The sequence below is a fragment of the Callospermophilus lateralis genome, chromosome 3 (genome assembly GCF_048772815.1).
Source record: "Callospermophilus lateralis isolate mCalLat2 chromosome 3, mCalLat2.hap1, whole genome shotgun sequence".
Classification (NCBI taxonomy): Eukaryota; Metazoa; Chordata; class Mammalia; order Rodentia; family Sciuridae; genus Callospermophilus; species Callospermophilus lateralis.
The window spans coordinates 113,157,051-113,299,610 of NC_135307.1; the positions used below are offsets into that span (position 1 = coordinate 113,157,051).

Genomic DNA, 142,560 nt, shown 5'->3' on the forward strand with positions numbered 1-142,560 from the left:
ACCAACCTTCATGAAACCTTGAGCCAAGGCAGGGAATAATGTGGCTTTCTTATAGACCAGATCACTCAGCCACTGTGCAGGGGAACAGCTGATTCCAGAAAAGATCACCGAGAGTCCTCTGGAAGTATGCAGGGCTGGTGGCCTAAGCCAAGAGGGTGGGACATGTCCAGCACACTTCCTGCCCAAGGAACTGGGGCAGATGGGTGGACCCCAATGGGACACTGTCTGCACCAGCTCTTAGGAGTCAGCCCTGGACATTCAGCCTAATGCCCATTTCTCCAGACTTCCCAGGAACTTGAGAAAACCCCTTTCCACACAAATTGCCAGGGTGGGGTCTGTTCTTGGCAATTCAATCCTGATTAATTTCTTCATTTAATGCAAGTTTCTTCATTTAAGCCTCTGTGAGGGTTGAAGCCTAGTCCTCTTGTCTACTAGTAAGTCCCCAGTCACCTTCTGCCACTCTCTGGAGCTTGGTGATGTACTAGCTCTGTGAGTGAATTACCAGGTGACCTCGCTACTGCTGAGAGAAATCTGGACCCCAGGGCTATTTCTACTGTGGGTCAAACTGTCCCTCAGAGCCAGTCCTCAGCTGAAGGGACAGCTCAGCAGCCACCCCTTCCTGGCTGCTTGGTTTTTGAGTTTGTTCTTGGTTTCTATCTTTTCCTGCATAGTGACTTGTACAAGCTGAAGTTTTGGAGAAGGAGAGGAAGCAGCTGCCTCTCCTGGCCCATCCCTCTCCTAAAGACTTCTCCTCTCCTGAAGCCCCCCTCACACAGTGAGTCCTCCAGGGCCCCAGTCACTTCACGGCAGAATAAACCCAACCAGGGTGCAAATTAGTTGTATTGATTTGCAATTAGTAGAATCAATTAAGAAAAATATTACAACAGTTTCTAATCCTTGCCATAAAAATCACTCCAGCTGAAAGCTCTGGAGTGGTCAGGTCCCTCCCTGTCTGTCTGTCTCTGCAGCTGTTGCACTCAGAGACACCCGAGAGGGTGCAGGCTCCTCTCTGGAGTCGCCATCAGGGCCCAGTTCTCTGGGCCTGTGATGAATTGTAATCTAAGCACAACTCACTGGTTCTCTCTCCCACCTGCAAAGGCCCAACCCTAGCCATCAAGGAGTTCCCCGGGGATTTCTTAGCATCCCCAGAATATCTCACATGTGCTCATGAACAAGCCAGCACCACTACCCTTCACTACCACCACCCCCGCCATGTCCCTGTCACATACACCTGCTCCTCCGCTGAGTTCAGCCCAGGTGAGGTGGATGTTTGATGCTGAGACACCCCCCACCCCCTGTCAAGGCCACTGGGTGTCTCTTCACAGTCTCTTGGGCAGGGTCCGTGGGAACACAGCCTGCACAGTCCAGAGAGTGGGGTGAGGCAGAAGTTGAGGCCTCTGAGGCAAACTCCTTCCAATAAGAGGTGGATAAAAGCACCCCCCAATCCCCCTGTCCCAGTAAGACGATTCCAAGAGATGCCAGGTAGCCATAGCCTGGCTGCCTGCCCAGAGGTCTCCATAACGGTGAGCCCCCAGGCTCTCAGCAGGGACTGTGTCCCTTGCACCCCCCCCCGCCCCCCCTCACTCTGGCTTCTGGGAATCACTTTCCATTTAGACCAGTGGCACCAAACCGCCAGCCTCAGGCTCGGCTTCCTGGGGAAGCAGAACTCCTTCTCGTGTGCCTGCTTTCCCCATTCTCCTACCCTGGTGCTATGACACTTCCTTCTCTACTTTGGGCTGCTTGTCACAGAAAACTTTATGAAGAAGCAGTATCCAGAGGAGGCCACTTCAGAGGAAGGAGGGGGCTAGCAGTCTCAGACTTGGTAAATGTGGCTGCTCCACAATGCCATCAAGGACCCAGGTCCCTCAGCTGCTCCTCCTGTCATCCTCAGAAGGTTAGTGTGGATCCTCTGGCATGTCCCTTCAGGCTCTGAGATGGCTGCTGCAGCTGCAAGCATCACACTCTCACAGCTGTGTCCAAGGACAAGGAGCAATGCTTGGCCCCTGGCTATAGAGAGGGGGGTCAGCTCTTGGCCTCTGATTAGACGTCCTGCTCCATCTTGGGGTATACACCCTCCTCATGATATTATAAACTAAGGCCAGGGACAGAAAACAAGGCTTCAGCCTTGCCCGCCCCCCCACCAGGAGCAAATCTCCCAAAACAGGGAGGGAAATGACCACACTCCTCCCAGGCATCATTGACAGGTGGAGAAATTCTGAGAAGTACAGGAAATAACTGTATTAGCAAAATTTCTCTTTTATTCCATGCCCTGACCCTCTGGAGTCCATATGTTGCCTGCCCTGTGTCCCTGCCCTGCCTTCTTGCACCTGTGTCCCTTCTGCCCTCCCTGGGAATCCTTCCCGGCTCTGGCTGCACCAAGCAGTATGGTGCAAACTGTCCCCTGCTACATTAACATCCAACCAAGTAGTCATTAACAGAGTCACAATCAATTTCTCCAGAATGATTGCTATTGCACAGGAACTTAATGGAATCACTGGGTCATTTTTCATTTGGAAAAAAAAAAAAAAGGAGGCGTGGGGAACTGGTTGCTAAAGGAGGGAAAGACCAGCCTATACCAGCTCAGGGTACTCCAGGGGCCCCTCCCAGCAGTGGCCCAAAGCCTGTCGTGGGAGCTCACGGTATTATAGCTGGGTAATCAGCCAGCAGAGGAGACTGAGGCTTATTAGGCAAATGAAACATGATGGATGTTTTATTTCAACAGTGCAATTGGGAGGGCTGGGAGGAGGGAGGTTTTGCAGCAACAGCTGGATAAGCCTAGGCACGGCACAGGCACAGGAGTTGGCGGGGAAGGGGGCGGGTCTGGTATGTGGGCAAGTGCAGAGACAGCACCAGGGGACCCCAGATTTAGGGACAGCAAGCAGCAGGAATTTAGGATCACTTAACCACAAACCTTTCAAATGTTGTGTTGTTCCCCCCCCCCCATCTTCATGTCCCCAGGTGGTAAGCAGATTAGAGAGAGTACAAACTCTGTCCCCAGGGAGTCCTCTCTTGGGGCTCTTTCCTTTGCAGAGGGGAACATGACAGAGAAGGAACAGAAGGACGGCTGCAATGAGCTGGTGGGGGCAAGGAGCTGGGGTGGGCCTCTCTAGTCTTGGTCTCCCTGGGGACTTCAGCAAAGTGGTGACTTGAAAGGCTCTGCAGAGAGGAGCCTTGGTGGCAGCTTGCAAAGGTCTGTCCTGGCACAGGGGCTTTCCTCATCCATGGCTGGAGGATCCCGTTTCTCTGAGGCTCAGGAGAAGTAAGCAGGAAGTCTCCTGGGAAGAGTGGCTGGTCCCTTCAGTTCCAGATGCTCTAGAGCAACCTCATGCCTGTGTTACCTGGCCAAATTGGCCCCCAGCCACCTGCAGGGCCATTGCAACAGGGGCTGTGCAAGGTGGGATTGTGATTATCACGATTCATGAAACAATGAAACAAAGGCTCAGACCACTCACTCAGGGTCCCACTGGGAGTGAGTCTGGGCAGAACCAGAAATGACTGACTCTGACTTGGGCACAGATGGCAGAGTCCCTGGGGAGGCTCACACAGGGTAATGCTTCTGAAGTTCATCGTTTTCCTTCATGTCTTGGGAGCTGCTTGTCAATCCAAGGAAAGAATTTCATGTCTCCTGTTTGCGCATGCATACATTTGTTTATTCTGAAATGCTTAATCTAGCCAGCAATCAGTGCCCGGAAGCTCATTCAGCGCTCTGAGGGCCAGTGCGGAAGTAGACACAGTCCTTCTTGGACCTCAGGGGTCTGACAGCCTAGCAGGGCTACAGAGGAGACCAGCATCAGATCTGCAGAGGCCAGGACTAGAGTCTTGGCCCTACCATGTACCAGCCATTGTTTGCAGGTCGAGTTCTTTAACTCCTCCAAGCCCAAGCTTCTCCATTTATACAATAGGAATAAAGTTCATTTGCTTTCAGAATTTGAAAGAATTGAAAAACAATACAGGACCATAATCTTTTGATCCATACCCTCAATTCCTTGGGGCTCAATATATTCAGTACTGAAATATATTTTTTAGGATTTCAGAAATGGAATAAGGTGGATATACTACTATTCTGTGCCACTCCAGCATGGTCTAGGACAAAGGTCTGTGATAAAACTCATTAATATTTCCTCACGAAACTAATGCACATTAACAGCCCACAGAATAAACACTTAAAATAGCTGCTGAATGAATTTTTAAAAAGTTGTGTTCAAGCTGGGCGTGGTAGAACATGCCTGTAATCCCTGCGGCATGGGAGGCTAAGGCAGGAGAATCATGAGTTCAAAGCCAGACTCAGCAAAAGAGAGGCACTAAGCAACTCAGTGAGACCCTGTTTCTAAATAAATAAAACTATGGCATCTGCAGGCAAATGGATGGTATTGGAGAATATCATGTGAAGTGAAGTAAGCCAATCCCAAAAAACCAAAGGCCAAATGTTCTCCCTGAAAAATGGATGGGGAGGTAGGCATGGGAAGAGGGGAGGAACCTTGGGCAAAGGGGAGGAGGGAGGGGAGGGGATACAGGGGTAGTAAAGATGGTGGAATGAGATGGACATCATTACCCGAGGTACATGTGCAACTAACTGCATTTATGGTGCGACTCTGCATCGAGTACAACCAGAGAAATGAAAAGCTGTGCTCTATTTGTGTACAATTAGTCAAAATGCATTCTGCTGTCATGGTATAACTAATTAGAACAAATAAAAAAATAAAAATATGGGCTGGGGTTGTGGCTCAGTGGCAGAGCACTTGCGTTGCATGTATGAGGCACTGCGTTCAATCCTCAGCACTATCTATCTATCTATATATAACTATGGCATCATGGTATTGTATCCATTCCAACTAAAAATTTTTTTAAAAAATAAATAATAATAATAAAATACAAAAGAGGGCTGGGGATGTGGCTCAGTGGTAGAGTGCCCCTGAGTTCAATCCCCAGTACCAAAAAAAAAAAAAAAAAAAAAGTTGTGTTCAGAGTGTTTGTGATTGTGGATAAAGGATCTGTATAGTAATGACAACGACAGCTACTATTTCCTGAGCTTTTACTGATGAACATGCATTAACACAGTGAATTCCTGCAGAAAGTTCAGGAGAGCAGGGGCTATTGTTATCCCCATCTTGTAGTGGAGGCTGGGAAACTAGGGAGGTTAATTCACATGCCCACTTTACATGGTAGCTCACAGGTGGAGCCCAGATGGGTCTTAGGAAGGTCAGGCTTCAGTCTCTGAATCTGTTCAGTTTAGAAACTTGAGAAGATGGAGGGACTGCTGGCAGGGCCTCAGGCAGCACCTAGCTTACCTTCCTTAGGTGACCTGATACAAAAAGGGAAACTTACTTCCAAGGTCTCCTGTTTTCTTTGCACCAGGACTTGGGAGCAGAGCCACATTTCCTGACTCCCAATCCATTGTGCTTCTAATACACACATGCGCATGCTCACACACACACACACACACACACACACGCTAACACACACACAGGTACCCCTCCAGACTCCACCTCCTCAGCACCCATCAGAAGCAGGAACATGCTGTGCAGTGGGGGCACTGGGGAGGACAGCATGCAGTTCATGGCACCTCGCCCACTTTCTGCATGTTCCTCCCCCAAGTGATACATCTCTTCTCCAGAGGCCCTGGCACCCTCCTGCTCTCCACCTGGGAACTGGAAAGGACTTCTGGGTGAAGTAACCTGTCCCTGGGCAGGTTTCCACCTGCGCAGCAGCACTTCCACCTGACCATTAAAATGCAGATTGAGGTTAAGTCAGACGGGTCTGGATCTCCATCTCACAGGCCCCTGGATCTGATCTTCCAGTTCCCCAGGCCTGGGATATCAGTTGCCACCAGACAGACCTCCATATCCATGGATTCTGAATCTATGGATGGAAAAAAACAAATGGCATCTGTACTGAAGGTATACAGATTTTTTTTTTTTTTTGTCGTTATTCCCTAAACAATACAGTGCAATGACTATGCATAGATGGGAGAATGTGGTTATTTGCAAATCCTACACCATTTCATATAAGGGACTTGCGCATCCTCAGATTTTGGTATTCCCGGGGGTCCATTACAGATATCAGAGAAAGAAGATACTCTAAAGGAACTCGGGGGTGGGGTGGGGGCCAACACAGGGCTCAGTGGTGCTCAAAAACATCTGGAGCAAACTGACCAGCTGCTGTTTCCAGAAGACTTCCTGCCAGCTTCTCCTGAGCCCTGGAGAAATGGGCTCCTTTAGTCATGGATGAGGAAAGCCCCTGTGCCAGGACAGACCTTTGCAAGCTGCTGCCATGCCAAGGCTCCTCTCTGCAGAGCCTTCTAAGTCTCCACTTTCCTGAAGTCCCCAGGGAGGGCAAGACTGGAGAGGCCCACCCTAGCTCCTGTGTCCCCACCAGTTCACTGCAACCCACAGCTGTCCTTCCTCCCGAAGAACTGTGCCCCCCACTCCCAGCATGGCAGAGCTCCTTCCTGTGGTGGGGAAACAGAAAGCATGTATTGTTTCTAGCCTGCTTTAAGTCCCACCATGTGGGCACAGGGCCATGGTGAGCACAGTCATTTCCCTTGCTCCATAAGTGTCTATCCTCTTGGGCAATTGCCCAGTTAGTGCTCCTCAGAAAGCTGGGATCCTAGGCCTTGGGATGCCCAGCCCTCACGTGGATAGCCTCCACAGCCCAGCTTCTGGTCCTCTGTTTCTGCAGAGAAAGACCCCTCCCTGGCAGGACAGTTCACAGCTCATAGCACAGAGCCATGGGTCAAGAGCCGGGAATGTGAATCCTGATCCCAGCCTTTCCCAACACTGTGACCTCCCTCACCTCTCTGAATCTCCATTTCCTCATCTGCAAAATGGCAACAATAAGGGCACTTATTTCAAAGGGCTGCTTCAAGGATCAAACAAGGTAATTGATTCAACAACAAAGATTTATTGAGGCCCTGCTGTGTGTTAGGCACATTGCTAAGTGCTCTGGGTGGAGTTTTGGGCAGACAGCCCTGGCCTCACTGACCTTGCAGTCAGGGGGTGAGTTGAAGATCAAGGTGTGAAATGAAACTAAATATAAAGAACTTGGCTTAATAAATCATAGTTCTTGTTATCCACCTCAGCATGGATGTGGATATGCTCAGTCAACATCAATCACTGTGTATCAGTGTTTATGATCCATTTGTGTTTTTCTTATGAGAGTTAAGTGAGATGGTATATAAATATACATAATATAACCCAAACTATATATATACCTGATCTCAATTACCCTTGTAAAATCCCTGTGTAGTAAGTACTTTTATCATTGCTAAGGTAAGAAAACCAAGGCTCAGAGAGGTGAAGTGACTTGCTCATGTTCACACAGCAGACAAGAGGCAGAGAAGGGACTTGATCCTGGTCAGTGTTTCCCCACAGCCTGGGCTGTATCCCAGGGTACTGTATCCCCGGGTTACTTGGGAGCTCAGAAGCCGTGGTGTGTGGAAAGGACCCTGCAAATCACAAAGCCCAGGGCAGGCATGAGGAATCTTGGGGTTCCAAGGGAGGAATTGGCCCGGAAGGGTAAGCTCACACTGTCCAGCATCAGGATGGTGTTTTAGCTGGTCACTTCATCATGTCAAGGTCATCTTCATTTGGAGTATCTCCTAAGTTCTGAATCTTCCATCTGGGAGGCCTGGGCCCTCCTGAAAGACAGACCTGATTCTGAATCCCAGCTCAGCATTTTGCAGCTGCAGGACCCCAGACAAGCCACCTAACCTCTCTGAGCCTTTGCTTCCTCAGAGACAAAGTGGGGGTGGAAATCCTCTCTGCAGGGCTGTTGTCAGAACCAAAAATACTGTCCACAAAGCAGTGGGGATGGTGTCTGGCCCAGAGGTGACATTTAGTGGATAGTAGGCAATAAAGTCGAGGGGCCTGGGTGAGCGCCACCACGGAGAAGGAGTGCCTGTTATTGCCTATCTGTGGTGCATACTTGGAAGAAGCAGGGATGACATTGAATCCAGCCAATTAGGAGGATTTCCCATAAAAATTTAATTCTCCAATAAAATAACAGTGCAAAATGAAATAGGTGAAGCAGTTTTAAACTGTAAATTAATGATCTATAGTTATAACCATAATAATAATAATAGCTACCAATTATGGAATACGAAGGCCGAATCTGGGCCAGGAGCAGAATATGAGAGGCCAGCTCCTGTCGTCTGAGACAGGAATGCTCTGTGGCATTTTGCAGGCCAGAAGACAGGCCTCAGGGGGGCCAGCAGCTTGCCCATGACCCCACAGTCCCTGTTTGGCAAAGCTGGAGTTTCTTACCTGAAATTCTTCTTGTTCCCATGTCCAGGTCTTTTCAAATAGAGACCAAAATGCAAAGAAGAGTGAACTGGAACAAGGACCATCTCTCAGTCAGTTCAACCCCTCCAGCCCCTGTTTACAAGGAGTTCGGTTTTCCCTTTCTAGGTATGTTTCCTGGTCCTGGCTCTTCTTCTCTGTTTTATAAATGTTCCTCTTCTGGGTCAGAAATACACAAGACTGCAGTCTGGGGAATAATTGCCTTGGTGGGCACTGGAGCCAGGCCACCAGGTTCAAACCCTGAATTGGCAATGACTGTGTGGCCTTGGGAGAGTTCCTCAGCCTTTCTGTGCTTCTGCTTCCTCGTTTATAAAATAAGTTGGAGGATGGGAGTGTAGCTCAATGGTAGAGTGAATCCCAGCATGCACCAGGTCCCAAGTCAATCCCCAGCAGTGCCCCCAAAATAATAATAAAGCAAAGTTGACAACAAGATCATTGACCCCACCTGGTGGGATTTTTTTTTTGTGGGATTTAATGATTGAATACATTAAATCCCTGGTACTATGTTCCAGGTGAAATGCACTTGGAACCACGTCTGGCCCTTAGCAAGTGCTTCACATCTATTAGCTACTGTTATTATTTTCTCTGCCCTCTTTACATCCCTGACCATAAGGATTTCCTCCTAATGATGAAGACAAGAGGCAGGTAACTCCCATCCACAAAACCACACGTAGCACCAAACTTTCTAGAAGCACCCACTCCCCAAAGTGCCAAGCATGGTATATGGCACATAGTAGGTGTTCTGCAAACATCAGACTCCCTGAGGACCCAAGTTACTTTCCCAGTCAGTTAACTTATAACCCCTCTTCCTTTGTTTTTTTTTAATGCATAATTCAATCAGAAACAAATTGATCGCCATCCACAATGTGTTTCTTTTTTTTAATGTTTATTTTTTAGTTGTAGTTGGACACAATACCTTTATTTTATTTATTTATTTTTACGTGGTGCTGAGGATCTAACCCAAGGCCTCCCACGTGCTAGGCGAGCACTCTATAGCTGAGCCACAATCCCAGCCCCAACAATGTGTTTTTTAAAAACAAAATCAACCAAACAAAAAGCAATGATCCCTCTGCATCTTTTTAAATGGGCAGTCTTTTTGCAGGTCACCAAATGATAGACACACACTTCCTGGGCTTGCTATTTTTTGTGGTCTCCCCACATACCCTCCCAAGCCTTGATGCTCACCAGCCCTCTAGCCAGCCAGGCCCTGTGGATTTCCTCTCAAATGGCCCTCATTCCCAGGCCTTGCTCCTGTTTCCTGTCCGGCCACTCTCTCACTCTCAGGCTATGACAAGTCCCTGTAGCTCCTTTTCTTCCAAATCAATCCCAAGCAATAAACCTCCCTTCCTGGCCATCAACTGTCTCTGAGAAACCGTGGTCAGAGGCCCCTCTGCCTGCCCCACCCATTCCTGGCTCTCTGAGCCTCTTCTTCTTCCATGGCAACACTCAGGGTAGTCTCCATTTCCCAACTCTGCCAAGATCTCTTGAAGGTGCTCCTCTGTTCCAGATGCTGCATGGAGCTTCCAGTCCCCCTTGCCCAACACTTGACACAGGTGAGCACAGAAAGAGGCCCGCGGCACACCTTCCTGGTAGTTGACTGGGTGGCTGGGTCCCATGTGTTCCAGTCCAGCTGAGCTGGCTCTGCTTTGAGTCTGAGAAATGTTCTGGGTCCTGATTTGCCAGTCTGAGTAACTAGGTGTGGCACGAAATGTCAGCAACTAATTACTCTTAACCATTATTAATAGGTCTGCACTAATTATCTCTTGCACATAGGCAAGATTTCTCAGATGAGAGATGGAGGGAGGGGCCGGTGGAAGATGGGCTCAAGGTTACCAGCTGAGGGAGTTGTCAGGCTGGGACTGGCGCCTGGGGAACTGGGGTCCTAGGTGGGGCTGTCCCCTCCGGGAGGGAGTAAGTGGGAACAGGTGACCCTGGGGATGCAGGACTGACACAGGGAGAGCTGTCCCACCCAGGTCCCTGGACCTGCTGCCTTTCCTCTCCCCTCCCCTCACTCCCAGAATGCAATCTACTGAAACCTCTTATTAAAAGTATTCTGGAGGTGATAAAAGTGTCACCAAAGATTTGCTCATTTTCTAAACTGTCATTAAAAAAAATTTATGGGCAGGGGAAATCTAGACTGTGGAAGGTGGAGGGTGGGCAGGGAGAGAGAGGGGATGATTTAAAATCTGTCCCTTCATAAATTAAAGACGTTCACTTGCAAGAGGGGACCCAGAAAGGGAAATTGCTAGAAAGTCATTGCTTTCTCCATTCCTGCTGCCCAGAGTCCTCAGAGGCTGCCAAACACACCTGTCTACATTCCAATGCAACTCCCCCAGCCCCCTATCAGCACAGCCAAATGCCACCTCCCATCAGGCCCGGCCCAGCCCTGGTCCTCCTCGGGGATCCCTCACAGGTGAACTATTTCTTGCCCTCCTGGACTGGGTGATCTTTGAGGGCAGGAATCTGGCCTGGATTCCTAATCCTTGAATGTTCTCTAGGGTCAGGGCAGGGGTGTCATTCCCTTAGGATCAGGAAATGTCAAAAGAGAAAAGGGAACTAGAACCCAAGGAGTTCAAGTCCTCGTTTTATGTAGCAGGAGCTTAAGGCTCTGTGGGGAGGGGAACTCACCCAAGGTCACACAGGGGAACCACCCAAACCCACTCCTGTCTAGCAAAGTGCTGGGGAGTTTAGACTGAGCCCAAGCAGGCAACTCGCCGCTCACTGGCTGCGTGGCCTTGGAGAGAGTCTCTGACTTCTCCCCACCCACGTCCTAAACAACTGAGTTACGGGAATTAGCTGTGACACAATAAGGGCTTTGTTCTGCCATATTTTTATTTATCATCACCATTGTCCTCCTCCTCATCCCAGCAGGAGGGATGGCAGCGCAGTTCCAAGTTGTCAGGGCTCCTGCCATTTTGCGACCCACTGCACCTGCTCAACCATTGACCCAGTGTCTGCCACCTGCCGACCCCTGTGTTGGGTTGGGGGAATACAGGGCAAGGGTGGCCTCAGCTCCTGCCTGGGTGGAACAGGGGAAGCCACTGCACTCTGGGGCTGCTTACTGATGGCCCGAGTGGCAGGCTTGCATTTCCCCACCCACTGAAAGTTAAATGGCTTGTGTCTCACTTTGGCCAAGGAGAACCAGCCCAGAAGAAGGCCCCCTGGGAAAGGAAGAGGGTGTGCCCGGCAGGGGTGAGAACAGGGGTGTGGGAGAACAGCAGGTGTGCTGCCCCATGAGAGGGGAAGCGAGAGCAAGTGGAGCCAGGTTGCAGACAGGCCCTGGGGATGAGCTGCTCCGGAGCAGCTCCTTCTCCTGGCCCCAGATGCAAATGCTTGCTCTTGACCTGAATGAGGTTCAGGAAGAAGGGCTGGGGCAATGGGGCAAGCCAAGTCAAGAGCCTCAGACGAGCTGCACAAGCAGCCTGCCAGCCTTCTTGCCCTGTTGAAGGGCACCACGTTCTCCAAAATGAGGGCCAAGTGAGGGCTTCACCTGAGCCCACGTGGAGAGAGTGATGAGCTCTGTGTGAATCAAGGTAGCCCCTGCTGGAACCTTGGAGAAGCCCCTCAGCGCACATGCATGAGGCCAGCAAGGGAGGGAGGGGAAGAGGGGGGATTTTAATCCAGATGGAAAAAGGGGAAGCAGAACTTAGGTGCATGCCTTCAGAACACAAATACTGTGTCACTGTGCAAAAGAAGCCTGCAGAGATCCCCAGGGCAGTGGTCTTCCTGGAGGAGGGAGAGGAGCCTGGATCAGTTTGGCAGGGGTAGGGCACACAGGTAGAGGAGAAAGGAAGGCGTGGAGACTGCGGGAGGGCTCAGGAACCTGGGGTTGGGGCCACTGACCAGGGCCTGGGGGTGGGAGCAGGGGCCTAAGGGACCTGAGGAATGAGGACCCTGCAGCTCTCCTGTTCCCCAAGGAAGCCCCTCCAGCCTGTGTGGAGGGTTAGTTGCCAGCCTCTGCCGGGCAGCCTCGGCCTTCCATCTAGACACCAGGCCAGCCTCCTTGAGGAGGGGAAGCCAGCAGATGGAGCATGCAGGGCCAGGGATGCTGGGCTTACACGACGCCTTGTCCAGGCACTCCTGCACGTCCCCCGCCACATGTCCCCTGCCCCGCCATGCTCTCTCGCTCTGCGTCCATCTGACTCTCTTTTTTCGTGCCTCACTGCCTCACTTTGCCTCTGTGGCTCTGTCTTGGGCTTTCTGTTTTGTTTTGGTTTTCGCTCTCTGTTCCTCAATCTCTCCCTCTTTCTCTCTTCCTCTCTTTTTCTCTCCCCTTCTCTCTCTCCTTCTTCCTCTCAGTGCTTCACTGTCTTGCTCTGTATGTCTCTATCTTGCTCTCTCTCTCTCTCTGGGCCCTGCCTTGTCCTGCCCTGGGTGACCGCCTGTCCCTGACCTGCCCTTGGTGTCACAGCACTAGCTGACAGATGCTGGATTCTAGGCCAGAGAGGCTTTTCGGGCAGCAGGCCAGGAGGGGCCTCCTGGAGACCTCAGCCTGCAGGGAGCACAGCTCCTTGCTTTAATCTGGGGGTGATCTGGCTTTGGGTTCTTTGACCTCCTCTGCCTTTGATCTTTATCTTTCTTTGAACCTATGTTGTTAGAAACCTATTGACTTCAGATGTTTCCACCTCCCCAGGCAGCCTGCAGACACTGGCCCTGGGAGTCTGGCCGGGTTACCCCAGAAATCATGTGATTACGATCCTTCAAGGGCTTGGAAGAGAGGCTGCTTGCAAACCCTGCAAACCCTCACATGCATGAAGCACCTCACTAAGCACCCGGGGATTGCTTAGTATATAGCAGGTACTCAAAAACACCCCGCCCCACCCCCCCGACTCTTCCCTCCAGAAGCCTATCCCTCAAAGGAGTGGTGGGACACCCCATTAGGACAAGTCTAGTTTATTATTGCACTTAATACATGAACTGACCACAGCACAGAGACATTTATTGATGCATAGAACTGGCCCTCACCACTGTCCGGTGCATGGTGCGCCCTCAGCTGTCCTGGCCCAAATTCCCTCATTTATAGGGACATTAGGACACCGAAGGACCAGCTGAACCTAATCAACATGCACAGGAACACCCATAGCCATTAATCAATCTGCTCATACCGAGCATTAGCCCCCAAGGGGCCTCTCCCAGGCAGCCTGTGTGAGTGTTTCTCAGGAGAATCCTGGTAAGGTGAGAGGTCACAGATCAGAGGTCAGGCCCCACTCACAGAGAGCTGGTGAGTTAGGACCAGAGCTAGGGCTCAGCCCTGGTCTCCTGACTCCCAATCTCGCCCACCATGTGTACAACAGGAGGCCCCAAGCAGAGCCCTGGAGGGCTGGGTTGGAGCCTAAGATTCTGTCTTTCAGTTACTTCTGTGGAATCCTGATGTGGGTGGTTCTCTCCCCGGACTCTGACAAACACCCCCCCACAGTGTCTGAGTTGAAGCGGGTGATTCTTGCTCAGCCCTCTCCCCCAGGTAGCAGGAAAGGATTGGCTCATGGTGATGCCATCTTGCTCCTTAGAGGGATGGTTAGGGTGGAGGGCTTATTAGACAAGCCGGAGGAAGACAAGCTGGGCTTGGAACACAGTTCTGTATCTCATGCTGGGTGTACTGTAAGTCACTCTGCAGGCCTCCTCCATGGGTGAGGAAATGACTTGGGGTCGCTGGTTCTCAAGTGGAGACATACACACTGGAGTCCCCTGGGGAGGTTTGAAAAGTACCCATGCCTGCAGCCAGCTTGCAGCACTTGTGATGGGTCTGAGTGTGGCCTTGGCATGTGGGACTTTTAGAAGCTCCCAGAGGATTCTAATGTGTAACCAGGTTTCGGAGTCACCGAACCAGGGCTTTGAGGTCAGCTCTACAGTGTCTGCACCTGTGACCAAGTGTAGAAGGGGTGGATATGCCCACTGTCTGAGTGAAGGTGCATATCACTGTGTATGTGAGAGAGACCAGGAAGGTGGCACATGGTGGAGAGAGGGGCAGCAGGGGTGAAGAAGGGTCCCCGGGGGTGTGAGCTCCCTTATTTTAAATAGAACCCAGAGAGGGTAAATGGCTGTATAGGGTCCTAAGGTCCAAGGCTGGGCTCCTGGCCTAGCCATGCTGTTTCCCAGGCTGGAATCGAGTGCCAGAAAAGAGGCAGGAGCTAGAAGGTCAGGGTTCTAACTCTGCTTTGCACTGGCTGAAGGACCACGGAAAGTCACCTTACCACTCAGGGCCTCGACTATGAAATGAGGGTTCTGGGGTTGCTGTTAGAATGGTATGAAACTATATCCCAGCAACAGTAGCCCCCACTTGTCCAGCACTTACCAGTGTGCCAGGCACCATGCAGGAACTTGTAAGAGCTTCACAAGCATTCTTTCAAAGGAGCCTCCTACTACAACCTTATAATAATCCCTATTTCTGTAGGTGAGACAACTGAGGCTCCGAGGGGTTAAGCAATATGGCCATAGCTCACACAGCTTGAAAGTAACAGAGCTTTCGATCTAAATCCAGGTGGCCATTTACTAGGCTGGGCACAGGATCTGAGCACATTCAAGCTGGAGGACACCTTAAAGCACACCTGCTTCAACCACCTGTGAGCTGCTGAGAAGCCTAAGAGCAACATCCTCCAACTCTGTTACCAATCCAGTCTCCGTTTCACCCTGACCTGTACCATAGCCCCCAGGTAATTCCCACACTTGACAGGTCTTCACCAGCCACATGGCATCCGCAGATCAAGTACTGTTCCCTTTAGACGAGGGTAGCAAGACCCAGAGAGGCCAAGTGACCTGCTTGGGGCCACATGGCAAGTTTGGGGGATGCTGAGCTGGGACCCCAGATCCCCCCTGCAAGCTCTTTGCTATAAAGGTGTGGGTCACATGATCTTGGTAGGGTTGAGGACTTTGATGCTGGGGAGCAGGGGAGGAGTCGCATTGCTGAGTGTCTTGCATTTCTAGAAGCATCCAGGTATGACCCTTGATACCTTGTGGTCTAGGTTCTGATGAGAGGGGGCAAGAGTTTCTGAAGAATGTTCTAGAAGCTGGTGATGCTCTTTCCCTGGCCTTTCTCTTGCCTGGAACATAATGGCTTGTGCTTGAAGAGCTCTGGGTATGGGATTCTTTAAGTAAGCCAAAGAATCCCAGCTTCTGGGGGCTGCCCTTCAGCAGCTCCTCTCCACGGGTATTTTTAGTCGCATTTAATTTGGCGGTGCTGAGCACTTTTGATTTCACCATGATTAGTTGGAGCTTGTGAGCTCGCTGTTTTTCTTCTTCCCGCCCGCCTGTCTACCCCAAGGGAACTGGGTGTTGTTTTGACTTTTATGTGCTACAATAAAAACTTTCATTGTAGCAAAATGTTTGCTCGTCAAAATTAGCTTGGTTAATTCCAAAGAATTGTTTCATCTTGGCTCCACAGGCACCGGGGATCTTTTTTACAAGACGAATTGGCCACCAGCCAGCTATCTCCGGGACAATTCCTCTGTAGCGTTCATCCCCCTGGAATTTACCTTTAAAGAGGAGAGAGACCTGCCGGAGCTTTCCAAAGGCTCTTCGGAATGTGTTCCTGGGTTCACGCGCTCCGCAGCAGGGCAGGGAAAGCCAGCCACGTGTGCATTTGGTTTTGTTGACTTTAGAAGCACAGACACAAAAGAAAGCCGCTCACAGAGGAAGACATTCATAGGCATCAACCAGGGGCACATTCAGACACCCACACACAGCCTCAAACCCACACCCAGAAAGGCTGCACTCATGGCAGACCGACAGTCACAGACAGACACACTGGGGTGCATGCATTGCACCTGACTCGGGTGCCACAGGAGGACAGAGGCACAAAGGCACACACCCATACACACCCTTAGACAGGTCCCGATGGGGAACACTTGAGCCACCCCCTCCCTAGAATGTTCAGGGGTCAGCAGGAAAGCCACAACCTCACCTCACTGAGACCCAGCGGCGCCAGGAAGGGAGGTGGCAGACATCACCTTCAAACAGTCATCCTGAGGCTGGGCCTCCAATGGCCTCCAGGCCCTGAGGAGGCTGGTGCTCCTGTGCTAGAGTCCAGTCCAGGCAGACTCCCTCCAGCAGCCCCCGATCCCTTTCTCTCTCCCTCCCCAAGCTGAGAACTCTGTCAGCCATTTGGGCCGGGGAAGCCCACAGAGAGACAGGCTTGGGGGACACTGCAAAAGGCCTGAGGTCGATGCTCAGGGCTGGCTTTAAACCATCTGGGGTTGTTAAAGGACACACTGCCCCTCCCACCCTCTCCTCCCGGCAGCCTTTTCTCCTCTCCTGTATTTGGTACCGGGAATTGAGCCCACGGCCACTTGACCACTGAGCCACTGTTTTGTATTTTATTTAGAGACAGGGTCTCACTGAGTTGCTTAGCACCTCACTTTTGCTGAGGCTGGCTTTGAACTTGCAATCCTCCTGCCTCAGCCTCCCAATCCGCTAGGATTACAGGCACAGGCCACCTCCCCTGGCCTTCTCCCCTGTCCTTATGCTGAGTGAGTTCACAGCCAAACAATTCTGGGCAAGAGCCAGTTAATATCCTCTGAGCACCCACCATGTTCTAGGCACGTGACTGGGTATTTTCAAATGCTTTAGCCATTTACGCCCTAGATGCTCCCGTCACGTCAGAATGCTCAGTTCCATTTTGTAAAGGTAATGCTATCAGTGCTGAGTAAAGGCCTGGGAATGGTTCCTATCTCATCTGCTAGATTGATGAGGAGGCTCAAAGAAGTTCAGTAACTTGCTCAAGGCCACCCAGCTGGTAGCAAGAAAGCAGGATTTGGCCTCAGAACAGGCTCCAAATTTTTGCTGTGCTTAGGTGCTTACAAACTGCTGCCAGGAAATGAGGGGCATGGTCAGGGACTTAGAGATTTCTAACTCTGGCTGCAGAAGGGGGTGTTGGATTGGAGAAGCAGACCTACTGGGCAACAGGGTCACCTAGGGATATAATGGCAACAGGGATAGGAGGAATGGGTGAGAGTGTGCCGAGCTGGTGAGTGGGCCCTCACCTGGCTGTGTCCACCTGGCTGAGACACAAAGGGGCCGGGCAAACCCCACAACGAGAGCCCTGACGCTATTGCCCCTTCACTCCCACAGGCTCCCTGTGCTCCCCCCCCGCACCCCACCACCAATTCTCCTCTTGGAGAAAAGGGATATTCAACATCTGCCTTGGTTTGGATGTGTTCCCTTCAAAACATGTTGACATTTGACTGCTAATGTCACAGTGTTGAGAGGTGGGCCATTGAAGACGTGGTAGGTCCCGAGGCCTCTGTCCTCCTCGATGGATTAATGGGGTGATCTCTGGAGAGGGTTCACCATGAAAGGACAAGTCTGGCCCCTTCTTTTTCTCTTTCTTTCACCCTCTCTTTGCCCTTCCACCTTGGCACGACTTCTGCCAAGTTGGGGTGCCCTCAGCCAGTTTGATTTTGTATTTGCCTCCAGAACTGTGAGCCAATATATTTCTATCCATTCTAAATGACCAGTCTCAGGTCACAAAATAGACTAGAACAACATCCCACTGAGGGGGAGGCCGGCCGTCAGGCGATGAATTCAGTTGCTGCATTTTTATCCCATTCCCTCCCAGACCAGGCACTGCTCCAAGTGCTGGAGATACAGCACAGCACAGCACAGCCCTGCCCTCCTAGTACCAGCAGGGGAGACGGGTAACAATGATGATGTGATGACATCCAGTGATGACAAAGGTGATGGAGGAGAAACACCAAGCCCAGGGGTGATGGCAAGTGGGGAAGGGACATGGAAGGGTCCAGGGTAACCAGTGAACAGGGACAGGAAGCCTGTGAACAGGAGCCTGGGGGGGGCAGGTATGGGAAGGGCCATTCCAGGTTGGTCAAGAGATCACAGCTCAGAAGGGCCTGAGGCCAGAGCAGTCTTGGGCAGCTTTTGAAGGCCATGAGGCCTAGCTGCGGAAGCAAAGAGGAGGCAGGCGGGAGGGGTCTGAATGCATGGCTGGAGGCCAGGTCTTGCAAGGCTTTGAGGGACACCACGAGGGCTTTCAAGGTCACCTTCATCTGCAAGCCCTGGTGTGGGAGACCAACCTTGCATGTGACTGAGTCACACTCCCCGGCTGGGTGCTGAGGCACTCAGTCACAGAAATGTGGCAGAGCTTTCCCCACCCTTCTTGAGTTCGGGGGTCAGTGTCTCGTGCATGGGTGTGTTTTGCTACAGCCCCATGACTGAAGCTACGCTCACCTGTTCCTTTGTAATCTAACCCCTTGCCCTGTTTAGGATAGAATCTTCTATGGAAGTGCCTTGTGTGTGTCCCCTTCTCTTACTGTGCCCTTGGGTGTGGCCTACCCAGGTGTCAGTCAACCTGCTGACAGTGGACATCATGAAGACAGACTCAGCCCCCTGAAACCTGACCCCTTGCCTCATTTGAATAGCTTCTCCTCAATAAAAGGGGTCAGTGTGCGCTCTCGCTCTCTCTTCCTGTGGACCCTTAAGGTCAGAGGAGCCGTCACAGCGACCCCAATGAAAAAGGTACTTGTGTCTCTTGGGTGGTTATTTTGTGCAGCCCAGACAGCCCAGTTCAACTGGAGTGACCCCTGAGCCTTTTAGTCCACGAGAACAGAAAGCCGGCACCCTGGGGACCACTGAGCAGGAGACCGACAACATCCTGAAGGGAGTCCCACTCACACTTCAGTCTAGAAATCTCTGTGACCAGAACTCTCAGCTCCGTGGCTGCAGCCTAAGCCATGCTTCTCAGTGCCCATTTGGGAAGCGCCTTGTAGAAGCTGCTGGGAAAATCTTCCCACACTCCTGGGTGGGATCCAAGTTTGAGGATGGGGCAAGGGCCTAACCCTGGACCCAGCTACATAGATGGGCAAGAGCAAGGCCTGGAAGGAAGTCCTATGGCTTCCTTTGCCAAGTTGTGTGGCCTTGGACAAATGGCTTGCCCTCTCTGAGCCTCATACTTCTCTACGTCAAATGGAGATGCTCAACTCTGGAGCCAGCAAGGTCCAATGAGCAATGAAGTCATCATCCATGTTAAAAATCCTGCGCATCTGGAAGTGTTTACTTTAAGATCCTTTCTCCCCTGCCAGCTTGGCACAGGGTGTTGACTGATGTGTAGGAAAAAAGAGAAGTCTTCCCTGGGAAGGAGCCTGTGCCTCCCTCCTCAGTGCGGAACTCTCCAGCCTCTGGCCAGGCTCCCCCAGGACTTCACCTGGAGAACTGAGGCCAGTTTCGCTGATCTGCTCTGCTCATAGGCCCTCTGGCGTCCATCCCCCCAGATGTGTGCCTAGGCGCATGCTTCCTGCCTTGCCAGCTGTGCTTCCCGAGTTGCCCCCAGGAAGAGCCCAGGAGCCCAGGCTCAGCCCATGGGCAACATTCACAAAGGGAAGATGTGACCCACCAGGGCTCCCCATCCCCCAATATCCCTCACCTCCACCCACATCCTGATTTCAGCTTTGGTTCAGTCTCTCTCTCTCCCGCTCCCTCTCTGTCTTCATTAATTATTTGGTAAACAGTCAAGTGAATTTTTTAAATGACGTTACTAAATCATCTCATTTTTAGATCCTGAAGCTGTGAAGCTGTGGGTAAATGGGAGCACACGAGAAAACATGGAAGAGACAACTGATGGAACAGCCAACGTGGATAATGGAGGGATTCTGAGGAAGTAAAATGCCTTACCCCCTCCCCATAAGAGACAAAAACAAGACAATCAGAAACTTCTGCTGGTGAGTGGGTCAGGGGAGGGGCAGTCGGGCCCGGAGAAGGCAGGGCAGCACACGCCAGCTAAGCTCTGGGTTTAGTCCAGGAGGTGGGTGCACGCCACCCTGTGGGGCCACAGAGGGGTGTTGGGAGGCCGGGATACCAAATGCCCAGCCAGGCTCAGCAGGCCTCACCCATCCCACTTGGCCTGTGCCCCCAGTCCCGGGCACTGGGACGCAAGGTGAATGAGACACCGTCCCAGCCTCCAGGATCAGCATCCTCCCCTGAAAACTGACCATGGGGCTCTGGTGGCTTGAGAGAGAAGACTAGATGTTAGGGAAGGGAAGGATGACAGCGATCTAGGGTTTTCTAGGTCCCCAAGGCCCTGGGCAGGGAGCTGGAGGTCCTGAGACTGGGCCTCAGGGAGGTTCTTCCCTTTGGCGTCACCCACAGGGCACTTACTATGTGCCGCACAGTCAGGCAAGTGCTTGGCACACATTAACTCATTTCGTTCTCCCAAGGGGCTAGGAGACAGGCGTGGTGGCACCTTCTCCTGGTCAGGGGCTCTAAGCAGACCCATAGGCCTCTGGACCACTACTGAAGGTCCCTCTTCTTCTGGGCTCTCTCTCACCACCTGCTTGCTCTCCTGGTCCCGCTCTGTCAGATCTGACCCCACTAGGCCCCTGGATGGTGGCTCTGGCCGTGAAGTCACATACAACCATTTGGAATCCTCCAGTTGCTCATCCAGGTTGTGCCTGTGGGCCACGCTGGACCTCCTTCTCGGGCTGGTTTTGCATCAGCCTTCCTGAAACACAAGGCCTTGCCTGCCGGGCCCTGCTGTCCTCTTCGGAGACTTCCAGGCTGCTTTTCCCCGGCCCCACCCCTATTTCCCTCACCCACCAGTTTCTCTGAAATGGGCCAGTCGGGCAGAACAGTGGGGCCCTGGCTACTCATCCTGAGCAAGGCTGCAGGTGGCAGCAACCCACTGGGAGAGGAGCGAGCCGGAGGGCAGCAGCTGTTGCAGCCGTCTCCTGGGCCTCGTCTTGCACAGCTGGGCCCAGGTCGCCCTGACCCAGAGCAGCACTGCAAGCTCAGCTGAGCACTTGCTGGCCAAGGGCATCCTAGCAGGTCAGCCAGGAGGAGCTGCCCCAGCACCTCTCAGCACCCCTAGAGCAGCACAAAGGGGGACACGCTGCACTCGGGGGCACACTTGGATCCCACTCTGAGACCTTGGTCAGCTTTCCCGGTCCACGTCCCTGCTTCACTGCCTGTGAAATGGGGGACATGATAGACCCCTCTGGGGGAGCTGTGAGGATTAAGCTCTGACTGCTTGGCAGGAACCTCAGAGGGCCCTTTGAGGTCCACCAACAGTGATTCGGTGAGAACCGGGAGGGGAGTCTGCTCAGGCTGCGTGAATGGACACCACGCTTCCTGAACAGTGGCAGGTAAGAGGCCACTCACCATTTGTCATTTGAGGCACTCTTAAAGAACAAGCTTCATCCAAAAAATATCTCCCCAGGAGGAGTCGAGGTGCTACTGCCAAACATCCCCTGGAGTTCAGCATCGCCTTCTCTTTCGTTTGGAAAGCACCCCTTTCTGGCTGAGCGGCCTGTCTCACCCAGGCAGCTGCAGGGCCTGACAGCACCTGGATGGGCGAGGCCCAGAGCTGAAGGCCAAAATGGGGCACAGAGAGAGACCAAGTGCAGCTTAGATCGCAAACCTCACCAACTTCCGTGGGTGGCTGAGGTACATTTCCTTGGCGAGTAACAGTTCCTCATCCCTCACGTGGGTGAAACTTGACTGTCCACAAAACGTGTCTTTAACCATCTTCTTCTCAAGCCTCATAGCCCTGGAAGATAAATCTATTTAGACTCATTTCAGAGACTGGGGCAGGGAGGTTGACTTCCCCAATGTTTCCATCAGGTCAAGGGCAGATCCAGGGCTTGGAGCCAGCCCTGACCCGAGCCCAGGGCTCTGTTGACTGCACTGCTACTCAGACCCACCGAGAAGCAGCCTTGTGGGGCTGGGGTTGTGGCTCAGCGGTACAGCGCTCACCTCGCGCAAGGCCCTGGGTTCGATCCTCAGCACCACATTAAAAATAAATAAATAAATAGAATAAAGTTAAAAAAAAAAAAAAGCAGCAGCAGCAGCCCAATTCCTGTGCCGCTGCGCCCTCAGAGGGAACGGCAAGGACTCCAGACCAACCATCATCTGTCTGCACAGGGTTAGGACTCTTCAGATCCAGTTCAAAGCCCATGTCCCCGGGGAAGATTCCTGGTGTCACAGCGGGGATATGAGAAAGGCAATGAGCAGGCAGACCCACCTCCTTCTCCTACTCTGTTCCCTAAGGGTCCTCGGAAAGTTCCCAAGAAAAGAGCAGATAAATGAGCACCTCTAGGTAGGTCTGAGGACCAGGCTGGCAGCAGGGCCAGGAGGACCACGATGAAGTTAGGTGAGGCACCAGGAAGAAGGATGGATCTGCCTTGCCCAACCTGGGGGCCCCACCCCAGGCTCACAGGAATGAGCACCTCCTCTCTTCTGGGTCCCTTACATACTGTCCATTCCCTGTGTGGGACATTCCCTTCTGATACCCTAAGGCAGGAGCCATGGAGGCTGGAGCCAGCGGGCTGCACCTAGGGACTGGGGACTGCAGAGGAACAGGCTAGGCCTCCATGGAGTGGAGATCCCCAACCCAGAGACAGCAGCAGAGCCTCCAGAGGACAGGCCCCACACTGGGGACAGAAGGGGGAGGCTAGAGAAGCACTTTGACCCCAGGGATCTGTGGCCTGAGGCAGCGTCATGGCTTCTGTGGGCAAGCATCAGGGGCTTACGTGAGTCTCCTGTAGTAGGTTGTTGTCACCTGCATCTGAGAGAGGACTGTCTTAATCTCCAAGATCCTGGGGTCCACATGGCTCTTCTGAGGAGAGGGAGCAGACTGCCCCCTGCAACTCACAGGCCTTGCCAGTGGCTTCCAGACAGAGGAGTCCAGCCCCAGCTGGGGCACAATAGAGAGGCAGGACACCAAGCTGTGCCAACAGTGCTGTCATAGGTGTGCGCGCGTGTGTGTGTGCGCGCGCGTGTGTGCGTGTGCGTGCATGTGTGTGTGCGTGTGCGTGTGTGCGTGTGTGTGCACGCACGTGTGTGTGCGTGTGTGCACGCGTGTGTGTGCATGTGTGTGCGTGCGTGTGTGTGTGTGTGTGTTTGCAGGGGCCATGCATGAAGAGAGGCCAGCTGTCAGAGGGAGCTCTGAAGTCTGTAAAGGAACCGGGGCTGTTTCTGTGTAAGGAGGGCAGGAGCTGTGGGCATCTTGCTCACAGTGCCTATGGCAGTGCTTAGGATGCCTTAGTTTGTACCATCACGCAGCTGTGGAAGCCTGTATAAGTTACTTAACCTCTCTGTGCTTCATATTCCTCTTTTTTTTAAAAATGGAGCTGGTTTGGGGCATTAGGGAGGATTTGACGGGATAGTGAAAGGACCAGGCATGCTCCCCTTGCCGGCGTCCCCTGTGCAGTATCCAGAAACATGAGGGCTGGCACCTGGCATCCTTCTGGCTCCAAGCCAGCGGGGAAAAGGGACTTTTGATCCTAGAAATGAGAACCATCATCAAAAGCACAGGTTCAAGGTGCTAGAACACCTGAAACCTGGGGAATGTTGTTTACTAAGAACTCTTCACCAAAATAATCATTGTTTTCCCTGAGAAGCAGCTCTCCAAGGGCACTTGACATGCCTTACGGAGACACTCCACCAAGCGCAGCACCCTGCAGGCTTCCAGGCCTCCAGCCTCCTCCACCCAGTACAGGCCTGTGAAGGTGGGTCCCAGGCAGAGGACTGGGCCAACAGCTCTTGTAGAGAGAGCCTGGCTTTTGGAATGCACATTTCCAGGCTGGGGGTGTATCTCAGTGGTTAGAGTACTGCATAGTGTATGCCAGGCCCTGGGTTCCATCCCCAGGACCACTGAACAAACAAACAAAAAGGCAGGTTTCAAGGGACTGGATGGCTTTTAATTTGTTGATGTAGAAAAGTGCTGTGCTCTGTCACAAAAGAGAAATAGCAAAGAAGCATAGTGTCTGGCATAGACTACCAAGTGCTCAGTAAATGATATTATTATGATTATTATGTATGCATTAAAATATCATTTATTTGAAAATATATTAGGCATAAATATAAATAATAAATTTATTTTTAATAATAATATTTTTGTCACTTGATAAAAAAAAAATGAATGTTGCTACCTGGAAGACTGAAAGAATAATCAGATAAACTCCAAATTTGTCATTTTAGATCAGAGAACCTGGGCTCAGAGGGGAAGTCTGGAGAGGTGATACTGAGTCCCTCTGGAGCTGGGATGAGCTCCTGTCTGCGGACTCCCAGAGTCCTGCTCTTCACGCTCCTGGGGGCCCAGCCCTGTGAAAGCGGCAGAAACACAGCCCAACAGAGGGAGGAGCAGCCAGGGGCCCCTGCCCCTCACTGTCCCTGGAGAGATGACTCCCTCTGCTCTCTGTCAGTGTTGAGTGTCCGGAGAGATCAGCACCTGCCCTGGTTCCCACCCCCAGCAGCCGGCCCACCCTCCTGGGACCCCAAGAGCAAAGGAGCTGGCGACCACCCCAGAAGGCTCCTCTTGCCATCATTTACAGAGGGGCAGCAAACTGCTTGGGACCCAGCTAGGTAAGAGACAGGAACCCTCAGGTAGAGCCACTGTCCAGAGACTCGCTCAGGATAAAGGACTTCAAAATTCTGGAGGCATCTTGCTCTTCTGTTGGGCAGCAGGGGGCTGGAGAGAGCGCAGAGAGGGGAGTTTAAAGTGAGCATTTCATTTGCATGCTCCGTGGGGGGTGGGGGGAAGCAGGCCGCCCACTTGGTAGCTGCTTGAGCTTGGGAGGGTCATGAAGCTCTTTGAGCCTCAGCTGCCTCCCCTGAAGACGGAGGACAGTTAGGAGCTACTGTCCAGAGCTGCTGGTAGAGGTCAGGAGAGGCCAAGCTCCGGACAATGCACTCAGCACAGACTTTGATGCACGGGGTGCCTGGGTGGCAGCAGCAGGGTCATTCCATTTGCATATGGTAAAAAATGTCCCAAAGGATATTCACCAAAACGTAAAGTGGACAGCGGGGAGGTCACCACCACGGGCGGGACTCCGGCGACTCTCCTTCCTTTTCTTCTTGCTTATCTGAATTTCCCAAATGTCCCACAATTCCTGAATTCATGTGTCATCTGAAAATAATAAAGAGAAAAACAAGCCCGTCCCCCGCTGCGGAGTGTGGCAGCCTCCTCGCTGGTGAAAGGGAGCCCAGGGGCCCACGGAGCTGGGGACCAGAGCCCGAGGCACGGTGAGGGGCGAAGCGCCCTCCCCAGCAGTCAGGACCCCCGCCTGGGCGGGCCCAGCTCGCTGGCTGGCTCAGCCGCGCCTGGCTCAGACAATGCGAGCGCACAATCATTCATTATAACTCAATTACAGTGATTAAAGCTGGTGGCATGCAGAGGCAGGAGGGAGTGTTGCCAACAAAATTTACACTCCGTGTCATCAGCGAGAGATAACAGCAGCTGACGCGGCCGCTCGCCTCCCCTGCCATCTGCTCAGCGCGGGCTGCCCGAGGGGCGAGGGCCGCTGCCGCGATAATAGTGGCCCATGTGGCTGAGAGCTGCTGAGACGGGCTGCTCCGGGCTGCCACGGGGACTGGAGCACAGTGCTTGTGGGGGCTCTGGGCTGAGGGGAGGGGCCTGGACCCTCCCACAGAGCTGGGAGCCTGACACCCCAACACCTGGAATGGGGGTACGGGAGGCACAGGCGCGGCCTCTCTGGGATGGTGCCCACGTTGGAAAAGGTTGGAATTCGGAGACCCGGTTTTCCCCTCCATGTTCTGAATGAGGAAACTGAGGCACAGATGCACAAAGGATTAACCCAGCAAGCCTGGGGCAGAGGCACAGCTCACACCTGCTGTGACTTTCCTGAGATGGCTCAGAGAGGGAAACTGAGATGTTGAGGCCACTCTGGACTGCAAGACGCTGGAGGGGCCAGGATGACAGGTCCCAGAATGAGTCAAGGATGGTGGCAGGAGGGTCTGTGGTGGCAATGCAGGGGCACTAGGTACCAGCAGGGATGCTGGGGAGTGGGAGGGAGTGGGGAAAGGCCATTGGTCAGCAGAAACAGACCTGGGTGGACACTGGTCACCATGACCAGGGGGGACTGGGGAAGGGTGGAGGCAGAAGTCCATGGCTACAATCAGTGATACCATCAGGTGGAGATGGTGAGACCAGAGCTGCCTCTTGGGGCTGCAGTGACACAGGCATACTGGCCCAATGGGATTCCAGCTTTGGATTTCCAAGAGAGGACACCTGTGCTTTGGCCCAGCAATTACAGCTGCTCCCCACCTGGAAGGGTGTCTTCCAAGTCCCTGTGGGCCAGTAGCTGTGTGGGAGGTAAAGGAGGGGCTGAGGACCTTCTTCTCTTGGCCCTTGGTTCCACCACCCTTCACCCAGTACGGTTTTCCAGCTGTGCAGGGCTGAGGCCACAGGCATGGTAGTGTCCATGGTGCTGCTGCCCACTGGCCCTGTTTCCCTGCCTTGTGCTATCTGATACCACAGGCAGAACTTGTGTCCTAACACCCAAAACCCCACCATGAGTCCACTCTACTGAACTATCAGTGACTCCTTGGTCCCCTGTCCCCCAGTTACTTCTGAGCCCTCCATGGTTGGCTCTCCCTTGAGCTCCCTCTTTTCTTCCTTCCAGGCTAGGCAAACTATAGTGCTGCCCTGCTCTGTGGCCTCCCTCCTCCTGCCTGTCCTTAAGAGCCCAGCTCAGACCTCACCCCCTCCAGGAAACCCCTTCCTGGCCCCTAGGCCTGGCAATTGCCCTTCCTTTGGCCTCCCATACTCACATGCTGCTGACCTGGGAGCACTGTCTATAGAATATTAGGACCATCTGGGTTCTGGGCAACCTTGCAGCAGCTCAGGGGAAGGGCTGGGTCCTGTTCATTTTTAAATCTGGGGCCTGAACTAAGTGGATCTTAGGACTGTTTGTTGACTGCAGAGATGGCGAACGGATGGGAGCAGAGAGGTGACCACAAGGTGGCTGGTTCCTGAGAACAGAGGTCGTGGGACAGGCACCACTCTCCAGCTCAGGCCTCCCCCCACATCCATTGGGGGCACCTCAGTCCATGCCCATCAAACCCACTCTGTGCTGCCCCCATTTGGCTCCCAGGCAGGTGGATGGACAGGGCTGACGTGGCAGAGGTGGCCCCAGAGCTGCTGCCTGCTGAGGCCAAAGGAGCGGGGAAGAGGGGTCTGATGCTTTCTCTATGTATCACAGGTCAGGCCACTTAGGGATGGAGATGTCACTGGCTGGGGACATCTGGAGATACCATAGAAAGCATGAGACTCAGGCAAGAACACTCCACCCTGCCTGAGAAGCATAATCTCTGTAATTCCCCAAGAAGAACTGAAAGAGGAAGCTGGGGAGGAGTGACAGAGTGGGCGGGGGTGGGGGGAAGGTCTGCCAGGTGAAGCCACTCAATAGTCAAGAAACCTGGGCTTTGGTGTCAGTCCTGACTTGAGTCTGTGTAGTTATTCACTCCTTCATTCTGCAAATGCTCTTGGCTCTGGGGACCCAGAGGGCCCAGGTTGATGGGGATCCTGCCTCCAAGGAGCTTCCATTCCAAGTCACAGTGCTCTCTAGGCCTCAGTTGCCTCATCTGTAACAAAGAGCCCAGTGTTGAAATAGATCTGGCTTCGATCCAGGGCACAGGAAGGGTTTTCCACTGCTCCCCAGAGCAGGAGTCTTTCTGTCTCCAATTCTCACTCACTCACTCCAATCAGGTATAGCAGCAAGTCTGACCTGGGTGCTGATGGGTCCTTTGCCCCTCTCAAACACGGGGTCACCTCTCCTTTTTACCACTCTCCCCCAGCTCAGGCCTCCCCCCATAAGAAATGAAAAGGACTTGGGGCATGGCTAGTTAGAATAGTTGGTATTGAATTTTTTAGAATCAAGCTTTTTAAATTTAAGATAAATTATCTTAGTTTCTTTTTTCCACTTAGGATAATGATCTAAACTTTCCTTTTAAACTATTTAATTTGCTTTCAAAGGTAAAGTTATTTAAGAAAAACTGTTAAGTCAGTCATAGGCCAGTGGGTTCTAGACCACAGCAAATATCATTAGATGATCATTTACAAATGACTGTGGTTTTTAGACTCTGTAGACCCAGGTGGCTTTGATCAAGTTGGGGGAAGGGCTCAGAAGCCTCCTGGGCCTGCGCCAGCAGGGACTGAGGAAGGTGCCTCACCCTGAGAAAAAGAAGATGGTGAGTCAAGTAGCAGAGGCTTGGGTAACATCTGTCCTCGGGCCTTCCCAAGGGACTAGGGAGTTTGTCCCCAAACAAGCTTGAATGCAAATGGCTTTCGTTGACAAATAAACCCCATCTACATAGTGCATGCACAGCAATTGGCAGCAGTTTGCAAAATAATCCTCTGTGCAGCTTCAGCAAAGTGAACCAAGCCTGCGGGTCCCCTCTCTCCTCCCTTCCTTTCTCCACTGCCTGTCTACCCCCCTGCATCCCTCTGGGGGACATTCAGGTTTCTCTAAGGAGAAGCCCCAGCACAAGGGACCAAGAAATCTTTCAGGTCCCTTTTGTATGGCTCAGCATACGGAGGAGCAGTCAGCTCAGGAATGAGCATGTCTAAAATGCCTCTCCTCCCAACTCACAACTTCTATTCATTCCCTCAACACCCAGTTCAAATGGGATCTCCTCTGCAAAGCCCTTGAGGGTACTTTCCCTCCTGACCCACCTAAATGTGCCTAACCCCCCTGCTGTGGACCCCTGGAGCAGGTTGTTCAGGCCATTAGTTACTAATAATATTATTTTATAATTGTTGAAGTTTGTTTTCCAAAGTAACAAGTGTCTTCTGTGAGAGCATGGACAGTTTATCTCAAGTCCCTGCCCTCCAATGCCGGGTGTGCTCTGTCTGTATTATTGAATTAATGCATGACTGAGCGGGTGGATAGGCTTGGCTTAAAGTTCTGAGCTAGTTTTCAGATTCTATTTGTTCCCCTTCTCTATTTAAGGAAAGGAAACTTTTCATTGAAAGCATCATCTTTCAGGCATTCAATAACTACATACCAGTGCCTGTCATGTGACAGGTACTGGTAGAAACCAGGAATACAGACATGAACCAAACTTAATCCTTGCCTCAGGAAACCCACAATTGATTGTTGAAGAAATGAGGTGGGCGGAGAATGGGTAACAAGGGAAGGATTTGAAATTCATCTTCAGTTAGATGTAAATCACCCAGAATTTAATCTACTTTGAAAGGAGATGCACACAGAAGATCAATAGGTTAAATTAAAAACTGTAACCCTATAGTCGAAGAATCAGTAGTCCTCATGATTTTAACAAATATTTAAATACACATATGTTTCTTAGCTTTGTGACTGGAAAGGCCCCCTAACATGGCCATCCATTAGCATGAAGCACCCCTAGCATCCATATTATGGTCTCTAATTCCACTTCCCACTAAAAGGCTTCAAACTTTTTGGAGAGATGTCTAAATGTATGTCATCCAGGACAGAGATTCACATGATGAGCCAGGATGCATGATCTTTTGCCAAAAAGCAATGAGGCTTTCCAAAGCTAATCTCAAAAAGATTCAGGAGGTGCTCTGAGGCTCCCCAAAGAGGATGATTTGAGAAGCAATGAGGACAACTTCACCTGCCTGAAACACATCAAATCTGTTTAAATCCACACATGCATAGTATTTTTGAAACTTCTTTGGCCAACTTTTGAGGATATGGAGGAATAAATTTATTATTTTTTAAAACTGTCAGATACATCAAATAAGCCAAGCATTTATCCTGCATTTCCTATACAAACCGTGTTTCAAGGTAACCAAATGGAGGCAGGTGACACAATTAGAATATTGTCCTTTTTTGAGACAGGGTTTCTCCACGTTGGTGAGACTGGCCTTGAACTTGCAATCCTCCTGCCTCAGCCTCCCAAGATTACCAGTGTGCACCACTGTACCTGGCAGAAATAGAATTTTAACCTGAGCTTCTGCACACCTTTCCAGGCTTGTCACTCCCCATGCCAGTGTCTTCCCTGGGACAGTCACTGCCAAATTTGGGGGAAATCTGTAAATCTGCCTTGTGCACTATTAATCAGCCCACTAATTAATAAAAAAAGACATTTTTAAGAAATCTATAATTTAGGGGACTTTCTAGCATTACCTATTGATCAGATAATGGCCAACAGAGAATGGCCAGACAACAATACACTGGCCAGATGGATGCTATCCCCACATACCTTCCCATATCCACTCCTTGTCAAGTTTCCTTAGGAATTGGGAAGCCCCAGTGCATCTCACTCTCAAGATGGCCCTCGTTCTCCCCTGAATGTGTATTCCTTGCTTTCCTAAGTAAATCTCTGTACCTCTGCGGACACAGACTGCAGTTCTCTCCTGTAACTTGGGTCAAGGACTACACTGGTCCTGAGTTGAGTTCCCCTCTCTCCCTGGGAACTCCTCGGGACCCTCTCCCAGAGATCTGTTCTCCTGGGACACTGTGTGTTTCCTAATCAATCTATGAAGTATTCTTGCCACCCCCAAAATCAAGCCTGGATTTCTAATCAAGCTTCAAGATCTAACTACAATTTAGCAATCAGCAAAATTCAGGCTGTGTGAAGCTCTAAGGACAAATAATTTGTTTTTCTTTGATAAATAAAAGTACATTTATGTATGGGGGTAGAAGGCAGGGGCTGGAAGGAAGAGGAACTGAAGAGACACATGAATTATACTTGCTCTGTATGGATTTTCTTTTTCTTTTTTGGTACTGGGGATTGAACCCAGGGGTGCTTAATTACTGACTACATCCCCAGCCCCTTTTTATTTAGAGACAGGGTCTTGCTAAGTTGCTTGGGGCCTTGCTAAATTGCTGAGGCTGGCTTTGAACTTGCAATACTCCTGCCTCAGCTTCCTGAGCTGCTGGGATTATAGGCATGCACCACCATGCCTGGTCCTTATTTCAATTCTAATTCAAATAAATAAACTTCTTAAAAATTATGACACAATTGGGGAACTTTGAATGTAGATTAGATATTTAGTACTATAAATTTTGGTTAATTTGTTATAAAGTTTGGTTTATTTTAAAAATAGGTCTTACCTTTTGGACTGGGCAAAATATTTACTGATTCACTGCTGCTATGTCTGGAATTTACTGGATGACACTCCAGTGGTAGGGGCTAGGTGGAAATGAGTGGGGCGAAATAACACAAAACTCCTCTGCACTGATAACAGTTGGAGCTGGTGATGGGCACATCAAAATTCACCACTCTTTGCCCTCTGCCTTTGGATTTATTCAAATCCAATCCATTTGTGCATGGGACAGCTACCCCTGAACACTCCCAAAACCATTAGAATCACAAAACATCCAGGCTGTTGGAGGACCTAGGGAGGACTCATCCAGTCTTTGAATGTCACTTAATAGATAAGAAGATGGAACACAGGAGAGATACCATAACACGTGATCCAGGGAACTCAGTGAGCTGGGAGTTTTGCTTTCTGCCACTGACCATGTTACCCCTCCACCCCACCCTCATTTAGTCACCAGAAACCACAGCAGGATTCCATTTAATTGAGCTCTGATCTTTCTGATTTTCTTATTTTTAAATTATGAAATATTTCAAACACATTGAAAAGAATAGAAACTAACACAACACTACCACAACTACCAAATTGCCAAAATGTGAACATTCAAACATTCTTTTTAGGTTAAAAAAAAAATAAGTAACAAAATGCAATAGAGCTGAACTCTTGCCAACCCTCATTCCCCTTCTCTCTCTCCCCACAGATAATTGTTATTATTCTGATGGTGTGGGGGCTGATTCTATTCATCTTTTTATGTCTTGATATGTATATACATGCTCAAATATAGACTCATCTTGTGGATTTATATTTCACTTAAACAGAATCCTATCATGTATTTCCTTTGCAATTTGCTCTTTTCACATAACATTGTTTTTGAGACTTATCCAAGTAGATACATGAAGATCTGGCTTATGCATTTTAATGCCTATGAGCAATTTCGTTATATTAGAAAATACATAGATTTAAAATATTCATTCCCCCATTAATGGACAGGTTGTTTCCATTCATTTTTGCTCAAACATGAAGAAAATGAAAGTTCTGTACACATGTCTTTTTGTACTTGCTGAAGAGCTTCTCCAGGGTACATTCCTGGAACTAGAGTTACCAGGTCATAAGGTTTTGTCACCTCCACTTTGCTGTTGCTAAGTTGTCCTACAAAGTAGTTGAACCAGTTTGAGTTCCTACAAAGTATCAGACAATACTAGTACTTCTCAGTCCTCCTGGAAGCTTCCTGCTGTCAAACTCAAACACTTGCCAATCCAATTGGAATGGGTTGTTCCATCTTTGTTTTTGTGATTTGCATGTCCCTGATCCCTGCAGAGAAGGGACTTTTCACGTGTTCACTAGCCATTCCTGCTTCCTCCCCTGTGAACCAGCCATCTCTATCCTCTTGGGTTGTTGGCATTCCTGTACTGATTGGGAAGTTGCTGGTTGTACAGGTGCTTAAAATTTTAATATAATCAAATTGATCTTTCTTTCTCACTGTACTTTTTGCTTTCTGTGTCTTGTTCAATAATCCTTTTACTCCTCGGAGTTCTGAGGTTGTTCTCCAATATTTTATCCTAAAAGCTTAAGTACTTTAATCCCCCTGGAATTTATTTTTTAAATTAATTAGTTAATTTATTTATTTTGGTGCCAGGGACTAAACTTAGGGCCACTGCACCACTGAGCCACATCCCCAGCCCTATTTTGTATCTTATTTAGAGACAGGGTCTCACTGAGTTGCTAAGCACCTCGCCGTTGGTGAGGATGGCTTTGAACTCTCCATCCTCCTGCCTCCGCCTCCTGAGCCACTGGGATTACAGGGGTGCACCACTGCACTCGGCTTGGAATTTATTTTTGTGTGTTGTGTGAGTTAGTGATCAATTTTCCCATTCTAAAGATGGCCTAGCTTCCAGGAACGACTGCAGAATCATGCTTTTCTCCAATGCATGACACCATTGCTATGATAGTCACGTTCTCCTCTGCATTGGGGTCTCTTTGTGGACTCTGTATTCTATTTCATTGGTCCACTTGTGTACATGGGCACCTAGATCACAATTCCTACTTACCATAGCTTTTTCATACATCCTAGTATCTGGCAGGCCAAGTCCTCTTTTCTATTTCTCTTCAAAATTTGCTAGGCTTGGTCACTTACTCTTCATATGTATTTTAGCATCAACTTACAAAGAACATATGCTATTTGGATTTTGTTTAATACTGCATTTATAATTACTGGGAGTGACAGCATTTAAGTGAAATTTAATTTTCTCATCAATTACTATGGTAGAACTTTGATCTACAGAGGTCTTTTTAAAAAAATCTTCAATAAAATTTTGTGTTTTTCTCCATAAAGATCGTATGCAGCTTTACTTAGATTATTCATAGTTAGCTTTTATTGCTAGTATAAATTCATTTTGCCTTTACAATGCATTTCTAATTGGTTACTGCTTGTGAATAGGAATGCTATTAATAAATTTGGCCTTGAATCCAGCAACTTAACCAAACTCTCTTATTTGTTTATATATTGTCTGTGTAAACAGACATATCATCTGAAAATAATTACTTTGTTTCTCTCATTTCAATCATTACATGTTTGTTTATTTTTGTCTTATTGCATTGGCTAGAACCTCCAGTACAATATTGAATAAAGGCGCTAATAATGATTATTCTTTTTAAAAGTATTCTGACATATATTGTGAAGCAAGCTTTTATTTCCAAATGATGGATTAGTTACAGAGAAAACAAATGTAGTTTCTAAAACCTTGGAAAATGCATTATCCAGAGTAATATATACTGCCTGAGTTAAATTGAGTCATTAGTGCTCTTTTTTGTGGTGCTGGGGATGGAACCCAGGGCTTTGGGCATGCTAGGCAAGTGTTCTGCTTCTGAGCTACATTCCCAGCCCCTTTTATTTTTTATTTTAGTGTCTACATTGTGATCCTCCTGCTTTAGCCTCCCAGGTTCCTGGGATTACAGGTGTATGTCATTGTGCCGAGTTAAATTGCTTGTCCCCTGTTTTAGTATATTTTAGTTATACTGAATAATGGGGTTCACTGTGGTACATTTGTACTTGCAAAACCATACTTTGATCATATCCATCCCCAATACCTCCTCTTGCCCCCCATCTCTTTCTTCTTCTCTAATAGTCTCCCAGATACTTTCATGTCTTTTTTCCCACCTTAGATCCCACATGAGGCAAAACGTGTCTAGTTTATTTCACTATATAATGAATAATCTTTTTTTTTCTGATTAAATGATGATTCCCAAACTTCACCATTATCTATTATTTGGCTGCAGGTCCAGTATAGCAATCTATTCTTTGGGGGCTCTTGATGTGGCTCAGTGGTAGAGCCCTTGCATAACATGCACAAGGCCCTGCCTGGGTTTGATCCCCAGTGCACTGCCCCCTTCAATTTTTTTTTTTTTATTCTTACTTTGATATTTTAAGAAAAGTCAGGAATGGTTGTTGACTTTTGTAAAATGCTTTCCCCGATGCCTTTGATTGGTAGAACTAAGTCTTCCAACTGTTCTAGAAAATAATTTCTTCTCTCCAAAAGTTGGTTGTAGGGTTCTATGTCTCTCATTTGCTAATTATGCTGTTCATATTTGTTATAACCCTAAGTTTTTCTCTCACGGATGATCTACTAGTTCCTCTTCTGGATATGTTAAACCCTTTGTTCCTCCTTGCCACTCTGTCGGGTTGTGCTTTGTGTTGGTTTTAGGTACTGTGCTGAGCTCAGGAATACCCAACTCTATCTTTAAAGACCTGATCACATTAGAGGGTCCTCCCTCCTTCTTCCAGGTAGGCTAGTAAAATTGTTTAATTCTAATTCAAATCCGGCATGTCTGTGTTCACATAAAGGGAATCCTTCTTAGTTTTCTATTTTATTACCAGAATTGGAAATTCCAGACCTGGTCTTTTCAAGTCTAATAACCTATTGTCACTAAACACAAGAGGGATAAGGGTACAGTCCCATCCTCATTGTCATGGGGTTTCAGTAGTCTCCGGATTCCAAAGGTTCCACTTCTAAGCCATCAGTCCTGCCTTGTCTGAATTGTCTGGGAGGCGAGTGGATTCAGATGAGCACCCTGGGGAGCTTCTGGGCGCTGACAGAAGTGTTCTGATGACCCGGATGAGGCCTGATTTAGACAGGGGCTTCTGCCTCTCAGGCTCTTACCTCAAGAACGTGGATGATCTCCTCCACCTACGGGGCAGTTTTTTTCTGAGCTTCTGAGCCAATCTTCCTGAGGCAGCCAGTCCTCCATCCATCCTCCCACCATCCGCCTCACCGATCCTTTCATCCTTGTATCCATCCACACATCAAGCCAGCCAGCAGCAATGTCATCCAAGCTCTACAATCAATGTGACCTCAGGCAGTGGAAGCTCACTCCCTCATCTGTAAAGTGAATCTCGTAATGGCAAAGATCTCACAGGACAGTTGTGAGGGAGAAGAGACAACATTTATGGAGCTCCGATACATACTAAGCCCTCTAGAATCATTGGCTCTTATCTTCATCACACCCACTGATTCAGCTAGCATTTCTTGAGCATCTACTATGTGATGAGTCTTGGCAGGAGGGTCTAGAGAGCACCAGAAAACAGAATATCATTAAACTAAGAGCTGTGACTAACCTGCTTGGTGTGTGCTACATACAGTTGGCACAGGATGCTCGGAGAGCACAAAGGGGCATGGGAGGGGAGAATCTGGGAAGCTTTCCTAGAGAGTGACATTGCAGCTGAGTCCCGAAAATGAGCAGCAGTTCAAACAACGATGCAAGGTATTCCCAGCTGAAAGAGAAGCACATTCTAGACCTAAAATGAACACTGGAAGTGGCGTTGGACTGATGTGTGAAGTAAAGCAAGAGATGTGTTCGGGGTGACCAGAGATCAGGGTCCAGGCCTGGTGATAAGCTTAAACATCGTGCTGTGCAGAGGACCAGTGAGGGGTTCCAATGGGGGAATGAGGAGGCACAGATTTAAAGTGTGGGTGCATGTGTGGTGGAGAGAACAGGTGGGCCACCCCTGCCTACTCATCCAGTGTAGAGAGCCCCAGGGCTTCTAATGCCAGTCACGCTGGGATGTTGGAGCCCTGGGAACCACGCAGGCATCCTCGGCCCCTGCACTGCAGAGCCCTCCATCTCCTGCCCCTGCTCTGCCTCTCTTGGCTCAGGATGGAATCCTGGTCCCTGCCTGGGATTTGGGTCCCTCCTCCTGTTTCACCAGCCTGCTCCGCCTGGGGCCTAGCCGGGCTTCTGGCCTGGAGGAGACTGTCTGGGGAGAGGCTCCAAGAACTTGAACCTGAGAAAGCTGGACTGGAACAAGAGCAGGAGAGAAGAGCTAGATGGGGTTGGGCCAAGCATGGTATGAAGATGGGGCTTCCCACCCCCATTCTGGCACGTACTGCCCGTCTCCCTGGAACATTCCTCCCCACCTCCTTTAGCACTCCACCTGGATTCCGGAGGCCTTGGTTTAGCTATCTATTGCTCCTTTCAGGAGCCCTTGCTCTGCCCCTCTATGCCCAGGTCTGCATCTTTGCAGCCCTCATGGAGTGCTAATTGTCTGTTTCTGACTGTAACCCCCAGGCACCTGAGAGCTCTGAGTGCAGAGATTTTCTTATTGATCTTTGCATCTTAGAAAGTAGAATCATGCCTGGCACATGTTAGATTCTCACGACATAAACATTGATTGGATGAATGAGTGAACAGGCTCAGGATGGGTGATGGGAGAATAGACAAGATGAGTGAATGGGAGTTCTGAGAGGTTCTTGAGGTAGAACGCTAGTTTCCATCACTGTTTGGGGCCCTCTCTCTTCCATGAGGTCGTTCCTCGCCAGTCCTGTTGAAGACTCTTCCCTGATATAAATCCTCCAGTCACTATCCACTGGGCACCTCCCTCCTAGCTTCCTGTCCTTCCTGAGAAGTGTGTGAGGGGATTGGGAGGTGGAGTGCTGAGCCACAATCTTGGCTTGGGCTTTGTAATTCATGGTAAGTGACTTGTTCTTTCTGGGATTTGAATGCCACACTTAGAAAATCAGGAACTCTGTACAAGATGTCCCCTTGAATCCCAAAGATCCAATTTTGGTGTAATGTTTTAAGATGCTTCACAGATATAGAATGTATTTTATATTGTTATCACACTCATACACCCACAAAATCAAATGGTGTCTAATAAAGTTTAATCCTATTACACTTTGTATTTAAAAACTATGCTCCCTTCAAACACTGTCTTTGAAATAAATCATCTTGGAATATTCAGTTGCTGCTTTATAGCATGCAACAGTCTTGCTAGGGAGCTCCTAGCTCCAGCATCCAGATCTCCCCACCTCAGAAGTGGCCAGGAATGACCTGGATACTTGTACATAACTGGATGGGAATGAAAGCCATTAAGTCCTCTTGACAGCCCTGTCCCCGTTCTATTTTTTTCTCGTACTGAATCCAGAGGTACTCTAGCTCTGAGCTATATCCCAGTCCTTTTTTTTTTTTTTTAGACCAGGGTCTGGCTAAGTTGTGCAAGCTGGCCTTGAACTTGTGATCCTCCTGCTTCAACCTGCCTCATATGCTCACAGTGTGCAGCTCCCAATTGCTTTTTTTTTTAAAAAAAAACAACAACAAAAAAACATATCTTGCTTTGGGAAAAGCAACACAATAGAACTGACAGAACTGCAGACGTTAATTCAGAAGGCTAATTCTGGAGCTGGTAGAGCTAGCTTGTACATTTGCTAGCACTGCCCTGGGCAGATGACGCTTGCATGCTGCCCTCCAGGGAACTAGTGGAGCTGGGAAGACAAGACAAGCAAACAGGTGCAGGGAAATGCTGCAGATGCTGACTGATGCAAGTCTGGATTTTTTCAGAGAGCAAATGCAGTTAGGGGTGATTATGAAAAGACTGGAAGGATGGAATCAGGCCTCCTCCACCTGATAAGTGTGGTGGTGGTGGTGGGGAGACCTGAGTGGATTAAGCTGCCTTCCTTAGGGGTTGGTCCCTCCTCACAGACTAGACAAGCACTTAGCAGACTTCCACGTGCACAGGGATCAACTGCAAGGTGTGCCAGAGGGCACGGCACAGCCATGGTGGGGGAGATGAGGCAGAGGGAGGGAGCCCTCGCAGTGTGAGCATCAGTTCAGGTGAGGCTGGGTGCTTGCATTATGGCTGACACAGATGACACTTGGAATGTCTGCTGGAGGCTCTGTGCCCTGCATGGCCCCTCCCCACAAACTGCGCTTCTATGGCAACAATCAAGTCTCAGTTGTCTTTCCATCCTTGACCAGGCCCAGGAAATCTTGATAGAGCAGCCTTTCAGAGGCTGTCTCCTCTTCTTGGAAATGGGAGTAACGCTGGCCTTCTCTCCTGAGACCAACCTGGAGGTTGTGCATTTACTAGGATATTTCCTCTTCCACCCACCTGGGCCTATAAGTCCTATCTCCAATCTTATCCTGACTGCAGCAAAGTGGAACTGGACATAGAACGGGGCGGTGCAGAGGGACCAGGTTTCCTCAAGATGGGGCAACCGTCAGGACTGAGATGAAGGGGAGACTGCAACCCCTCCGTGGGGTAGGACTGAACCCTATCTGACTACCCTTCTGTAAGCCCAGAGGGCAGCTGTCCTTTCTAGTTGTTGCATAAAGACTATGCTTCATTCTGAGATCACTTTTTTAAAAAAATTATTTCCTTTCTTCCATGAAACAGCCGGCAACTGTTTGTGCTGATTTATAAGGAGAAATTAAGGAGCTGGAGTCCCCGGTTCTACCAGATGCTGCCTGAAGTCCAGGCACCCAGGAACTGATCCTAGGACTTCTGTGGGCTCCAGTGTGCTTGGCCCTATCTCCCTGGGGATACTGACCTGCCTTTCTTGGCCTGCCCCTTCTTAAGATCCTTCCTTCACCACTCAAGACACACCTGTGATCAGACTGAGTGTCTCCCTGTTAACGTTTAAACATGTTAAGCTTTAAAAAGAACAGTTCAGGTTTTCAGGTCTGAATGTTCACAGACACTAAAGTTTCATTTGAAGTTCACTAATCTTTGTTTAATCTCCCCCAAAGTCTTGCAGGGACTGTCAGTTCTTTGATGTTACCCTGTGGCCTGCCTTCCCTACAGGGCACTGTCCCACCTATCTGGGCAGATGCAATCCCAGCTCCCACCCTGCTGCTGCCTTAGACGGGGAGGTGACACAGGCTGGGATCCCCACCTTGGGGGTGGGGGAGGAAAAGTCCCTTAAAATGAGAAAAGCTCGTGTTTATGGATGTGTGGCTTGACCAGGGAAGCTGTCCCTCGTCATGGGGTTTGAGGCCGACGGTGGCTCAGCTCTCCTTGGGAGTGACTGGCACACTGAGGGAAAGGCAATTAAAACGCAACAATCAAACCAACCTTTAAATAGTAACTTTTAAAAATATAAAAACAGCTCATTACAATGACTTTTCATTTTCTTTTTTTTTTTCTTCAGGAATAACTTTCTTCTACCCTCACCCTCCCTCCGGGCTAGAGCCTTAACAAGAGGTGGCAGATGAACATCTGAGACTCAGGGAGAGAGACGGAGACTCCAGACGCCCCGCGTCCCCACCTCGGAGAGATACAGAGTGCTGTGCCGGGCTCCAAGCCACGACCTCCAGTCACGTCCGGAAGCTGCTCAGCCGCAGGAGCACCTGAAGATGGGCGGTTTTCACAGAAGCCCCTCCTCCTCCTCCTCACCAGACCAACTCACACATTATAAAATAATCCATAAAAATGCAGTATAAAAATTATCTTCCATATGCTACATCCATGGAGAGCCCACCTCCAGGACTCACACTGCCTTTAGCTTCTTTTTTTTTTTTAAAGGAAAAAAAAAAAAAAAAAAAAAGACCAAAACCCAACATCCTAATACCTCAGAACATTTGGTACCAAAGCTTGGTAACCAACCGCAGGAGACCATATTCTACCTGGAACCTGTGTGGACCTCAAGAAACTGAGAGCTGTTAGGAATCACCACAGTGCACCAGGACATCTCCCTGCCCCCGGCCCTCTCTGCCCTGCCCAGGAGGGGAAGAGGGCAAGTCACCTGCTCAAACTTTATAACCCTGTAGGTTAATCTGCTTGTCCTCTCTAGGGAGAGAGGAAGGGGCTGAGGGCAGGAAGGGGGAGAAGCCATTTTATAAAAGGACATCACTTCTAATTCTTTTTATTCAAATTAAAAAAAAAAAAAAAAAAAAAAGCACCCACATCCATTGCTGTTTTTCTCTGGTAGCTCCCTGAGCTGAGTTGCTATGCTTCCCTTGACCGTGGTGTCATTTCCAGGCTGTGTCCATCCATCCATCTGGAAGATTAAGAAAGGCTGGAGAGGGAGTTCCTCTGAACCTCCATTTCCCATCACAATGACCCAGTGTGCACCAAAGAGAAAGAGGAGAAGGAGAGAAAGATGGAGACAGAGGCCTGAGAGAGAGGGAGACTCGAGACAGGGCAAGAGGCAGACAGAGCGGAGGAAACCCAGCTGTCCCCTATGGACATCAACCCAGGTCGGCCCGGTCTCAGCACTGTCCTTCAGTCCGTCTGTCCATCTGGCACTCCCTCAAGGCTTGCCTAGGGTGCCAAACCCGCATGAGGCGCGTTCACCTGGTGTTAGGTGCCTCGTGGCCAGTCTGCTTGGCCGCTGCAGGTCCTTCCCCGATCCCAGGACTCTCCTCCCTGTTCCAACCCCTTCTTCCTGTTACTCCCCCTCCCTGTCCCTTTCCCTGATGGGAACTTCTGTTTAAAAAACAAACAAAAACAAAAACAAAAAGCCACCACCACGAGTGGATCACAAATACAGCAGGCGAAATACACGGCGAGCTCCCACTGGGCAGGGGCTTCCTCCCCCACTGACCAGTCCACCACAGGAGTCTGTTATTTACAGTTTTCACAAATCTTGTGCACTGCACAATCAGGAACGAGATCCCCCTCCCCAGCACAACAATGTGGTCCACTCCATTGTCCCCCACCCAAGCAGGGAGGGGACAGGTCAAAAGAATGGGGAGGAAAAGACAGAGATTCATGAGGGTGTCTGTGGGGAACTGGAGCCACAAGCCTCCAAATAAATCTATTTGTAGCATCTGCCAGCATTGTTAAGGGGGAGGAGGAGAAGAGAATCCATCCGAGTCTGTGAGACACATCAATCTGTGCCCAGGAGTCCGGGCCATGGCGGGCACGTGCCCTCTCAGCCCGCTGGAGCACAGCCTGGAGCGCGGCTGCTCACGGCCCCTCCTCCGCCATCCTCAGGGGCCTGGACTGGGGTCTCCCTGTCAGAGCCGACATGGTTTCTCCCAGAGTTGGACAGCCCTGTTAGAGTCCTTGTTTAGTAGATGACCTCATAAACTGTGGCCTTCTTGTCACCAGAGCCTGTTACAATATATTTGTCATCCGCTGAAATGTCACAACTCAAGACAGACGAGGATTCTTTAGACTGGAGGAGGAGAAGCAGGAAGGCGTGGGGTGTGGGGAGAAAAAAAGACAGGAATTCATTTGGAGCCCTTCAGACCATTTCAACGCTCTCTGCATGAAATTGCCCCGCTGCACTGTCTCAGCTCCCACCCCGAGCCCAGCAGAGGGTGGGTCTGGAGGCGTGTGCAGCTAGGGGGCCTCCCACCCGCCTGGCCACTAGGAAAAGCTCATTAACAGCTCCCATGGGACTTTCAGAATATGTTCTAAGGACGGAAACAGGACAGAGGTGAGCGCCTCTTTAGAGTTCAGACGGGACGCTCCCTCTGAGACTTTCTGAGCTGGAGCAGATGTCAGCCTGCCAGATCCTCAGCCCCACAGGCTGGTACCCAAACTTTGAAGCACTCAATTTAACTAGAGACTCCGAAAGAGACATGTGTGACACATGGGATACCAGACATTTCAGCCTGGGGTCAGGAAGTGAGTGGCTTGGTGAGGAAGCTCTAGATCCCAAAGAGCCCTCTTGCTTAGAAGCCCTCATCTTCAGGAGTCAGAAGCCATTAGCAACAAAATATGTGTCCCCTGTGGTCCCTAAGCCTTTTCCTCTGCAAAACCCAACTTGGGTGCCTATCAGGTAGGAGCAGAAAAAGGGCCTGGAAGGTCTGCTCCTAGCTCCAGGCTCTTTTTGTTCTGCCTCCCGCCATTCTCGCCTCCCGCACAGTGGGCACAGTGGTAGTGGATCCTGACTCAGGTCAGATGGAGAGGACGTATAGGTGGGCATACCTGGAAGATGCTGGCTCCGTAAGGTGTCCTCCAGGCATTGAGAAGGTTATCTTTCCCCGTGCTCACAAACCACTTGCCTGCAGGGGGGAGCCAAAGGAATAGTTAGGGTATGGCTTGCTGCCCTCTAAAGCAAGAGCGGCCCCAACATGGCTGGCTACCATGGAAACACCCCAAGGACCGCTAACCAGGGCTTAGTGTGACTCTCCACTCAGGAGTAGCATTTTGCAAATGAACACATGGAAACCCAAAGAACATCTCTCTCTGCCACCTGCAGGAATAGGGGGCTGGGATGGACAGGAAAAGGTAGGATTTGAGGGTAACTGCAATTTTTACACTTCTCCATTAAAAGCACTAAGGCCAACTGGCCCTCCTAAATTTACTACTGGAAGGTGGCAGAAAGTATTGGAAGGAGCAAAGCCCCAACAACCTGGAGACCCAGGCGACCTCCTCCAGGTGGGCACGTGACCACAGATCCACACTAATACACTAATGCTCCCCCCAAAACTATGTGGCAGGCACCATGCTCTCTTCTGCCTCAGAGAACCTCATTGAGGTTTAGAGCAGGTGACGTGTGCCCTTGGTCTGATGGCTTATCATGGGGGGAGCGGGCTACCAGATGGCAAGCCTATGGCCATAGCCACCAGCCACCGGGAGGAGCTACCTGGACTGCTTTGTGTCTATTCCTTTGCCCCAGGCTGCTGAGGACAAGTTATGGCCTTGTCCTGAGAGCTCAGTGCCTCTGAGGAACAGGATGGAGGACAAGATCCCCAAAGGGTGTTGAAGGGACACCAACCCGGGCTGAGCTCTTTCTGTAAGTTCTGGACCACTCAGCACACATGGCTGGGCCAGGATGCCAGCCCTCCCCCAAGCCCTGTCAAGCCAGGACCCAGGCTCACCACAGTAGGCAAACTTGAGGGACAGCACGCAGCTCTCGTGCAGGTGCAGCTGGTACTTGTCGGGCTTGGTGTGGTGCAATACCTCCACGTTGCTGCTCTCCATGCCCACAGCCAGCCACTCCCCAGTGGGGCAGTAACCTAGTGAGAAGATCTGCAGGGGCATACACTGGTCAGCACCCTCTCCCTCCAAGGATGGGGCAGTTCCCCAAGGCCCTGCTCAGGTACCCAGGGCCAGGCTCCCCACCCACCCCCGGCCATTCACAGACCCAGCCAAATGACCACCTACCCACTGACCCAAGGGGATGGGATGTCATTTTATCTAAAGATAAAAAAGCCAGGTTTAGAGAGGAGGCAGTGGAACCCGGGTTCAAACTCAGAGGAGCACAGACACTTCATGTCCAAGGGCATCCTCTGCCCTTGAGACTTTGATCTCTCCTTAAGATAAACATGAATAAATAAAACACTAAAGTACTAAATATTCAGGGTCAAAATACTAAAACAAGTAATAAAATAACAACAAACAGCAATGCCTGGCACTTACTGATGCTGTCTACGAGCCAGGCTGGTGGCCCTGGCTTTAAGGAGCATGCCAAGAGTCACACTAGGCCTTGCAGGGAAGACTATGATTTGTACCCCATGAATGAGGAAACCGGGGTCGAGTGCTTAACAGGAGTGGAGCTGGGAGCCAAATCCCCAGGCGGGTCAAGTGTGTCTAGGTCCAGGGTCTTGTCCACCCTGTTTCATTGCTGTTTCCTTCAGGAAGCCTTCCCACATGGCCCAGGGTGGTCCCAAGTCCCTTGGCAATGGTGACCCTGTGAGGGTCCTTTGTCCCCTGAACCAGGCACTGGGGCCCTGGAGGGGAAGGGAGCTCTGTGGGAGGAGAGGAGCCTGGCTGCACACCTGGGAGGTAAAGTCATGCTGCTGCAGCTGCCGGCCCTCCCGCAGATCCCAGGAGCGCACGGTGTTGTCCAGGCCCCCAGTCCACAGCTTGGTGCCATCGTGGGAGATGTCTATGCAGCTGGCCCCGTCTGTATGGCCCTGGAACTGCCTATGAAAGCCAGGAAGGGAGTAAGCATGAGCCCCAGGCAATCCCTGACTGGTGGCCATCCAGGGAGCCAGCCAGTTCTTCCTGTGAGCCAGCAGAGGAGGAAACTGAGGCTCAAAGGGGCTGCAACACGTGGCATGATCCCTTGGTGAGCCGGAAGCCGAGCTAGCCAGGGCCCCCATCTCACTCAGAGGCCTTGCCCAGGGCCAGGTCCCCTGTAAAAGAGAGGCAGCCAGAGGGCCTGGCACAGGATCCTGAGATTGGTTCCCTCCAGGTGGGTCCTTCAGTGAGCCCACCCTACTCTGGAGATGGTGGGACTGGAGGTCCAAAGTCCAAGAAGGCAGAAAGGCCCTGGAGAATTATGTGAGGTGCTTCACAGAGAGAAGGCAGGCCCCCATGTCTAGGACACAGCTCCTGGGCCTGCACTCTGTATGTCTTGGGCTGTCTTGACCCACTCTCCTTGACCTTTGTGGAATACAGGCTGAGGCCACAAATGTGCCAAACAACCATGAGGAATACAGGCAGCTGGTGGGTACCAAGAGCCAACTCTAGGCCAGGCATCGCTGTCTACCATTGCACTGAAGTGCAACCTACACTGTGCCCCGTTAACACAGGGTAAGGTTACCCGCACAGGTCATCACTGCAGAGCTGAGCAGCAGTGCTCCTGAGGCCCCATGTCACACCACCAAGTGAGGCTGTTTCTCTGCTTTGACCTCTTCCATCCTCTTGGCTGTGTCCCTCCCAAGTTGGTTCCAGCTTCACCACCTCTGCAAAGCCTCCTCCAATCTCCCAGGCCCAACCAGCCCTCTCTCCCCTGTCCCTCACAGGCCAGTCTGTCTCTCTGCCAGGGCACTCTCATCCAAACTGCCCTGGCTACCCCACTCTGCAGACAGGGCAAGGCCACAGCAGGACGCTGCACCAGGCTGGGTGGGTATAAAACCTGCAGTACGAGGCAGATGCTCCCTCCTGTGACCTCACCTGACTAGGGTCTGGTTGTGCAGGTCCCAGACGGCAATATTCCCATCGCTGCAGCAGGAAAAGCAGACTTTTGCATCAGGGCTAATGGCCAGGGCGTAACAGGCAGGAGCGGAGGACGTCAGCTCAGCCTTGATGCGGGGTGTGGGTGAGGCCAGATCCCAGATGGTGAGTGTGCTGGCCTCTCCACCCACGATGAGTGTGCGCCCATCAGGGAGTAGCTTGCAGGAGCGAATGTAGTTGTCCCTGTTCTAGAGGGAGAAGGGGTAGGGCGGCTAAGCATTGTCCACACTTCCTTTCCTGGGCACCTTGAAAGTCAAATCTAGTGACCCCTCGCCCCCTTGCCACCTAAGCTCCCAGCCCCCCCTAAAACATAGCAGCTACTAGGCTGCCCCTGGGTTTTCAAATTTACATTCCATTATTCTCTCCCACTCCTTCAAATACTCCATGAGGTCAGGATCATTTCCACTTGCAAATGGTAAAACGAGGGCCCAGAGCTGCTCAGCCAATCCAGGGCTAAGCTAGGCCAAGTCTGGGGCTCTCGCCTCTCGCCCAGGCTGCTCCACTCTCCCAATCCTGCTGGAGACATCTGCAGCCCCGGAGTGCTCACCAGGCAGTCCAGCTGGGAGATGGGGCTCTTACTGCCCGGCTGGCTGATATCCCAGATCTTCACGCAGCCCTTGCCACCCGTGTAGACGTGCCGCGTGGGGTTGCTGATGGTCACGGCACACACCACCTCCCCGTGGCTGAGTGTGTTGATCTGGCGGGCATGCCTTGGGATACCAGGGCCTGCCAGGGCATCATGGGGGAAGGGCACGGGCTGCATCTGCCCATCAGCGCTCACGTGGAAAGAGTAGGCTCTGAAAAAGCAAGAAACTTCACTCTAGCCATCCATCTCTGCCTCCCAGGTCCCATCCTAGTCAGTGGGAACCACCCCTGACTGGGTGTCCTGCCCTTCTCCTGAAATCTTTAAATCCAGGAACTCCATGTGACCGGAAGGCGGGTCCACCAGGGTGGGTCTGCTTCACCTTCCAGCCTTGAACTTTATTCTCACTTATATTCTCATTCCAAATTGGATCCCCTTTCCCAACAATTATAAAGTCCCCTGACATTCTGGTCCTAGCGGGATCCAGCTAAATGCCGCCTATTTTAGGAGTCAGTGGTGGCCGGGAGGGGAATCTGCCTGCCCCTCCAAAACCAAACTGCAGGGATTCATCAGAGCCACAAGCCACAGCTGGATGGCCTGCTGTTCTGGGATTCTGAGGGAGCCTTCTCAGTGGGCTTCAAGATCCTCCTTGACGAGGTGAGCTCTGAGAAAGCTTAAGGCAGTATCTCTAATATCTACTCAGCCTTTTATTTCCCAACAGCCCATGGAGGTGAGGGGCAAAGGCGAAGTGTGCCCTGTGGGGGTGGGGAGGAACACTGGAGACAGGGGAAGGATAAGTCTAGCAAGGCTGGTGGCCTTTCCCTTCCAGCAGGTAGAACCCAAAGGGGTCCCCAAGACCCACAGAAGCCCCATGGCTTTGGTTAGAAGTACACCTTCCCTCCCAGAACCAGAGACTGTACTCAGCACCTCTTGGTTTCCTGTTGGAGGAAGCCTCTGGGGCTGGTCACACTTGGTGGTTTCCCAGGGTCACGGGCCTAAATGCCTCTAGAGGAACCCAAACCTTTCCAAGGGGAGACAAAGCCTGGCAAGCTGGTGTGCTCAGGGGATGGGAGGATGGGGTTGTGTACTCTCCCTCTCAGCCTCGTGAAGCATGCAAGAAACACAGCCAAAGCTTACGGTTTCCCTCCGGGAATAGAGGCGAGGCTCGAGGGCAGGCCTGTGGCCCGCATGGGAGGGTGAGGGTCAAAACCAACCTGCAAGAAAAGGCAAGGCAGCCATTAGTGATGCCACCATACAGCCCCTCCCTTCTGCCCCCTACCACCCACTGGGCCCTGCCCACTCAGCTCAGCCTCTTCAGGATCAGGGCATCAGCACAGCACAGTACAGGAAGCCGGCTAGAAAGGCCAAGTGCCTTTCCCAGGACAGTGCAGTCCAGACCTCTGACTCTGAACCAGTGCCACAAGGCACAGCCAGCTGACCCTGCCCCTCCTGCTGCCCCAGTGAGCCTGTTACTAGGATGGAAAGGAGACCACCCTAGGTATACCAAGTAAGGACAGAACTGTCCTGAAAAGGGGCCTTTTTCCATCAACCCTGATCCTCTATCACGACAGCTATAACAACCAGCCCCACCTCCCAAACCTGCCAGGTGGACGTCATTTCCCACCCCGCCCTGAGCCCAGGAAGCAACTGTCAGCCCATGTCCCAGAGTGGCCAGGAGCAGTGCCTGCAGGAAGGCTGCCCTGTGGGAGGTTACACGACAGGCAACGGGGATGGACCCAAACCCAGGCCAACCCCAGAGTGGACCCTCACAGCTCTTTCCCATAAATGTTCTCCTTAGGGCAGCTGTCTGATTTCCAGATCCCTGTTTCCCTTTAGCATGCAGGGAGCACCACTGCAACCTCCACCAGCTCTCTACTCCCTGCCCAGTCCCCAAAAAAGGAGCCAAAAGGTCTACGTACAGCTCCAAAGCTCACCATTGGCGATCGGCCATAGGCAGCAGCTGCAGCGGCGGCGGCGGCACTCATCTGGGGCGGGATGTTGTGGAGGCCAGCGTAGGCGCTTGGGCTGGTGAGGGAGCCGTTCATCTCGTGGTGGCTCATCATGGCAAAGGGTGTGGCATAGGAGCTGGTGATGGAGATAGGCGTGCGCAGGGCTGAGGCTACAAGAAGGTGGGTGTCAGTGGGGAGGTGGGCATCAAGGGGAGTGGGCCCCACCCTCTTGCCCAACCACACTTCAGCCACCTCCTTGCGCAGCAGCAATCCTTCCTGCACACTGAAGCTGCCTGCTCTTGGGAGTCCTCGAGCACTGAACCCACCCACAGGGGACCCTTGACTTCAGAGCCTGAGCAAGCTATAGCTGGGACACATCTACCTCTTTCTACACAACAGGACATGGAGGCCCAGAGAAGGCTCGTTGAGAGCTTTACAAAACTAATGGCAGGGGCAGAAACAGGTCCGGGGTTCTCTGACCTACCTGATGCTCCTTCCACACATGCAGCCTAGTAGTGGCCCAGGAATCCCTGACCTGAGTGTTGAAGGCGCACCCAAGTCCTCCTCAAACCTAACTGTGAAGCCAAGGGCAGGTCCTAGGAGAACCCCAGCTTAGACACTCTTTGTGCTCTGACCCAGACACGCGGCTCCAACCCTGGCCTGAGGCCAACCCTCCCCCCACACCATCAGATCAACCCAGCCCCATGGTGCCTACCCATTATACCTATCGGGTCCATGCCTGGAGGTTTGCCTGGCATTGAGCGGAGCCCCGGGGTTGTGCTGGTGCCTGGGGTCGGGGCATCATTCCTTGGAGTTGGTGTGTTGGACTTGAGGCCAGGCGTTGAGGATTTGTCATTCTGGGAAGGGAAGAGGTAGAGACCAAAGGAAGTCCTAAGGACCCCTCTCTCCTGAGAGCTAGCATAGCACCTAATACCATCCCCACAAGAAGCTCAGCCCCAACCCCAGTTCTGGACCCTCTGCTGAACAGAAAGACATGGTTCCATTTTACAGATGCAGCAAACAAGGCTCAAAAAGGTTCCTTGACTAGTGCAGGACCAGCCATTAGGTGGTAGGGTCAGGCGTGGACCTGAGCAAGCTCATAGCCGGGTCCTTTCCACTCTCTCCCCTCCCTCATCAACACCACTCCAGCTGTAGCCTCTGTGCATCCTCATTCCCTACCCCTTTCTGTCCCCACCTCCTTGGAGGCACCAAGCAGACCCTACATACATGACCAAGGTCTTTGGTCTTGGAAGAAGGTGTACTGCTGGAGGAGGCCACTGAGGCGGGGCTGGTGGGGGCATCCTTTTTCAGGCCCCGGGCCTTGTCCAGTCCATTTTCAGGAGGGGAGTGTGCCGGGCTGACCCGGGGCGTTGCTGGGTCCTAAAAACACAAGTTACACAGAAATGCTCTGAAAGCCACGCCTAGACTAGAGTCTTCCCTCCCTAAGAATGGGCTCAGAAAGGGCATGAGTGATGGGGAGAGTCTGGCTAAGAGTCTGGGGGCCCCAAGGAGGGGCGACTAGCTATTAATTTAGTCTGACCCTTCTATGTCACAAGCGAGCAGACTGAGGCCTAGGATAGGGTGGGGGGAGTGAGCTGTCCACGATCAAACACAAGTTCAGGACTCAAATTGGTGAGGCTGGGCTTGGCATCAGGTAGCTTCTCTACAGCAGCTGCTGTTCTGCAGGGGACTCACCACTCTCCCTCAACATGAGGATGGAGCAGAGCCGACCTGAGAGACTACAAGGAACAAGGTGGTCCCTTCTCTGGGCTCTTTCAGGGTCTCTCTGGAGATCCATCACAGGAAGTTCTCAGGGTCTACGAACACCCCGCCACCATGCAGGAAAGCCCTGCCGGGCTCCTCCTGACCCACCTGATGTGCCAAGACTAGAGGCCTCACTGTTCTGCTCAGGCAACAAAACAGATGCCACTCTAAGAAGAAACAATCCTAAACCACCCCAAACCCTACAATGGGGACCTACCCTTACCTCGTTAGAAACATCCACCACCAGATCATCACTCTTGTCCCCATCACTGTCCTGCAACCAAGAGAAGCCAGCAGACCAGTAAGAGACCACACCCTCCCCTCTCCAACCCAGCCTGAGCCACCCCCTGCTCTCCACCTCTGCCAAATGCCAAAGTCCTCACTGTATCTACTGTGCCCTGTGCCCGGTGCCAGCAGCATTCCAGGTCAAAGTCGGCCTTCCTCCTGGGCTCCGGGGCCTCTCTGCCGCTGTGCCCACTGGGCAGACTCCTGCCCCCTGACCATACTTCTCATCCCCTCCCTACAGCCTGCTTCTCTCAGAAGCTGGAGCCTCCTTCCCAGCTGGCTTTACAGTCGCTATCACGAAGCCGTGTGTGACTCTCATCCTGGTGTCCTCACCACTCTGGGGTGGGCCACTGGCCTCATTTCACAGAAACACAGCTGAGCTCCGAGTGCATAACACATCTAAAGCCGCAGAGCGGCCAAGCACTGAGGTGGGTCGCTGCAAGTCCTCCGAGGCCCAGCACGGCACTGTCCCCATGCCCATCCCAGCCCAGTCCTGCTCAGCCTGGCAATGGAAGACACGATGGCCACATCCCCACAGGGTCTCACGTTATAAATGCTGGCCCACTGGCGGAGGAGCCTAACACCTCCCGGGACCCCAGGAAGGCCAGGACAACAGTCCTGTCCACCCCACTCAGTGACTCGCATGCTCACAGGGTGTATGACGCTCTCTCGCAGGCCTCCTGTCCCACCTGTAACTCTGACTCACTAACCGACCTCCAGAGGGCTCAGGCCACAGCTCAGTCACAGCCTGGGACCTGTCCTGCCCAACCAGTCCAGTGGTACCCGCTGCTCTCAGACGTACGTATCGGCTCAGGCTGTCCTTCTCCTCGGCCTTCCGCTTCTTGGCTTCCATGCTGTAGTCTGCAGAGCCCCGGTGCTTCTCGCTGGCCCTGAGGCTTTCTGAGGGTGACACTGAATTATTCTAGAATCAAGAAGAGGATTCGGGGTCAAAGCCTTGTACCTGAGCCTAACCTCTCACACAGCTAAACGCAGGCTACACAGGAGGCCCGAGGAGGGAAAAGAGCCTCTTCCACCCTGTGTCTGTGTCTCTGCTCACTCGGAGCCTAGACAGGGAGCTGAGCCCTTCCCTAACCCCTAGCTCGCTTCCCTGGGAGCTGCTCTGGCCCATCCTTACTTTTTTATTTTGTTTTTGGTGGTACCCAAGATCCAACCCCAGGGCCTCCTGCATGCCATGCCAGGTAAGCACTCTAACTTTGAGCCACACCCCCAGCACATCTGGGTCAGGGTCTGACTATGTTGCCTACGCTGGCCTCAACTTTTGATCTTCCCTTCTACCTCCAGAATAGCTGGGTAACAGATGTGCACCGCCAGGCCCAGCTCCCTGTTTACTTTTGTAGCAAGACACTACTATTAAATATTTAGTCTTTCAATATTGAGTTCTTTGCATTCTAGCCTGAGAGGCCCCTCCCTATAGGGTGAGAGTCACCTGTGTGGCTCACTACCCCTCTCATGTCCGCCACATTTATTTGCCCCAAGGAAGGATGAGGGACAGCTGCCCTGAGTCTTGAAAGATGGATCTGAGGCGACAGACAGAAATGTGACAGTACTTCATCATCATCCCACAGGAATGGGGAAATGGGTAGGAAGAGAGTGTCAGCCTATCAACAGTGTTCTTAATTGTGGACAAGCAACTGGGACCATCCTACTCTTCTCCACGCCAGGCTGCCAGCAACCTAGAGAGACATCAGGGTCACAGACAAATGAAAACCCTAATGTTTCAAAGCATCTCCCTCTGCAAGGCAGGGAACACAAAGGCAGGGAGAAATGTCCGCCTCTGTCAGAAAGCAAGCGCCCGATGAGGTTGCCAGCCTGGAAATAGCTGGAGATCTCTCTCAACTACAGAAAGAGGGAGCATGGGGACCCTTGAGCAAAGACTTGGGAATAGGGTAGACTGGCAGGCAGGTCTGGAAATGGAGCTGTCCTGGAAGGGGACAGGAACAACTTCTGTCCATGGCTGTCAGCAGGTAGTGGGGGAGCTACTGGCAAGGGCACCTGACATCAACCTTTTGAGGATCAATGCCCCTCCAGGATGCTGCTGAGGCTCACCCCTCTCCAAGAAGAGCACTATACTGTTACTCCCTTCGCCTACCCAGCCAGCATTTTCAAAGCACCTGCCGTGGGTCGGGCCTGGCACTGGATGGCAGAATGAACAAGACCAGTCTCCGCCCTCCACGAGTTCAAGTAGCCAGAGGAGAGAAAAAGGCTAGCTGATCCACAGCCCGAGGCAGTGAGAAATGCGTGATGGGGTCATGGTAGGACAGAGAGACATCTGTTCAGAAGAGAAGGGGCATCCAGGGCAAGTGGGAGAAGCCTCACTTCTCAACCCTCATCGTCCTGGAGGCCAATGCTGGTGCAAGGGCAAAGGTTGCTGAGAGGGGATGGGCCGTGTTTGGGGGCCGGTGCGGGAGCCAGCCGCAGAACTTAATTTCCGTTCCTAAGCCGGTTTCTGGGCAGCCCTTCCCTGCCAAGTTTCTGCCTGAAGCAAATTAAAATGGCAGAGTTATCAAGCCTTGAAGAAAAAATGGAGGCTATAATGGAACTGCAGCTCAACCTTCCCACAGCCGTGCAGAGCGGCGGCGATGCGCGCACAGCCGCAATTCAATTAGCTGCTGCAAGCGCCGGCAGAAAAATCACCGTCATTTCATTTCATTTCCTCCGACGGTGGCGGCCACCCCGTGCTAAGCAGAAATGCTTCCAGCCCCTCGGGCTGGCTGCCCCTCGCAGGCGGGAGGGCGGGTGGAGAGGAGGGGGGCGCGCGGCCGCTCGTGTTTCTCCCTGCGACCCGGTGTGCGGCTCGGGAGAACAGCAAGCTCTTTCTTCTCATGCAGTCAGGCTGAAAACCCTCACCGCTACCGGAGAGTCATGTCAGGCATTTAGCGGCATCGATCCAGCCCGCCTCTGGCTGGCAGGCGGCCAAAAAACTAAGTATTTTTTATTGCTTCAGCTAGGCAAGGAAATATGAATGAAGCTACCTCTAATTGGACTCCAGACTAACCCCTCTGGGACAGTTTCCAGCCCGTCCACCCGTCCCCCTCCCGCTCTGACACAGCCCTGTCCTTCCTGCCGTAGGCCTCATCTGTTGACAACCTGGCTTCCAAAGGCTCATTACTTCAGTCTACACCCTCCGACACCATCGCCACATGCCCACAGCCCCAGTGCCCTGACTCTGAGCTGCCAGGCCTAGCCTTCCCTCCCACCTCCACCCGGGGATGGCATCTGATTCACTCCCACTCCATTCTCCCGCAGCCTAGGTGTGCCCCCTCTGCTCTGAGAGTCTGGCCCGAGCGGAAGTCGGCAAATGCTGTGGAGTGAAGAGCTCGGGCTCCTGAGAGGTGCCTGTGGGCTTCTTCTAGCAGAAACTTTTATCAACAGGGCACAAAGCCAAAAGCAAATAGGAATGAGGGTGAGGAGGCAGATGAGGTGAGGACCCAAGGGTGCTGGGCTCAAACACTGTTTCCCTGCAAGAGGTTACTGTTCCCTGGGAAATCTGGACTTGTTATAAGCAGTCCTTCCGATGGCACTGAGGAGCCGGCTGGAAGGCTGGCTTATTATTCCTGTGTTATGCAAAAGGAAACTGAGGCTCCGAGAGGCCATGAGTGCTACCCTATGTCTCATAAAGCTGGGACCAGAGCCAAGCCTGAATGTGTCCACTGCAGCCTTCCTTCTATCTAGGCAAACAGCTTCTTCAAAAATGCCACTGTTCGAGGATCAACAGTGAAGCAATCAAAATGGATTTTCAGCTTCAATTATTTCTTTCTTCTGTACCTAGCCATTCCCTGGCCCAAAACGGGACCTGGATTTCTGAGCACGTGGGCATGGGGAGAGAAGACAGCAGCACCCTATCTGGGTAAAGGGAGGGCTGGGGAGGGAAGATGGGTCTGGACAGAGGGAGGTGCCCGCCGAGGCTGCTGTCTAGATGGTTAGTTAACTGCCTGACCTTCCAAGTCCTACTTAACACGAGGTAATAACCAAAGCCATCCTAACAGATTAGATGGCCCCAGATACAAGGATGGCGATGAGGAATAAAATAGCTCCACTAATCGCTGGAGGATTTTTTTTATCCAGACTCCACTGTGCTTATTCAGAAGGCTTATTCACTTGAAACAGAACCTCGGAGCCTCAGTGTGATCAGAAAGATTTACAACAAATCTCAGAGCTGGCAGACACGCAGGCGGCCTGGCCTTAATGCTTGCTTGCTAGCACTTTCTTAAACCAAGTGAAAGCTCAGAACAGGGAGAAGCCTCAGGCATTTGAAGCAGTGGAGGATTCAGGATCCTGCAGGAGGCATCCAGCCTGCAGGGCGGGTAAGAACCTTGGCCGGCAAAGGGGACAACTAGGTCCTTAGCCCTGGGCTGAGCTCTAGTGGCTCCACAAAGCCCCTTGGAAGACCCAGGTTGTCAGCTGACCTGGTTTCACATGAGAGACAGAGCTGATTTAGCCAAAGCTCTTCATTTGATAAATGATGTACCAAAAGCCTGGAGAGATAAAGGACTTCCGTAACTGAATGCCACTCAACAGGTGACAGCAACTCCTACTTTAGGACAGTAACCATTCCCCCTCCATCAGGGGATAAAGGCACTGTCACCAGAACATCAGCTGAAGCCAGTTCTCCCAGTCCTGGGCACGCATAAATCATAAACCCTCAGCTTCAACCCATAGAGCAACAGAGAATCCTGAGCCCAGGGTGGGCAACAGGCAGGTCTCGGGTGCACAGTTCTTGGACAAACCCCCAGGCCAGGAGCCCAGCAATCCCTCCTCCTCCCAGCACCCAAACACAACCTTGCAGGGTATAGAGCACTGACACTTACCGCACTGGATTCTCTCTCTTTGGGGAAGGAAGGCCAGGGCAGAAGAGTCAGGACCCCCAAGAAAAAGAACAAAAAACAAAGTAAAAAGGTCAGTTTCCTCAATCCTGGTGGCTGATATAAGCCCATTTCACTGGTCTTCCAAAGGGAAAAGGGCCTGGCACTCTCTAAGGGTCAGCCAAAGAAGGGTCAGTGGGCGATGTATCTCAGTTTGGAAATTATCCAACCCAATTCCAGTGCCCCTCCTTAGTTCCTAGGGTGGGCCAGGGGAGGCTTTTGGCCCAGTTCTTCCTAGCATGCCACAGGGACATCAGTTTACTCTTCAACAGACTAGGGTTCTTAAAGTCACAAGCCTGGGAAGGATCACGCTATGCAAAATACCCATGAGATCTGGGAATTGAGAACATTATGGAAAAAAGAAAAGAAAGGAAAACAGGAGTGGCTTTTGTCTTGTTTTTTGTTTTTTTTTTTTTTTTTAAATTAACACTGTCCTCTGTTTCTTTGCCAAGACGACCCTGGAAGCTGAAGCCTGATTATTTGCCTAGCTAAGCAGTAGCTCCCATTCTCCTGCCTGCTGTGGAGGCCCCTTTCCCTGGGCCAAAAGGACCATTTTACTATAGGGGACAAAAAAACTTGGCTTCTAGTTCCCAGGACATGGCCCGGGCCATGGCAAGATGGTGACACTGCAATTCCCTGGGCCCAGGAGACTCAGAAGGCATTGGCTACGTGGCTCTGTAAATATCCAAGGGCAAAGCACACAAGCTGGCAAGTTTTATGAAGGGTCTGCCTCGGAGCCAGGCCTTTCCTGATCCAAGAAACCCCTTCAAGCCCCAACTCAGTGTAGGTTCCTGGGTCCTCATGGTCAGGGCCTAGATGCAGGTTAGGAGAATAAGTTCCGATTCCAGTTTCCCAATCACCTCCCTGCTGGAATGTTCTTGCTTCCTCCACTTGAGCACGGACTCTGTACCTTTCCTGAGGCTTCTGTACTGGTGAGAATATGCTCAGAAAAATATCTAGAAAGTTGGTCCCTGTTGTCAAGAAACTGGATGGTCTGGGTAAGGACGAAATATTTTCCAGGGATAGAACATAAAAGGACAGCAACAAATGACGGTTTTGGGGCCACAATACTTAAAACTTTTATGGGAATTTGAAAAAAGGTCCCCAATCTGACCAGGAAGACATCTTAAGGGAACAGGGGCTGGACGAGCTCTCGAAGGACAGGGCATAGCTGCAAGCTGAATGATGAAGGGTGGGCTGCTCCAGAGGAATGGACACAACACCAGGAACAAGCTGGACTGGGGCATGGTGCGTAGGAATGGGGTGCTGGTTTCCACACACCAAGGAGTCAACAGATGACTCCAAGTCTTTGTCTGACTCCTAGTCCTAGAGTGACAGCACCTGCCGTGTCCACACACCATGGGGTCTGCAGGCATAGAAACCCAGCCCAGCCCCACCCAGTGCCCAGCCCCAGCTCAAGCCGCACCTCGATGATCAAGTTCATGGTGGTTCTTCTCATCCTTCACCGACAGGTGGGCCTGGCTGCCCAGGGCGCCAAGTGCCAGCAGTCCAGAGCTGCTTCCCGTCACTGGGGGGATCCCAGGAGGCTGGAGGCCTGATGGGTGGGGCGGCAGTTGTACAGGGGGGCCATGCGTGGCATGGGAGAGGTGCTGCGCCTGGAGCTGCTGCTGCTGCAATGAAGTCAGTGGTGAGCACAGCTGAGTGGACGGGCAGGGGAGCTCGGACTACCTCTTCCCATCTCCCTCGCTCCACCATCAGGAGGTAGCAGAGGGAAAACCACCTGAAAACCTTTGCCCCCCAGTTCAGTCCACATGCTCCTATCACTAAAGGAAGTCTGTTAATGGACGGCAATTTAGATAAAAGATTTCATGTCTTCAGGCACCCCACCCAGCCCCACACTGCAGTTGCAGGACAGAATTTCGCAGCCTTTGTTTCCAAGCCAGAGATAAGTAATACATGCATTTACAAACCACACAGCCACCAGGGCTCCCTCTCAGTGGAGGGGAATCTGCTTTTAAGCTCACAATTCATGCGTTCATGCCTTCAGCATCAGCAGCCAAAGCCTCCCACCCTGCAGCTGTATCCTAGGGGAGACTCCCTAACTCTGAAGCACTCCAAGCCTGGTCTGGACCCAAGAGAGGGAAGGTCATAGCAGACAGCACCATGAGTAAGTTGAACTTGGAGCCAGTGGAATGAGAGCTGATGTCCGGGGACATCGGCAACTAACTGTGTGGCCTTGGGCAGGTGACTTCAACTCCCTGAACCTCAAAGTTCCCCATCTGTTATATGGGGAAAGAACCACCTACTGCAGCAGAGGATCACTGTAAGACAATGTGTACAGGGCTTGGGCCACAGCCCCCAACTCAGGAGGCACTGGGACAGCCCCTAGCAATGGCAGAGCTCTGAATGGGCCCCCCATGGCTCCAATTTAATAATCCAGTCAACAGCAGCAATTCTCCCCACTCCCAACCCAGGACTCTGCTCCCCAGGGCACTCAGGGCTCCCTGTTCCCTTCCTCCCCCACAGCCAAGTAGACAGATATGCCACATATCATTCCTAAACTATGCCAGGAACCAAGCTACAACCATGCCAATATTTCTTAGGGATGGGTGTGGCAGGGCCAGGGCCTGCTGGTCTCCAGCAACACACACACACACACTCCTCCATTAGCATAAGAAAAGGAACCCAATACTTACTGAATGCCCAGGCACTTTCCAGACCCTACCCCCAATCATTCCAACTACCTGGCAAGGGAGGGGCTGTGCCTATTTTACAGATGACAGATGGATGCTTAGGGGGATAGAGTGGGCAGTCAGTAACTGACACAAGTCCTGCCACTGCTAAGTGGGATTTGGACTCAAATCAACCTCATCCTAAGAGTGTTGTAAGAAGGTCCTTCAAATAAGAGGAGGTGGGGAGGGGGGTCAGGGAGTGACAGAGAGCAAAGATCTCACATCAAGACTTCACTCCAGACAGGGAGCTTGCCTGTCAACATGAAATGGCTTTCTGGAAATGGCTCACACACAACAGGACATGAAGAAGGCCTACATGTGTTTGGTAGAAAGTTAACGGCCCTTGTTCTCCCTCAACTAAGCTGCAAATTGTCAGCCTGGGCTCCACCCCAAAGTTAAGGCAGCCATGGAGGTCACCATGCTCCTGGCCCCAGAGGCCACTGGTCCTAAAATGGTATGACCCCAGATCTACCTGAGATTTACTACAACAGATACAGGGTTAAGGTGGCCCTTGCAGCCAGACTCACAGGGCCCATGTAGACATCAACCCTCCCAGCTAAAGAGCTCAGACTACTCTCAAATGGGAGCCATGCCATCTTTCAGAGAAAATATAATTTTTGCATCTTATTCTAAAAATTATACATGCTCATGGAAGAAAAAAACTTGAGTATAAACTTGGAAATTTTTTTTTATTATCTTTCAATCACACCCCTAGAAGATTCTGTTATTTGTCTAGATTTTCCTTTATGATAATCTACAAATTTTAAATGTATTTCTACACAAAAATGGGCTCGTCAACCAGACTGCTAGATAATCTGATTTTAATTTAAGTATTCCAAAGAAATCAACTTGTCCTTTTGCATGACTACTTAGTATTCTCTGGTGTGGCAGGACCATACAATCTCATCTAGATATCAAGTTACAATGAGCCCTCAGTGGGGACCCTATGGTTTTAAACTTGCTGCTGTGAGGCCCTTTAATCTGCTGGCGATGACTATTTAGTAAAATCCCAGGAAGCAAGGGTGAAGGCATTTCATCCACTTTTCACAGTGCAGAGCCAGTAAGACCCTTTAAGGAAGAAACAAGAAAGAGGAGGGGGAAGATGTCTTTGCTGGCTACAGCCACTGCCAACTCCTTCCACACACTGAGTTAGTGAACACAGCCAAACTTACTGAAGGTGGGTATCCAGGGAAAGACGTAGATGAATAGTTCCAAACACCCTCTCACCTGACCAGGTTAAGGCCTCCTCTCCTACCCCAACATCCAGGCTCAACTGTGCCCAGTTAAATGTCACCTCCTGTGGATGCCCTTTCTACCCTCCCAGTGGGAACAGATCTCTCCCTTCTGAGGGTTCTCCGAGCCCAGACTTGGGAGCCAGACACCCGAAGTGGACTTGCATCTCTACTCTTTATCAGCGATGAGTTCTAGTGGACCTTTCTGGGTTTCAGCTTCCTCATCTGCCAAAGGGGACCCCAAAGTGGAGCTCCCCTCTTCAGGCTGGACGAGAATCACACACATTGCTACGTAGAAACGAAGGACGTGTTCAACCAGCCGTTAGCAAACTTGATGAAAGGATCAGACGCCACCACTTTCTGTCACCTTTACATGTGCTTTTTGAGCTCCAGGACAACAGGCCCTTGTCTCATCTATCTCAGAAGCTCCAACAGTGCAGGGCACATTTTCTGGGTGAATAAGTGAAACATTGGAAAAGATATAAAAGAAGAGACTGAGAAGTCAGTCAGCTCTGTCCAAAGGGGACCAACTGCCTCCCAGATCTGTTGTCTCTGAGGTCCAGTGCGAGGCAGCTAGAACAGTTAGTTGGCACAGAGAGCATCAGCAGGGTGTTGGGCATCCTGCTTCCTCAAATCATGACCCAGTGAACCATCACCAGAAACCTGGGACAAACGCCGCTGGGCTTCCAAGATGGAGATAATGCCACTCTGCTTTTGCATCTCAGGGAGGAGCATTCTCTTTGCGGTGGAGGAAAGGAATCTTCTGTACAAAGCTCAAAAGTTTCTTATCTTTAAAGACAAGAAAAACCTGCTCTGCAGAGCCAGAAACCACCCTGTAGTCTCCTGGGGGTGGTCTGAAGGCATGGTCAGGACTGGCCCAGCAGATTCTGGGATGCAGGGACAGAAGAGCCACACCACAAGGATTCTTGCTTAGGGAGAGAGCAGCTGCCATGGCTTGTCAGGCAGAGGGTCTGCCAACAATAATAATCGTGGTTGCAATACAGAATAAAATAAAGTTTTCTCCCTGATGGGGTAGGCAGTGTCCAGCTGGCAGTGACCCACCTGATTCAACATCTCTGTTACAGCCTTAGCCCTGCAGCAGGCAGGCACCCTCAGGCTGGGGTTCTGTCCCCTACAACACATCCTCCAGCTTCAGAGCACAACATGCTCAAACACGGTGATGTCTGAGTAAGAGGGTGACGCTGTTTTTCAACTAGAAGCCTACTCCATGGTAGAGAAATGGCATCAACTCCACAGTCTGAGCCCACCTTACCATTACTTCAATTCTGGCACTTCTCCATCCATAACACGAAGAATGTCAAGGACTCCTCTTTCCACCCCCAGCCCCAAAAGAGGGGCCAGGAGTCTGGAACCAAGCCGGCTCCTAGTGCTTCTGTCTCCCTCCTCAAATATTGCATGTCAGAACACAAACATGTCCAAATCCACATCTCTTGGGGTGTACGTGGGTCCTCCGTCCTCTGCATCTGTGCCAGGCACTGTAGCCTGGACTCAGAAGGTGTGGCACCCACAGGAGAGACGACAGGAAGACCTTGCTGCCAAGTGTGCGTAGCTGGGCAAATGCTCCTCCTGCCGTGCACCTTTGCTAGCTGGTGCATTGCTTCGCTTCTGAGGTTCCCCATGTCAGTGAAACTTGGCGACGTTGTCTAACCACTTCATTTCCAGAGCCAAACTGGGCAAAGGCTCCCGCCAGAGGAAGCAAAGACAGGGTCTTAATGCAAAAAATGAACACCCCTGATCCCCAGGGGCGGGAGAACATCCTCAGGCCTCTGATTGTTCTTTCACAAAGCTCGGCGGGCACACAGCACAGTTCCACACGGAATCCCACTTTCCAGTTTGGGAACAGCTTTACGAGCTCACGACAATCCTTGTTATCCCCACTTCAGAAACAGGCAACGATGGCTCCTGGGGCTGAGCAAGTCCGGAAAGCCAGCAGCGACCAGAGCCAGGACACAAACCAGCAGGACCTCCCCTAGCACAGCTGCCTGGCTGAACAAAAGCGACGGCTGAGGGCAAGATGCTGCCGTGCCATTCCACTGTGCAGGATCTCACCAACCAAATCCAGCTCATCAGCATCCTTGCCACAAACACCAGAACCTCAGGTGGGGCTTCACAGTCCTTGTGTGGTTTGTGACAAGCTACCTCCTCCCTTCCCCTCCTCCCCGCCCCCCAATTAAAATGAAACAAAAATAAACAAAAAAACAAGTCAACACTTTACAGGTATCTCTTCTCCTGATAACTCCCCAGGGAATGCAGGTCAATCCATGAGTGGGCAACCAGGCAAAAGCCCCTCCCAGTGCAAAGGCCTTGGCCCATCACAGAACACTAAAAAGTGGGTTCTGGAAATGGTTGATAAATCAGCTCATGGGGTCTTGGATCACAGCACCCCCACAAGCTGCTGACCAAGTATCATACTTCCCACCTCATGTTGAGGAATCTTATCCTTCTAAGGATCCCCCAATAATATGGATCCCAGGAGTAGAGCATACAGGTCTTGTCAACCCCAAATGGAAGAGAGACAACCTTTGGGCCTGCCTTCCCAGGGGGAAATGAGCTCCCTGTGGTCCAGCAGGGCAGTGGGTGGGTTTGGCCAGCAAGCCTGGCTCCCTCCATCTGTCCTCCCTTCTCCTTTCCACACACACCACCCTGACCTTGACTCCAGCCTTTCTCAATCGGAAAGAAGATCCCAGAAAGACTCTAATCCTCCTGGTAAACATGCCACTGGCTGCAGCCATGCCTACGCTAGACGTATTTCTCTTTGAGTTGAACTGACTCACAACCTCAGATTCCTTGGACTCCCTGCCCAAGAGGGCCTTGGACAACTGAAGCAGATGTGCCACGTGACACCTGCCCATCCTCCTCCTCCTCACGTGGGGAAACTGAGGCCTGGAGGAACAACATGGCTAACTCCCAGACCAGGCTGCTGGCCAGAGGCTGCTTTTCCTTCCAGACTGACAAACCCCGCAGCGCCTGCCCTTCTGGCAGTCCTTGGCCCTACACCCCCAGCATGTCATGCGTCTCCTCCTCACTTTCTAGGGGCAGCTCAGCTGCAGGCTTGCTCTCCTCGCTCCTCCAGGAGGAGATAAAAGACTCCCCGACTAGATTAGCCACCTCCTTGGCTGGAGTGCAGCGAAGCGCGGCTCCCGTGCGGGCATGCCTCAGCTGTCCGTAATTCCTGCCTGGTGAGGCTCTGTCAGGCACGGCGATTAGACGGCTGCCTGCTTAATGACAGGGCGACGGCTGCATTCACTCAGAGCCTGAGAAGCAATTACCTTGAAAATGGGGGTCACAGGCCCCACTCGTCCGCTTTAATTGAATTCCAATATCTGCCTCGAGCTGCCTTGACCTAACTTGTAGCTTCCTAAATACTACTTAAAGGAAGTGGAGCTAATCCAAGCAGTGCTTCTTCCCCAATTTTATTCCTTTCTTCAAATGTAAATATATATACATATATATGTATTTTTTTTTAATAAGAGGTTTTTAATTCCCAAAAGAGAGGCAGGGGGGAGTGGGAACCCCACTGTAACCACTATAGGGGGTGAAAACACTCAGCCTGGAAACCTAAGACGATGCCTAGGGTGGGGGGGATTTGAGCAGGGAACTCAAAGTGCATGCCCCACCCTTGCACCACCACCACCTTGCACAGCAGAGCCACTGAGACAGTCCCTGGCCAGTGAGGAGGACACCATGCTAGAGCTGCACCTGGCAAGTGGGAGAGCCCCGGATCTTGGGCCTGTCTTGGCTGCTAAAGATTTCTTAAAACAACGGCATTGGGCTAAGTCAGTGATCCTCAATCACTTTTGTCCACAGACATTAGCAGGGTCCAGGGACATTTTTGGATGTCACAGATGCATGTAGGGGGCTACTGACATCTAACATGTGCAGGTCCAGGATGCTGCTGAGCATCCTATAATGCCCAGGACCACAGAAAAAATTACCTGCTCCTGAATTTCAATAGTGTTGAAGTAGAACAATCCTGGGCTAGATGACCACTGAAGACGCTGTTGCAAAACTTTTAAAATATCCTGCTTTCTCCTCAGGGGGTGCCGCCCAACCCTTTGCTCACCTTCCTATTTCCTCCCACAGAGTCTCCCCCCAGCACTGCAGGGGTCAAAGCAGCCTAATACTTCCCTCCCCCTCCAGCAGCAGCAGCAGCTTGAATAGGTGCTAACACCAGGAGGAGAGGCCCACCAGGGTGCCCCCGCCAACCATTTGGGTTGCAATGGCAGGATGTAAGAAGGGTCAGTGTCCACCACCATCACTCTGCCTAGCTGACTCTGATCTCCCAGAAGTCCTGTAGGAGCTAGGAAAGCCCAGAGAGAGGACATGTCCACCCCCTTCTTTTATAGATGTAGAAATGAAGCCCAGGAAGAGAAGAGCCTGCCCAAGGTCATGCAGGGAAGCACCATGACTAAAACACAGGCCTCTAGTTTTCTGCCCCAGACTGAAAAGCCAGGAAGTGCCATTTATCCCACCATGCAGAAGAAAATCTCAGGGCCTCAATTCTACCTTGAAATAATGACCTCACGTAAGGACAAAAAGAGAAATAACAAAGACCAATCACTAACTCAGAAAATGCTAGGGCTAAAGGGACCTCAGCTAACCAGTCCCCTGCTTCCCAAATCTGACTATGCGCCCACAAAATGGCAGGAGCACAGATTCCCAGCCCCACCCACAGATCTGTGGGACAAGTTACCCGGAGTCTGTGTTTCCTATAAGATCCTTGGGAAACACCAACTGAGTGGTTTGTGGGTGGAAAAGCAGTGACCCCACTACTCCCTTCATTTTAGGGACAAGTATTTGGACAGGGACACCCCAAAGTCACTGAAAAAAATTACTTCTCTGGTGCTTATTTTAAATATCCTTAGCCTCACACCAAAGAAACAAATAGAAGGCGGCTCCTATCTGAATTCAAGAAATGTGCAAAAAAATGGGAGCCAAGTTCGGTTACGGAAGAGGAGCACCTGGCTTCCCCTTTCCATGGAGTGGTCAGACCGGCAGGGGCCTCATGGGGCACTTTTTTGTTCCATTTGTTTTCCCCATGTCTGGGTGAATGGCACTTGAGGTCAGGAAGACCTATCTAGGTGCCCCTGATGGAATTCACGAGGGCACATGATCCTCAGCCATGCAGCTCAGCACATGGGACAGCAAGACCCAAACCAGGTTCCATAGCATAATGCACATCAATAGTACAGCAGAGACAGTTCTGACCCCAGGCGGCCAAAGAAGGGCAGACCTCTGCAGGAGGAGGCAGAAGGCCCCGGGAGAGGCATGAGGCAATGGCCAGGTACTGGTCAGTCAACTTAGCCTCAGAGATGATCCCAGGCCACTGCCCTCCTCAATGACAGGGATACCGAAGTCAAGGAACAAGGAGGCTGGTGAGTTCAGAAGTGGACTTGAGGCATGCCTGGCATTCCTTTAGTTTGGGGCCTGGAGGGAATTGAGAGTCACAGGTAAGAGATTCCCAAATGGATCCCACTGGAATGCTTGGGGAAGACGGAGCCCTGGGGCTGCCATTCTTTGAGGCCAGCTAAGGTCAGGGTCCATCTCTGGTTATGGTAAATGAGAGGAATAAAAAGGGCTATACACACGGTGAGAGGCAGATTGGGGAGTCCACGTACCCCGATGATGGCGTTCAGCTCTGTCATGGTGACCTGCTTGGCACGCTCCACTGCCTGAGCCACCTGCTGCTGGTGCTGGAGGGAACATAGGTGGTTAGACATGGCTGTCCTGACCAGCAAGCAGGAGGCTGGTGGGCGGAAGAGCACGAGAGGAGCCTCCTAGGACACAGCCCTGCCCCGAGACAACAGGAGACCCACTAACCAGGCCCAGGACACAGGGAAAGGGGGTGATGGGTGATTTTACTTTCTTCTTTAAAACCTTTCAAATGAGCATGTATTAACTTCTGAGCACGTGTTAACTTTCTTTTAATGGCTTTCCATCTTAAAATAGAGATAAGTGCCAAAAATGACTCGGTAAGCCATGTCCCTCAACCACATACATGAAAAATTAATAAATAAAAACAAAACAAAAGCCTTTGTTTAATGCAATGTGAATATAAATTGGATATCATACAGTACTACAGAATAATTATAAATTTTCTAACTATAGTGCCTACAAGGTAAGCATACAGGAAGAGGTCCCCATTTTTAGCACAGCTACAGTAGTTAGTGGAGAAATGTGGGAATGTCTACGATTTACATTCGAGGATTCAGCAGAAAAGTTTATGTATGTTTACATAAGAGAGAAAACAAAGTATGCCCAGCTAGAGAGAAAAAGTAGTGAAATGAACCCTAATGAACACCATGGACTTTTCTGAGTGGTGGTGATGTGTTGGTACAGATTCATGAATTCTAATAAGCAAACCACTCTGTTATTGGAGACGCTATGGGAAATCTCTACTTTCCACTCAACTAAAACTGCTTTTAAAAAATAAAGTCTATTATTAAAAACAATAACAACAACAACAACAACAACAAAAAAACCTGTTTCTTTCATTGCCTTTGGCCTTAAAGTAGTACCAGCCACACACGCAGCTATCTCCTCTACTGGGCTGCAAGCTCCCAGGACACTGTCATGTCTGATTCCAATCATTTCTTGTTCACCCACGTGTCCAAGAGGGAGCTGACGTGGACACGGCCACTGAGGGGGTTGGAGGATAGGGCCTACCCTTGCTGGACAGAAAGGGGCCCACCAAGGTCAGCCCATTTATCTGCCTGGCACAGCAAGGCGGTTCCTTGAAGATGTTTCCCTCGAGTAAGCCCTGTAGCCTGGCTGCTGCCTCCAGGGGAGTCCCTTGGAAGGTGTGCTTAGAAGGTGATGTGACTCCTGGTCATGCCTCTGGTGAGGGCACTCTGTACCTAGGGGCTGAAGTCCCCTTTGAGTGCTGGTTCCCCACACAGAGTCTGCCCTTGGCCCTGACTGGCCTCTCTTGCTTGCTCCTAGATGTGAGGATGGAGCACAAGAAAGCAGAGGGTGAGGATGATCTCCGAATGGGACAGAGAACCTGCTGTCCATCACAGCTGCAGTTGCAGGTCAGGACCCACCTCCCTGGCTTCAGGCAATGACAGAAGGAGCAAAGAGTCCCTCTGATGTGGCCCCCACCCCTGGATCAGCTGAAGAAGGCTCCATAAATCCCCTGGGTGTCAGCGGGGTCCACAGGATTGAACAGGTGGAAGTCTGGACTACAACGAGACCAGAGGGCCACTGAGCTGACTCAAGAGAACAAGAGGAAACAATCAAAGAAGGTCTCACCTCTTGTGACAGGAAGGGCATGATCTGGGCTAAAATTGTGTTCAGTCTCTTCGCAATCTCTGTCTGCAAAGGAAAAGAGACCACGTGAAGCCTCAGCAAACAAATCACATCAGCAAAATATCAGAGCCAAGTGGAACTGAAAACCCCCAAACTGCGGCCCCTCTCCACAGGTTCCACCCTTTCCATCCTCCAACTCCACGGCAGGGAGCCGTTTCTCCCAACTCTCCAGCAGCCAGGCTGCCTACATCTTGGGGAGCTCCCATTTCCTGTCAGAGGTGGTCTACCCTTGGCACTGACAGCTGGTACCCTCTGGGTGGAATCCTTAATTAAACCAAAGCCGAGCAGCACCCTGCCCCCAGAAAAGCCCAGCTGGATGAGGAAGGAAGCACTCTGTCCAGTGTGCCTACAAACTGTGATGGGTCAGGCACATGGAAGCCCCTGGTAAGCATGGAGCAAAGGGCTCCCTGGGGCCAGCATCACAGGCCATGGTATAGGGCATTCTGGGGCTCCCCTTGCTCCCCATTGGTCACTGCTGCCTCTCCCCCACACAGACCAATCCCCTCCCATAAATGTGCAACTCGGCCTGGAACCCCAACATTAGTTTCCATAGGGCATATCTAAGAAGCTGATTTAATTAGGGATTTCACCCAGAGGGGACCAGCTGTGCTCTGCATCAAACATGTAGACCACCTCATCTCAGAAGCTGCTCAGAGAGGTGACCCTCTCATTCCAGCCCCCCACACCGGCTGATCAAGAGAAGCAGATCAGCTGTCTCATCCCCAACACCCACGACAGACCGCATTTAGGAAACCATCAAGCATTCCCACCGTGTCCTGTGTGACCCCCAGATATCAGATCACAAGTGGTGCTAAATGGTTAACTGCTTCCAGACAGGAAGGCCTAGAATCTCCACCGACAGACAACTCTCTGAATTGCTTTCCTCATCTCATTGGGAATCCAGAGCAGCCAGGGCTGAGGTCCCAGGGCCAGCTTCAAAGCTTTCATCAGCACATAGCAATCTTTCAGAGACAAAACCATGACAACAGCCTTTAAAAATCTGTGATCATCTGCATGTCAAATGATTCTGGATGAGAAATCCATGTGCACTTAAAATAAAAACAATGCCATCTGAAGCCTAACCAACAGACCCTGGGCCTCGGTAGAGTTCCTGGGGCCAACGGCACCCACCAACCTCCAGCACACACCCACACCCACACGCTCACACACACTAAGGAGGAGGACTACAGGGGTTTGCAGTTTGTGGTGAGAACACGCCTTGGACTGAAGAAGCTGATGAGTTTTTGCAGGCCTGTGTCCTGGGCTGCCAGCCAGGGTGGCCGGACTCTCCAACCCAGAATGCTGCCCACAACAGCAGGGACTCCTGGGTGGGGACAGGCATTGTTGCTGGCAGCTCTCTGCCTGGAACACTCAGATCCTCAGGAGCAGAGCCAGTGTTCCCAGCAGGCACCACTCTGGCATTTGGAGTAGAACAATTCTTTGTTATGAAGGTCTGTCCCTCCAACCCCAGACCAACTGTGTCACTAATGATCCTCACTTCTAGACTCCCTGGGGTGGGAGGCAGGAGTATCATCCCAGCTCAGAATCCGTGAATTTGCCCACAGATATTACACACTCACAAGGATACCTACCTTCTCAACCTCAGTAATGTTGATATTTGGGACCTGATAATTTTTTGATGTGTGCACCTGTTCTGTGCATTGTATGATTTTTTTGGGTGGGGATACTGGGGATTAAACTCAGGGGCACTTGACCACTGAGCCATACCCGAAGCCCTATTTTTGTATTTTATTTAGAGACAGGGTCTCACTGAGTTGCTTAGTGCCCCGCTGTTGCTGTTGCTGTGAACTCTTGATCCTCCTGCCTCAGCCTCCAAGCAACTGGATTATAGGCATGTGCCACCCGTGCTCAGCTGTATTGTAGGATTTTTAATAGCACCCCTGTCCTCTCTACCCAGGAGTATCTATCATTTACTCCAAAAAGAACCTGAGAAGTTTTCTAATTATTGTATAAATTAATCTAGAAAAAAAGAGAAAAATTGCACTCCAAAACAGGGTCCTTGCTCACCTGTTTACTTTTTCCTGCCTCAAATCCACTGAGTGGGGGAAGAGAGATGAGCATAATAGTCAGGATTGTATACGGTAGGAGTTCTAGAAACAATCATCCAGCCTCCACCACAATCTAAACCTGCATAGAGCAACAAGTTCACTCACCTGTCACGTTTATGTGCCAAATAAAAACAGAAAAATACAAAAAAAAAAAAAAAAACCCGAACCAGTCTTGTTGCTTAGGAATTTCATTGGTGCAAGCCCTCTTGCCTCAAATGAATAGGATATTAATGACTGAAATATAGTATGAGTTTAATAAACGTTTGGCCAAAAAATAATATTGACAGCCTGTCTGCATCTCTTTTATGTTTATTTATTTGGTACTGGGGAGTAAACCCAGGGGTGCTTAACCACTAAGCCACATCGCCAGCCTTTTTTAGTATTTTATTGAGAGACAGGGTCTCCCTGAGTTACTTAGGGCCTTGCTAAATTGCTGAGGCTGGCTTTGAACTCACAATCCTCCTGAGGCTCACCTCAGCCTCCTGAGCTGTTGGGATTACAGGTGTGCACCACTGCACCTGTGCATTTATTTTTTGAGCCTTCAATTTGCAGAGAGATCCTCATCTTGATCTGGGTCTACCCCACTGTGGGAGCATCTGTGGAGGAGCCCAGGTGGAAGGAACACTGACAAACCACGGGGAGACGGGGAAGCCTAGGCCCTGCACAATGGAGTAAGGTAGTGCAGTAAAGCCAGACCAAGGCCAGCCACTCACAAGGGTCTCTGGCTGCTGCCCCCTCCTCACAGCCAGGAAGATGGGCAGGCTCGGAACTTTGCCAGTCACTTTGGCCTACTTAATAACTCCAACTCACAACGTCTGGGGAATCATAAAAGGGTTCCTTGATGATGCTTACTTCCTCTGGCAAATGGGTCAAGGGTCAGGGTCTTGGGGGGGGGTGGAGGGAGTAGCCATCTTCCCCCTTCCCCACACCTTTAACAAACATGTGGCCACACACACACTTCCCACAGGTGGGATCTTCCTGCAGGGCCTGGTCCAGAGCCCAGCATCCTCTGGTTATGAGTAAAAGGGATCCATTGGGATTTCACACAGACATGCCCAGTTCAAGGTCTGGCACACAGGCCACCAGGTGCCCACAGAGGGATTGCTCAGAAGCCCTGTGGGTGGCCCAGGGCAAGTTCCCACTTAGCAGCACCCTTTCACCTCAGCACTCACACTGTCTTTCCTGGGGCCCAAACCCAATAGAGAGGCCTTCCTGTGGCAGGAAGGCTCCAGGACAGGGGTGGGGCGTGTGAAAAGGCAAAGATAGTTTTATATTTGGAGAACTTTAATACTCAATCAGAGCTTCCCTGACTCTGTCCTGAGACTTTTTTTTTTTTTTTTTTGGTGGGGTGAAGGATGGAAGGATGTGGAGAAAGCAAGCAAAGCTCATTCCTCCCCATGGTAACTCTGCCATATCTGCTGCTGAATATCATGCTTTGCTCCGCCTAAAACTAGCAGCACACAAAAACCCATCAGTACACAGGCTGCCCAATCTGAGAATGGCCTCCACACACTCCACACACTTTGATGAGTCAAAGAATGAACTGGAAAACTTTACTTAGCGGTATTTTTTTGAGCATGGTGTTTGAGGGAGGGGAAGCAATTGCCCAGACAGAATCACTCTAACAAAAATGACAATCACATAACGAATGATGTCCACTGAGCCAACTGGTTAGAAGCTTGGGAGTTCTGATAACCCTGGAAGGAAGGCACTTATTAAAATCTCCATTCTTCAGATGGGGAAACTGATGCTCAGTGATTAAGCAACTTCACTGAAGGACTTTCTGCAAAGAAGCCAAATTTCAGAATTTGGGGAGGGCTGAGAGAGAGATTTTTGGTAAGAAAAAAATGACCATCAGTGTTTATGATTGACAGCATTTCCGATTAGAACAGCTGTCCAAACAGCCTTTGATCCAACTCAAAAAACCTCTAAGCATCAGCTCCAAAAAAGGGGGGAAAAAAAAGGACTTGAACAATGGGGACAAGTCACAAATCACAGACTGGAACCAGATCATACGTTGGACAACTCCTTCTGGCAACTGGGCGCAGCCTGTTATCAACAGGCAGCTGAAGTCCAGGAGGCTCACCTTGGTCCTTCAGTCCGTCTTGGTGCCACAAGGCCACTGGCTGCGAGCCAGGTCTTCAGAAGCACCTGCAAGGTGGTGGGAGGGGAGACGGCTTCTCTGGAACACTCTGGGAAAAGGTATTTGGGGAGGCTGATGCAGCCTTTGAAAGTTGCTTTTCAAGTGTGGTTCAAAGAGGGAGGCTTTGCTGGTGGAAAAACATAGCTCCTCAGAAGTAACTAATCTACTAGATGCAGACGCAGCAGCTGAGAGACACAAACGGGCACAGAGGTCCCGCTACATTCAGAATCTGTGCTACCAACTGGGCGCTGGGAATAACATCTGTCCTGCCTCTCTGTCGAGATTGTTAGACAAATAAATGACAGAAAACGAGATAGTGGGGGGCAAGTGTAATTTCCCAAAGAGCAATCTGTTCCCCGCGCCGTAGTAGCTCCCATTCGCACACTCGTCTCCTCATTAACGCAGGACCTCTGTACATCTCCCTAACCACGGCCTACCAGCCACATTTGCTGTGACTCCAGACCATGGTGCTCCTTGACCATTGACACCGAGGTAGAGGGACAGAGCCTGCTCTTGGCTCTCACCCCTCAGCAACCGCCAGCTGCTGGGCCCATCAGCACTCAGAGTTCATCCTTGGTCATTTTGCTTCCTTAGCTGACTGTGCTCAACACAGTCAACAGCCACCCTGACAACCACTGTACCAAGAGAGCCTCTTTTTTTTTTTTTTCTCCTTTGTGTGTTTGCACATGTGTGTGTGTGAGCATGTGTGCGTGTGTGTGCTGGGGCTTGAACCCAGGGCCTTGTGCACGCAAGGCAGGCACTCTACCAACTGAGCTGTAACCCCAGCCCTCCCCTAATTAGTTTTAAACTGCCCAGTCTTCTGCACCTGTGGACCCAGAGCGCACACTTCCTTTCAACCTCAGCCAAACAAAAGCAAGGCCAGGGAGAAAACTGCCTCTTCAAAGAGCAGGTTTTGCTCCAGTGCCACACAGAAGTGACCTGAATTCTCCCCCAAGCCCTTCCTCTATCTTGCCCTGTGGCTTTCTTTCAAATTACTTCCCTCCTCCCAGCTTTAATGCCTCCAAAATGGAAAGATGGAAGGTCCGACAAGATAATGTTTTAATCCAGGAGCCCTGATTTAGAATGCCACACCCTTTTGACCTGCTCTCATCACACCCCTTCTTCCAGTGAAACAGAGGCATTTAAAAGACAAGCAGGGAGAAATCAAGCCACAGGGAGAGGTGGGCAGATGTTGGCAGGAGGCTGGGGGCGGGTTGGGGCCAGGTCCCCAGGCCCTGTCTTCATAGCATAAATCATTTTAGTTTGTTCACAGCAGAACTGTGCAGGGTTGTCAGAGGCCACAGGCAAGGGTCAGGATGCCCATTTTTAAGTGTTAAGCATCTCCTGTCCAGATTCTCTGATTCACAAGAAAGGCTGGTTGGTGAGCCTAAGACAGCCAGGCAAGGGTTCTTACAGAAGTTTCCTTTAGTGGGAAATCTGTCCCATGTCTGTTAGGCAAGGGAATGGCCGTCCCATGCTATTAAGACTCCCAGTGACATCTCTGAAATGAGGATTCCTTCCTCAAAGAATCAGGGCAGTGTCTTGGAAAGAGTACTGAAGTGTGGGTGTGGACATGTGTCAGAAAGATGAGATGAGGAACAGACACCTGCCTATTCTGAAGCTTCAATTATACTTGAGCCACGTAGAAACCATGACCTTTGGAAAGACTGGCCCTGGTCTTTGGGTCTCAGGTCACTCCTCTAGAAGCCTGTGTGTCTGGGGTGAGGTCTCCGTCAACTCCTGAGGTTCTTGAATTTGAATGAAGTTTTACCTGGCTCTCTCATGACAGCCCGTCCTGTCCTGTCCTGAGGTGACAGAGTGAACCTGCTTCATCCTGAACTCGAGTCAAGTGGCACGGGGAGGGACTGAGGTGAGGACTGCGCAGGAGGCGGCTCCTGCCCTAATGTTCCCGGCAGCCGGGTGCCACCATCACCCAAATACTGGAAGATTCCAGAATAATGTGTCTGGACAATTTTAACTTAAAATATCCCATTGCATTTACCAGGCAATTCTAAATTGATAGCCCCTCAATTATTAACCAAAAAGATGACATTCCTCGTCAGGCAGTTTCTCCCTGGGCTAAGCAGTGAACGTTTATCAACATCGGAAGGAAAATCCAGGGAGGGGGAAGGTCGCGACCTCCAATCAAAGCTGGGGTGGCTTCCTAGGCCCCTTTCCATCCGTGCCCTGGCTCTCTGTGGTGGAAGAAAGGGGTAAATAAATGATCCATTCAGCAGCCTCGGGAGATAATGCCCTGTCCTGGAGAGGCTGGCTTACACCATAGATCACTCGAAGATAGGCAAGCCTCCTTTTTAAAGACTCTCTTAGCACTGACATATTGATCAAATTATATATAACTACAACGTCATTAAATATTTATGCCTTCCGAGGAAGGCTACGGAATTCTTTATGGGGGGGGGGGGACTTGGGACAAGCAAGGCCTAGCCCTCAGCATGACTCTGAGGATTGGCTTCCTGGGGGAGGGAAGAGGACACTGGCCAGGCAGCCAGGGATGGCCACCCCGTGCACCAGCCCCGTGCCCTTCCCAACAGAGTGAGATGACAGGAGGGAAGAAACACCCACCCTTCCGGGGCCAGGGTCAGTGAACGGAAGCGGGGCTGGGATTTCTGGATTGTGACACAGCCCTTGGGTACACTTCCCTGAAAGGAATTCACCTTCCCTTTTCCTCCAAAGTCTGGGGTGCGAGGGAACTGGGAATGGTGAGGATGCACGCAGCCCACTGCCCCCAGTGGGAGGCCCGGGCAGCACAGCCTGGAGGGTGGCGCTCCCTGCCCGGGATGCCAGCGTTAGAGCCTCAGTTTCTGTGGCATGAAGGAAACAGATTTGGGTGCAGAATTATCATGGGTGCTCTCAAAATAGGAATCAGGCACTCTGTGCACGCGGCTCTGCCCTGGGGAGTGTTCACTGAGATGTGGAGGCAGGCCCCGCTCTACCGGAGGGAACTGGCTTAATGACAGCCCGAGTCCCTCCCAGCTCTAAGAGTCTCTAAGACCTTCATTTCTAACTCTCAGTTTCCATCCACCAGGCTTCCTGTTAACAAGATCCAATAATCTTTAAATATTTGTTCGCTTTAATTTCTTGGTTCCCAAACACATTAAACTCTGCTTGCCTCCCACCCCCACTTAGGAGGGACGGCTCTCAAAGAGCTTGCTTGTATAGACAGAACAGGCAAAGCCTTTTCAGATTACACCTTCCCCCAACACTGCCCATTCATCCCAGGAACCCCCTCCCCCTCCCAGCCCTCCCCTCAGATAACCCCTGCCCCTCCCCCACCTCCTCCAACTCCATTGGCCAACACCCGCCAGGAGGAAAAATTCTCAATTCATCCCTGTGGGGTTACCATGGCAACCCCCAGCCACCTAATCCCCCTTGGAACATTATGCAAATCTCCCTTTGCCCCTCAACAGGCTGTAAAAGTCACATTACCCTTGCAGAGGCAGCTCATTAAATTTTGGGGGTCTCCCCATCAGGTCAGGGCTACAAATGAAATTAGGACTATGACATTTTGAGGACAGAGGCTCTCTGGGTGGCATGAAGGGGAAATAAAGTGGTGGCGGGGGCAGACTTGACGGTGCTCAGAGACAGAGCCCCATTCAACCCACCCAGCCTAAGTTCACAACCAAAGAGCCCATCCCCTCCTTCCATTAAAAGGGTCAGAGAGTCCTTTTTCCCCAAATAAGGATTGGCAAGCACAGTAGCATTTCAGAGGCTTTGAAAAAACCCAGATCAGTTATTTAGAAACTCATCTTCTACCATCCGTTCTATCTCAAATTGACTTCCACATTCAACCTCTCATTTCACACACGAAGCAAGAGGCCCAGAGAGGGCAAGGAAATGCCCTCACTCACAACAGCAGCACAGAGGTAATCAAGTCCCCTGGCTCTAGAGCTGGCTTTCTTCCCTCGACCTTAAGAGTCCTCAGGAGTGGTGATTCTGCCACATCCCCTGGGGATCTGTGGCACTTTGGGGTGTCAGAGAGGCAGTGCTACTGACAACTAGTGGGTAGAGGCCAGGGACCCTACTGTATACCCTATAACACACAGAGCAGCCCCACCACAGAGTCGGCCAGCCCCAGAAGGCAGTGGGGAGCAGGCTGAGAAGCCCCCTCTGCACGCTGTGGAGGCCCAGGCTTGACTGAGTCCTTGAAGATTTTGCTGGGGCCTTGCCCGTGTTGGAATCAAGGCCCCCACGGTGGTGGCCTGAGGTGGCATGTGTGAAGACCACACCTTGACATGCCTGTGGATGAAGAGCACTGGTCCCCAAATAAAACCGTTCTGACCCTCCTGCTGGTCCACCATGGGCTCAGGAGCAAGTCCCCTGACCTCTGTGACTGGCAGTGTTCACGGTGCTCCAGATGGGCAGGGGAGGCTGCAGGACTGGCACGGGGAGTGACCAGGTAACATTATGGGTTGGGCTCTGGGAAGTCTTACAATACACAAAATACCAAGGACCCTGTCCTCTGTCTTTGAGGCCTTGGCAATTGGGACTCTGTCCCACTACTGGAGACACCTTGTTGAGACTCATCTGTGTGCAAGGTACTGTGCTGAGTAGTCATACACACCATCTGGTGGCATCTTCCCAGCACTCTTCATAGCTGCACTGTCCAGTGTGAAAGCCACCAGTCATGTGCGGCTAGACAAATTTCAATTAAATTCAAAACAGTTTCTGAGTCACAGGGCCACATTTCAAGTGCTCAAGAGCCATACACAGTTGATGGTGATCAGGCTAAACAGCACAGAGATATGACATTTCTACCACTGCACAGAGTTCTACTGGACAGCTCTGCTCTAGCAGGTAGGTATTATTATTGTCCCCATCACAAATTGAAGCTCAGAGAGGTCAAGTAGTTGCCCAAAGTCACACAGCAGTAAGTCTGGACCTAGGATAGTCTGACTCCAGACCAACCACCTCCCAGTTGCTGGTGCTCTGCACCTACCATCTCAGGATCATCCTGCAAGCACCAGCTGACTCCTGAGGGCGAAACTGGATCCACCAGCACACATGCCAGTAAAAACTGCCTCATCAGGGACCCACTACCACCACCTAGCAGGCCTGGGAAATGCCCAGCGGGCATTCGCCGTCACAGGAGGTTACAGAGTCCGGTTAAGTAAAGTGAGGAACCGCCATGAGGGGTCTCCTGAGAAGCAGGGCAAGAAACAGGTGAAAGAACAGAGGAAACCCAAAAAGGCTGAGAAAGGAGTCTACACCCTCCACTGTGAGCTCCCTGCAGGCTGGGCTGCTGGGGCCATACCAAGTACAGGTGACATGGAGGACCCTGGAAGTGGCAGGGCATTTCTCTGGGACTCTAAACAGTGCAGCTTCTCCACTTCAAGTTGGCTTCATGGAGCGCCACCATTCTCCAAGGTGAAGCATGAGAGCCCATCTGGGGCGGTACTGACACCCCAGTTGTTCCCGCCTTTCCCTAGGCCTTCTCCCTGGAGAAGGACCAGCTTCTGCAGAAGCCGCAGTGAGGGTCTAGGGATGAACCCAAACACCCGCTGACCGGGCTGTCCTGCGGGGCCTGCCTTCTCCATTTCACGCTCTCATCTTTACTCTATAGACCCAGGTCACTGAGCCATCCCAGACCACTTGATATCATCTGCCATACCTCTGGAGCCCCTGTGGTCCTAGATCTGCCCAGGGAGAGGGCAGAACGGTGGACAGTTCTGCACCTGACTCCCACCCACGTTACGACTCTCTCCTCCCCATTGTCCACACGGAACTGCCTTCCTCCCCACTTGACCAGCAGGAATCACTGCTGCTCCCAAGCACCTCTGCTCCCGCAGGAGTGCCCCTGCTAGTATAATGGACCCGCTCAGCCTCAGACCCAAGGTCAGGCAAGATCATTAAGGGCTGTCCCTAGGGAGGCACCAGGGGAGCGGGTGTAAGGCCCCCTCCAACCTCTCAGTCACACAGCTGGCAGGGTGGGGTAGACTCCAAACCCAAAGCCTTCAGAGTGGGCTAGGAGGGGGGTCCGGAGATGCCCTGGGTATTCCCGTGCTCCACGACCAGCAAGAAGAACGCTCGCTGCATCTGAGTCTGCATTCGAGGGGCCGATGTCGCCTTCCAGAGCAAACTGAGAGGGATTTTCTCCCACTGGGTTAGTGTAGTTTTCACTCAGAATTGAAAAATGAGAAAACAGTTGAAGAGCTATGAACAATAGCTATCAAGGATTTAAAAGGCAAATGAGATAAGGCCACAACACTTGGAACTCCATGCCCAAACAAACAGCCACGGCGGGACAAGCCTAGTTTACAGATTCACAGCTCAGTTCCTTCTCATAATCCAAATGGGGCATGTTTCACCTGTCTCTTCCTCATTTCTTGTGCCCCCATCTCTGCTGTATCATCTCTCCCCCTCCCCCTTGTCTTCCCCTTTTGCATTTACACTGTTCATGGAGATGAGAAGTTAAAAACCACAAAAAACCTGTGGATTCATTAAAGACACTTAAAAATAAAGGGGCATGACACTTTAAGGACCCTTTCCACAAGCACAATTTTTGCAGCCTGCAGGCCTCTCAAAAACCTTAGGAAGCCTGTGTCCTTCCCAGAAAATGCATAATGCTCCACAGGCTCAAGGAGAGAACCCTAAACTGGGACCCTGCCCCCCTCCTGGAATACCCACAAAATGCACACACTCACTCTATGGGTTAAGGGTCATGAAGGGCTCAGGGGCCAGTCAATACAAAGGGTCTGTCCCTCAGGAAATGCACAGCCCTGTTTCCACACCTGTGCCTGCCAGTGACCTGCCAGTGACCAGAGTGCATACAGGTCATCTCCACACCCCAGGCCTTCTAAGGGGCTGGGATGCTTTTGTACTGATGGCTGGTTGTCTTCAACACAACTGCTCATTATTTTTGATGCAAATGTCTAATCTGTTTTGCTACAGAAAAGTGAAGGTGCTATATTGCCACAATCTTCAATATTTGGAAGATCAATTTCTCAACCACTTTGTCCTCAATAAAGGCCTTTCCTGGGATTATTTAGCGGCGGCAGCAGCTGCTCCAGAACGCTGGACCCTGCCTGTCACTCACATAGTCGGTGAACAGAAGGAAGGGTCTTCCACAGACATTCAAGCCAAGTCCACCCATGTTGCCCCTTCTGCAGGAGCAGCTGGCGTTGGGAGGGAATAGGGCACCAGTCACAGGCCCAACCCCAGACCTGGACACGTCTCCCTGGCCTCTCAGGCCCCACCTGGGGCCTTCCCACAGCTGAGCCCTTGACTATCTCCTTACTCTTCACAGAAGGCAAGTCAACAAGGGCTGCCAACAATAAAGGGGTAAATGCTTTGGGGTTGACTAGATGAGAACTCTGGCAACCCCCAAGCCTGGTGTGAACCCCCACTTAAGAACACACCCACCTGTGCTACCCACACTCAGGCTTTCCAAGCAGGACTCTTGGGCCCAGGAGCTTTGCACACTAAATAGCACCCTGGAACCTGATTAGGAAGGGGCTTAGCATCCGAGCACAACTCTTACACAGGCTGACTGTCCCCAGGTATCTGCCTGGATACTCAGTGATAGCTCGGCAGCCCCAATTCCACACCCTCCGGCTGAATGTGCAACTTTCTTAATCAAACAAAAAAATCTGAAACCAGTGCCATGAGAATTGAGACAACCCGCCCCCCCATTTCCTCCTGGAGAAATCCAAGGTCCTAGAGTCCCTCAGTGGGGAGAGGCCGACGGGAGGTTTGCGGTCTGAGTCAGACCCTAGAGCAACAATCTCACCAAACACTCTTACTTCTGTGGAAGCAGGACATTCGCCCTTCCCTAAGTTTCTCTTAGCCCCAATTTGAGGGGAACATTTACTCTGAAAGGCAAGAGAAAGAAAAGAAAAAGGCAGGAAAGGAGAGGAAAAGGAGAAAGCAAGCAAGCATCTTGGATGTGTCTCAGAGAGCATTTGTTGAAAACAAGATATTGTCCCTTTAAGCATATAAAAACAAGGCCCTTGAGCACGCGGTTCTCACTCTGGTACACAATTATGGGTGCTTTCAGCTGTCTAGCACTACTTCAAGTGCGCTCTTAAACCAGACTGTCAATGGCATGTTGAAAGCTATTTTGCTGGCTGCTATCATTAATAGCAAAGTGGAGAGCTAGGCTGATGAGAATTAAATATGGGGGAGGGGGCGGGTCATAACCAGTCATTACGGAATTACCAATATGAGAAAGGAGGCAAGGCCACCTTGGGGAATAAAGTTCAAACCAGCACATTATGGTGGAGGCACAGGCAGGGGAGGCTATGATGGCCCAGGGTGTCTTCCCCACCCCCACCCCGCGGCAGATGGACTCAGGCCAGCTCTGGAGAGCCATATGGGGACAGAGGGAGTCACTGAGTCGTAAGTGGCGAATGTGAGGGCAGAGAGGCCTTGGAGATCACTTTGCTGCAAAATGTCATCACCTCGCCTCACTTCCCAAGTACAGTCCCCGCCCCCCACCATTCCAGAGGCTTGCTGCTTCCTGACTATCTCAAAGCCTTCCCAGGAGCCGTTGCCACCCTGGGGGAGCCCTGTTGCCACCCTGGGGGAGCCCAGGCTGCTGGCTGCTGCCCCATAAACCCCTGCCCTCCCTTTAAGGCTCTCAAGTAGCAGCACTTCAGCGCAGTCCCCTCTGATCCAAGTCCCCTTTCCCAGGAACAGTGAGAGCTAGCGGAGCTTGTCACCATGGGCCATATTGGCACTTACCTCACTGCACTGCAATTACTTATTTAGATGCCTGACTCCCCAGCGGAGGGAACCCGTGTCTTATTCGTCAGTGTCACCAACCCCAGCCCACACCTGGCACATCCCAGGCCCCTAATAACTGTTTTGGGAATGAATCCAACCCCCTCATTTCACTGATGAAGAAACTGGATGCAGAGCCACAGAAAGAAGCCTGCATAGGCAGCAGCCAGCCCACAATGAAAACACCCCCTTCCGACTCACGGGGCTCAAAGAATACAACCCCACCCTCAGACTATCCAATGTGTTCACTGAGCAACTATTACATATTAAGTGCCACAGTGACCTCAGCAGAGGGGCTTCTTCCACAGCTCTGACAATGAGATAACAAGATGTGAGAAAGACACATGTGTGCCAGAGCACAGGGACAGGCCAGCTGGGAGTAGGCCTTTATCACCTTTTGGTCCCTGGGTCCCTGGATTCTGTACAAACAATGAGAGAAAAGCATTCTCCTATGCAGAAAGGAAAAGCGAATTTATTCCTTGACTGACTCACTCCTTCAACAAAACAAAATGGAAATGAATGGGCCTCTGTAAACCAGACCCTTCCTTTGAGAACCTTCCTTCAGGCACCCAGGGAGGGAGGAGTCCAAAGAGTGGAGGGGAAAGCTCAGGGCCATCCAAGGCTTTTGGTCATGGAACAAGTAGAATCAGAAGCCTGGTTCCCACCCAGGCTCAGTTTCTTTGACGGGTACAGTAAGGATAAGGAACCACTTGTCCATCTCCCAGGCTCATTTCCATTGTCAAATACAGAAGTAGAAAAAGACCCAGAGAAGCACAGAAACTCCCATTCTGTACTGCTCTATTGTCAGCCAGAGAAAGGAAGCGTGGGGTGGCCGGCAGTACTGAGGGTGGGGACTCAGCAGACCGGTAGCTCCCTGTAGCTCCCTGGACAGAGTGAAGGATACTCTGGGCTCAGCAGACCCTGCTAAGCCAGGCAGCAACCCAGTTAGTAAGATGACATAACCTGTGTGATGAGAGGGGAATCTATTCCAGGGAAGAGAGAAGTGGCAGGAAAGGCCAGATGGAATCCAGGGTGTGGAGGGGCTCCTGGTTGCCAGCATTCCAGCAAAAAAAATAAAATAAAAAATTTGCAGCTCAACCCAAATGCCACACAAATAGGCACGACCCTAGTATAAGTACACACCTTTTCATTCCTGAGGGTGGTCTCAAAGTAGACTACCAAGGTAGACCCAACTCCTTGGCAGGTTCTTTGCACTCTTGTACTTTGTACCCAGTGACTGCACCTTGACTACGGTCACAGAACTTCAAGCCGGTTTGCCTGGAAATCTTCCAGCCCAAGCACCATATTACTTAAGTAAGAAGGTTCAGAGAGGAAGGGGGTGACAGGCAGAGAGAGATTTTCTATGGATCACATTGGCCTTGCATTTATGGCCACTGTTTTATGGCCACTCCTGTCAGCTAAAAAGTTCATAGGTTTTTAGCACCTCTGAACCTTCCCTCTGGGATTGCTCGTTATGCACTCTGTGTTGTTACTGTACACATCAAATCAGGAGTTGTGCAAATAGCTGGCAACTTGGAATAAGGCTGCAGACAAAGAGGGCTCAGCTAACACAGTTATACAACCAGAAATGAGGTAATCTGAACTTTGGTGGAGCTGGGTTTGTGGCCTTAGCCTCTTTGAATGATGATGCAGAGAAGCAATAGTTAATTGAAGACACCTAGTGCTAGGAGCTAGTAAAAGAGCACTCCACTTTTCTTGAGTCTTACAAAAAGAGACCTGAGGTTAGAAAGGAAGCCTACAGTGGCAGCCTTACCATGAACACGGGGCTGTAGGAGTCTGGATACACCAGTTCTTCTCTTGGGCCTCAGTTTCCTTAGTGGAACTTGAAAGGTTTGGATGAAAATCTAAAGGGCTCTTTCAGTTCCAGGACTCCAAAAGAAAACTTAAAAGGCAGGGTTATTTGGCTTACAGAAAAGGTGACCACACAGTATTGGCAATGACACTGTCCCCAAATAAAAAAATAACTGAAGTTCACTTTCAAAACATTCATGCTCACCAACAGAGGGTAAAAGGCCAGACTGACCTAGCTTCCCACAGCCTCAGTGCCTCAAAGTCAATGCATGACAATTGCTATGGAGCCCCTGCTTGTGAGCTGGCTTTGTCATCTGGGGCTGACATTGGAAAGCCTCTGCAGGAACAAGATGGAAACTGATGAGCTGGTCAGTCATCCTGCCTCCCTAGTCTTGCTGAATCACCCTTGACATTCTGCCTGGAAGCAGGAGTTGGGAGGAGGTGGGTGACCTCTTGAAGCCCCAGGCCAGGCCTGTGATTCTGTAATCTTTGCTTTACCATAATTAGGGAGGGAAGCAGAAGAGTAGGAGGAGAAACCATTTATTACTTCTCTGGGATTTGACAGCTTGGAGAGGGAGAAAGAGAAACAGCCAGGGAAGGAGCCAGCCACAGTGAGTTTAACCTCTCAGTAAAATAAAAATGGGCTGGACGCACCTCATCAGCTGCCCTCTGTCAATACTTGGGCCCATCTGGCAGAACTCGAGGTTCCCAGCTAATTGGCATTTCCCATAGAGCCAGCAAAGAAGAGCTTAAAAAAAAAAAATACATGGTGTAGTGAGTGTGTGTGAGTGTATGCATATGTGTGTGTGTGTGTGTGTGTGTGTGTGTGTGTGTAAGCAGACTGTCAAGCACCACACTTCCCCAAGGTGTGAGCTCCATAGACCATTTATTATATAAAAAAGTACAGACAGTCCCCACCCCCACCCTGGAGCTTAAAGATGAAGAATCCAGCCTGTTTGTTCCAGGCAGATGTAATCACACGAACAGTCAAGTCTAGAGGGCAGGACACTGCATGAATAATTCAAGCACTCCAGTCACTTGATTGTGTGTGCAGATAAAACACCAGTCAACCGCTAAACAGGTCAGCTGATAAACTTGTTTGCTCAGGCCTAACCACCATCCACCAAATGCACCCAAGACCCACACTACAATTAGTGGCAGGGTTTTCTTCTGCAGAGCCCTCGCAAACTTAGGGAGTGGCCAGCGCCATTAGGTCAGGGTTGCATTTCTAAGCCCAGAGTTTCCTCACCTCCTTGCCTCTTTGTTTCTATACCGCCACAGGGTGATTTCACCCAACTCAGAGACTGCCACAGCCGGCAGAGACAGCACATTCAGGGCACATGCATTCATGCTGGGAATGGGCTAGAAGGCAAAGGTGAGAGGCCAGTGGGATAAAGCACCCGGCTGAGAATCCAGAGTCTCTGATGTGAGTCCTAGCTCTGCCCTCTGGCCTCCCTGATGCCTTGGTTTCCCCACCTATAAAAAGGGCAAAGAATCCCTTTAGCCACCACTGGCAGCTGAGAGGATTAAAGGAGACAATGTAGCCAAACCTCAGGCATTCTCCCCCTAAGAACCCTGTTTGGGGAATGGCCAGAAATCCCAGATGCACACAGCTGCTCTTTATACAAACCCCACTACCAAATGCGTTAAGATGTTTAACTCTTCTGGGTTCACAGCGTCCCCAGGACTTGGAGAATAGCTTTACTCTGCCAGCCAAGGTGGTTCCTTTGTGCCAAAGAAGCATCCACTCATAGATATGGGGACACCACCCATGCAGACCTCAACATGCAACGACATATTACACCTTAATTACGAAGCTCTTAGAATAACTGCTGCTATAAATTTAAACCTGGTTGCAATTACCCTCTTTAAACCTCTTTAAACATACCCAAGATACTAAGCAGAGAGAGAGAGAGAGAATGTGTGTGTGTGTGTGTGTGTGTGTTGAAAGGTGGAGAAAGGGAGGAAGTGACACCCTGCATAACACACCAAGGTCCTTGACACACCTGGGAGACCCCAGTTTCACCACATGCATTTTTTTCTGGACCAGTCAGACCTAGTCAGTTCCACATTCAATGGGGCAGAATCTCTAGTCTCCCAAGGGAAACCTTATTTACACATAAAGCAGGATCTGTTTATTATTTCTGTGGACCAAGAAGTGAAAATGGGGTAGCCTTCATGTGCCTTCCTAGAGAACTAACCCCTCAGAAAGCCACAAACTGGCTGCCCACACTGCTCTGTAAACTCGGGCCCCTGGCCCTTCACCCAACACTGGGGCTCCCTCCAGGACAGGGAAAGAAACTACAGATTCAAAAGACTCTACAGGAAGCCACTGGAGCAGGGAGGGGGTCACGTACCCTTCTCACCTGCTCTGTACCCTTCTCACCTGCTCTAGGTCCTGCCTGCTTTAAAGAGCAAAATTTAAACCTTGTAAACGACTGTTAATTTAAAGCAGAAAATCCATTCAAGTCACGGTCACCAAAGGCTAGAATGAGTCAACAGCCTTCTGAGATTTCAAGAACACCAATTGTTAAAAAGAACAACCGGGCCTGCGCCATTTATTCGTGCCAAGTCAACGGCTAATCGGTCCGCCAAGCCAAATTATAGGCAGCCTCCCCTCTCCTCGGAACACAAATACACAAACAGGCCTCTCCCACGGCCAGCCTAGCACTGGGACTAGTTACTGATATGCACCAAGATAAAGGGTGTTTGTATTTGCCAGGTTTGAGGTATACTGTTATTAGAAGAGTGACAATAGGGGGTAGTTTACATATCCATCAAATGACACCACACTAGCTAAACTGGTTTGACTTGAGGATTTCAAAGCTGAGCTCAACCCCCAACCATCTCAAAAGGCCTGGCCAGGCTGCCCCGGGGCAGTTACTTCATCCTCAGCTTCAGCTTCCTTCTCTGTAAAATGGGAACACAGCTGCCTTCAAATTAAGATCCAGATGAAAAAGTCGCCTTCTAAATGTGAGGCATTAGAGCTCTATTTCATTTTGGTTTTATGTTTTTAAGCCGTTAGTGGCTTCATTCCCTTAAATTTCGACAGCTCAGTCTGGCTTTTAAGGCTCTTGAAGTTTAATCTTATCAAGGCAGAACATCACATTTTTTGCAAGAAAAAAAAAAAACACAGAAAAAGAAAAAAAAAACCTATTGCATTTCCTCTGGAGGGTTTTACATTAAAACAGATAAAAGCAGTCAGCCAGCTCTAGGTTCTCAGGAGCCTGTAAAGCAAATCCTGTAGGTATGACTTTCCCTTTGGTCCTTTATCCTCCACCAAGATCCAAGACCAGGACTAATTTCACAAGCTCCAATGCTAAAAGCTCAACATGTCCAAGAAATCTGCCAAGACTCAACACCTGCATTTCAAGGACTAGATCCACTTACTCTGGGAGAAGTGAGAGGAACAGAAGAACCAGCTCATTTTCAAACAAGGGGAGTCACAGAAGTCCACATATATGTTTTTAAAAACCAAATTCATTTCTTAAAGAGAAAAACACTTACCTGTTTGTGCATTTCAATGTTCAAGCCATAGGACATCTCATAGTACTAAAAGTAAAAAGAACTGCCATTAAAAGACAACACAGAAATCTGTTCATGTTTCAACATCATTTTTTTTTTCCTGAGAAGGTTTTGGCAAAACCATACTTTATGATCCATGAGTTATGGAAGTTTAAAACAAACACCAAAGCCAGCCCATGTTGAGGTTTAAGCACTGGCATCAGGCGAGTGGGCGAGTGTTCTTCTCATCTCAACAGAACATTACATACACAGTAGTAAGAAAAGCCAGGCCCTCCCTCCCACAAGCACCACATGTGCCATATATCCTGTTTATACAAGGTGCGGGCTCAACAGGGAATGGAACTGGGCCCCCCTTGTCCTCTGAGAGTTATTTAGCACTGTGTAGAAGGCCTCTTATGTGGAAAGAGGCACAGGGAGCACGCTTTAGTGCCTCCCATACCCTCTGACAAACAGAAGATGTAAACTTGCTGGAACAGACACTGGGTAAAGGGGGAGATGTCTATCTATGGTCCCACAGCAGACAAGACTCTTTACTGAGGAGGGAAGTGAAGGCAGAGAGATTTAAAAGGCTCTTCCACTTCTCAGAAAACCCTGAGGAGGGAGGGTGCTTCTGTCCCACTCTGGCTGGATCCCAAGGCTGCAAAGTAGAAAAGTTTCCAAACATCCCCAGGAGGTCTCCAAGAGGGATTTTTACCCAATCCTGACGCAGAATGATCCAATCCTACCTCACTAGCCAAGACAGGGCCACCGGCCCTCTGAGAAACCTTTAAAACACAAATCAAAGGCACACAAAGGTAGTGCAGAGGTCTCCAGTCTGGAATCTGGGTTTCTCTCTCCACCTCTCCTTTCACTACCCTCCTCCAAGTGGCCTGGCTAAGGGAAGCTGGTGAAGGGGTGGAGGGCACATTCAGATCACACGACTCTCCCGCCTACCCTGCGGCTGGGCCGCGGTGGGGACTAGGTTCCTGCCTCCGCAGATCCCAGCTGCGACCCGACAGGGTCTGCGCCCTGCCCTCTGCTCCCCTCCCCGGGCCGCCTCTCACCATCACATAATGGCGCTGCATCTCCGTCTTCTCGTTCGCCAGCTTGTCGTACTCCACTTTGAGGCTGCGAGGGCAGGAGGAACCGCTCAGGCCTGGCACCTGCATGACCTCCTCCCGGACCCAACCCAAGGGCCTCCGAGAGCCACTTCTCCACTTCCCTGATACCCAGGGGGTACCCCATTACCCCACCAGCCTTGGGGCGGAGCAGGGGCTGGGTCCCTGCCACCGGGAACCGGGACCGAAACTACTCGAAACTTCCCACGACCGGGCGAGCGGACTTATCCTGGCCGCTGGGGTGCGGCCCCTGACGCAGGCTTGCGACCCCAGAAAGCCGAGCAAACCGGCAGGTGACCCCGACCCTCATGCGGGGGCGGCACCCAGAGCCGGGCAGCCGCGGGCAGCGAAGGGTTAAGGCGGCGCGCTGGGAAAGGGGAAACAAAAGGCGGAGGCCCTGTCGCCCCGGGGTCGGCCGCCCTTCGGTCCCCGCCGGGGGTGGCAGGAGCCGCCCCCTCCCCGCCAGCCCCGGGGCCGCCCCCACCAGCCTTACCTGTGATATTGAGCTTGCAGGAACTGGAATTCGTCTTTGATCCTGTCACAAGACTCAGCCACCGTGAATTTAAATCCCGGCTGCCCGGGCTGATGGGGAGCCTGGAGCCCGCAAGGACAAGACAGGGGAGGGACGCGGGCTTCAGAGGGGCTCCAAGCCGCCTGGCCCTCCGTGGCGTCCCGGCCCCTCCCCGCCGACGGGAGAGGCCACCCTCACCGCCCAGAACCTTCCCAGCAAGTTTCTCAGCTCCCCGACGGGGCAGGGGCGGGGGGTGCCCCGATCGCTCCCTATCGGTCGCGGGCTCCCATCCTTTCTACTAAAGGCCCCCATTCCCAAGTAGGCGGGGGCGGGGAGACACGCCGGGCGAGTTGGGAGACTTAGGAGAGGGGGCGGGGGCAGCGTTAACAGCTCCCCCTCGAAGGTCCACGGCCCCCACTCCACTCCGGCGGAATTACCCTTCTCTCAACAGCGTACCCCCACCTCAGCCCCTTTGTGTGAGAACACACACACACACACACACATCATAGGTAGCAACATGCAAAATGGAGGTGCCAGATAAACTGCCTCGTTTACCCTGCCATGATAGATGCTTAAATAAACCGAGTTGCAATTACTCACCGGATGTCTGCCTTGCGGATACATGGCAGGGAGGGGTCGTGATTCCGAGAGCGTGGAAGCGCCGAGAGCCCGGGCCGGAGAGGTGCGGGGGAGGGGGGAGCCGAGCCCGAGCGGGGGGCGGCCGGGGAACCGAGAACTCGCCCCCGGCCCCCCCAGCCCGCTATCACAGCGAAATCCCAGAGTCGGGCGCCCGCCCCAAGTGGAGACAAAGAGCTGCGGAGCAGGCGGCAAAGTCGTCGGCGGGAGCCGAGGCCGGGCGGCGGGAGCGGGCTTTGTGCTCCTAGGGCTCGGCGGACTGCAGCCGGCCGCCTTCCCCTGGCTGCGTGGACAGTGTCAACGCCTGGGGCTGCGTGGACATCGTCGGCTCCCCGGCGGGTCCAGAGCTGGGTCCCAGGGCCGGGGGCTCCTCCCGGGGCGAGCGCGGGTCCCCTTTGGATTACTCAGCGCGTAGAACCTGGAGCGGGGTGCGCGGGGCAACCCCCAAGCATCCGGGGCGAGCGGGTCTGATCCTAGAGGCAGCCGGGTCGGGGACTCGCGACGAGAAGAGGAAGAAGGCAGGCACTGAAGGTGGCTGCTCGGGGCCGCAGGAGCGCGGGAGGGTGAGGGCTGGAGCCCGGCGCGGGCGCTTCGACGCCCCCCCTCGGAGAGGAGAGCCTGCTGTTCCGTCTGCTACTGCCGCCGCCGCCGCCGCCAACCCTTCCCAGGGCCGGGGAGGAACTCCGGGTTCAATAGGTGCAAATCAACCGCCCTGGCATCTTATTCCAGCGGGCACGGGAAACCTCAGCAAAGGGGTCCTCGCTGCTCCCAACTTGAGCTGTGCGAACCCAGCGAGGAGCGCTCGGCGCCACCGCCGCTGCCGCCTCACAGCGCGCAGGCAGGAGAGCGCTGGAGGAGAGACGCAGCCTGAGACAGGGAGCTCTGCGGCTTCCTTCCTTCCCCTCGGCCCGGCTCTCTCCGAGCCCCGAGAAACCCCCGAACACAAACACTCAACACACACACATACACACACCAAAAAAAGTGCCTCGGACCTGCGGATACCACACACAGACAGGCGAGGGGGACGCGCACGAGGTCTGAACTGCCGCGAGAGCAGTTCCAAATAGGGACTGAAAAGTAACAAAATAATGTGGCAGCTTCGCCCGGCACTGGCCAATGGGAGCGCGGAGTCCCCACGTGGGGCTGCTGGGCTCGGCCTGCGACTGGGCGCCGCCGGGCGCGACGTCACAATGCCCTCTTGTGTCTAAAACTATGCATGAAAAGTAGCAATCAGGCCCTACCCGCTGGTGACTTTCGCATGGGAGTGAAAAACAGCGCTCCTCAGATCAGGAATTAACCAAAAGACATATAATAAATAGATATATATTATAGTCCTGGGCTGCTAGTTTTTTTCCTCCTCTTTTTTCCCACGATCTACTAGCAAATAATTATTTAGCAGGAGGAGGAAAGAGAAGACAAGAATAACAACAAAAGAAAAAAAAAAAAAGATAAGCTGTACGATCTTCAAAACCTGTGGCCAGTAGTAATGTATCGGTTTATTCTGCAGTGGTGGAGAACGATTCCTCTAATCTCATTAGGTCTGCAAAGCAGCCCAATTAGATACTATAAAACAAACAGAATCACTTTGTCACTTTAATGTTTTCACTTCACAAGATTTAGGACGGATAAAATGGTGGCTCCCAAAGTTGCCTTCGATCTTTAAAATTTTGCTCGGAACTGAGGCTGTCCCTATCTTTATCCCTTCCTACCGCTGCCCATTAGCCCCCAGCTTCCCTTCTTTGTTCGTTCGCCCTTCTTTTCAGAAAGCCAAATAAACAGCGCCTCTGATGAGCGTCGGCTGCCTGAGAGAAGTCTGAGGAACTCTGGCTTGGCGGGTAGCGCAGATGGAAGGGCCCAGCAGCCCGCGGACAACAGGCTCTGTTCGCGGCTGACCCCACTCGGGGTTCCTTCCCAGTGGGGACAGCTACGTCCTGGCCGCAGGCTTCCCGGGAGGGGTCCCCGCTGCGCTCCAGATCAAAAAGAGTGGAGCTGGGAATAGGGTCAGGGCTCTCCCGGCCGCAACCCGAGAGCTCCGAGTTCCCACCCGGTTTACTCGGCCTAGTCGCCGTATTATCCCAGCGTTGGCAGCAGCTTGTGGAGGAGCCTATGTGAGAGCCTGTGGTGTCTGGGGCGCCAGCCTCGACGCCCCTGGGGGCGCAGCCGCTCCCCAGCCTCCCGCGCACGTCTGGAGCACCCCTGCACGGCTCCTCGCAGACTCCCTGAGCAGTCCCAAAGGCCGCTCGACTCTTGGGTCAGTTTGTCCGCAAACAGATAGCCTCGTCTCCTGTGCTCGGGGTTACGTCAGGGTAGACCAGCCTCAGGCTAGCGGCCCTCGGAGACAGCACTGCCGGGTGGGCGGCCCAGGCACGTCCCCCGGCCTCTCCGCAAGCTAGAACGCACCCCGGGGCGGCGGCGGCCGCGCGCAAGCTGGCCGCGCGCCCCCGTATCTATATTTTCCCCTCATTAAGAGCCGAAGGTTCGCTTTTGCATCTTAATGAGGAGCTGAGAGCAAGCCGGCCCTCGGAGGCCGGTGCGCAGGGAGTTACACGTGAGCGCCGGCCTCAGAATTGAGTCTCCCCGTGCCCGCTTCGGCCGCCTGCCCCGAACCGCGATTCTCTCTTCATTTATTTATTCTCCTAAATAAAAACATAAATCGTGTGCAGCGCGCACCGAAAAGGGGGGGGTTAGAAGAAACCCGGCTCGACAGATGCGAGCATCTGGCCACAGCATTCATTAGACACAAAATGGCTCCTCTTTGGAGCTTCCTTTTCCCCTCCCCCGTCTCTGCCCTCCCCCTTACGTCACGGGTGGGCGCACCCGCTCCCTCCTCGCCCCGCCCATCTTTTCCTCTGGCCCCCACGTGGGGAACGCCAACCACGCCCCGAGCAAGCCTTAACAACCAATCACAGATAGCAAAAGGAGCTTCAGGTTCCTGATTGGTGGAGCTTCCAGAAGCTGTCAATCCGTGACCAGAGCTGTCAGTCAAAACCACGCGGGGTGGGGGAGCGCTGACAAATGCCGAGGCTTCTGAGCCTCCCGCTTGCAAATAGTGCTTGGAATGGCTGCTTAATTAGCTTTGAATGGCTTTTCCTTCCAGCTCAAACAATCTGTCACTACCATGTGGTATAAAGGAGCCATGCATAAAAAAGTAAGCAGAGGCTAAATATCAATTTGATTTTGTGTATCAAAGGAATATTTTATTTTTCTCCCTAGTAATGAAACGTATCAATTTAAATAATAAAAGGTAAAAACACACACACAAACCCGAAAAAAAAGAAAGAAAAAGAAGAACCAAAAATATTAATAAGAGAGGGAGAGAAAGAAAGAAAAAGAAATCCCAAACTCCATGGTGTTCTAACTCTTGCGCACGACTGAAATAGGTAATTTCTAAGGCCACGTTCTGAACGCAGCCTGACGACTCACCCCACCCCCACTCCCGCCCCTTTAAACTTGCATTTAGTGTTTTGCTGTTGTCCTCCTCTTTCTGTCTAAGAGTGATGGGGGAAGGGTGTCCTGTAAAGTAGGAGGAGAGGTGGGGGCGGGGAGAAGGGCAACTTTAAAGAGAGCTCTTTGAAGCTGCTAATCAAAGTGGAGGGGGTTTTAAGACCCTGTAAACTGAGGGTCCTACAGCAGGTCTCGATTTGGGAGCCGAGAAGAGAGGGGGCAGAGAGCGAGTGTACGTCTTGCCCAGATTTATTAAACACAATGCCTTCAAGATGCCCGGGAAGCGGCGCCTCGCCTGGTCTCCTTCTCTGGGTCTCCCTCCGGACTGGCTCCGACGGCGCCTGCCCGCTGGCGGCCAAGGGAGCCACTGGCCCCCCAGGTCGGGTCTATGCGGACTATGTACAGAAAAGCACAGCAGCTCAGTGTCAGGTCCGTGTGTCTCTCTGGCGGCTCTCCGGGAAACCCCACGAGCTAGAGAGCTCCTGCAAGGTAGACAAACCTCGGCGCCGGTCATGGCACACTAGAGGAGTCAGTCACCCGGCCTGATAGACGAGGTTTTGCAGAGCTCCGTCTCTACCGCAGAGCCGGACTGCCAAAGCGTACCAGGCAGTAAGGAAGAATAATTCTTGATCGCTTACTAGTTACAAGGCAAGCCACTGCTTTCCAAACACCACCGTGTGCATCCTCACCCCACTTCCTAAGAGGCCTGGCTGGTGGCCCACTTTACAGAGTAGAAAACAGAGGCGAGAAATCTTAGTAATTTGTTCTAGTCTGGGCAGAGGGTCAGAATTAGAATCCAGGGCAGCTGGCTCTTGTGCGAGCATTTGCAGAAGGAAATTCATTCCTCCTTCCTTATGTCCTTCTTCCTTCATTCATTCCCAGCCCTTTGAGGGTCTGAGGGTGGGGGCAGCTCTCCCGCCTATGGATCTCTCTTGCTCTGCACTAGCGTCGCTCCTTACTCTGCCCCATAGCCTGAACCCAGAGCAGGAAGGGGGCAGAGAGCTAATTAACCAGGCCAACACCCCTTTAAGCTTGCCACAGCTCTGCCCCCCACTCTCATGCCGTCCCACAAATTAGGAAAAACAAGGAGAAAAATATACTTCTTTTTTGCTTGAGAAAGAGAAAAGAAAATAAAAAACATGTATACAACACCCTGTCCAAAGTGCTTGACAATTATTTTAAAGAAAGGGGGGAGTGGAGAGAAAGAGTTCAAACGTCTCTGTCTCCAGTTCTAATTGGAAACGTTTCAACTGTTTATGTTACAAGAAGTGTCAGGGTCATTTGCTACCGGAGAGCTGACTTTTCATTGGCTGCTTAATTGAGTACCTCTGAGTCCACCCCACGTGGGAGAGGAATTCCTGGCACATTTAAAAAAAAAAAAAAAAAGTCACCGAGTGAGAAGGAAAGCCCGGCCTGGATCTACAGTGGAGGTTCCCTAGACCCTCATTTGGGGTGCAGGATGATTGATGGGCAGTTTCTTCCAGCCCCAAGAGCTGCTCCTCTGGTCCTTTAAAAATAAGTGTCAAATACTTCAGATAAGTGTTAATATATGTTTCCACCCTTTTCTCAGGAATTAGAGGACCTGGTTCTGGCCAGCCACCAGGCTGTGGCCTCCTATTTGAGGAACTGATCACAGGACTTTGGGTGGGGTTATAAACCTCTCTCTGTCATCCCTTCTCCTAGAGCCTCCACAGGCTTTGATTTTTTGGAGGGCTCTTCCTGGAACTGCCCAAAGGGGAAAGAAATCTTCCTCACCACTCCCCTCAAGTTGATTCTTTTAGGTTACTCTGATTCTTAGACTTTATCTTCCTCACCAGGGTAATTCTCCACCGCTCCATCCACCAAAACTCTCAGACCTTTCTCCACAAGCCAGCACCTCACCAGAGAGCAAGAGGAAGGGGAATTGGTATTTATTTGACAAACTTACGTAGTGCTTACTCTGTACCAGATGCTATTCTAAGCCCTTGGCAAATATTAACATATTTAATCCTCACACAAAGAATGAAGTGGTTGCCGTTAATATCACTCCCATTTTACAGATGAGAAATTGATACAGTGGTACAATAACTTGCCCAAGGTTACTTCAGTGACTGAGGTACTTGAACCAAGCAATTCAGCTCCAGAGTCCACATCCTTAACTAAGCATGCCTTGCTGCCTCTACAGGGTTGGCTTTCCAGGACTGTGACCGGAGCTACAGGATGGGCAGTAAGAATCTGAAGGGCCCCCAGAAGTCCCTAAGGCAGCTTCTAGAGAATGCATCCTGCAGTCATCTCATTTCAGGGAAAGGAGCCTCATGAAGTTGGAGGGACTTCCCAGAGCCTCCCAACTCCTCTTCTGTGTGACCTTGGGGGACCTATTTAATCTTGCTAAGCCTCCATTTCCTCATCTGTAAAGTGGAGATAACAATCCTGTCGACCTCAGAGGATTGTTGAGGATCGATGGAGATAATGCATTTGATGTACTTAGTACAGAGCTGGCACATTAAGTGATCAATAACAGTTAGCTACGGTGGCCATGATGATGATGTAGAACCAGCTCAGGGATTCAACTTCTTGAAGGTTTTCTGCCGGTAGAGGCGAGGAAGGCTCAGAATTCCAGTCTTAGTGGAGGGTAAGTCAGGCAGATGCTCCCACCGTTTTCTATATCCATATAGCCAAGCCCTGGTAGGGATTCCCAAGCTCCCTTGGAGTTCTCAGGAAGGACCTCTGGGCGTCCTAGGGCCTTCCTTCCTTCTCCAGATTTTCCATTCTATACCATGGTCCTCAAATGACCTTGGTTATCCCTATTGCCCATGGACCCCTGGGGTGTGGGGAGAAGGGAAGGAAAGAATGAGGGGGCAATTCAAAGTTAACCCCGGAGGGATGCAGAGATAGGCAGAGGCAGGGAGAGACATGACTGTCACCACAGTGAAGTTCACAGGATTTCTGAGATGAGCCACACAAGTGTACAAAAGTAGAATCTTGGGCTGAGAGTGTAGCTCAGATGGTAGAGCACTTGCCTAGCATGTGCAGGGCCCTGGGTTCAATCCCCAATAAAAAGAAAGAAAGAAAGGGGGGGGGGAGTTTAATTTTGTTCAGAGGGGGAACAGTGTATAAGAAGGGGTTCTCAAAGGACTTTCCTGAGAGGGTGAAGCTTGAGCTCAGACCAGCAGGATGGACAGACATCTCATGCTATTCTAAGCCCTTGGCAAATATTAACATAACCCAGTGGGTAAAGAGAGAGAAGCAGAATGAGCAAAGGCTTCTAACAAAATTCTTCCTTTGCCTCTCAGCCTCGCAGGGTAGTCTCCCTTCCTGGGCCCTTTCTTTGTTTCATTTCCTGACAAGGTGTTATTTGCTCCCTGAGAAAGGAAGCTAAGAACTTGCTTCTCTGTGACCCTTGTCCTCATCCCCTCTCTCATCTCAGGCTCCAATGAAGGATGTCCCTGAAGGATAATAAAGTCAGGAGAGAATGCATCTACTCGCCAGTAGAATGAATCTCCTGTGTGGCAGCACTTGCTCAGAATCAGGAAACCTGAAGATCTGCCAGATCTTGGGCAAACTTCCTGTACAGTGGAGACCTCAAAACTCTTGGGGGTCTCAGTTTCCACACCTGTAAAATGAAAATAATGGCACCTGATTGCTTACCTGGCAAAAGTTTCCCGAAAGCCTACTCTCTGCAAGATTTCTTTGGAAGTACCAAAATCCAGGGAAGGCCTTGCCTTTGGGACATACATAAGCCTAGACTGCTTCAATTCTAGGCTGTTTGTAGACTCTCAGTATTAAATGAGAGTCCAGGTAGGGAAGTAGGACTCAATAGAAGGGAGGGTGGTAGTCAGGGAAGCAGCCTGTGGGGTGTGACCCCTGATACATCAGAGAGAAGGGGAAAGAGGAGAGTTCCAGATAAGAGCAAAGGTGCCCTGCTAGGGTACTTCAGAGAACACTGGGGAAGTCCGGTTCACTTGGTAGCCCAACAGGCAAAGGACACCACTGCCTTCTCTCCAGAAACCTAACGCAGCCAGACTGCCAGGTGGCGATTTACAATGAGGCACTCATGTCCACCTGGGACTTTGTGTGTGTGTGTGGGGGGCAGGTGTGCAGAGTGGGCAGGGAATGTGTTTGTTCACCTGTCTTTAGCAGAGGCAAAGACTGGAAACATCCTCCCCACACCTCCTCCATCAGCCAAGCGAATTGCAAGCTGCTGTCCCCAAGGTGCACTTTGCTGACCTCTATTGACTAATGGCGCAGGGTTTCCATGCCTCACGCTGGAACCGGGTAAATATTTATCGAAGTGATTGGGCGTCCTAATTAAGAGATTTGTGCTGTTTCTTTCTTTCCTTTTTAAGGATTCAAAGCCGAGGCTTAGAAGATTAAGAAATAGTTTGCTGGTATTAATGCATCCAACTTCACAAGGGTGGAGCCCAAACAGTAAGTATTATCCAGGCCAGTGGAGGGAGTGCTGGGGGTGGGCCTAGATGATTAGGGCAGGACTGTAGCTGAGCATATCTGGTCTCTGATGGGGGTTCTGAGTCGGGGTCGGAGGAGAGAGGAGAGATTATTTGCCTGATAGTTTTGATTTTCATTTCCAAATCTGCTCACAGCTTTCTATCTTTCCATTAAATGAATTTATAAATGAGTTTGTCATATATATTCTGTAATAGTGATGAGTTTGTTTATCAGGTATGCTAATATATACCAGTGCTTCTCAGTTGGGGTGACTTGCCCCCTTGGGGACATTGGGCAATGTCTGGAGACATTTCTAATAGTCATGACTCAGGCTGGGGGTGCCACAAGCATTCAGAGTAGGCATAACTCTAAATATCCTACAATGCCTACAGCATCCCCCACAAGAAAGAATTATCTGGACCCAATGCCAATAATGTTAAGGCTGAGGAACTGACACATACTCTCTTATCTAATTTTAACAACTGGGGTAGTTCTTTGTGCCCCTATTTTGCAGAGGAGTCAACTGAAATACAATGTGTCACATGTGCAGGAAGGGAAGGAGCTGATGGTTGAACCCCAAATCCTCTGCCTCCAAAGCTCATTCTCTTTTCTCTATTCTTAGTGTCCTCTCTACTAGAAAGTGATCCAAGCCAACCAGCTGCAAGTTCCTACCAACATATAGCGTTTCTCTATTTTACAGTTGCCTGACAAACTAACAGTTTGTGGTTATTCCAAATAAACCCCTCTGTGGAGGGCTGGGTGAATCCAGACAAGATCTGGGATCCACTGGAAGCTCCTACAGCAGGAACAATAGGCCTGAACCCTGTGAGCGTCTGTGTTCTGTGGAAGCAGTCGCAGCAGTTGCTGTTGGCCCAGCTCTGAAAGGGTGTCAGGGTGGGAGGTCAAATAGAACGAGGTTGTATGAAGTTTGGTGGGTGGGGATGGCCCAGTAAGGGGGTATTCTTTGCTTCCTCTAAGGGTGTCTTTCCTGAGGTTGAGGTTCTGCCAGAGGGAGATTGAGGCAACAAAGAAAGGTGGGAGGGAACAGGGATGGGGTGCAAAACAGAGGGAATGACAGGGACTCTGAAGGTCTAGGCTTCAGGTCGACCCTGGAAATTGGGGAACATGGAGAGATGGTAGCAAGAAAAGGGGCAAGTGAACTTCAGCTGTAAAAAAGGAGGAAATAGGGCAAATAAATGACTCCAGATTTTAATACTGGGATAGAATTGCAAAAATGTCTTATTTGGGGAGCCTGGAGATCCAACTATCTGACAATGAAATCACCACAAAACATCTATAGGATGAAGCAAGGCGCAGAAAATAAAAACTAATACCCTTTTCCTTTTGTCCTCTCTTTCCGGCTTAGACACCATGTCTATATACTCTAGGTAAGATACCACTTGTGGGACAGGAAAGGTGTCCTCATCTGTAGAAGAAGAGACAGAGGACCAGAGATTTGAGTGATTTGACTCCCAGGACAAATGGTCATGGCAAGTTCTGAGCAGCCCTCCCTCCCACCATTGGAGGCAAGGGAGACCCAGAGAGGTGGAGTGGTTTGCCCACATCACACAGCTCATGAGTGGTGGGCCTGGGCTTCCATGCCAACCTGGTCCAGCTACAGAGTCTGTGCCCACACCCATTGTCCTACCCTACACTACCATCTGGCCTCACCAACCTTCCAGTGAAGGTCCTGTTGGAACAGTGCTCTGCTCTCTAGAAAACAGGGTGCTGGCACTTTCTGAGATGTCATCTAACTTATGATGTTGACCTCCTGACACTCATCATGCATTCCAGCCCCCTTATGGGGCAACTTCCTGTACTATGGAAACTAACAGCTAAGTATCACGCTTTCCTCCCTGTCAGCATTCTGGATGAAAAACATGGTTGCAAGATCAGATGCTCTCAAGCAAGATGAGAAAGCAGCAGTAAGGTGGACACGTCTCTGGCTGCAGTCATTCTGGTTGGCAGTGTCTTTGTGGAGATGATGGGTTCTTCTGCACCCACATTCCAGTGTTAGCCATGCCTTCCTACCTGCCAAGGCAAAGGCCTATGTGTATGGAGGGGACCACCTTCTGAGTTCTGAATTTTGGTGACAGCAAATCTTCTTGAAATCAGAGGGTCTAGAGGGGACCACCTGATTCCCATGTCCTCCTGACTGTATCAGAAGAGGCAGTCCCCCATCCCCTACAAACTAGAAGAAAACATACTGGGAAAGCTTGGTGACGATGGATTTGGCAGTGATATTTTGGACATGACACCAAAAGCACAGGCAGCAAAATCAAAAACAAACAAATGGGTTTAAATCAAACTTTAAAGCTTCTGAGCATCAAACCAAATGGTCAGCAGACTGAAAAGGCAGCCTACAGAATGAGAGAAAATATGATTAAATCATGTGTTTGATAAGGGATTAGTATCCAGAGTACGTCAAGAATTCCTACAACTCACAACAACAAAAACAACTCAATTTAAAGATCAACCAAGGCCTGGAAAGATATTTCTCCAAAGAAGACATACAAATGGCCAATGAGTATTTGAAAAGATACTGAATGATACTAATTATTAGAGAAATACAAGTCAGAAACCACCAGGAGATATCATCTTGCACGGTTGGGATAGCCACTATAAAACAAAACAAGAACAGTGCAGCATTGGTGAGGACATGGAGATGTTGGGACTCTTGGGCAATGTGGGTGGGAACGTAAAATGACACAGCCACAGTGGAAAACAATAAGGTGTTTCCTCAAAATAGAAAAATAGAACAGTCATGTGATACAGTGATTCCACAATCTGTTATATATCAAAAGAATCGAAAACAGAATCTCGAAGAGATTGGTTAAACATTCATCAATGTTGTTCATTACAACATTATTTATAATAGCCAAGAGATAGAAGCAACCTGAATTTAGGCCACAGACAAATGGATAAAGAAAATGGAATAAAACATACAATGGGATATTAGTCAGCCTTCACAAAGAAGAAAATCCTGCCACATGGTACAACTTGGGTGAACCTTGAGAACATGATGTTAAAGAAAATAAGTCAGAAAAAGACAAATATGTGCACTTTTATGAAGTATCTAAAGTAGTCACAGTCAGAGCAACAGAAATGGATCCTGGTGGCTCCACACTGAGGGGTGAGGACGAACAGGGATTGTTCAGTGGGCACAGAACTTCAATTTTACAAGATGGAAAGACCTAGGGATCTGTTGCACAAAAACATGCCTATAGATAACACTAAAAACGGTGAAGATGATTAAAAAAAAAAAAAAAAAAAAGGCTGCCCCTGCAGCAGAGGGCAAGTGAGTGATGTTGAGTTCATGTGGCTAGCGTGGTTGCAGGAGACCAGTCCCTAACCCTCTCCTTCCTGCTTGTTATGGTCTGGATCTGGAATGTCCCCTGAAGTCTCATGAGCCCAGAGAAGCTATTCTCAAAAGAATCACTTTGGGGAAGTGATGGGATCCGAGGTCCTTCACCTGGGCTGTGGGTTAACCCACTGATGGCTGAATGGACGACCGGCAAGTGGGACCTGTTGGAGGAAGCAGGTCACTGGAAGCTTTTATCTCCTCCCTAGCCCCTTCCCCTCTCTCTGAGTCCCTGCTGCCTTGAGCCTAGCAGCTCTCCTTTGCCACTTCCCTGTATCTGTCTCATCTCAGGCCCAGAGCAAGGCAGCCAGCCGACTATAAGCTGAAACCATGAGCCCAGATAAATCTCTTCTCCTCTACATTGTTCTTGTCAGGTTTTTTGGTCACAGTGATAACACACTTCTATTAAATGTTTTCTGTATCCAATAGCTAGAGGGACTGGTTCCTCTTTCCAGTACCTGAATCAGGACAGATACACACCAGCTTCTTCCATCTAATCCCTGCCATGTCCAGCTCAGCCTGAATAAGACTTTTGAGGCATTTTGTTTTTCCTTGACGTTTACCTGGTTCACAAGAATACTGATATCGATGACTCATGGCCCTCAATGGTGTGCACAGGGAGAAGAACCTGGCAGAGCTTAAGCTATTAATGGACAGGCATTGTTTGGAATCCTGACATGTCTACATATTTTTGCTGTGAGGCCTTCCTTGGACAAGACACTTGGTTTTGCCAAACCTCAGTTTTCTCATCTGTGAAATGGAATGATGATAGTGCCCTTCTCCAGAGCTGTTGTGAGAAGTACACAGGATCCTGTAGGCAGGCAGCAAACCTTCCCTGACTGTTAGCGATTCTGAATGAATGAGGACACATCAACCCCTCTGTCTCAATGCACAGGGACTCCTCAGCCTCTATCTAACCCCAAGCACGGATGCTTTTCTTAACTAGGGCCAGATTCTCTGTTCCCACATCTTAAATACGTCTCATGTTAACCAGAGACCTGGAAAGAAGGGAAACTGGATACTCAGAGGCCCAAAAGCAGGAAGTCAGGGCTGATCAGAGGGTTCTTGGAGCCCTGGGGAAAGAGGGTTACAGGTAGATGGGTTTTAAATGGGACACAAATGTGTAAGTATTGGGAGGGTGTGGGGCTGGGGGGACTTGCTCATCCAGAGCCAGCAAGGGCCAAATGTGGAAGCAACTGCTGTCCGCCTGTCTGCAACCTCCCTCACTATGGAGGCCACACCTCTCTCCGTTTGGGAGTCAGAGTCGGGCTGCCCCCACAATTGGCAAGCATCAATCCCCCTTAGCTAATAGAAGACCCTCTCCAGCCTAATGAATTGTGGGTTCAGAACTACAGACCCAGGCAGGAGTGAGTCTAGACACAGGAAGAATGCACTCCCCCATGGGATCTGTGGATCTGAACTTCAGGCTGAGTCCTCGGAGAAGACACGTGTGATGCTCTTGGTTGGGATCTGCAGAACTGAAGCCAGGGCAGAATCAACACAAGTGGTTATCAACACCCAGGGCACTGTGAACACAGACCGACTCCCAGATGATAAATCAATATGCCCCATTTTAGAAAGAGCTCCCCAAAAGGAGCTGAAGGAGATCAGAAGAGCCGATGACTTGGCCCTGGGTGGCTGATGATTTTGAGGGCCAGGCTAAGTGACCGGCCCGTACTGGGGGGACACTGAAATCAGTGACTACTAGTTGTTGGACTCATGCTAAGCTGTTTACATAACTGATTCATCAAACTGTAGAGCGGCACGGTCTGCCCAGACCCTCTCAGGACCAAAGTGCCCTGGCTACAGAGAGTATTGGAAGCTGGAATACTGGGCCTCCCCCAAGAACTGTCCCAGGCCAAGGTCAGACATCTTGTTCAAGTTCATGCCCTTCCGGGGAAAGCCAGCATCCAGTGATAGGTGGGAAGTGGGGTACAGAGGCTCTATATCTCAGTTTAGGGTAACTCTGAAATGCTAGCCCAATTCCAGAGCTCCCCAAAGGGCCACTGAGGCCTTTCTGTGACTTCCCTGTGCCCCATCCCGCTTCTCAACAGGGGTTAACGCAGAAAGCATTTCTCACAAAACTCCCATATGAATGTTCTCGACTTCACAGTTGCCAGATTTAGCAAATAAAAATACAGGACATTCAGTTAAATTTGAATTTCATTCAAACTTTTTTTTTTTTTTAGTAATAAGAAAAAATTGCCTAGGACATACTAAAAAAAAAAAAATCTCTCCTTGTTTATCTGGACAGATTTAACTGGGTGCCCTATATTTATCTGGCAAAGCTGCTTCATCATTTCTGAATCTGTCCTCTGGGATATCAGACCTATAACAAACCACATGACCATGATGTGGGTGCTACTGTTGCCCCCATTTTAGAAACAGAAAACTGAGTTCTGTCACATAAGTGGCCCTGCCTCTCAAGGAGGAGTGAAACTACAGCAGTGGATTTGGGAGCTGGAGCTAGGGACTGTTGGTGGCTGCCCAAACTTCTGGAACAGCTTCAAAGCACCACCTGTAACTCACTGGGCCTGCAGCTCCGGAGAAAAGGGCTCCAGCCCAGGTTTTCCAGACAGCCTTCCCAGGGCAGGGCTGAACAACCCCCTGGAAGAACATTTTAATCAGCCACCTTGTCTCAGCCTCTCTTGGCCTTTGCTTTCATTGTCAGAGTCTGTGTCAATAGCTGGAAATCCAGGCAGCAGCACACGTAGACATTTCGCTCCTTCCCAAGCAGAGATCTCACAAAGGGCAGGGCTCCCCTCTTTACACAGAAAACAAACAGGTCTCCAGACTCCCAGGGGCTGGGGGCCAGCTGGGGCAGAGGAGGCTTGGGGAGGAGGAGGGCCAACCAGCTGGCTCTGCCTGGCCCAGGCGCCCACTCTCTCTGGCTGCCCATTTCCATCTGCCTTTCTCTGGAGAGCCAAGCGGACTCAAGCCCCAGCCCTGCTCATTGGGTGTGTGGCGATTCCACTCTTCCTCCCTTCTAGCTGGGCGTGACCCCTAAGCAAGAGGGATCCACTACTCCCCCGTTCAAGACCCCTCTGTAGCTCCTAAAACCGCACACCATGCACCTGGGGGCCTCTCTCCTCTCTGTGCTAATGAAATCCCGCCCATTCTTTAAGACCCTGGTCTTCTGTGAAGCCTTTGCCCACACCACCTGGGTCAGACCAAGTCGCCGCCCCTCCTAGCTACCAGGTACTCTGCCTTATGCCTGATGCCCTCGCCCCAGGGTGTCCTGTCCTCGTGTAGCTGGGCAGGTGTGGGTCTCTCCTGCAGGCTGTGAGATTCATCTGAGCTTCGTACAGCACTTTCCAATGCGTACTATAACTTAGGACCCCCTCCACGAAGCCCACCTAGCACAGTGGACAGGTGTAATGCTGAGAGGAACCCTGGTTGGCTCCTTCCCCGCCCTGCCCATGCCTGCCTGGCTCCTGCGGGCTCTGGGGAGGCTTGGGCAGGAGTTCCACTTCTGGTTTGGCTTGCTTCCTCTTTAACTGGAATGCTGGCTGGGTGACCGGGAGGTCAGCTTCTGGGGAGTGCAATGGGAAGCTCCCCACCATTGTGCCATTGCCAGTAAGGTAAGCAGAACTGGGACTGGGGCCCACGTAGGCAGCCCTGGAGAAGGGGAGCCGAGGGGGTGCTTTCCGGCATCACTGGCCCACCAGAGAGAGAGACAGACCTGGACTCTCATGTTCTCTGGCCACCACAGGGCTGCCCTGAGGACAGCACCCAGACAAGGGCTTCCACCCTGAGCCTTTAGAGTGAGCAGTTTCCTCAAAGAATATTACGGGTCTCTAGTCCCAGCAGATCCCAAATCCTACTTCTCTCACTCCCTTCCCGCACATCCTGGGCACCAAGGTGTCTCTGCTGGGTGACTGCAGCATTCCCCCCAACAGGCCCCGGTTTCCACCATCCATCCCATTTCAGAATACTCTCCATAGAACGGTCAGGATGGTCATGTCACTCTGCCACTCCAAGCCTTGTCCTCGCTGCCCATTTCTGAGAAAAGCCCATGATCTGCCCCTGCATCCTCTGCCCGCTCACCTGGCTCTCCCCACCTCACCTGGCTCTCCCCACCCACCAGCTCCTCTTTGCAAGACACAGCCCCAACCACTGCAGCTGGAAGGATCTTTCCCCAGAAATCCTGTGAACTAGCTTTCCCCTTCCTTCACACCTTGCCTCTCCAGTAAGGCTGAGCTGGCCGCCCTGTTTTATTCTGAAGTCAGCTCACTCCCAACCCCACCCTGCTCTGCTTTCTGCCTCTTCAGTAGCACAAATCATAAAACTGACTTATGCTGACTGCTTCCTGCCCTGGTGTGTCCACTCCATGAGGCCAGGGACTCTGTCTCATTCACTACTGTAGCCCTAAAGCAGCCCCTGGGCATGCGGGATGCACTCAGTTAATATTTGTGGGTTGAGCTGAGTCTGTCCATGGGGATGACAACAGTCCCTATATCACTAGGCTGGGAAGCTTAAATCAGTCCATTAGGAACACTTAGCCCAGCGCCTGGCCATGGTAAGTACGCAGTGGATGTTTTTATGATTAATATACTAAATAGACGGGCTGGGAAGATACTTATTATAAAGGGGCTTCCCCCATGAAGGGGAGGGTGCACCTGCCCTCTTCCTTCCTGTTGGGGGTGCCTGAGGGCCATTCTGTGAGTGGAACCTTAGCTGACAGGGACCCGGCTTCCCCACACAGCTGCCTTCTCTGCCTCTTCCACAGAGGTTGGTGGGTAGGGAGCTCCTTGGCCAGGGATTCCTAGAACAGTCTCCCTTGAAGGAAACTGGAGGTTTGCTAGTCCGACCCCCGTGCTTGTTTCATAGGGGAACACTGAGGTCCCTTGTGGGAAAGGGGCTTGACTGAGGTCGGAGAGGCTTTGGCTGAAGTCATTCTGGGTCCCTTTCCCCACACCTCTAGCAGCTGCATGTTTGGACTTTTCCCAAAGCAGAAGTAGGTATCTGGCAACCAGTGAAAAACCAGTTGGTTAATGTTAATATGGAAAGCCACCCACAGGCATTTTCAGTCTTCATTTGATTGTGCTTGTATTAAATCACCTTTGTTGCAAAGAACAAAATGATATGAAATTTAAAGCATACTGAAAAATCTGAGATATATTTGCACTTTCATTTCAACAGATATTTATTGAGTAAATTATGTGTAAGTCTTGGAGACATAGAAGGATAAGACACATTCTTTCAAGAGTCCTTCAGTGGAGCTGAGTGTTGTGGAGCATACCTGTAAATCCCAGTGACTGGGGAGGCTGAGAGAGGAGGATCACAAGTTGGAGGCCAGCCTCAGAAACTTAGCAAGGCCCTCAGCAATTTAGCAAGACCCTGCCTCAAAATAAATTAAAAAAAAAAAAAAAAAAAAGAAGAATTGAGGATGTGTTTCAGGGATAAAGCACCCCAGGTTGAATCCTCAGTACTCATCTCAAAAAGAGATGAATGGGTAAACTGTGGTATATCCAGACAATAGAATATTACTCAGAAATCTTAAAAATATATGAACTATGAAAAGACATAAATGAACCTTAAATTACTAAGTGAAAGCAGCCAACCTGAAAAGACTACAGTCATGATTCAACTACATGACATTCTGGAAAAGGCAAAACTATGAAGACGGTAAAAAGAAGAGTGGTTGCCAAGGGCTAGGGGTGTGGAGAGATGAGTACATGGAACTCAGAGGATTCTTAGGGTGGTGAAACTGTTCTGTGTAATACATATGGCATCCACATAGCATCCACATACTGTACAGGATCATACGTCATCACTTTTGTCAAATAATATGTCATTACATATTTGTCAAAAGCCATAGAATATACAACACTAAACGTACTCATAGAGTGTACCACACCAATGTGAACTATGAATTCTGGGGGAAAATGATGTATTCATGTAGATTGACAGATATAACAAATGTACCCTCAAATGTACCAAACAACCCAATCAATAAATGGGCAAAAGAGCAGACTGACACTTCTCAGAAGATAAACATTCAATCCACATTTATATGAAAAAAATGTTCAACATCTCTAGTAATTAGAAAAATGCAAATCAAAACTACCCTAAGATTTCATCTCATGCCAGTCAGAATGGCAGTTATCAAGAATACAGACAACAATATATGTTAGCAAGGATGTGGGGGAAAGGCACACTCATACACTGCTGTTGGGACTGCAAATTGGTGCAACCACTCTGGAAAGCAGTATGGAGATTCTTCAGAATGGAACCACCATTTGACCCAGCTATCTGAATCCTCAGTTTATACCAAAGGACTTAAAATCAGTATGCTATAATAACGCAGCCACATCAATGTTTATAACAGCTCAATTCACAATAGCTAAACTGTGGAACCAACCTAGATGCCCTTCAATAGATAAATGGATAAAGAAACTGTGATATATATATACACACACAATGGAATATGACTCAGCATTAGAAGAGAATAAAATCATGGCATTTGCAGGTAAATGGATGGAATTGAAGAATATCATGCTAAGCAAAGTAAGCCAATCCCCAAAAAAACAAAGGCTGATTGTTCTCTTTGATAAGTGGATGCTGATCCACAATGGGGAGGGAACATGGGAAAAATGGAAGAACTTTGATTGGGCAAAGTGGAGGGAGAGGAGGGAAGGGGGTATGGGGGCAGGAAAGATGGTGGAATGAGATGGACACCATTACCCTAGGTACATGTATGACTACACATATGGTGCGATGCTACATCATGTACAACCAGAGTAATGAAAAGTTGTGCTGCAATTGTGGACAATGAATCAAAATGCACTCTGCTCTCATATATACCTAATTAAAATAAATAAGTAAATAAATATATATTTAAAAAAAAAAAAAGAAAGGAATACACCAGGGAAACCAAGAATGGATGAAGTTCACAGACAGAGACTGTGAGGAGCAGAGAGGTCTTCTGAGTCCTCTTTCCACCTGCTCCTGTCTGCGACCCCACTTTTAGGTAGATTGCCTTACTATGCTGGCCAGAGGGAGAACTTTTTCACTGGGGCACGGCTTTCTTGGGATGTCAGTGGGTTGGAGGTAAAGGGCCTTAAGAGGTCACTACCCAGCCCCTCTGTGGTTTGGATGAGCATGAGGGCATAGAGGGACGACCGCTGGCCCATGGTCCTGCAGCTGTGAGCAGCACGGCTGGCAGCCTCCCTCTACTCTGTGACCTTCCCCAGTCCCCACGAGGGCCCATGAGGTCAGGGCAGGGAAGGATTGGGATGGCCTAGATACAGGTGTCAGGCCCAGGGGAAGGGTGGTGGAGGGCAGAGAGTAGCCCTACCTTCCAAGCTGCCTCCCTCTCCTCCTTCCTGCGAAAGGCCATCGCCTGGGGGTCCAGAGCTGGAGTCCCTGTCTCCCAGCTCTCCTTTCCTGGTTTGCCTCTGCCCTGCTCTGGCCTTTTCTACAAAGGGAAGGGAGAAGTGTCCCAGAGACTGACCGCACTCAGGACCAGGACTTTTGAGGGGGAAAAAGGGGGGGTGCGGATTTCTCCGTTCCCAGGTGCTCCTTAGCAGAAAGACTGGAGAGCAGTTTCCCATGGTCCAGGAATACCATCCAGGGTTCCAAAGCACCGGCCCCCCCTTTCACCACTTAAAAAGCCACCCACTGCTCCTATGAGGACCTAATTAGTTCATTTTCTCCTCCATACCTGACACCAGGGATGTACCCTGGCTGGAATCTGAGGGGAACCGGGAGATGAAACAGAGAACTGTGGTCACAGCCCATGCATGCCACTTGTAGGCTAACACCCATCTCCCTCCAAGGCCATCAGGGCCCAGACACCTCAGCTGCCTCGTGGCATCCCACACTGGGCTCCGGCCACAAGGGCCCTTGGTTCCTTCTTCAGCCAGCCAAGTGCCTGCTGCCTCCCTCTGTCTCAGTGTGGGGCTGGAACCGGCTCCACTGGCTGGTGATGGTCCACATCAGTGACATCACGCTACTGTGAGAGTGTTTACAACAGAGTTATGGGCAAGTGACACTCATCAGCTGCCCCGCCCCCAGAGCCAGCTTCTGGGAATTTACCAGCAGACCACTGTGCTCCTTTATCCGGGAACACGCTTTCCTCTTTTTTTTTTTTTTACCCTTCAGATGGGGTTTCCTCTGGGAGGCTGTCTGCTTTCCCAGGCCTGGTCATACCTGTTGTCACAAGCCTGTTTCTTGTGTCTCTCCTCAGAGCTGAGCAGAGTGAGGGGTGAGTAGTAGGATGTGAGGAGGGACAAGGAACCACCTAAGGCATGACGGTTGTCAGAGGGGAGAACTGGTGGACGCCCTTGGCTGGGAGCTGGCCAGTGCTCCCCACTTGTTGAGAGCCACAGCCGAGTCGGGATGGCTCCTGGCATTGCCAGAAGAAGTGGTTGAGAGGTGATGCCAGCGAGCCTTTAAGATGATGATAATTAAGTTAAGCTGTGTATAATTGCTGTGACTGGATGATGCTGGATTGGGGCAGGCTATGTATTCAGTTGTATAGGGACCCCTGCTGTCCGGCAATAGGGTGGCTCCTGCTGCTTTTGAGTTCTCTTGGAGTTTCCTGTTGAGTTCCCGTGGAACCTGGTGGAGAGCTGAGAGAGTTCCCCGGGAAGTGCGAAGTGCGCATGGAGTGCTGGTGGAGTTTGGGCAATAAAGGAGTTCCTGTTTGAACCTACAAGTGCCTCGTGGTGGCTGGGTTATTTTGTGCCCAGCCAGACTGCGGCATCCACTCTGCTCTGGTTAAGAAGGATGTCCTGGGCTGCTGTCATGGCTCAAGAGTAGAGCACTTGCTCAGCATGTGTCAGGCCCTGAGTTCCATCCCCAGCTCTGCAAAAATCACAACACAACAAAACAAAAACCCCCAAAATCTTCATCCAGCATCCATCCCTCCAAGGAATTTCATTTTCAGCCTTAATAGCTTTAAATCTCAGCCTGTCTCTGAGAGGCCTCAGCGCTTACCCTTTCTCTTCATCAGTGTGTGTCTTCTTGGCCCTCCAAGCCTGGCTTTCTGTTTTGAGCAAAGTCCCACAGGTTGCAACCACATCCTCAACTCTGTCTCCCCTGTCCTTCTGAGCCCGCTCCTTCTCTAGCATCTTTCCCCCTTCCTCCCTTAGAGCCTCCATTCTGTTCTCTGAATCTCTCTCCTCCACATGAAAATCTGGCTTCCAGGCTCAAGTGTGCACTTGGTCATTTACACCTTCCTAAGAATTAGTGGTGAGGCAGCGAGAAGCCAAGGGAAGGCGCTGGTTTCTGTTCATCTTTCAGGGCTTAGCTTAGCCCACTTAGAAGTGTTCTTGGAACAACCTCTTTCCTTATGATAATTGAACTTTATTTTCTTCATAGCCCTGAAGACAGTTGCCATGTTTACTCACCTTCCTCGGGTTCGTTGTCTGTTTATAAAAAATGTTGGCTCTAGCAGGGTGGGACACGTGTGTGTCTCCTCCACTCTCACATCCCTGGTGGCTGCCCCATCTGGGTTCAGAATGTATATCTGGACTGTCTGATTGATTTCTCAAATCTGCACTCTGCCCCACCCCACCAGAGACAACTCCCTTGCCCTTGGTGCCTCAGCCCTATCTGTAAATGGGGAGGACAGTACCCACGCCTTTCTGGATTGTAAACTTGCAAGGATCAAATGTGGTGCTTGATAGGAGTCTGAGCACCTGCCGTGTGTGTGTTGGGGTGCTAGGGTACTAGTCACAGTGTGCGTCCAAATGCAGCTGCCCCCCCCCCCTCCCCTCCTTTGTGCACAAAGGGATTAAAGGAAACTCCAGGTGACAGCTAAGAGGTGAAGAGAATAACCATCTAACTAGTGGAATAGCAATTACAACCAAGTAGATAATAATAAAATAATAATCGCCTTTATTAAATACTTTGTCAGGTGCTGTTCTCAGTTCTTTATAAAATTAACTCCTTAAGCCCTGGGAGCTGGCTAGGTGGTGGAGCACTTTCTTACCATGTGCAAAGCCCTGGGTTCAATCTCCAGCACTGTCAAAAAAATAAAAATAAACTTAAAACAACCCAATAAGGTCAGTGCCATTATGGTCCTTGATTTGTAGGTGAAAAAAGTGGAGGAACTTGACCAAATAGGGGAATTAGAATCAAGTGTTAATTTTTGATGGGACTTTTTCAAATCCTCTTAGTGCAATAACTTTGCTAGTTCGGTTTCATGACCGTTTATCGGACGGCTAAATCCAGGAGTGTTGGAGTGTGCCTTTGCTTCTGCGACAGGCACTGGAGGCCTAGCAGTGAGCAGGACTGATCCCTGTAGCCAGGGATGGGGACAGCCAGGAGTGGAGCGTGGGAGCAGAGGAGACGGCGTGCTTTAGACCTCCAGCCATGCCCACCCAGGGCATTGTCCAGGATGTGTGTGTGTGGGGGGGGAGAGTGATTCTTAGCTTCCCAGTCAGTCAAGAAACTCCCTGAGGTACAGGGAGAGCTGTCCTTTGCCAGTTGTGCTAATCTGGAACAGGCCTAAATTCCCGGAACCCTAGAATATCAGCCCTAGAGCCAGCTGCTCAGTCCTCAAATAGCCATTGGCACCAGATTCAGGGCTCAACACTGGGGATCCAGTGGGGCCAGACCAAGCCCCCATCTTCAGTGGACATCTGTGGTGGGGGACAGGGGACCATGGGTAAAGATAAAGTAAAAGTCCTGAGCCCAGAGAAGGCAGGACCCCTCCAGGGTGGGGATTGGAAGCAGAACAGGGACTAGAAACTGGGGCCCCATACCCCCAACCCCACCCTCTTAATTCTGACACCTGCCTTGGGATCCTCTGGCCTCATCACAGGCTGCTGCAGGAGCACATGGCTCACACAGTCACTCTCTCGCACTTTTAGCTTACCCTAGGGGTCTGCACAGAGAAGGTATGAGTGACATGGAAGCTTCTCCATCCTCCAGCCTCCCCTCAACCCGCCTCTTTATCACCTTGTTAAAGGAGTTTTGCTCTTCATTTGGAACCTGGAATTTCATTATTTCCACGTGATGCTTGGGGATAATAGGCTGCCACTTGAAGGCTGCTTTTCATCTTCAAAGCCCTCAGCAGACTGTTAATTAGTCCTCTCTCGCCTGCCCTGGTGATGGAGATAAGTGTTCAGGGGCTGTGGAGGGGGGAACCCAAGGGAGGCAAGGGACTTCCTTTAGGGGTGTGGGACTGGGTCAAAGTCTGAGGGGAAAGGGCCCTAGATTCTGGAATCTTCTGATCATGGATACTGAGCTCCTGGGCTCCTCCCTTCTTGTTTGGACAGTGAGTAAATGAGAGGCTTCCTGGACTCCGGGAGAGGCCAGAACAGGCCAGAGCCCAGTTGACAGGCATGAGCAGGGCAGAGGGGCCACCAAACACACTCCACAGTGGCAGCCCTGAGTTAGAATCCCAGCCCCTGATTTCACAGCCTTGGATGATGTTGGATTTGAATATGAGGTGCCTCCGGAGGTCAAAAGAGTAGATCATGAGAGCTGAGACCTATCAGCCCATCCTAGTTTGAATGGCTGGATGGTAACTATCGGCAAGTGGGACAGACCTAAGGTCCCGGGACCCTAGAAAAGCAGCACGAGAGCCAGCTGCTCAGTCCTTAAAAAGTCATTGGCCCCAGGCTCAGGGCTCAACACTGGGGGTATGATGGGGCCAGGCAAAGCCCCCTCCTCATGAACATTTGTGGTGGGGAGCAGGGGAGCCATGAGGTCACTGGAGGAGGTGGGTCACTGGGGACATGTCCTGGAAGGGTGCATCTTCCCTGCCCACCCTCCTCTGCTTCCTGGCCCTGCCATGAGCTGAGCGTTTTTTCTCCGCTGGGCCCTTCCCCCATGATGTTCTAACTCACCCTAAGCCCAGAGCAATGGCGTCGGCCGTCTCTGAGCTGAGACCTAAAACTGTGAGCCTCAAATAAACCTTCCCTCCTCTAAGTTGTGCCAGTCAGGTATTTTGGATGCAAAAGCTGATGAAAACAAATGATGAGCCCCTCTAAGCCTCTGTTTTCTCCTCTGTAGAGCAGGGATGGTGACAGAGCCCCCCGGTTGTAGAGGATCAAGTGAGGTCAGAATCTGGCACAGACCAGAGCTCACTAGGAACAAGTGTGGGTTCTAATGGTTGGGGTCGGGAGTGGGGGAAGACCAGAAGCAGAGAGAGACAGGTTGGGCCCCTCCATGGAAAACAGGGAGACCCTTGCTTCATTTGCCCCTTCTTATCCTTACCCCCAAGGCTGGGAGTTCTGTCCAGACAGCCGCCACTATCCACATAACTACAGGGCTGGCTGCTGCTTTTGTGGACCCTTGACATTCTCTACAAATGGTGATGTGATCTGTTTTTCAATAGCGAACAGAGAGCCCAGTTGACAGGCATGAGCAGGGCAAAGGGGCCACCAAACACACTCCACGGTGGCAGAGAAGAAGCCTCCCTTTGCAGCTTCTTTCTGTTCCTTCCAAGAGTTTGGTGGGGACCCTGTGCTGTGACAATGCACCCCGTTTGTACATAAAAACAGTGACCTAAAGTGGCATCACATTCACTCAGACTTTCTGGAATACTCCTATAGTCTGTAGTGCCGGACGCTGGGCATTGGACATGGAATTCCTGTCCTCCAGATGTTCACAGCACCAGTGCGAGACAGACCCGCGAAGAGCGTATGAACACGGTGTGACCGGACTCAGTGTGCCTGGAGGAAGCATTCAGGATTGTGGCTGACAGGCCAGGAGACACGGAGGTGGGGATAAGCCAGAGGCTTCCATGTAGAGGAACAGTTTACTGTGCCCAGAAGGGGAAAGACACACATGCAAAGAACTGTAAGTACTTCTGTGTGGCCGAGCAGAAGGTGAAGACCTTGCATGCCGGACTTCATCCTAGGGGGAAATTGGGAGCTATTGAAGAGTCTGGAGCAACAGAATGGTATATTTAAAAATCTTTTTCTCTATGGCTAGAAAAATCTTAACCCAACCAACACTGGATATGCTGTGGGAAAACACATGACTTGGTGTTTAATAAATGTGACATATTCAGTAGAAAAAGCCTGCAAAAAGATGAGATCCCAAAGAACATGGAATAAAAGTTCTCTAGTGGTGACAACTCTGGTGATCTCAGGCTCACCTCCCAGTCTTGCCCCTCCTGCTTCAGACAGCCCCTCATTCCATCTGGGACATATGTGTGGTTGTGTCTGAGACTTGACTTGTGGCCCCCTGCCTGTTTGTGCTCAAGCCCCCTCCTCCCTGCTGCCCATGCCATCTTTCCAAATTCTACCTCTCCTTCACAAACCCAGTTCTGCTGCCTCCTGCAGGAAGCCTTCCCTGGGATCTCCCCATTCCTGGGAATATTTTGCCTCCCTCCATGTGGAAGGACTTTCATAGGGTGTCTCAAGCAATGCGACTCCCGCTGTTGGCTGCATGGTACAGTGATCTGTGCTCAGTCTCTCTCCCAATTTGAGGGCAAGGAGTTTGCCTGTTCTTTTTTGGATCTCCCAGTCACCTTGTGCCTGGCAGGTAACACGTCCATATTAAAATGCCTGTTCAGTGGACTCAGTTATATCGTGTGCACCTCAAACTTGTCCAGAAATACCATGAGCCTCTTCTTTGGAGTAGGTGTAAGATGCCCTCTGAATTTCTGCATGGCCATTTCCTTTGGTGCCTGGTGGCCCTGGACCCATTTCTGAGCCCTCTTTCCTAGGTCGGGTGCGGTTACCCATCCCTTGTGCTTAGCTCCCATAATCCTTTGCTCTTGTCTCCATGATGTTCTTATTATATTGGGTCAGTCATATTTTTAAAGTGTCCACTCTCCCACCTTCTTGCCCCACGCCCAAACTCAATGTATAATTCGCAGGAGATCAATGTGTTTGTTGAATGAAAAAGAAATGCACTGGCAGGAATACAAGACCACTCCTTAAGCATATTAAATGGGAACACAATCACCAATTGAATGTGTTTCCTTCAGAAGAGCCATATATCCTGGAAGCTCCATTCCAGACGCCCAGATGGCAAGGCCGGGGAGAGTTCAGAGTTATTCCTATTGAAACCGTTTCCTCCAGAAGGTCCAGAGTTCAAAAGCAAGGCATTTGCCACGAACAATTGGGCCAGTGTGAGAGGATGTGGCTGGCACTATTCCAAGGCCTCGTGGGACTTGGAGCAGTTACTAATGCAAATAGAAGGGAAAAGACTTATCCCGGGGGCAAGTGTGGTCACCCAGAAATGGAGCCTTTGGCAGTAAGAAGGAGAGAAAAGGAGGTCAGGAGCTGCATGGAGATTTTCCTGGGGCTGCTGAGAGGCCTCTGGACTTGGAGTCAAGAGACCTCCGTTCCCAGTGGCCATCTGGGCTTCAGATCAAGGTTTCTGTTCATCTAACTGGAACCTTATTTCCCAGTGACAGCTTGGGAGCCAAGAATTAGGTGCATGGAGACATGAAGGAGTTTTCCCGAGGGGTGACTTGTTTCTGTTAACTAGGGCTTCAGAATGAAGCGTCTTTTCTCATTCATCCAGGACATGTAAACACTGTCCTTGGAAGACCATCGGCCAGTGAAGTTCATCTCCCAGTGCTGGCCATGTCTTCCCTCCTCCCAAAGTGCCACCTCCTGCCCTCCCAGGGTCCCTCACACTTGGTCCCATCCTTACTCTTTCTCTGAACTTTCTTGTTTTCTTTGCTCACCACAATTTATAGGGATCTAGAGAGTAGAAGAGAGAGAGTGTGTGTGGTGCCGGGGGGGACTGGTCCTGGGTGACCACACGGGGTGTATTGGATGGACCACGAGTCAGGCCGGTGCTGAGCACTCTACAAGTGTGTGCACACTCATCTCTCAGTGCATCACTGTGAAGATTACTCTTGTACAATTTGAAAACCCGAATTTGTGGCAGTCATTAGTTGTCATCCTACACCTCTGGTTCCCCTCCTTCTGAGTACAAAGTAGAATTTCATGGCATAAACCCATGTGGTTGGGTGGGGCCATGTGGACAGTTCTGGCCAATGACTTGTGAGCGGAAGTAACATGTCATTCTAAGGGGTAGGATGTTTCATGTCCACCCCCCACCAGCACGGTGACAGGCCAGTAGTGTTTGAGACGGTGACTGCTTCATTAGCCTGTTTTTTGCTGAGGGAGTACAATGAGCAAAAATGCCTCTGACCCATGATGGATATGTAGTAGGAGCAGGAAAGACTTTTTTTGGTAGTGGGGAGTGAATCCAGGGGCCATTGACCACTGAGCCACATCCCCAGCCCTATTTTATATTTTAAAGAGGTCTCACTAAGTTACTTAGGCTTTGCTAAGTTGCTGAGCCTGGCTGTGAACTTGCAATCCTCCTGCCTTGGTCTCCTGAGCAGCTAGAATTACAGGAAGAAATACATTTTATTTATTTATTTATTTAGGTGCTGGGGGTTAAACCCAGGAGGGCTTAACCACTGGGTCACATCCCTAGCTCATTTTTGTATTTTATTAGAGACAGAGTCTCCCTGAGTTGCTTAGGGCCTTACTAAGTTGCTGAGGCTGGCTTTGAATTTTGGATCCTCCTGCCTCAGGCTCCCAAGTGGCTGGGACTACAGGCATGTGGCACCGCATGGGACCATTTTGATTGTTTTAAGCCCACTGAGATTTTTTTTTTTTTTAAAGAGAGAGTGAGAGAGGGAGACAGAGAGAGAGAGAGAATTTTAATATTTATTTTTTAGTTTTTGGCGGACACAACATCTTTGTTTGTATGTGGTGCTGAGGATTGAACCTGGGCCACACGCATGCCAGGTGAGCACGCTACCACTTGAGCCACATCCCCGGTCCGCCCACTGAGATTTTTGGACTTGCTTGTTATTGCCACCTCAGCTAGCTCATGCTGACCAATCTACCCTTTTCCAGATGAAGACACTGACGTCACCTGGGGAAGCCTGGATAATCTTAGAGAAGAGGTGGCTGAAGCCCTTATTGTGCCCAATGCCCAGTCTGACCATCTAATTAGGAAAAGTCATGAGGACCTGGTGAATGACTGGACCCTGTGTTGTTAACTCTGGAGCACCAGGGAAGGATTTTAAACCCAGGAAGCAACACAGTCATGCTTGGGCTTTCAGAATGATCACTCTGGCAGCTGTTTCTGGCTGAAAGGTCAGTCTCTACTGGTTCTTCTGGAAAGATCAGCCCTGAACCCCATTGAAAGTCAAACTCTGGCACACTCAGACACCTTCGGGTCTGCCGTGTGCAGCAGAGTGGACTGTATCTTGCCTGCCTCCATAGAATGTGACCTCCACACGACATGGCCTCCGGGGAACCTGGCCCATCCATGCCTCTAAGGCCCCACCAAGGCTGGTGGGGAGAGAGAGCTCCCAGGAGGGCTTTCTCCCCACTGGGGGAGGCCTGTTGGTTCCCTGTCTTTTTAAATGACCATAAAAAAGCCCGGAAATGAATGCCAACTAACAAGGTTAAAAGATCCTTAAAAGCAAATGATGCCATTTTTCCCCCCAACTCGCTGCTGAGTAAAAATTTGTCACTTCAGTAAGCATTTTATTGGTAATTACAGAGTTACTTTATTTGCATATTACAGAGCTGCTAGCGGCCCCAGTGAAAATGCTTAATGTCGTTGAGCATCTTGGAAGGAATTACTCAACCCAGGGAGGGAGAATTCAGTAATTATTTCCTTAAAACTGGAATTTACTAATAACTTTGCAGTAGATCACTTGGTGCTCCCCAATACAGCAATTAAATAATAAGCAATTAAGTGCCAAAGTGACTCAGGCATAGGGCCTACCCTCAAATCAGGCCTCTGTTTCATTTCCTTTGAAAGGGCAGTGAGATTCCAGTTAACTCTTGACTCCTGAACCCCCGGGGAACATGGTTTCTCATGGAGCCAATTAAAGGGGGCCAGCACCAATGTCATCACCTGATCTTCAGAGCAGGGTCTGGGAAGACAGAGGGGCCTGGGGCCCAGGCTGCAGCCAGGAGAGGATCTGGCTGTCCACCCAGCTTGGGGATCCTGGAACCCAAATGGCTGGATTCCCAAGTTGGACCCAGTGGTTACCATGCTGATGTCTTGGACAGATTTCTCCCCCTCTCCAGGTCTCAATGCTCATATTGTCCAGGGGGGCTCATGGTGGTACCCGCTTTACCTGGTGACTGTGGCGATCCTGTGGTTTGGTGAAGGTACTGAAGAACCTAAAACAAAGAAAAGCCTCCATAAGTGTGAGTTCGTTGTCTTTGCCCAAGAACCCATCTTCATGCTGGCAAAGAGAACCCAGGCTGCTGCCCGAGAGGCGGGAGGAGAGGATTTGAACGTGTGCCCTCCGCCTGCATGGGCGAGGTGTGATGGTGGGCAGCGAGGGTGGTGGGCAGTAAGGGTAGTGCTTCCTGGGTGTCGTCAGCTCGCTGCTGGGATCTAACTGTGGCTCTCCATGCACAGCTCAGTAGCTGTGTGACTTTGGGGCTCTTGCACACCCCAGTGCACCAGGCTTCTCACCGGTAAGACAAGGAGAAGGATACCTAGCAGAGTGTCAAGGTCACATGTGTCCTGTATTTAAGTGTGTGCTTTAGCTGCTTAGTTTCCTGCCAGGCAAAGTTTAAAAAAAAAAAAAAAAAAAAAGCAGCATCACGCAGACCGGGACCTGTCCTTAAGAAGGCTCATTACAATTTCACACTTGTTCCATCTTAATTTCTGATTGATACTTCATCAGCAGTGGTTTGGAACACTTGGGCTTTCGGTCGCTCCCACTGTTAAGTATTTAATGATCTGAAAACAAACACTGGAGAAGAGGCTACCTACGGGCCCTACATGGTTTCCACACTCCTGATCCTTTAGCAATGGGGCTGAGTTCACCCTCTATTTTATCTGTCTGCAAGATCTGCTCCGGTGTGGTATTCTGTTTAATAATGTAAAATGCTGTTCCATGAAGGAGAGTCAAGACATGTATCTTTTAAAAGATTCGCCTTCCCAACTCCGCATCAGGCCTGACCTTGCCTCCAGGGAGGTTTGAGAAGGAATATTAAATAAAGTAGGAAAGACTAGCCGCCAGCACAGGACTTGGCACTGAGGTCTGAAATGACCAGTTCCATGTCCAGCTTGGCATTATCTGTTATTACACCTAGGATGCTTTTCTCTTTAGCTCAAGGTCATGGTCTGGGTTAATATTCCTTCCCAGCAGTAGAGACTGAGATCTCACTGTGATTGGCCATTTCCATGTCATCATGGCCTGTTTGAGCCATGCTTCACAGGTGTCCTGCCTCGGTGCCAGCAAGGAAGGGGGTGTGAGATGTGCAATCGGTTCTAGCACAGGGGAGGTGAACACATACAAAGTGCCAGCTTTGGGGCTGGGGGGTAGCTCAATGGTACAGCATCTGTGAGGGCCTGGGTGGGCTCCCCAGCACCAAAACAATGAAAAGAAAGTGGTCCCTTTGTACACCTCCTGAGGCTTTATCCCCTTAGATACTGGGGCTGGAGGGTGGTGAGGGATTTGGGCACTACCCCGTGTATCAGCAGTGATGATCTTAAAAGGTGGCCCTCTTTGACAAGTGTCCAGGCTGCTGACAGTCTAACCTTACTTATGCCAACTTCTAAGGCCTCTAGAGGCAGCAGCAGGACAGAATTAAAAGCCAGAGTGATGCCTGGAACCGAGTGGCAATGCTTTGTGGATGCTCCTTTCTTTGGCCAAGTTTGGCCCTTCACTTTCTTTTCTTATTTTTTTTTTTTTTAAAGAGAGAGTGAGAGAGAAAGAATTTTAATATTTATTTTTTAGTTATTGGCAGACACAACATCTTTGTTTGTATGTGGTGCTGAGGATCGAACCCGGGCCGCACGCATGCCAGGCGAGCGCGCTACCGCTTGAGCCACATCCCCAGCCCTGGCCCTTCACTTTCACAGAGAAGATGTATTCTGCATTCACATGATGGCTCTGCCAGCTTCCAAGGTAAGTTCCTGGGGCAGAATCTCACCTGAGTGAATGATACCTGGTCCCTGGGCCCCCTCCAGTGACCTAGCTTTGAAGGTAGAACTTGATCACTAGCTTTTGGATCTATTTCATTTTATGAATGCTTCCCCCTAAGAATGGGCCAATCTTTATTTCCCCCATGCTGGTGCTTCAGAGGACCACTGTGTAAACCACCTGGAGTTGACCAGATAAGCTCATCCACCATTGCCCAGCCAGAGTATGCGTGGAAAGGGCTCGATGATCAAACCTGAACGTGTATGGGAGATGGAGAGAGGAGATTTGGATAAGCCTGGGCAGCAACCTCTTCTGTGGTCATTTACATTTTGTCTCCATCTCCAGTGAGATGGAGACCTTGAGGGCCAAGGTTAAGTTTTATAGTCTCTGTGGTCCCTCCTGGGCCCCATGCAAAGAAAGGGCCAGCCAGTGTTGGTAGTTCTGGTTGCTGTGGGCAGCAGGGGACCCAGGAAGTAAAATTGCCTGGATGGAGGAAAACAAAGACCCCGGGGCTGGGAGCAAGGAAGTCCCATTTCAGCCTAGAAATCAGGAGCCCTGGAGCCTGACCTGGAATGGAAGGCACATGGATTAAGACTCTGACCTCAGAAGGCACTTTCTTGTCCCCAGCCTGAGCTCCCTTTGCAATTACCAATGGCAGCTTCTATAACCTGGCTTGCTTCCACGCTGCCTGACCCAGCCCATCAGACTCTGCCCAGCTGGCAGAGTCTAAAGACAGTGGTGTGCTGGTAAATGTTTAACAACAGGCTCTATGGGAGAAAACTGATTTGCATCCTGACTGGTAGCATTGCTGAGTTTTGCTGTGGCCATCTTCTCAACAAGGCTAATGTCAAGGCTCCCAACATGAAACCCTTGAATGCAGACTTGAACAGATGTGCCCGAGTGGCTGTCACGCATGAATGCAAGCTTCAGCACATCACAGCCAGACGACCTCCCAGCACCAACTCTTCCAACCTCTCCACAGTACTTGACCCCTTCCCTGGGCTTCTGAGCCTGAGGGGGCCTTCTGGCTCTCATTCTTACCAACACCTTTGCTTCTCTTTGGATCCTTTTCGCCACCTGCCTTGTGGAGCAGTGCTCTTGATCCTGTGTGTTTGACTCCTTTAGGGAGTGTTTGAACTCCTCGTGCGTGCCCAGGCCTTACCCCAGATGGACTGAGTCAGGATCTCTGGCATAATCTCTGTGCATCAGTCATGTTTCGAGAAGTACTAGATGATCCTAAGAGGCCACCAAATTTGAGAACCTCTACTTTACAAAATACCAATACTGATTCCTCTTCCCACGCAGTTGAACCAGGCTCCTCTAGAATGGGTCTTGGTTAATTTGTATGACTTCCAAGTTCTCCAGTGGAGTCATGTTTAGCCACCATGGAGACCCATCATTCAGAGGCCTCTGGGCCCTGTCCTTACCCTTTTTCTCCCAGCATACACCCCTCCCCCCGACCTTCCTGAACCTCGTGTCTTGCATAGAGCTTCTTCTTGCACTTCTGTTCACAACCCTGACCTCCTCTGGCATACTTCCTGCCTTTAAAACAAAACAAAACAAAAAACCATTTATTTACTTATGTATCTTTAATTTTAGGCAGACACATTATTATTCTTATTTTTAATGTGGTGCTGAGGATCGAACCCAGTGCCTCATGCATGCTAGGCAAACGATCTACCACTGAGCCACAACCCCATCCCCTTCTTCCTGCCTTTCAAGACCCCCTAGACCACCATCTACTCACAATGTCCACCACCTACCTCATGGCCTCTTCCTGTCTTCTCTGTTTTTGCCCCTGGCTCAGGGTTTCCCCCTGTTCTGGCTCACACCTGGGGAGGTCTGAGGCTCTTTCCATTCCTGCTCAAGTTACCTGAATAGCTCCAGACAGGCCATTTTGGAAGTTGCTAAGCCCCAGCTCCCTGCTGTTTGTGATCTTCCTAAATCATTCCTCTCCTTGACCACCAGCCACAGGTCCCCTTGATCTACAGGAAATACACACACAAGCTTCGCCTCTGGTGTCCCAGCCTCACTGAGCTGCTCAGTGCCCCCTTACACACCCAGTGTCCTCCTGCCTCTTGCCTTCGTTCCTGCTCTCATCACCCCCCTCCTCTTGTCCACCCATGGGCACCCCACATGTCCTGCAAATGCCCAGCCCAAATGTCACTTCTGCGCCTTGACTCCTCCTCAGAGGTGACTGCTTCCTATCCTGGAGCCTGCTCCATGTGTGAGCATTTCTCTTCTGCCCCTCTCTTCTTTGGGCGACTTCAGCTAGTCCTCAATCCTCCTGTTGGTGCTTTTGCCCTCTTGGAGGTAGAGATCTATTTTGGCCATCTTAGCCTCCCTGTACTTGACAAAGCAGCTAGTAAGTAGAAGGCACCTACTACATGTCATGATAAGAATGGACTTAATGAATGAATGAATTCATGATTAATCAACAGGTGATATGGTTGAGCTGTGAACCAAAAGTTCATATGTTCAATCCCTAACCCTCAGTATCTCAGAATGTGACCTTTGGAAACAGAGTCTCCATAGGAGAAATTAAATAGATGTGAGGTCATTAGAGAAAGTCCTTGTCCTATATGGCTGGGACCCTTATCAAAAGGAAAATTTGCCCACAGATCCACACACAGGGAGAAGGCCATGTAAGGATGAAGACAGAGATTGGGTGGTGCTTCTATAAGCCAAGGAATGCTACAGTTTCTAGCAACCTCTAGAAGCTCAGGGAGAGGGCTAAACAGATTTTCCACCACAGCCCTCAGGAGGGAACCAACTCTGTAGACACCTCGATTTTGGACTTCCAGCCTCCAGAGCTGTGAGCGAGCATGTTTCTGTTGTGCAAGCCTCTCTGCTGCCAGTCCGTCACACAGTAGTCCTAGCAAATGACAGCAGGAGGCAGTGGGCGCATTGAGAACTCGGACTGCAGACAGAGTTCAAGGGTCTCTTTTTATTCTACACATTTGTTGCTTGCTTACTATGGGCAAGGTGCTCTGGTGGCCTGGGAGAGACAGCAGTGAACACAAGGGACACCATCCCTTCCCTTTTGGAGCTTCTGTTCCTGAAGGGAGACAGGCCACAAATAAATAAGCAAGTACCTGTCTAACAAAGGTGGTGGCAAAGGCCCTGGGATCTGGCTCATTTTTCTTTTCTTTTTCCTTCCTTTCTTTCTTTTGTACTAGGGATAGAACCCACAAGTGCTCTGCCATTGAGCTACATCTCCATCCCTTTTTCCCTTTGAGGCAGGATCTTGCTTAGTTGCCCAGGCTGACCTTGAATTTGGGATCCCATGGCCTCAGCCTCCTGAGTAGCTGGGATTGCAGGTGTGGGCCATTGCACCCGGCTCCTTTCTTTCCATTCTCTTTCTCTCATATGAGTCGTGAAATTCATGGGAAAAAAAAATGTTCCATCTCTGAGTTTTACTTGTGTGGGATCCTTAAGAACAAAATGTGATTTTAAATAATTGAAGTACCTTTGGTTTTCTTTTTTCTCACTCCTCTGGTTAAAAAAAAAATGGGCTAAGAATACAAATGAAAGAAATCCTTTATTTTTATTCTTTACATATTAAAAAATACACAAAGAAAAAATACTCACAGGTGGCCACGTGCTCGGCAGGATGAAGGTGATTTTTCCCAGGGTGGCGGGATGTGGTTACTGATTGTGGGAGAAGAGGGCACTTGCTGTTTCACTGCAAATGGGCTCAAAGACCCCATGGAGCAGAGAGCACATGGGAGTCATGTCAGTTTGGCAGGTTAAGGATTGAAGAAAAATCTTCTTACACTACCAGGGAGCCCTTACCTAAAACACGTTTTCACCAGGGCTCAGCTGCACCTGGGCTCAGGGCAGTGAGAGGGTGTACTTCAAGTACAAGCCTTTGGATAATTTTTTCTTCTGGGTGAAGAATCACAAAGACTCCAATTTGAGAATCTATAGACTCGCAACACCTCATTTAGCCGGTGTCATTAGGGAATGAGGAGTTCCACATAAGTGAGTTTTCCAGATAATTGAACTTTATTCCCCGAAGAGCCCAGGCCAAAAACAAATGAAGCACTTAGACAGAAGGCTCTCAAAAGCATGTTGCTCTGCTTCCAGAGCCTGGGTATGCAGACAGAGGTCTGGCCCCTTCTTGGCAGCTCTGATAGAATTCTCAGCATCTGTTTCTGGGCTGGGTGGAGGTTCAGTTGCTCCTAAGGAGGTGGTTCTCAGCCCCAGCTGCATGTCAGAATCATCTGGAGAGCTTTACAAAGCCGGATGCCCATACCAACCTCAGGCCATGTCATCGAGAACCTCTGGAAGGCAGACCCAGGTCCAATGTTTTTTAAATCCCCCCAGATGTGTAGACAAGTTTGAGACCTACTTCTGCTAGAGAGCATTGAATTTCCCACAAAAATGAAAAGCAATATCTAACATAGCAACAGTGATCCAAGAGACTATTCCCGAGTCAGACACTCAGTTGGTGGCCGTGGGTCCCGTTTCCTTGAATTCTTGCCATTATTTGGTGGCCTTCCAGATGGGGAAACTGAGACTCAGTATAGCAGGAACTTGCCCACCCTCACTTGGTGAGGAAGCAGCAGAGCCGAGATGCTTGGCCGTCTTGTCCCCAAGCCTTGCTGTGTGAGACTACTTTCTACTGGTACATTTGAACCACACCCCGCCTTTGCTTTGGTTGTTCCAGCCCCTTCTTCATAGCCGGTCACTACTAACATCCTTTCATGTGGCCTGCGTGCCGCTTCTGTGTCACACTGTTCTGGACCAGAGCTTCTAGTCAGCCCAGAACCGGCCCTAGAGGCCACTCAGTTGGAACTCTGCAAACTTAGAGGAAGCAGGCTCTGATGGAGGCTGGAGATGATAGCCCTTTCTCTGGGAAACTCAGGCGGGCCTGTGCATAGGCTTTGGAAACCTGTCGTCACTGTGGAGGATTCCTGAGATCTCTGTTGTGGAGGATTCCAGAGATCTCTGTTGATTCCCGAGATCTCTGCATCTTTGCCTTCTGTTTGCTCCTTGGGCGATCCCAGCACCAGGCACAATCAACCACGCTCCATCAGCATTGGCTGTCTTACAGTGGGCCACCCTGTGCCATATAAGGAGGGGTGGGATGTCCTGTGATTCTTCACCCACAGCCCCCTGCCCTTCTGCCAATGTGACTTCCCATGGCCTCTGAACTTGTCCCCAATAGCCTCTCCTCACCATGATACTTTTGTGCCAGCTTCTCTGTAAGCCCCACCACCTTCCTTCAGGACATTTCCTAAGAGCCTTTGGCATATGAGGGCGGTCCCTAGAGTGAGCTCTGACAGGGACAGATGAGCCCCTCCAGGTGCGGTCCTCAGGACCTTCCATCAGGGCCCATCTCTCAAAATGGCGTCATCTATGGTCTGGGCAGTGTCCACCCACTGTATGAGACTTAGAGTAGACAGGGCTGGTAGAGCCCGGACCCAGCCATCACCCCAGTCTTCCTAGAGGACCAGATCAGACCTCTCCAAACTGGGGCTCTCCATGGAGTCAGCACTGCCTCCCCACTGGGCTGCTGGCTCTGTTCCAGGCCTCTGGGCTAAGACAGCACCTTCTTAGAACAACACAGATCAGATAAGCAGCCATGCCTCCCTGTCCTCCTAGGCAGAACATCTTATGTACTCTTGGGTGGAGCCAGGGGGCAGTGGGAGCAGAGCAGGGGCTGGAGGAAACAGAGCCCCGGGAGCGGGAGGGGGGGGTGTCTGGAGCTTGGACTTGGGGGCTCCGCTTTTTCCTCCTGCTCTTGTCAGAGCTGCCTGGGGGAGGTTCACCTCCCCTCCCCGAGCATCTTTGTCTCCTCTCTCACCTGGACTCTTTTCAGGTCGGATCCCTGGAGCACCTCAGCCAGGGAGCAGAGCCGGGTGTGTCCCCCCAGGGGCCTGATTCTGCCAGTGCACAGAACCTCCATCCTCTGAGCACAGGCCTTGAGAGACCTGGTCATGTAGGAGCTTCTGAATGCAAACAAGGAGTAAGTATTTCAGAACCTGGTCTTTCAGCAGAAATGGCCCTTCAGAGGGGCCCAAAACACACAGCCTAGTGTTTGCACTTCAAAGAGTGGGAGGCCCCAGGGAGGCTGTGGGGCGGCCAGGTCTTCCCTGTGTCAACAAGGGAAAGGAAAACAGCTTGACTGGGCTGGGGCAGCCTAACAAAGGGGTTTTCCAACCAGGGCCGGAGAAGGAGGGCAGCCTGGAAGGAGCTGCCAACTCCCCTGAGCGCTTCCTGCAAACCCTGTAGAGACCCTGGGGCTTTCTTGTGAGCTCATGGAGGAACCTCTGGGGAATTCCCCAAGAAGAAGAAGAAGAGCTAATAGTTCCCGGTTATTGCCTGGGATATGCCAAGCTCTTCTCAGGGTTTATCCCCTTGAATCCTGATGAGATTGTGGGTCTGCTCTCCCCATTTTGGAGATTAGAAAAGTGAAGCTCAGAGAGGCATGGATGACATCCGGGTTTCAGTGCAGCCCCGCCTGCTGCCAGGGTCGTGTCCCTCAGTGTGTAAGGTGTGTACTCCCCACTTCTCTCCCTCCCTCCTTCCCTCCCAGGTCACTGAGTCCAGCCATTCAGGCAATGAAGACACCCAGAGGGATGCAATGCAGCCCCGCCTCCACGGAGCAGCCTCATGGACTTTCATGTGAGAGTGCAAAGGCTCTTCCAGAGAGTTCCAAAGGATGCTGGGAGTCGGGCAAAGAGCAATGCCTGGAAGAGGAGCCACCTGAGCCAAGTCTGGAGGAAAGCCTTGGCCTGTACCTAGCAGATGAACTGCAGAGGATATTAGAGGCTCGGCAGCCACCCAGGCCAGCAAGCGGTGTTTGCTGTGACTGCAGGGTGGCCCAGGGTGCACTGACTCTGAGTCTTGGGAGGGGCTAACGTAGGGTGGGGCGGGACCTCTGTAGAACTTAGGGCTTCGAGGCTCCCTGAGGATGAGCCAGGCCACTGCAGACATGCTGAGAGGACACTGGTCACCCTGCCTTGGCCTCTCTTGACACCTGAGTCCCTTGGGGTCCCCAGTGACAATTTCTCAAGGTTCCATGACAGTCAGTGTAAGTAGTGAAGCCAGGTGCTGGTATCTCGAATACTCGCAGGACTTGCTGATATCTCCTTTTGACAGACCCATCCCTAGCCTGGCCTAAGATGCTGATGTCCTCATTCCCATGGAAACGATGAGACCCGAGCAGTGGGACAGCTCACAGCGTGTGTCAGAATGGGGTGCTTTGCAGTGTGAGCTTGAGAAGGCCCGTTCATGTTCCTGGATGGGGCTTAGCTTTTGTAGCTGAAACCCAGGGGAGCAAGATGATTCCTGAATTCTGATTTGAGCAAAAACTCCTGCTTGGAAATGAAGGGAAGGGCAGTGTGGAAGCTGCCCTGTCAGCATGAGGAAGGGACAAGCCTGGGCCGGGAGGAAGAGGAGAGCAGTCCATGATCAAGTCCCAGCTCCGTCGTGTGCAGGATAGGTAACCACAAGCAGATCATTTCAGTGCTATAAAGTGGAGATAATTATCCCTCTCCTGGCTCGCTGTTGGGGTTATCGTGAACATCAACTGAAGTAAGAAGACAGAAGTATTGTTTCAACTGTAAGGTACAGAGTAACGTTGCATCAACTACCGGTTCAAGGACCTTATTGACCACTTAACCAAATTTTCTCCTATTCCACAAGAGGAAACAGAAGTTCAGAGTGGCTGTGACTGCTCTGAATTATCTTGTGGCAGCACTAAGACCACCTCCTAGATGCAGTCTCTTCCCTTTAACCACTGCCATTGCTGCTGTGATTCAGAGGCTTTGCAACATCTCATCATAGAAAAGAATTTAACCACCACTCAGCTGACCCTTGGCGTGGAGCATCTCTTTGCTTTCAAAAGAAAAAGCCAAACTCCACCAACCACAGAGCAGTTGCCTCTCAGGAAAAGCCAACAACTTGCTTGCTGCCACCAGGAGTGTAACTTGATGGAAACCGGTCTCACTGCCTGCCACCAAACAAACGTGGTCTGTTCTTGATGGCTCTGTGGCCAATGTCTTCCTGTCACCAAGCTCCTCCAAATCGCAGGAGGAGGTTGTTTTGACATTTGATTAGCCACAGAGAGTGACTTGTGAGTGCTTGGGCGCGCCAGCTCCGCAGCAATCACGGTGCTGAGTGCTCTTGCTGTTAGAGATACCGCCATATCGGGGAGAGTGAGGGTGGGCAGGGCTCCAAGAGGGAGATAAGTGGGCTGTTGGGAGAAATTAATATGAAGAAAGGAAGTGGTGAAAGAAGTCCAATGAAAGCGGGGTCTTAGGAGATCCATGACTCATACATGTCACTGATACCTGGGATGTGAGTTCCCTGCTCTCTCCTGAGTTAGTAAACAGCTTGTCCTCAGGGTGACCCTGTGGGAAGATTCGTGGGTGGGGGCTGTGGTGAGTAGGTGGGGGACAGGCGCTGGGAAGCCCATGGAACTTTTAGGTAGAACTTGATTAAAATCCCTCCTCTCCTACAGTGGGGTTCTCTGAAGATGGCCCTGAGAACAGAGGAGTGCCTGGGGGAGAAGAGGTGACACTAGAGAAATGCAGGGAGGTGCGATGGTGGGGGTGGGGACAGAGGTGAGAGGGACCCAAGATGGGCCTCACAAGGGAATCTTAATTTTCATAGCCAGGTAACTCAGGCTAACCTAGTCCGAGCCATTCAGCATCAAGAGCTCCTGTGTGGTTGTTAACCACCACCAACCCCCTGCCTGAACGACTGACTGCCCGTGAACTGGGTTGCACTCAAGGCTTTGCCCTTAGAGTTCAGCAAATCTGTGTGAGCTATATGTTTCGGTCCATGTAATTCCCGGAGAGGTCCTTGGAGCGCTGGCAACGGGACCCCACTGCTTTCTGCAAGACTCCAGGCAGGTTGGCGCTATGACCTCCATCCCGACTGCCAGGGGCCCCAGGCCTTGGGAGCCATGTTGGAGATAGGTCAGTCCAGGATGGAGGAAGGACAGTGGAGAAGAATGGGGAAACGCTGTCCTTAGAATCTGGGGGTGAGGAGAACGGGCTGGGGGTTACGTTGGGGGACCCGTGCTGATGCTGCCCTGTGGTAGCTTTAAGGCCCATGTGGCCTCCAGATGTTAACCAGACTCTTGTGTGCAGAAGAGGCTGTGCCCTTGCAGCCAAGGCCCGTTTCAGTGCACAGGGACCAGCATTACAGTCCCCAGGAATGCACCCCTGACAAGGTCATCAAGAAACCCCAGGACAGATTGAGGACCCAAGGGACTATGGAAAATGGGGCTTTTCACTAACGCCAGAGGTACAGACTGCCACTGCCCAAGCCAGGCTCCAAAGCAGGACAACTAAGCAGGAGATCGCCTCCCCTGCCCTCCCCTTCCCTTACCCTCCCCTGCCCTCCCCTTCCCCTACCCTCCCCTGCCTACCTCTACCCCTCCCTCCCCTGCCTACCCCCTCCCCCTCCCCCGCCTTCCCCCTCCCCCTTCCCCCTCTCCTCCCCCGACACCTGAGGCTGATCCTGGGAACTGACCTTCCAGACAGGCTGCCTTGCCAGTCTTACTTCTGGTTTCCAGCTGAGGAAACTAAGGCACCTAGGGGGTCGATTCTTCATCCTGCATCTCACACTGGGCTCCGAGTCTGACTCCAAGCCAGAGCTTCTAATGGCCACACCACGTCCTGGGTGGGGGTCTTCCTGCTCTTCAGAGTCCTGTAGCTCTCTTCTTGATGAGACCTGGAGCACTCTGAAGCAGAAGCAACGCCTCATTTATCATTTAGATGGTTTCACTCTGACACACATTTATTAAGGACCCATTTCACGTCAGGCACCATGCAAGGAAGGACCAGCTACCGAACACACAGGGTCAACATTCAAGGTGGTGACAGCAGCACATTCAACCATGTGCCGGGCAGGTACCAGAAGAGCAGAGAGGAAAGCAAGGAAACCAGAGCTGACTGCAGTGGCCTCTGAGAACAGGGACAGCAGTGGCACAGGCACAGGGAGGGCCAAGGAGCGCGCTGAGCCCAACAGACACTCAGATCTTTCAGATTCTCAACAAGTGCACCAGAAAGGCACCTGGGTTCCCGTCATCTGAGGACGACATTAGGAAGCAGATGCTGTCATTTAGCCAGCCTAGCCTGGACTCTTTGCCATACCTTTCCCTAAACATTGTAAATAGGAAGCACTTAGCTCTTTAACAAGATGTAGCCAGTTTGTTGCCCCCATTTTATAGACCAGGAAGCTGAGGTTCAGACGTGTTAAGCCACTTGGCAAACTGCAGCTTCAAGACCAGATCTATCCGCTTCTGAGCCTAGAAGTTTTTCTGCCAGAGCACCGTGTACCTTCCAAGTGACCTTGAAGGTGAGTGCTGGCAAACCTATGGTGTGCCTATGTCGTGCTGAGGTTCTGAGTCTTCACTTGCTGGCATGAGATCACCCATGAGGGAACCAGGGGCAGCTGGTACTCTTGGAGGGGCTGCACAGGGGGTCCTAGGGCCTGCAGGCTGCTGGGAATCCTTTATCTGAGCAGCCTCATGGGTGGAGGTGGGGGTAATGTATTATGACTTTTCTCATTTCAAGAGGAAAACTCTGGAAAATTAGAAGAAAATAAAGGGGAGAAAAACATCCATAGTTTCAATATGCAAATACTGCTGCTGTTAATATTTTGAAATACTTTCTGCCAGCCCTGGAGGATGTGGGGAACGTGTACCTACCCTCTTATGTTTGGGAAGAAATAAGAAGTGATATAGCCTTTGCAGGAAGCAGTCTGGCAACATCTATTAAAATTTTAAAAACTGTATATAGCCTTCAGCCAGGCAGTCCCACTCCTGGGAATGTAGCCCAGGGGAATAAAAGTTCCATTAGGTAACAATATAAGCACAAGGATGTCTATTTGCAGCATTATTAGAGCAGTGCTTGTGCATCTATGTTTGTGCACATGTGCGAGCACATACACACGATGGAAACACAGTGCATGCCCATCAGGAGAATTACTGCATACATGAGAGTGCATAAACTGTGGACTATTATAGGGCCATTAAAAGGAATGAATTAACACCGTCACCCCAGTTGACTGGAGTGGAGAGGTATGTTAAGAGGGAAAAGCAAACTGGGCACAGTGGCACACGCCTGTAATACCAGTGGCACAGGAGGCTGAGGTAGGAGGACCCCGAGTTTCAAACCAGCCTTAGCAATTTAGTAAGGTCCTAAGCAACTCAGAGAGACCCTGTCTGTAATAAAATATTAAAAAAAGGGCTAGGGATGTGGCTCAGTGGTTAAGCATCCCTGGTTCAATTCCTGATACCAAAGAGGGAGGGAGGGAGGGAGGGAGGGAGAGAGAGAGAGAGAGAGAGAGAGAGAGAGAGAAGACACAGAAAAATGTGTAACATAACACACATTTGGAAAACAATAACATACAAGAACTGACTTCGTGTTTGTATATGTGTACATATATGTAGCTGTAGCTGTGGCTCTGTCGAGCATCCTATTAGTTTGTGTATAAACATCACAGAAGGATGCTCTGGGTGTGGTGGCTCACAACCTTAATCCCAGTGATTCCTAAGGCTGAGGCAGAGGGATCACAAATTCAAGGCCTGTCTCTGCAACTTAGCAAGACTCTGTCTCAAAATAAAAATAAAAAATTAAAAATAAAAAAGGCTGATAGAACTCAGTGGTAGAGCATGCCTGTTTTCCCTCCCCAGCACCCAAACCAAACAACAAACAAAACAAAAACAATCAGGAAGGACACACACTAAATTCACATGGGTTATCTGAGAAGATGTAGTGGGCGTGAGAGGGGCATGGTCACAGAGATGGCAGTAAGGGATAAGAAAGGGAGAGGGAGTTTTTAGAAGAAAAAGGAGAAAAACAGAGTCTACTTATTTCCTGCCAGTCGTTTTTCACTGTGTAATCTTCCTCCAGCCAAATCCCTAGCTATATAATCGGTGCTTCCCAGGCCACGCAGCCTGGTGGGGAAAACAAGGTCATGACCACACAGTGCACAGGCAGCCTCTAGCTCCAGGCCCCACGGCTCTGCAGTCTGCTTGTAAGGACCTGTCCACTGCTCTGGGAGTCTGTCTGTCCCGCAGCCACACGCCATCAGTCATTTTGTTCCTGCATTCCCAAAGCCTCCATTGCTGCTGAAGTCTCTCTTGCTGTCACTGCTGAAGCCACTGCACTGACCCCAGCATGAGGTGTGGCCTCTGAGGCCTTGGAAGCCTTTGGAGCTGTGGAGGCTGCGCACACAGCTGCCCCATTGTCTCATGGTCCTTCTTCCTCGCTGGGTCAGGGCTTTTGGGTTGCACGCAACAGGAAGCTGACTGGACTAATTCCAACAAACAAAAAGTGCTTAATGGAAGAATTTGGGGGAAGCCACTGATGCAAAGGAGGATAAAAACTGAACTGCGGTTTCTGAAACTCTTGTCTACCTCCGGGCTGCGCACTCCCATGGAGGGCTGGATGAACCCCCTGCCTTCTCCAATGCCTTTGTCCAATGTGACAGGAGTTGGTCACGTGTCTGTCCCCTGGCTGAAGCAAACCAGTGAGAGAAAGGTCCCAGTCAATGGAAACAGGGTGCCCCTCCACCCTTCCAGTGAGAGCCAGCCTTCCCGTGTTGACTCCAAACTGAGAGGGGTCACTGCAGAATGTTGAGAGAAGGGACTAGATTCTGGGGTTTCAAAAATTCAACTATCTGCTCCTCACTGTCCCTCCCCGGGTGGGGGCTCGGGAAGTGTATTGGGTTGGTGTTGTAAGTGACAGAAACTAACTCAAGTTAGGAGAAAAGGGGGCCTCTCATAAGGAAGTAGAAGAACTTGAAGAATTCAAAGCCTCAAGAAGGACCATTAGCACCAAGCTTGTTTCTTGACCTGTTTTTCTACTTGACACTCCATGGGCTCTTGAGTCTGCTTCTCCAGTGCTTATCTGAGCCTCTCTCTCTCTCTCCAGACTGACTGTCTGCTCTTCATGCCCATGGAGTTGGAAATCTTCCAGCCCACCGCTCCCACATTTACATTGCCACTATGTAAGTAAGCAGTCCAGCTGTCTGGCTGTTTCTCAGTCTCAATTACAAATTTCCCCAAGGAAGAACCGGATTGGCTCTACCTGGGTCAGGTGCTCACCCTTGTTCCAATCAGCGAGGACCACTGGGCAGGGTCATGTGGTATAAACATGGCTGCCGGGAGCCTGGGTTGTCTTGGGAAGCTCCCTACCCTGGCAAAGGGAAGCTGGGGAGAAAGTGGAGGGAAAACTGAAATTGAAGGGCTGAGTCCAAACAAACCAAGAGCATCTTTGAAACTGTGAATATCAGAGACAAAAATACAGATATCCTTTAGAATTGGGGGTAAGGGCAAGGGGCACGGAAGTGTAAGAATCAGGTGGGGAAGCAAAAAGGAAGCCATTGCTTTGGAAACTGCTCAAAATCACCAAAGTACCAAGTCTTTACTACTTTGCTATTTGCAAGTACTTAATAGCTGCATTGGGGCATGATATGAAGCTGGGTCAGCTTCCTTCAGGAACCATGGAGCTGACAGGGTTAGACTAGAGAAAAAAAAAAAAATATATATATATATATATATATATTTGTACCAGGGGATTGAACTCAGGGGCACTTAACCACAGACTCACATCCCTATCCTTTTTAAATTTTTTATTTAGAGACAGGGTCTCTCTAAGTTGCTTAGGGCCTTGTTAAGTTGCTGAGGCTGGCTTTGAACTCTGGATTTTCCTGCCTCAGCCTCCTGAGGCTCTGGGATTATAGGCGTGCACCACAACACCGGACTGGAAAAAAATTTTTGAAAAATTAATTTTTATTTTTCCCAAAGAAATATATGAATATATTTCTAAGAAATCAAATAACTCTAAAAGTGTTCATGTGCAAAGCAGCTATCTCCTGCCCTATGGCTTCTCATCCATCCTATCATTCCCTGGAGGAAGCAATCTACCTCCCATAGAAACTGCTTCTGTTGTTTATCTTCATATGCATCTAAATGTTCTGCTATGCTGTTTTTCCTCCCATTACCTATTGACATCTTATTCTGGTAGTTGAGGATTTAGTTACTTTACACACTCCCACCCTTATCTCTCCTCTCATTATCCTACTCTGTTCTATTACAGTTTGGGGCTGTGTTTACATTATTATGGCTATGAAAATACTGTTCCCCAATTACCCAGGTCAGGTACTAAAATCACATTCACCTTCTTGCATATTGCTTTGTTTTTCTTAGTATGGATCTTTGCTTTTTCTATTTGCTCCATTCTCTATGTTCTAAGAGAACTAAAAGAACTATTGAATGCTTATCAATATTGTTTTCTAAAAGGTTGAAATGACATATTGAATAATATGTTTCACCTTCATTCCCCTCCCATCCTCACATTCTCATTTGGAACTCTTGGTTTGGCTGTTCTCTGGGTCTCTCTGGATGCTGTTACTACACAATGGTAATTTGAATTGTACCAGTTTTTGAGGTGATATCATCTATTTCCTGTATCCCATATGTTTTTGTATCTTGTTTTATTCTCTCGTTTGCCTGAAGCACATCCTACAGTAACTTCCTAAGAAAAGGTACATAAGAAGCCAATTATTTACTTGTCTGAAATGCACTTACTTCATCCTCACACTTGATTTTTTATTAGGATGAGTATAGAATTTGTGTTGGAAATAATATTCTTATCTGCATTTTGGAGGCGTGTTTCCACTCTCTTCCATTTCTTCAGTTCCAGCTGAAGTCTGACACCATGTTGATGCTGTGGAGATGGGGAGGGGTCCCTGGGAGGGCCGAGGCTGCATATGCAGGCTTTTAACTAACTGCCTTCAGCTCTGCACATCACCATGGATTTGTGCAGACGTGGAGCTTTCAAGCGTTGAGCCTCTCAGGAATTCTTTGAGACAAATCAATTTGCTTCTCGTTGGTCTCCCCTCTGCCAGCGTGGTGGTTTGTTGCTTCCCCACTCTGCTGAGTCATTGCCGCTTAGAGCCCAGGTAGTTGTTGACATCTCTTCTCTCCTGATGCCAAGCCACTCTGGACATGGGTTTTAAACAGCCCCTCCCTTACTGTCAATTTAATAAAATGTTACTTTGGAAGAGAAGGTCAATGTATATTTTATCCACCCTGCTTAACTGGATTGGAACCCTGATTTTTTCCCCCTTACTTTTAAAACATACTTATTTTCATGTAACTGTACGTTTTATGAACTTCTTTTTTAAAGCGCTATATAATATTTTATATCCTACCAAAAAGATGTGGAATGGTTTACTTAACCAATCCCTTATTGCTGGACATTTGATCTAATTTTTCACATAATGAACACTTTGATGCCTGTGACTCTTTGCATCATGTCGTTAGGACACATTCCAAAAGATATGAATCTCTCTACAGCCCTAAGAATTTTTGTCAAACTGCCTTCTAGAATGTTTGTTCTCATTTTACCTAGGGGCAAGAGGAAGGAGTAGCTGGACAAAACTGCCCAGCGTGGCCTTTGATGGCTGTATGTCTCCTGGGTAAACTTCAGGTCTCCTGTGGTTTGCTCGGGCATGCAGTTCCAGCGAGTGTGTGGAATCTGACAAGGGTGTCCATTCTTGCTTTAGTGCAAATGCTTTGTCTCAACCCATTTGAAAAGGAAAATTGCTGGGAGATGAAAAAAAGAAAATGAACAGCTTCTTTTTTCTTTTTCTTTCTTTTTTTAAGATGGGGGTCTCATTTTGTTGCCCAGGTAGGTCTTAGACTGGCTCACGGGATCCTCCTGTTTCAGCCTCCCTAATATCTGGGACTACAGGTGAGTGCCATGGACTCCCTTCTTTTCTTCTATAGTCTTACCTCTGTATGGGGTGACAAAGTACAGGTAAAAGAAAAATACATTTTAAAAAGTTGAAATTTCCACTAATGGCCAAGTCTGAATCCATCCACTCCAATCATCAGAGAAGCCCTAGCGTGAGTGGGTCAAGTCTCTCTCCAAACTGGTAGTTCTTTGAAGAATGGAGTCTATTTTGATTCATCTTCACATCTCCCTCACATCTGTCATGGCTCCTCACACCCAAATACCTCTCAAATATTTAGTGAAATAATATCTTCAAGTGAATCCTTTTAAAATAAGGATTATTAGATTAGTTCATTATAGGATTAGGATTACCCCATAATGAATATACTTTGAATCAAATTATAATTTTCTTCTCCAGGCTTTTCTTAAAAGATATCTGGCATGCTCTGATAGATTTCCATTACTAAAATAAAATACCTGAGATATATCAACCTAAAAAAAAAATAATAACCTGAGTTGAAACCAGCCTGTCATGGTCAGTCACAGTGAACAAGAGCGTCTCACTGTTCCCCTCCTTCCTCCAGGTGCAAAGGGGTCTCCATGCAGCAATGGGGCCGGCCACCTTCTGAATGTGCTGGAGGTCTGGGCGAGGTCATCTATTCAGGGACCCATTCTGCAGACAAGAGGGAGTGCCCAGAGAGGGGAGGGAACTGGTCCAGGACCACAAACCACCATTGCGGGATGGCTCTGTGCACCTGGACCAGAACGCTGCCCTGAGTCAGCTGAATCATGACTGGCATCGGTCAGCATCTTGTGACAAATAGCATCTCAGTGGTGGCGCAGGTGGGCTGTGGGCTTTCCCCTAGTACAGTTCTCTGGAGGAACCCTGGCAGTAATAGTTGAACCAATAGCACACTTGCAGGAGCCCGTGAGAGCTGGATGAGCGACATTCATAGTTATCAGAAGCCTTCTGCGGGGAGGGCAGCCATGGGAGGTGGACTGGGCCCTGAAGCTTAGAGGAGGGAAGTCTGGTGGCCCTCAGGTGATACAGGGAAGACCCTAGCATCCTGCCCCACATGGAAGTCTGGCTTTGACCCTTATGCTGGGTCTTTCTGGATCTCCAATGAAGTCTGACCATGTGTGTCTGGGACCACCAGTTTGAATTGGGGATGGAGCTGGAAACGGGACTTGGGTGTTGTGCTTTGTTCCCCAGAGCCTGTTTGTGAACTGTTTGCACCTCCCCATCAGGCTGAAGCTAACATGCTCTGGTGCCCTTGAGCCTTGAGCACTTCAATGTTCCAGAGTTTCAGGACCTCACCAATAGAGGGAAGGGGTTAGTTTGAATGTATGAAATTTCTAATACCCATTTTTTAATGTCAGACTCAACGAATTTCACGTGGCCTTCTTGACAGCATTTTGAGGATTCAGATGAGATCCTCCTTACCCAATGCTTAACACATATCTCACTAAACTGAAGTAACCAGCAATGTGAGTGTTATTTTCTAGACTCAGGGCTTGGGCAGGGAAGAAAAAGAGAGCTAAGGTGAACTGAGCACTTACTGTTTGCTAGGGACTTTGTATGTCCGACCGGTACAGCTTCTCAAAAATCCCAAGTTCATCTCCATCTTACAGATGAGGACTTGAGGCACAGAAGGTTAAATAAATTTGCCCAAATCACACAGGACGTTGGTACCAGAGCTGGGATTGGAATACAGATATCTGGAAACTGCGTGCTTTCCCCAAAGCTCTCTGACACTTCTGAGTCCCACTATAGGAGGAGTCTTGGGTGTTGAATAATTCATAATCTTTCCCCAAACTTTAAATTTGGAAAAAAATTTTAAAAAAGGTTATTATGAGTTATCCCTCATGAAATAAACTAAGCCTCAGGCATATGCTCTTTTATTTGGACTCATAAAATAAAAAAGAATCATCATGCTGTCCTGTAAAAGAACTTCTGTCTCCATTTTACAGATGCAGAAACTGAGCCTTAGAGAAGTTAGGACTTGCCTGAAGTCACACAGCAGAAAGCAGAACAGCTGAGATCCACTTCTAGGTCTGTGGATTCCAAAACCTGTGCTCTCTCTGTGCTGGATGAGGGCCACATCTTCCCTCATCCTTTGGAAAGAGCCGGTTGCTGGAATCTCCTCTGGCAGGCATGAGGCAGTTCTTTTCCCCATCTTGCCTGCAATTCACCTGTCTGCAGCTGGAGCAGGGCCTAGACTTGTGGGAAACCATCCGCCCTCCCAAGTTCCCTGCACACTCTAGCCCCACCTCCCCACCCCACCCCGGCAACCCACCCTCCCAAGTCCAGAACACTCGGAGCTCTGGGGGGAGGCAGAGGGCCTCCTTGCTCAAAATAGCTCTGTGTTATTAGCTGCATTTAATTGAAGGTGTTTCGAGGGCAGCCTCCATCGGGCCCAAACCAAATGGAAAATGACACACTGTCAAATTAATGTCCCCAGACCATGATAAATGGCTGGGCTTGGTGAGTAATGCTTCCATTTCTTGTTTTAAAGGAGAAGGATGCAGCCAGGCTGTGCGTCTGTCCCTGTTGTGTGGGGAAAGGTCAGGGGCGTCCTCGGGATAAATAGCATTCCTTGGCCCTCCCTCCCGGGAGGGGTTCCTCCTGCTTCTGCTGAGCTGTGCTTTCTCTCCCTTCCTGTCTCTAGAGGCTGGCGAGATTGCCAACCGCTTGTGAGCCTCCAGGCCAACGTCCAGGGAGGAAGGAGCAGGAGATAAGACTAATCCTTCACCATCCGCCTGGACTTTCTACTCTCCAGAGCGCAAGTCCCCTTGGTTATCTCCTGTGATTAGTTGGCACCCGAGGCCTGCTCCTGACCCCCAGCTGCATCCCTGGAAGCTCACTGATTCCTCAGACCCGCCCTGCACACTGCAGCCCCAGGTACCACGTAGGACTCCACGGGCCAGTGCCAGCCCTGTGCCAGGCCCTGGGCTCAGCTCCTGACCTGGAGGACACAGATAGCCCCGGACAGCCAGGGCTGGCCTGGCACTGCTGGCTAGTCTGCGGGAATCTCCTGCTGGACATAAACAGTTTCCCAGAACAGAAATATCAGACAAGGCCACAGCAAGACGAAAACAAGACCGCTTCATAATTGTGTCTGAACACAGATGAAAAACAAGAACTCTGTCCAAACCACAAAGCTCACCAAACGTCCCCGATCCTGGCTAATATCAGGGCCCCAGCTTCCTCACCGAGTTCGGCTTCAGCTCTGCCCTGTGCATCCCTGCTTCTAGATACCATTCGGCCTGATGGATGCCCAACCTGGCACAGAAACGTGCCCCCTTGCTTCCTGACAGCATTCACTCCAAGCAAGCTCAGGGCACCCGACACAGCCCAAACCTCAGTGCCCACTAGAAAAACACAACAGGGGAGAGGGTCTGTGTTTCCCTCCAATCCTTCCATTAAGTCTCTCCCCGATTCCTAGAAGCTCCAGAAAACGGAGTCATGTCCTTGTCTCCTGTCTGGCTGTGTGCCCTGCCAGTGGAGGCCCTGAGTGGGTACTGAGTCTTGGCATCCACCTTGCCAGGGGCTCACCTTCCCATTGTCCCAGCGAGGACTTGGGGAGGCCCAGGTTAGGAGGTGGTAATGTCCCAGGCCATGAGGGATCTCTCCTCTCCCTCTGCACTTCCTTCCTGGGGGGGGGGGGGAGCTGAGGCTCAAGACAGACTCCATTCACCTGTCCCTCTGTCTGTCTGTCCATGTCTGTGGGCTCAGCCTCCCTTCCTCCCTGCTGACAGCCTGAAACAAGATGGAGGGCATGCAGTGGCTCTCCCAGCTCCATTATCACCAACTCCCCTGCTGCAGAGAACAGACCATCAGTCCCCGATGATACATCGCAGAAAATTGGTTGTCAGGCCAATAAATGTATCCGATTGGATTTTTGACATCCGGACGAGCCCATTCGTAAGGCATTTGATTAAAGTGCTAAAAGGGAGTGCAGAGATAGCCAGGCAGAGCTGCCCTCAGTCTGGCCTAAATAGGGTGCTGTCTTCCCTCTGGGTGAGACGCTCCCTCCCTCCCTGTCTGCTCGTTCTCCTCCTTTGCCATTTTCATCCTTCACTGCTCTGAAAGTGCCGCACTCAATCAGGGCTCCTGGCGGGGAGAGGGACAGCCTAGCCAAGCAGGAGAGGGATTGCCTGGCCTCGGCTGCCTGCTTGGGAGGCCCAGGCCAGCCTAAGGCTCTGGCCCGCAGCCCCACCTGTGCAGGCCCTTCCTCCTGGGCTGTCAGCGGGCATCCGTCACCAGGCCCTTTCTTGTCCTGGGGATGGAGTGGAAAAGCCCCCATCTGACAGCCTGCTTTCAAGTCTCTGCTCAGCCCTCCTGAACTGGCCGCTGGGTGGATCTTTCTGAGATCCTGGGTAAGAGCATAGCCACGAGCCTGTTTCTCCCCCCTGTAAACACAGGGGGAGCACAGGCCGTCTCCACTTCCCCATGCACACATGTCCACGGTTTGAACTGGAGATGGAAGGGCTGATTAATTAGGGAACATGAGACCTATCACTGGACTGTATCGGGGATGACATAATCACAGTGGGTGATGACATAATGTCCCCTACATGTGGGAAACATACTGTCCCATTATTTTTAGCTTGCAATCACAAAATAGAGTTTGGCTATGAAGCATTTTAATTATTGGAATTACTACAGAGAAAATAACTTCCATGTGAATCCATTTTCTTCATTCTGTAATCTCTCCTTTTCCTTTTGCAAAAGTTCCTTCTGGGATTCCCACCCCCCCCCCCCCCCCCCCACCCCCGACACCATGAAGTTTCCTGAGAAGCCAGTTGCACTGTGATTATTGGGAAGACTAAAGGGGAGGGTGGGTGAGAGGTGTCATGCTGAATGTCTGGCACAGAACGGGTGTCCCATGGGTATCCCACCTCTACCCCGTGCCCTTTCCTCTCCGGACCCAGAGCCGCCACCCTTGGTTAAGCCCACATTGCCTTTCAACAGCATTGGACAGCTTGTCTCTCTGTCCTGTGCTCTCCTGTTTTCCATTCCATCTTACATATGGCCGCTGCGTAGCTTTCTGGGATCCAGCCTGATGCTGTCATTTAGAAGCCACAGATCCGGTGGTTTTGCAGTCCCTCGGACACCTGCTTCTAGCCTCAATCCCAAAGCTACTCCCTCTACACAAGCCTCCTTCCAGGTGTTCCCCCAAACACCCAGAATACTTTCTTGTCTACATCATTGCCCATCTCTCTGTCTTCCAGGCCACTCTCTGTCGCGTTTCCTGGTGCACACAATTGCTGCTCAGTCTTACAGCTCTCTGATCCCTGGGACAACGCCTTGTGCTTTTCTTCTCCCCACGCTGTCAGCAGTAGGCCATGGCACTGCTCAGAGCTCACCCTTGGATGATCTGGGGCCAGAAGAGCCCTGTGTGTCCCTGACATGTGCTCAAAACCCTGATTTGGGGCATGAATGGCAAGGGTTCTGATAATGTGCCCCATCAGAACTTGGAGGCTTACACTTTAGCTGGAATGAAAATGGGGTGGAGTTGGGGCTGGAGCGTGTTTGAGCTGCAAGGGAAGTTCTACCATATGCCATCCTGTGTGCCGGAAATCCCTCTCTTGGACCTCTACCCCATTCATTGTGTTCTCTCTGCCCTTGGGTTTAAAAGGAAGGGGCTTGGTCATTTGAGTGGATGGAGTTGAATCAGCTGGTTGATTTGTCTCTGGGCAGGAAGAGGCTTGCAGAGGTGCTGTCTCCCCCAGAGCTGGAGACTTTGCACAGAAGTCTCCCTCTCTCTAGGACTGGTCTCTGCCCTTAGCCTTCTGTTGGTCCACCAGACAGGCAGGTAGGAAGCAGGCTGCACCTTGACAGAATTTCCCATCTAGCTGTACCAGGCTGCCAGGGCCTCTCAGACTCCCAGAGCCATAGGCTGCTTTGTGGGGGCTGAATGTGGGCCCCCAAAGATATATCCACACCTTTCTTAATTCCCAGAATCTGGAAATGCTATCTTATTTGGCAGAAGGGGTTTTGCAGATGTTAAAGATCTTGGCTGGCTCATGCTGGATTATCCAGGTGGCCCTAAATCCAATGACGAGTGTCCTTATGAGAGAAAGGCAGAGGAGTTCGAGACAGATGGGAAAAGAGGCAGTGTGCTGGGGAGGCCAAGCTTGGAGTGATGAGGCCGCAAGTCAGGGAACACCTGGAGCTTCCAGAGGCTGGCATGCCATGGAGACAGACCCTCCAGGAGTCCTGGAGGAGCGCGGTCCTGCGGATGCCTTGAGGTCCGACTTCCAGCCTCCAGAACTGTGAGAAAATCAGTTTCTTTATGATATCTAGTTTGTAGGGATCTGTTAAAATAGATACAGGAAACTAATACATCTACCCTGAGCACCATCCCTACCCCGGCCACTACCCCTCTGCCACGCTCTCCACGGCCCCCTTCTTGCAGGCTGAAGGGCTGTTTGCCTCTCTCCACTGTCAGGCCCCTACTCTTCTCCCACAGGCATCCTTTCAGAAGTACCCTTCCCTGCCCAAGTGGCCCCTCCTGCTTACTCCTATTCTCCCGACTTCCTCCTGCCCCTGACCTCTGATCATTTTCCTCTGGGTTCCAATATGCGGCCTTGTTGGTGACTCTTTCCCAACAGAAGGGAAGACCCTTATCTACTACTTCACAGAGCTAAGAGGAAACTTGAGAGACCCCCCAGGCCAGCCATCCCTAGTCTACAGATGGGAAGGAGGCCCAGAGAAGTCCGGGACTCCAGCCTCCTCCTTGATGGTTGCAAAGGAGATCATAGGACAGGCCCCTGCGCAGGGCTCCCAGAATCAGTTCTTTCTGCTACACCACATCCCTTGCTCCTGGCCCCCAACAAGGCCTCCCCTGACCCTGACGCCTGGTGAAATGCTGAATTTTGGTACATTCCAGAACACACTTCCCTTGGCAGTACTTGGGTTTCTAAAGCTCTCTCCAGGATGGGACTCTGCCCAGCGTCTCCGGCTTCCTGAGAGAGACATGGGTGCTAAGAGGATACTCCCGCCCATCCTGTGACGGCATCCTGGGCTTCTCCACTCAGGGCCAAGGGCCTCTGTCTAAAGCTGGGGCAGACAGAGGAAGCACACTCCATCTTTTCTTTGTTGCTATGCGACTTGCAGAAAATGTGGTGCTCTCTGTGAACTTCACCTTTCTCATCTGCAAAATGGACAGTTAAATAAATGGTATCTGACTCTGGGACGATAATTTGTAAGATAAGGTTTAAGGGTATTGGATCAGAGGGGTTCTCCAAGAATCCTTTGAATCCTGAGCGTGCCTGCAACCAGGAGGCACTTGATAAGAACAAGCCAGAGAATGGATGGAGAAGCTTAAAGAGGCAATGCAAGTGTAACAGGGCCCTGAACCAAATGATCTCAAAGCCCTCTCCAGGTTGTATTTTCCCTGTCTGAAAAATGGAGATCATAAATACCTCTCAGGGTCACCTTGAAGATCGAATGGAAGAACAGAGGCTCAGTTTAGGGTACAGAGGGTGGAATAGGTGGAATAGGTGTCCCCAGCGCAGAGGGCTGTCCATTTCACCACTTCATGGGTCAGCTGTGGAGGATTAACAGATTTTGTGCCTGGTATACAGTAGTACTTAATAAATGCTCATTGCCCGTAGCAAGAGCCATGTGCCAGGGCTGACTTACCCAGAATGTTGCAGAGGGAGTAAAGGAACTCAGCCCTCATGGTGTTCATCCAGGCAGCAAGTGGAGGACACATTTCCAAGAGCCACCATGGAATGGAAAGAGGGGCAAGATTTGGCATCAGAGACTTGGGTTAAAATCCTAGCATTGTCATTCAGAAGCTGTGTGACCCTGGGCAAATGACTTAGCCTCTCTGAGTAGCCATTCAACACACATGAGTAACTTCCTGGGCCCATTCTGCTTCCCTGCCCACAGAATTGAGAAAAAGGGGCCATTGGTAGGTTGCAGGAACCAGGAATGGCTTCCTGCAGGAGGCGGGCTCACCCCAGGCTCTGAGGAGGCTAGAAGAGTCTAAGAGTGGGACTGAAAGCTCCTCTCCTTCTCCTGAGGGCATCTCCATGTCACCGTGCATCGGGGACAGACGGCTACCCCATCAGGCTACCTCTAAAAATAGCCTCCCATCTTGCTCACAGCCTTGGCACACGCTCCGGGCTTCCTCCTGGCACTGCCCCTGCCCTGGCCTGGTTCTGCTTTTGGCTCTTGTGGAGCTTCTCAGAGCAGCACCAGCAGCGCAGGAGACTGGGGAGGGGAGGAGCTCAGAGAGTGGACCTCGGGGTCTCAAGGGCATAGGTGGAGGCAAAATTGGACCAAGCCCAAGGGTCCTCTGTTCACTTAATCTTCCACCTGGTGCCAGGGAGGCTGGGAGGAGGAGGGGCCTGGGTGGCGCGTGGTCCTCAGGGGCCTGCCAGCAGCCTCGCGGTTCACCCAGGCCCCTCCCTCCTTCCAGGGTGTCCAGTTCAGGAGACGCCCCCTGCAGGGAGTGCCAGGGCAGGCCTGGGGTGGCAGGTAAGTAAGTGTTCACCTCTCCCTGATCCCATCTGTTCCCGACACCTCCCAGTCCCCAGGGAGAGGAGGGCTGTGCTTTAAGAGGTCTTGCTGATCCTCTGCCCGCAAGGGCCTGAATCCAGCAGGGGCCAGAGAATAGCAGGCGCATAAAGGATGGTCACAGGCTCTGTGTTCCCTTCAACTGAGCTGGTTCAAGTTCATGCCCCAATTCTTAACTAGGGAAGGCCCCTGCGCTGGGCTCCCAGAATCAGTATTTCCCTTTTGGTTTTCTTTCTTTCTCTTCCTTCTTTTCTCCCCTCCCCTCCCCTCCCCTTCCCTTCCCCTCTCTCTGGCTTTCTCTCTCTTTCTTGCCCAGGTTGATCTCAAAGTCCTGGGCTCAAGTGATCCTCCTGCCTCCGTCTCTCAGGTAGCTGGGAGTACAGGTGCACCACAGTGATGGTTTCCTTAGAGGTTTTTAGGCATGTGACTTCACCTCTCTGAACCTCATTTACTTCATTCAAAAACATGGACAAGCTCTAGGTCTCCACTTCTGGATGAACCCTTCCCACTCCTCATGCATGATCCCCGTGGAGCCAACCCCAGCCACAGAGAGGGAGTACCCCAAATACAGCTAGCCCCCCTCCCAGGGTCCTACCTGGCTGCAGGGCACGGTAGCTTCATCTGCAGGATTAGGAGCCAAAGCTCTGGGCACTAGTGACTTTTCCAAGGTCACCAGCTTGGGAGTAGGAAACTGATATTGGGCCCTGAGGCTTTGGACCCAAATACTTTGTAGGTGAAGAGGTGAGGTGAGAAGTAGCATCAGGGAAAGGAACGGGGTCTTATGGGGGGGTGGGGAGTGGGGCCTGAGGAAGGAGGGGGGGCCTGGAGAGAGTGAGGCCAGTTGCAGTCTTGCATGATAGGTCTCCAGAGTCTTGGGAGTGTGGGTGGGGGTTGAGAAGTTTAGAGGGGTCTGATGGAGCGGTACAGCCTGGGCCAGCACCTCTCTCTGGTGCTAGATCTCTCTGGCTTCAGTTTCCTCTACCAGGGTGCTTTAGCGAACCAGCTCAAGGTCAATGGACCTGGCTTTTCACTTCCCCCTAGGGACATTGGCTGTCACATCTGAGGTTTGGATGCCACTGTGAAGGTGGGGACTCCTGAGGCCTTCTTAGGCAGTAGAGGTAAATAGCCAGAAGTGAGACGGGTCACCCATGGTCGCCCATGGAGGTGTTTAGCACAGTGAGGGCCCCTGGTGAGGACTGCTGATGACTGCTGTCATGTGACTGATCCCGTGAGATGGACCGAGCGTCTGGGAGTGCTCGAGGTATTAATTCAACCAATCTCTGTTGAGAACCACGGATGCAGCCCTCTGTGGAGCTCATGGGGGTCCCTGGCCTCCTGAGTGGCCTCCCAGGCAGAGGACAGTGGCTGTGAGACAGCCCTGCGGGCTCATCCTCACGCCCCTGCACCTCAGCCCTGCCAGTGCCGAGGTGCAGCCCTGCTCAGAAGCTGGATCTGGAGCCCGGGATGAGAGCATTGGAAACACCCAAGAAGGGAAAGGAAAAAGTGAAGCGGGTAATGAGCTGCAGAGGATGCTGGGAAAATCGCTCCCAAGCTTCTCCTGGGGCTCAGGCTGATGAGGAACCAGCCCCGGGGGCCAGGCCTGGCTCACTCTCTCCTTTCATTAATGCACTTTCCACTTGGCTGTTTCCACACTGAGTTTCCATGCCAGGCTCTCGGCTGCCTCTGGGGGATGCCAGGTGGGGAGGTGGAAAGAGGCCTGGCTCTGAAGTCAGAGGGTCTGGATTCAAATCCCAGCCCTGACACCTACTCCACGTGTCTTCTTGGGCTAGTAACTCAGCCTCT

The 142,560-nt window shown here is 50.8% G+C and overlaps 1 protein-coding gene across 15 annotated transcripts; it reads right to left on the bottom strand.

Annotated features, from left to right (window-relative positions):
- Positions 1–39,445: 39,445 nt before the first annotated feature.
- Positions 39,446–87,500, bottom strand: Tle3 (TLE family member 3, transcriptional corepressor). 15 transcript variants are annotated; one of them, XM_076851012.2, is made up of 21 exons: positions 87,433–87,500; positions 86,405–87,289; positions 85,787–85,887; positions 85,240–85,303; positions 84,179–84,223; positions 65,852–65,914; positions 64,189–64,293; positions 56,081–56,285; positions 54,601–54,617; positions 50,574–50,693; positions 49,710–49,760; positions 48,950–49,102; positions 48,438–48,579; positions 47,693–47,892; positions 46,911–46,987; positions 45,738–45,987; positions 45,131–45,378; positions 44,008–44,155; positions 43,108–43,258; positions 42,212–42,288; positions 39,446–41,453 (listed from the first exon to the last, which is right to left on the bottom strand). In XM_076851012.2, the coding sequence occupies exons 2-21, from the start codon at positions 86,426–86,428 to the stop codon at positions 41,346–41,348; spliced, it is 2,349 nt and encodes a 782-aa protein (XP_076707127.1). In that variant the 5' UTR covers positions 86,429–87,289; positions 87,433–87,500; the 3' UTR covers positions 39,446–41,345. The 15 variants fall into 15 exon arrangements, with proteins under 15 accessions (XP_076707127.1, XP_076707141.1, XP_076707139.1 ...); XM_076851026.2 differs by having other exon boundaries at positions 47,708–47,892; positions 48,447–48,579; positions 56,081–56,282; positions 64,219–64,293; positions 86,405–87,493; XM_076851024.2 differs by having other exon boundaries at positions 47,708–47,892; positions 56,081–56,282; positions 64,219–64,293; positions 86,405–87,493.
- Between the last annotated feature and the right edge of the window lie 55,060 nt (positions 87,501–142,560).

Excerpts from the sequence above, each read along its gene's own strand:
- Tle3 (XM_076851012.2), bottom strand. The coding sequence starts at position 86,428 with ATGTATCCGCAAGGCAGACATCCG. Across the intron at positions 64,294-65,851 it reads TGCCCTTCCTGTCACAAGAG|CACCAGCAGCAGGTGGCTCA; the intron begins GTGAGACCTTCT and ends TGTTCCCTCCAG. Across the intron at positions 41,454-42,211 it reads ACGGAGCCAGCATCTTCCAG|TCTAAAGAATCCTCGTCTGT; the intron begins GTATGCCCACCT and ends CTCCTCCTCCAG.